Raw genomic sequence first — 142,161 nt, forward strand, 5'->3', positions numbered from 1 at the left:
ACCTGGAAAATGCAGCTGAGCGTCCGAATCCAGGGCACCGCCAGGCTTAGGCTTTGTCCACAGACCCCGCGCTGAGACACCCTGGGCTGGGCGAGAGTCTCTACGGTCCTCTGGCCTTGACATCATCTGAGAGGCAACTGGATGTGGCTGAGTCATTGACCGCCCTGAGGGCAGGTGCCTGGGACACTGTGTCACCATGACTCTCCGTTAGGGCTGCACACACAGCCCATGCCCTGGTGGCCCAGTCCAGGGCCTGAGGTCCCCATGCTCACATCTGTGTGGCCACTGGTTGCCAAGGTGACAGAGAGCCATGACAAACTTATGCAAAGTACATGGGGTGGGGGCAGCTGTGGAAATGGGGGGCCCTGGAGAAGCTGCCCATTGCCTTGCGTCTGCTCCTCCGAGGTGCTCAGGGAAAAGTGTGGCTGGAGGGGCTGCCCTCACTATCCTTCCTCCCCTGGAGCACAGGAGGAACCCCCAAGAGGGGCCTGACCCCAGGGCCTGGGGGCTGCGTCAGTCCTTCCCCACCCTGCTCACCTGTTTCTTTCCTACCAGAGCTCCCTCATCCAGGACAAAGCCAGGCAGCTGGAAACCCAGCTCCAATCTGGCTTAGGGTGTGGTAGGGAAGACCTCCCCAAAGAAGGTCTGGGAGATGGGCCCCCTCGGCCAGCTGACTTGGTTCAGACACTTCGGAGAAGGGGCACCGGGGAGGCCTCAGAGCCGCTTCTCAGGGGGCCCAGCCTGTGAGAGGGTAGAGGTCGGGGATCTCAGGGTCAGCTGAGGCCTGCGGGAGAAACTCCACTTGAACCCAGAGACCCACTTCCGCCTCCTCACCATGCTTGGCTGGGTGACCTCCAGCAGGCTGTGTCTCAACAGAAAAGGATCTGGAGGTTCCAAAATGACCACAAGCTCAAGAAGAGCCCAAGGGAAGGGAAGCCACCTGCACGGAGCCTCTGCGATGCTTTCAAACATCATTACGTCTGCTCAGCACAGCTGTGGGAAGGATTTTGTCCCCATTGTACAGTGAGGAAACCAAGGCTCAGGAGCCTAATGCCTTCTGTGGGAGGCCTAATGGAGGCCAGAGGTGGACCGACTAGCTCAAGGTCAACCTGCTAGTTAGTAGGAGGGCCGGGGGTAAACCCTGGTCTATGAACTTCACAGCTCATGCTCCTTACCACCTGCTCCACCAGGTCCCCGACTTCCAGCTGCTCCTCTACCACTGCCATTTCACCCTGCCCTCCCCCCCCTGGCACCTTCGTCTTCATTTAGCTAGGGCAGGCGGTAGCTCCAAGCCACTGCTCGCTCCATTTCCTCTGCCTTCCCTCGTCTCCCAGACCAGGAGCTGGTGGCTCCTGAGAGCCCAGTACCCGACCAGGTGCCCAAGGCCTCTTTGCATGGTCGCCACAGTAAGTCCCCGTGTCCGCGCCGGCCCAGGAGTCTCTTCATTTCCCTCTGTGACCGGGGCCCAGCTGCAGGTCCAGGCTTGGAGTGTGAACCATTTGACTGAGGCCGGACGTCCGCACCCCCGCTGTTCCAGAAACGGCCGCTCAGGCATGAACTCTAAGGAAATGAAGGTCACCTGTGCCAGCTCCTGGCCGACAGGCTGACTCGGAGCTCCTGGGGGTCCAGGGGAAGCATTAGGGTGCAGACCCACCCTCTTCAGAGTCACGCCATTTCCATTCATTCCCCCACCACACGTCCATCCTGTTCCTGTGTGGTCTGTCCGGAGGCCAGCATAGTATATAGATCCACCGGTACCTGAACGCAGCCTATGTGCCCGGCCCTGTGCTCAAGGCTTTATTTTTGCCTTAAGGCCCATCCCTGGCTTCCGTGCACCTAGATTAGCACACCTTGTTGTTGTTGTTAATCCTTACCCAAGGATATTTTTCCATTGATTTTTTAAAAGAGTGGAAGGGAGAGGGAAAGACAGAGAGACATCAATGTGAGAGACACATTCATTGGTTACCTCCCACACGTGCCCCAACCAGGGCCAGGGATTGAGCCTGCAACCAAGGTACATGCCATTGACTGGAATTGAACCTGTGACCCTTCAGTCCACAGGCCAATGCTCTATCCACTGAGCAAACCAGCTAGGGCACTGAGCTCAAGGCTTTAGACGTCACATCCTCAGATACTCATGGCAGCCCTAAAGGTACACTCTATGGCTCCCATTTCGCAGATGAGGACACTGAGGCACAGATGATTGAAGTAACTATCACACCCCAATGTGCCTTACCTAGTACGGCCAATGTCAAGGCTCCATGAAACTAGGTAGCTAATGCACTTACTAGTAGCCAGTGGTCAGCCAACTCTGCTGTCTCAGTGTGACCTAGAGCAAGTCACTCCATTCATGCAAAGCATTAGTAAGGACTACAAAATGCAGTTGCCATCCTGAACTTCCATAAGCTCCAGCCTGGGCACTGGGTGCTACCCTTTGTCCGGGTCAAGCCCCCTCTTGCACAAATCAGTGGTAGCCCCTGGGTGAGCAGGGTGGGGGCTCTGCCAAGGGCAGTCTCCATCCCCTCCCAGAGCTCTGGATCCTCCATGCCAACCGCCCAGATTGCTGGACCTGGGACAGGGTGTCAGTGCGGCTCAGGAGCAGCCCCTATACATTCTCTGTGGGTGGGGACAGGCCAGGACACACGTGGCCCCCGCCAAGTCAGCTAGCCCAGGTGGGCTTGGACCCAGAAACTGGGCTCAAGCTAACAGGCCACAGTCACTCCCCTCATGTCATTTGGCAGCTGAGCGGGTCTTTGCAAGGCAGTCAGCGCCGTGTGTGAACATCCGGGTGGAGGAAAGAGCGGGTTCCGGAACGCAGACCTGTGCTTCTGTTCCAGTGATGCCACGCCCTGGGCAGGTCCCCTCACCTTCCTGCACTGTCCTATCTGCAGAACGGGGCATGGCAGCACCTGCTCCTCAGGCGCTTGTGAGAAACAAAGTCCCTGGCACGTTCTTCTCGGGTTCTCCGGATAAACAGGACCAGACGGAGGCACAGGGAGGCACAGGTTTATTGTAAGGAACTGGCTCACAAGACTGTGGGGTCAGGAAATCCAAATTCTGCCAGTATGCTGGCAGCCCAGAGACCCAGGGAGGAGCTGTGGTTGAGTCCACAGGCAGTCTTCTGGCAGAATTCCTTCTTGTTCAAGGCAGGTCGGTCTTTCTTCTGTTAAGGCCTTCAACTGATTGGATGAGGCCCACCCACATTATGGAGGGTAATCTGCTTTACTCAAAGTCCACTGAACACCTTCACAGAAACATCTAGAATAACATTTAACTAAAATATCACAACAATGGGTAAACTTATCACAGCACACAACAGTGGTTGTCACAACAATGGGTAACATTGGCGAATCATGAATTCTGTGTCTGTTCTAAACACTTATATTGATTAACTTACTTAATTCTCATGATAACCTATGTGTAGGTATACATATATTACTTTCCCCATCTTACAGATGAAGAGACAGAAGGTCAGAGAGGTTGCACAGCTTTTGGAGCTGGGATTTGAACCCAGCCCATCTGGCTCCAGAGCTCCCACCACCCGCAGCAGGTGTTCCCACACATCAGTGCCTGCCCTTCCTTCCACCCACCGCGCTCCTGACACCTAATGACACACTGGCAATGCCATCAGACTTAGAAGCTGTCCCCCCACCCCCACCAGAAAGACCGATTTGATTAAGTAACAGGTATTTTATTGGGTGACGTCAGGGCAAGTCCCATGGCACCTCACAGTGTAGAGCCAGCAGAACCAGGAACATCTCCACCCCACCCACCAGCCTCCTGACCTGGCGCCTTGTGGGAAACAGTGCAGAACCCGCACCCTGCCAGGCGGCATCAGCACTTGCCCTGGACCGCTGGGCCAGTGTGAGGTCATGGCAATGGCCACCCTACCCTGTGGGGAGTCCCTGACAGCTGTCCTTGAGGAGGGCCCAGCACTTTTACAGCTCCTTAAAAAGTGCTCTCCAAAGTCACCCCTTACAGATCCCTGGCCACTCAGAACCCAACCTAGTTGTGAGTCCACCGATTGGCTGCATCACACAAAGAACAGGCCCCCCCGAGGGCCAGTCCACGCAGAGCCACTCGCATGCAAAGGAAGAAGATTCTATGGGCAATCCCAGGTCCTGGCAGGGGGCTGGGATAGTGGGAGCAACATCTACCTGGGCCTGTGCAACCACAGCCAGTGGGAACTGCGCTCCCGCAGGGAAACCAGGCCAACACAGCTGAGGGTGGCCATCCTGGAGGCGGGGCCCATCCAGTTTCCAAAATCCTAGCCCCAACAGGAAGGACCAGCATGTCCCACATCTTGGCAGGTGGCCTCCAGCGGCCCCCCAGCCTCACCACATGGTGACGGCCAGGAATCACATGGGCATGCAGGAGCCCTGGAGAAAGGCACATGGGCATCTAAGGCTTAAGGTCAGGCACAGGTACCCACTGGCTCGTGTGGCTGGGCAAAGAGCTAGTGTGAAAGGAGGATGACCCAGACCATAGAGGGCAAGGTCAGCTAGCGTCCTGGCACCCTGCAGACCAGCCTGGTCACACCCACTCCTGCAGCCCTGGAGACGCCAGGGCCAAGGCCAGGAGGCCCTGTGGGTATTGAGATTATCAAGGGGCCCAGAGCTGCCTCCTTTCCCCCAAGGGGTCGGGAGCTGCCCCACTGTCATTCCCCAAGTCCCTAAACCAGGGGTGGGGAACCTTTTCTCTGCCAAGGGCCATCTGGGTATTTAACATCATTCGTGGGCCATACAAAATTATCAACTTAATAATTAGCCTGCTATAATTGGCCAAACATTTAATTAACTCACCCCTAATGCCTTGGCAGGGCCAGACCAAATGATTTTGTGGGCCTTGTATGGCCCTTGGGCCAGATGTTCCCCAGCTGCTAAACCACTGGCCACAGTGCAGCAGACAGAGGAGAAAAGATGGCGAGCCAGCCGGCACCAAGGTCAGCCTCTGAGATGTACTTCCCAGGACGGCCGATGGGATGAGCAGCAGCACGCCTGTCCCTTCCCAGCAGGATCAAACCAGGGCTGGGCGCCTGACCCCGAGATGTGGGACAGGCCAGGATACGGGCCAGTGGGGGGCTGGGGGCCAGCCCTTGGCTCTAGGAAAGGGGCCGCCCCCCGGGGAGCAGGGGGGAGGGGCTGGGTGGGCCCAGTGCACCGAGGTCAGTCACCTGGACGGACAGACAGGTGGACGGCAGAGGCGCCGAGCGGGCTCACTGCATGTACGAGTAGCGCCAGTCCCCCAGAGGTTTGTGGGTCTCCTTGATGACCTGGGGCGACGTCCACCGCAGGATGTAGTGGGGCCCCCCGGGCTTGTCATTGGTTCCTGTGGGAAAAAGACGCAACAGCTCTGGGCAGGAGGGAAAGGCGTGGGGAGGAGCTGACGGAATGAATGGGGCACCGGCACTTAAACTAAAACAAAATGTGCTCACAGGGGCCAGTTTCCTAAGCGCACCGGTGAGGAGCACCCTTGGTGGGAGGCTGGGTGGGGCCGGAACTGTGAGTATACAGGATGCCGACACTCCTGGGGTCCATGTGCCCCACCAGCCCGGGGTGTCTTGGAGGTGCGGGGGGGGTGCACTGTGGAGAGCACCAGCTCTGCCACTAGGCAGCTGGGATCTTAGAAAGTCACCAGCCCAACCTGAGCCTCAGTGTCCCCACTTCTAAGTAGGAGGGAGTTGGACCAAAGTGACCTGGACCATGGTGGTACAGGCTGCGGGAGCTGGGTCCAGTGCCAGCTCCACCACTTCCTAGCCATGTGCCCTTGAGCGAGTCACTTCACCCCGTGCCTCAGTTTCCTCCTCTGTAAAATGGCGAGAATTTAGCACCCTGGCTCACGAGGTTGCTGAAAGGACTCGGGGTGAGTACAGTGCTGTCCTTATTACTCTTAACACCCTTGAAATGAAGGCTCTCAAGTCTCCCATAGAAACGTGGCTCCCTTCTGGAAACGGGGACCCACTCACCGGAGGCTCGGGCCCCCCCAAAGGGCTGCTGGCCCACCACCGAGCCAGTGGACTTGTCGTTGATGTAGAAGTTGCCGGCAGCGTTCCTCAGCATCTCGGTGGCCTCCCGGACAACGTCCCTACAAGGCAGGGCAGCCAGCTCACCCACCGCTCCAGCCCAGGTCCAGCCTCCACCCCCAGCCCAGGCTGGCTATCCCGGTGAGCACTGGGCCAGCCACCAGCTGTGGGCCCTTGGGCAGGTGACTCAGGGTCTGAGCCTCAGCTTCCCCTCTGCAAAAGGGGTTTCACGGCCCCGAGTGGGGCTCCTGCAAGGACTGAAGGTGTGGGTCAGGCAGCACACACTCAAGGGAGTGGCCCATCCTGGTCCAATTTTCCTGCCCCTCGGGAACTGGGGAACCCCAAGCCCCCAGCCTGCCCCTCCGGTTCCACTCCCTCCTCCATCCCCTCCCTCTAGAGGCAGACAAGGGGAGCCATGGAGGCGGGAAAAAGCAAAGCCTCAGGGTGAATATCATGGCACCGGTTCAAATCCTGCCTCTGCAAGATGAGCAGTGCACCCTGGCCTGAGCCCATGTCCCTCTGCAGCTGAGACGATGACCTCGTGTAGCGGGGCCCCCTCAGACTCGGGGAGCTGGGCAAAAGCTCCCATTCCCAGGCCCACCCTAGATCCAAAGTCGATAGTGGGGCCCCAGAACCTGCACTTTAACAAAGAGCCGGGCTGCCTCTGGGTCCCTGCGCTTAGGAGGCCTGCCTGCCAGCCAGGGCTGAGGTGAGGGGAGTGGACAGAAAGCAAGGGGCGGCATTATTACTAGGACCCATGTCCAGGAGGGCAGTGTCCAGGGTGTGGACAGGACACCAGGCCTAGAGCAGAGGGGCTGTGGCCACTCACTTATCCTGGGCGAACACTGCCCCCGTGAGGCCGTAGCTGGTAGTGCTGTCCACCAGCCGCAGTGTCTCCCTGTACTTGTCGTCTGGGTAGACGTACACGGTCAGCACAGGCCCGAAGATCTCCTGGGAGAGAAGTGAGAGAAGTCCAAGGTCAGTGTCAGCCTGGACCAGCGCCCTGAGGCTTCCCAGCCTGCTCTGGCCTCTGCCTCTATTCTCAGTCCCGCTCCCCAGGCCCCAGTCCACACCTCAGCCCCTGCAAGAAGGGTCAGGCGTACGCAATGTCCCTCTGGATTCCCTCCGGGACAGAACCATGCCCAGCTCCTGCTTTGCCCACCCCATCTCACCATGGCAAAAGGGCCAAGGACACTTTCTGGGCCCCTGCCAGCCAAACCCACACCCGCAGAGGCACGGGCCCAAGCCCATGGAAACGGTAGGCTTCTGGCAACAGCTGGTCCAGGAACTGCCCAACAATATACTGTTCCTGCTGCCACCAAGGTGTCTTGATCTCCCGGGGCCTCAGTTTCTCATCTGTAAAATGGGACTGATAATACAGCCCTCACTTCAATCAAGGGCCAGCTGTGGCCGGCCACAGTTGAGCAGGTCAATGTCAGCCGAGAAGACTGCTGCGGGGCGTGGGCAATGGAAGTGCTACGGCAATGGCCAGGGTGTCAGGGCCAGCACTGGGTTTGGGTCAGGAGGCCTGAGCTCAAGGCCTGGCTCTGCTCTCACGGGGTGTGATATTCGCTGTCTAGGGCCTCCTTTTCCTCAACTGTAATTGGGATACGCCCCGAGAAGGCCACGGGCAAGGGCCGGTGTGTGTGCTGTGCTGAGTGAGAGGCTGTCCTCGTGCTCCCAGCCACCCGCCCAGTCACCTCCTTCATGATGGGCTCCTGAGGGTCCTTGCTCTCCACAATGCAGGGCTCCACGAAGTAGCCCACAGAGTCGTCACACTTGCCGCCCGCCAGGACGGTGAGGCTGGGCGAGGAGCGGGCGTGATCCAGCCACTTCTTGATGCGACCAAAGGACTGCAGGGGGCAGGGAGGAAGGGTGTCAAAGGCAGGCTAGGGCAGTGGTCGGCAAACTGCGGCTCGCGAGCCATGTGCGGCTCTTTGGCCCCTCGAGTTTTTAGCAAAGGCCAGCTTAGGAGTACCCTAATTAAGTTAATAACAATGTACATACCTATATAGTTTAACTTTAAAAAATTTGGCTCTCAAAAGAAATTTCAATCGTTGTATTGTTGATATTTGGCTCTGTTGACTAATAAGTTTGCCGACCACTGGGCTAGGGGACCATTCCCAGCAGCAGCCCTGCAATACACTCACCCCAATACACCTGTTCCAGAAGGACCTGAATTCTGAAAGGGGGGAGGGGAGGGCCCTGAGTATCTGGATGAGCCATGGCAGAGACAAGGGCAGACATGCATGCTTGTGTGTGTTAGAACTTCAGGTACATATTCGCATATAAATATAACCAAACACACATGACATACATGTATTCGGGCATATGCATGGCCGTGTTGCTTTGTTAAAGCACGTAGATATACACAATGGGCAGTAGTAGGTTTACAATTATAAGTACGTGAATCACAGTTTATTCTTGTATTATCGATTAATTATTGTATTACTTACATTACAACTATAAACCTACTTTTGCCCACCCTTGTATGTATGTCTGTAACATGCACATGTGTATCCATGAAGACCTACACATGTGCCTCTAAACACAAACATGTACATGAATATCTCCACTTGCACAAACATGGGTGGATTTGTTCATGTATGGAGATATGCATGTATGAATGTGTATGCATTTCTGTGGAAAGCGGACATGCATGCCTACACATGGACGTGTTCATGCGTGCACACTTAGGTTTATGCATACACGTGTGCAGGCCTAATTGCATCTCTGTGTATGGACATGCACTTAAAGGGGCTTTGAGCTTGGCTGCAGGGTGTGCAGGAGGCGAGGTCTCGGGTTGGAGGACTCTGCCCTTACCAAGCTGGAGGCAGGGTGGCAATCTGGCTGCCTTCCTGGAAGCAGTGGGGCAGGGTTGTCCCCCACTTTGGCCCCCTATCTCTCTTCCTCCCTCTTCCACCCAGTCCAGGCTCAGCCCCCCAGGAGCAACTGGGTTCCAGCCCGTACCTTGGCATCAATCACTGCAGAGAAGAAGGTCCCGAAATCCTCCGCAGGCTGCAGCAGGGGAGACACCAGAGGAGACTGAGCTGCCACAGGCCCCGACAAAGGAAGGCCCCTCCTGCACACCCAGCCACCCACGGGACCCTCCAATCCCATCAGCCCCCGCTGGGCCGAGGCAAGGATGGAGGCAGCACTCACGTCGCCCACTTTGATCCTGCTGTGCTCCTCCAGCAGCCGCTTTTTGATCTGAGGCCACAGCGAGTGAGGCACGTAGAGGCGGGAGCAGGCTGAGCACTTCTGGCCGCTGTACTCGAAGGCTGAGCGCAGGGTCCCGCTCACCACGCTGTCCACGTCCGCTGAGCGGTGCACAAAGTGGAAGTTCTTCCCACCGCACTCTACAGGGGCCAGGGCGGGGAACGAATGAAGGAGTGGGCTCCTCCGGCCAGCTCAGGGGCCCCCCACACTGCCTACACCTGTCCACGGGGCCGTGATCAGCCCCCCATACCAGGCGGATGACAGCAGGAGAGGCACAGAGTGAGAGCTGGACAGCATCACAGAAACCGATGAGCCAGGCCTATTCTCCCACTCTACTGATGAAAAAACTGACGCCCAAGGGTGAAGGGCATCAGGGGTCATCAGGATCAATGCCCCCATTATACAGATGCAATAACTGAGGCCGGGCCAGGGTGCTGCTCAATACAATGACAGAGGAAACAGCAGAATCCTAGGCCCCCACTCCCCTCCCAGAAGTGGCACAGCTTTCTTTAAGCTTTCCCCTAACCCCTCAACCCAGCAAGAGGAGAGGGACCCACCCATGTCAGCTGCCAGGGCTCCTTCCCTACTCATGGCACTTAAATTGCTGAATGACTGAGGCATGAATGAATGAATGAATGAATGAATGAAAGAAAAATGCATCCTGAGGCACAGGTGCTCTGCACACCCGCCGTGCCTGCCAGAGCAGAGGTTCCGCACCTATGGCCCCAGGGCTCAGCTCCTGCAGCACTACCCACCTATGGCTGCACCCTCTCCTCCTCTTTCATGATGGCCAGGAGAGGGAGGGCTCCCTGGAGCCACCGGGGAGGGGGCAGGGCGAGGGGCCCTTACCTCCGGCCAGGCGTGGGAAGGTGCGAAAGCGATCCAGGTTCTGGGCTACCTGCTTCCACAGGTTTTTAAAGGTGCTGAAATCAGAGGGCAGGGTGGGGATTAGGGGGCCAGCTCGGGTATCTGAGGGTGAAGGTCATGGGGGGTGGGGAACAGGTCCCACCAGAAGGGGCCGAAAAGCCAAATGAGAAACAACAGGGTCAGCAGCCCAGGAGGCGAGCAGGGGTCCCAGCAGAGGTGGTGGGGGACCCAGTAGGTGGTGGCAGCTGGAAATGGGCAGCATCCCAGGCCTACGGGGAGGTAGCAAGGGGAGCCTTGGTGGCAAGATGGTGCAGAGAAGACCAGGGAGGGGGGAGGAAGTACTGGGTTCAAGCTCTGACTCAGACACCCATGGCTGTGTGACCTTTCGCTCATTACTTAACCTCTCTGAGCCTCAAATTCTCATCCAGGAACTGGAGGCAACAATCCCACAGCAGGGCTGTTCTGTGATTCACTCTAATGAGGCCAGTGTTAGGACAGTGCCGGCACACTGCACGTGCCCGGTGGGGGACGGACACTGTCACTATCTGCATGGGGCGCTCTCGCCCGGCACCCAGGCTCCAGAGGCCAAACTGAGGAGGATCCTGGGAGAAGAGTAGGCCCCCGCCTCCTCCCTGGACGCCTCCTCCCTGGGCTCCGAGTGTGACCAACCCCAGCGCCACAAAACAATAAAAATGCTAATCACCAGGGAGCCGGCGACACAGTAGCTAATACTAATTTATGACGTGCCCACCTTTAAGCCTCTGCTCATCAGAGCATGGCAAATGGGGGCCAAGCCTGCTCCGCCCGCTAACAGGCAGGGCCCCGCGGGGCTGCGCTGGCAGAGCAGGCCTCTGGAAACGGCCCTCCTCAGCAATTCTAACGCCGCCATGCCACCCGGCAAACCCGGGAGGGAAGCGGGTGGGGGAGCCGGAGGCCAGCAGAGAGAAGCCACCGCAGGTGTCACCCGGGAGGACCCCAGTGCTGACCCTGACATCTCTACCCAGATGGTCCGTGGGCACCCCACACTCAAAGTAACCAACATGTGACTCATCTTTGCCCTAACCCTCCGCCGCTGGGCCTTCCAGGTGCCACCTTGTGAACGATGCCTCCTGCCCCGAGCCTGGAGGTTCCCGCTGACCCCCCACCCCAACCCCACAGACAGGCCATCGAATCTGCTTGCTGCTTTCTCCATTCCCGCGGTCTCCACCCGCGTTCAGGCCCTGTCGTCCTGTCCCATGTAGAGCGACTTGTGTGCAGAGCAGCAGCCATCACTAGGACAGTGAAGACACGGAGGCCCAGAGAGGGGAAGTGGCTCCCCAACAGCAGCACAGCAAGTGAGTACGGCCAGCGGCAGACCGTGTCACATGCCCGTCTCATTCCCTCCTCACAGCCCAGCTCTGGACAGAGGTGAAAGGTGAACTCCCTGAAGCTCCACCCCCCCACCCCCCTCTCAGGCACTTACGGCACGCTGCCTGTGAAGTTGATGCCGCACAGGTGCTCTGAGCTGGTAATAGTGTCCCCAAATGTGGGCCCGTCTGCTGGCACAAACTGGATGATGTTGGGGGGCAGGCCAGCCTCCCGGAGGATGCGGTAGACGGCGTAGCTGGCCAGCATGGCCGTGTCGCTGGGCTTCCAAAGGACCACATTGCCCTGCTCGGGAGGCACAATGATGACACAGGCTGGTGCCACCAGCCCTGACTCCACCCACCCTGAAGCATGGTCATCCCTCCCCTGGAACCACCAGGCCCCTGTGCAGGCCAGGATGTCCCCTGCCCGCCCACACCTCCCGGTGCCAGGCACTGTGCTCTAACAGCCCTCGCCAGCACCACACCAGCCCAGGCGCCCTTCCTCCAGAAGCCTGCACGGGCTGGTCCCGCCAGCACCCTCGGGCAGCTCTGTTCTGGGTGTTTCTGAGTTGCTAGGTGCTCACAGGTGTGGCTGAGCAAGTGCGCACAAGGCTCTCTCTGCACGTGTCCTGGTGAGGGCACGTGGGCATCTGGGCGTGTGCGCGTCTGTCTGTGGGCAGAGGCACGGGGATGGCCTTGTGCATGAGCATCCTCCCGATCACCCAGCCTTCCTGCCTGGGCCCAGGCCCCCAACCACTGTCAGGCCTCTTCCTGCGACTCCCAGACACCCAGGCCCTCCGAAGGCAGGGCCACGTCTGCCCCATCGGACTGGAAGCTCAGAGGACGATAGTCAGCTTCACCCTTTAAAACTAAGTGGAGCCCTGACCAGTTTGGCTCAGTGGTTGAGCACTGACCCGGGAACCAAGAGGTCACCGGCTCGATTCCCAGTCAGGGCACATGCCTGGGTTGCAGGCTCAATACCCAGAGGAGGGCATGCAGGAGGCAGCAGATAGATAATGTTTCTCTCATTGATGTTTCTATCTCTCTATCCCTCTCCCTTCCTCTCTCTAAAAATCAATAAAAACACTTTTTAAAAAACTAAGTGGAGTTTGGCTCAGTGGTTAGAGTGTTGGCTTGTGGACTAAAGGGTTGCAGGTTCAATCCCTGGCCCTGGTCAGGGCGGGTGCAGGAAGCAAACAATCGATGTATCTCACATCCATGTTTCTCTCTCTCCCCCTCCTCCTTCCCTTCTACTCTCTATAAAAAACAATGGAAAAAATTTCCTTGGTTGAGGATTAAAAAAAAGCTAACCATACGACCAAGACAACTAAGTCAGCACATAGCAAGCATTCAAAGGTGAGCTAATCATCACCATCACTACCCGTCACCATAGACTAGCCTGCACAGGGCCAGACCTGCCTGGCGTTCGGCGTGTCACGTGGCCGTCTCATTTGCTCCTCACAGCCCTGTACACAGGCTTTCCTATTGCTTCCACTTTGCAGGTGAGCAAACTGCCTCAGAGCAGAGCGGAGGCTTAACGGGGTCACCTAGAGCAGGGCAAGCCGGGACCCAAACCAGCCTCTGACCCCAAAGCCTTTCCACGGCCCCACACGCACTCCACCCTCTGTGCTTCGCCATGACTAGGGCCGGGACCTCAGGGGCTCGAGTGCAGCCTTTCGTCTGTTGAGACGGGAATCGTGCTGAGCTCCCGCCATCCCTGCCCGCGGCCCATATCTCACCATCAAGGCCGGCGCCCCCGCCAGGTTGCCGCCGATCGCAGTGAAGTTAAAAGGGGAGATGGCCGCCACGAAGCCCTGGAGACAGAGGAGGTGGTGAGGCCAAGCTCAAGGTTCCCAGCAGCCCCCGCGCGGCCGGCCCCTGTGGTACCTCCAGCCCCCGGTACACCACGCTGTTGGTGCTGGGCGGCACGCTGATGGGCTGCTCCCCCTCCAGCTCCACGGCAAACTTGGCGTTGAATCGGAAGAAGTCGATCAGCTCGGCCGCCGCGTCGATCTCCGCTTGGATCACTGTCTTACCCTGCGAGGCGGGAAGGCCAGGGGGTCAGCAGTGGCAGACCAGCCTCCGTTGGCCCTGACGTGGGACCCTGTGCCCACGGTGACTCCTGCCGCAGGGTAAATACGTGCCCTCGCTAGGTGAGCTGGGCTAAAACCAGGAGGCCTTGGGACTGCAAACTCCTTAGACCGTCTGTCCTTCCCGATGGTGAATGTGAGCCGAGGGGAAAGGACTGTGGGCAGCAAAATGGGCCTTTCCCACCCTGGCACACAGGGTCACTGGCAGCTGCTCGCCCTGCTCGGACATGGAGCCAAGGAAGCTGAGCTAAGACACTGCCCGCTGCTCTGCTCGGCCACTGCGCTTCTTACATCTTTCTGAGTCTTCACATAACGAGGCACTGTAATCTGTGTGTCTCTTCCTGCCCAGGTGTGGCTCACCTGGACACTCGGAGCGTGACACCCAGGGGCCACTGAGAAAATCGGGACACTTGGCAGGGTGTGGAGCTGTCATACCACATCTGTGCAGCAGGGGGAGCTCTCACCGCAGGAAGAGCGCTGGGCTGACCAACCCCTAAAGCAGTGGTTCTCAACCTTCCTAATGCCGCGGCCCTTTAACACAGTTCCTCATGCTGTGGTGACCCCCAACCATAAAGTTATTTTCGTTGCTACTTCATAACTGTAATTTTGCTACTGTTATGAATCGTAATGTAAATATCTGTGTTTTCCGATGGTCTTAGGCGACCCTGCTAGTGGTTCTCAACCTGTGGGTCCTTCCTGCAGATGGTGAAATTAACGCTTTCTCCCTCCTCAACCACTCTCTGGCTCAAATGCACTCACTCATAAAACCTTTATCCAGGAAGACATGATGCAAGGCCCAGAAAGAGGAAGAACATTAACACGTGATCACTGTTCCCAAAAAGCTTGTAAAGGGGCAACAGACATAGGAAGTCATTCCACCCCAATGCAAACTGAGCTGTAACTGACAAATGAACAGCACGTTAGGGGGCAGGCTGAGCCCTTTGGACAGAGAAGGTTCTGGAAGCCTCACAGTGGAGGTGATATCTGGGCCGGCCCTTGATGGGTAAGAGTTCACGGGGCACAGAAGAGAGCGGGCACTCCAGGCAGGAGATAGCAGGCAGAGGGGGGACATGGGACGCCTACGGTGCCCAGGAATGTCACCAGGCCCAGACTGGCACCATCACAGGCGGACGGCCTGGCGGGAAGGGCAGCAGCTGGCGCGCTGGAGAGAGGTGGGAACTGCAGGGCCCTGGGGCTGGGCTCAGGATCTGGGATGTGCCTCTCAGTGGGAGATCTCGGTGGGGTGTAAGCCTGAGCAGCCTGCTGGGGTGTCGGGAAAACCTGAGGGTGCAGGGTCCCACCGAGCCTAGCGGACTGCACAGGGCAACTGTCACTCAGGCAAAGCACGACAAAGGCCTGCTAGGGTGCGGACAGAGAAGGAGGGGAAGGGGCATTTCCGTGGTCTGACACGCAGGTTTAGCACAGTCCACCTTGTCTACCATTTTGTGTGTTCCCCCTCCTAGGCCTTGTCCCTCGAGGACATCTCTGAGTCTCCAGCCAGCAGAGCAGGTCTAGGCACCCAGAAACTCCTCAGCTGACGACTGCCGAATCGAATGGGGTACAGCTGCCTCCCACCCCCAACTGTGCTGCAGACACCTCACCTGTCCCACCATGGTCTTGGCAAGGACCTCTGCCCTGCGCGGCCCGCTCAGCATGTCTGCTGCCTTCAGGAAGATCTGGGCCCGGTCTGTGACGGGCTTCAGGTCCCACTCCTTCCTGGCGGCCAGGGCGGCCTCAATGGCTTTGTTGAGCAGGGCCTGAGGAAGAGGACAGGCTGGGGGCTTCTTCCATAGCGGGAAGGGTCCCAGGGGGATGAGCGAGGGAGGAGAGGTCTGGAGGTCACGCTCCACCCGGGGAAGGCCCTGATCCCTGGGCCCTCAGCGTCCCCTCCCCAGTGTCTACTGTGTCCCACTGCCACAGGCCACCCCAGGCACGGAACCTGTCCTGCTGCCAGTCTGGAGAAGTCTGACCTGCCAGCTGGGTCCGCATGCCAGCACCTGGCACTGAGCCCCTCTGCTGTTAGACCACGTTCTCCTGTGGCCTCCTCGGGGCCTCACCTTAATCCTGGGGTTGGGGCCCCTGAACCCACCACCCAGAGCCACCAGCCCTCAAGGTCAGGGCCCTGGTCTTGCCCTGGCCAGGTCAGAGCCACAATCTGAGACATAAACCTGCTGCCGGCACCCCCAATGCCACCTGCCTCACTGCCACATGATGCTCGCTCCTAGACCCCGAGCCACAGGTGACCCCATCCCCTCTCGATGATACCAGTGCCATCCGACTTACCATCCATGATGTCTCCAATTTCCCTGACCCAGCTTTCCAGAATCCACCACCCCCACCCGCCCCATGTCAGGGTCTGCCCCATGGCAAGAGCATGTCTAGCCCTGATCAAGGCAGCTCCTACTAGGCTCAAGTTAACCCTGGCATGCCTGGCCCTGTTAAAGGCACCCACCCAGGGACTCCCACTCCCATCTGTCCCATCTATATACCCCACCCCCCACGCCAGAGGGAAGCAGTGTCTGATGTCCACCTCCAAGTCTGAAACCAGCAGGACAGAAGGGCAGCACACCAACCCCACAGTTGCCAGGGACTCACCTTGTCTGCATAGCAAAACTTGGCCACCTTGTGTCCATGGTTAAAGGGCTGAAAGGAGAGAAGAGTGAGGTCACTGCCCAGGAGGGAGGTGCCATGTAAACTGACTGCCCCTCTCCAAGTGCTGCCCGAGGACCCAAGGTTCGGGGAGGGGCCGGCCCTGCCCACCCATTGGACTCACGGACACCTGGTACTGCACATCCGAGGTCCACACCTCCTCGTCCCCCACCACGCACGGGATGGCTTCCGTCCGGCCCTTCAGGTCCTTCAAGGCCTGAGGAGGGGACAAGATGTCAGATGGGCACTTCCTTCCCCTTCTCCCACCTAGAACCCGACGCAGAACCAGAACCAAGGAGGCGGCCGGCGGGGCTGTGGCCAGAGAGCGTGTGCTCCCTGGGGGGACAGGATGCAGCCCCTCCTCGGTCACTTCCTGCCATGCAGGAAGGCGAGGCCAGTATTGACAGGTTTCCCCGTTAAAAAGATTCAAAAACTGCACCTGAAATGTATGTGGAATCTCAGTTTTAAAATACTAGCAATTAATGGGAGAACATGTTAAGTTATGTGAGCGTATGACTCCTGACCACACTGAGGCCACCCGGCTGCTCCCGGCCTCTCACCGGCTCCAGACACACAGCCCTCCCCAGACCAGGGCTGGGAGCAGGGGCAGGAGGGGTAGTGGCCGCAGCACAGAGAGCATCTTGGGCTGCTGAGGCTGTCTCCCTCCATGCCCTGCACCTTACCTTCTGCAGTGCCTCTCGCTCGGGGCTGCCCTTGGTGAACGCCAAGATGGGCTCATTGGCCACCTTCAGGGAGGAGGCGTGTTTCCACCGAAGCCTGGATGCAAGGGCGGGGAGAGAGGTGGCAGGTCAGCAGAGACCACCACAGACCCAGTCTCCAACAGGGGAGCCTGGGCTGGCCCGGAATCCTGAAATCCAGAGCAACTATAGAACTGGGGGTCGAGATAGGCCTTGGGGTGCAAAATCCAAGTTCAAGTCCCAGTCCTGCTGTGTGTCCTTGGGCACGTGAGCTGCCTCCTCTGAGCCTGTTTCTATACCAGGAATGAGAGTAATCATACTGTGAAAATAAACAAATCATCTTTTCTGTCAAAGAACAGTTTAGACAGCTGCCATTTGGACCTCATGACTTGGCAGCCTCCATGTTGGTCGCATGGCTTGCAGCTCCCCTGGGAGCCGCCATCTTGGAACAACAAAGGCCAACCTCTTCATTTGCATTAGCCAATTGTGAAAGACTGTGCACCTGAGCTCCAATCAAGAGCAAAGGACAGGTCACATGCGTCAGGGATTATAAAGCCGAGCAGCCCGCCTGCTCAGTGTGCACGCCCTTCCAGACCATGTGTGTGAACCCTTCTACGTAGAAGTAAATATGTTTGCCTTGCTGCCTGGCTCCTGAGTGTTTTGTATTCTACCAGAACCTCTGACTTGGGGGGCTCACCTTATTTCTAACAATACAAACCCACGTGTTTGGAGTTGAAATCCAAAGGTGCAAAAGCATTTCTAAGTGCTTGTTACGTGGAGAGTGTGTCCCCACGAGGCAAACCTGATCCCAGAACAGACCCAGTCGCTCCTCCTCTAAGCTGAAGAGGAGGACATCCCAGAGCTGAGTCCCAGCACACAGAGCGAACCGAGGGCCAGCAGGAAAGCCCAAGACCTGGGCGGGAACTTGGAAGAGTGCCCGGAGCTCTGTTCACAGAGGGAGGGCAGGTTTGGGGGTTCAGGGTCTGGTTCCTGGGCACTGAGTTTCAAGAACCTGTGACCTGCCGAAACCGGTTTGGCTCAGTGGATAGAGCATCGGCCTGCAGACTGAAGGGTCCCAGGTTCGATTCCTGTCAAGGGCACGTACTTTGGTTGCGGGCACATCCCCAGTAGGGGCGTGCAGGAGGCAGCTGATCAATGTTTCTAACTCTCTATCTCTCTCCCTTCCTCTCTATAAAAAATCAATAAAATATATTAATAAAAAAAAGAACTTGTGACCTCATTGATCAGTGACCACTATGGCCATCACCCCGAAGGTGGGAGTTGGGGGGTCATGAGGTGGGAGGACATGTGGGTAAGACGTTAGAGTCAGTCATTCCAGAGCTGGAGCCTCAGCTGTGGGACTTCTCCTCCAGGCCTCAGTTTCCTCATCTGTAAATGGGGACATTAATGACAAAGGCACCTAACACACACAGGGCTCCTTAGACTGGATACTGGCTCCCATCCGTCATGGACAGGCCCAACGGATGGCTCTCACCAGGGCCTCATTATAGAAATAAGGTAACTTCGGTCCTAAAAGGAAAATGGCTAGTTCAAGATCAAGATCAGGAGACCTGGATTTGAATCCAGAAAAACCCAGGTATCATCTCCCTCTGGTGTCAACGTCCCCAGCCAGAGACCAGTGGGAACGCACCTGCAGGTGGACAAGCGGGGTCACTGTTGGATGCAGGAGGGAGTGCACACCTGGGGGAAGCAGCCCCTCGTTTAGCAAGAGGGGGGGTGTCTGGTACTCGGGGGGTGGCACGGTGACCTGGTTTCCGTCTGTGCTCAGACGAAACCATGACACAGCATTGTTGTGCCTCAGAGTGACCCTGTCTGAGGCCGGTGTTCTGGAAGGTGGCTAATGCCCAATAGGAGGATGGGAAGGCCTGGCCATGAGGGTTGGGGGCTTCTTCCTTTCTCTCTGGGAAGAGGGTGGGTGGAAGCTGAGAGCTGGGCAGGAGGCCTGGAGGAAGGACACAGAAAGGGGGCTGTGAGGGAGGTCCCGCATTCCCCCTACGAGGTTACTGAACCCCTGCTGCATCTCTGACGCTGTTCCGGAACCCGGAGACACAGCGGTGACCAACACAGCAAGGCTCTGGCTGCACGCAGCTGACTCCTGCCGAGTGGGGGGCACGGGCAAGAAATAAACACTATAGCCCTGACCGGTTTGGCTCAGTGGATAGACCGTCGACCTGCGGATTCAAGGGACCCAGGTTCGATTCCAGTCAAGGACATGTACCTTGGTTGCTGGCACATACCAGTAGGGAGTGTGCAGGAGGCAGCTGATCGATGTTTCTCTCTCATCCATGTTTCTAACTCTCTATCCCTCTCCCTTCCTCTCTGTAAAAAATCAATAAAATATATATTTTTTTAAAAAAAAGAAATAAACACTCTGATGACAGAAGGGCCCTGAAAATGAGTAAGTAAGGGGAAGGGTGAAGCCAGGGTGGTCAGAGAGGGCCTCCCTGAGGAGGTGAGCTCAGCGGGGACCTGGAGGAGGTTTAAGAAGAGCTGGAAAAAGTGGTCCAGGCCCAGGGGAGAGCAGAACGGGGCCTGTGTGGTTGAGGGGCAGGGCCAAGTGGCCCAAGATCCCCAAGGGTCAAATAGCCCGGGGACCTTCTCCCTCTCTCCCCCTTCCTCACCCCCAGGCCACACCCACCAGGCCCAGTCACATTCCTCAGGCCCCACCCTCCCCCTTCCAGTAGCTGTGTGACTTTGGGCAGGTCACTGACACCCATCTTGTGGGGTTACTATGGAGATCTGAGGAGATAATGCTAAGCTATAGAGGTGCTCAATAAATTAAAACCCACACTGGTCCTTCCACCTATTGTAGTGGGGGGGGAGCAGGGAGGCCAACAAAAACCAGCAAGGGGGGGGCGGAGTCTAGCCGGGGACCTCAGGAGCAGGACTCCACCACCAATCAGTAAATCAGATGCGGCCAGCTTCTCTTTAAGCCAAGAAAGCCCCCCTCCCCCACTCCCCACTCCGCCGTCAGCAGAGAATGAGTGCTGGGCTGGAGTCAGGGGCCACCCCAACCCCTCTCTGAACCCCCGGCCCTGGTGGGTGGGAATAGCACAGGTTCTGAGCAGACATACCCCAGACCAAAGCCCACAGCTGCTCGGAGACCTCAGCACACATCCCACATCTGAAAGAGGGGTCATCCTAGGTCCCACCCCAGTGTTACTGGGCAAGACGAGGAACCTCACTTCTTGTCTTCTTGAGCCAAGATTTCAATCAAGAGGCAACGTGCAGCAAAGCAAGCAAGAATCTATCCACCAATTTGTGCAGCACAAACACAGTAAGGGCAGTGAAACCGGAAGGGCACAGAAGAAACAGCAGGGGAGCCGGGCTGGGCTGCTCTGGCTCACTGGGAGGACAGAGAAAAGGGGGAGAAGGGGGCCCTGGAAACAGGTTCGGAGGGTAGCCCGGGGCGAGCTGTCGCTGCCTTAGTTGCAAGTCTCATGGGGTCCCTTAGAAGTTAGGGGGTAAGTGTGGGGTTGGCGTGGGGCGGGAGGGGGGGGAGGAGAAGGGCGGTTGTGGCACAGGCATGCTCCCTGAGGGGAGAGAGCACTGGGACCTTCATTTTCGGGGGATTTAAAGGCTGGGTGTTGCCCTAACCGGTTTGGCTCAGTGGATAGAGCATCAGCTTGCGGACTCAAGGGTCCCAGGTTCGATTCCGGTCAAGGGCATGTACCTTAGTTGCGGGCACATCCCCAGTAGAGGTTGTGCAGGAGGCAGCTGATCGATGTTTCTCTCTCATCGATGTTTCTAACTTTCTATCCCTCCCCCTTCCTCTCTGTAAAAAATCAATAAAATATATTTTTAAAAAAATAAATAAAATAAAGGCTGGGTGTTTAGTGGTGGATCAAGAGAATATTCATCACTTGATGCTGATATTCCCAAATGAATTTATTCTCTTAATTTCGGTGTGCTTGGCAAATGGCACTTAAATGGGTTTCTGTTATGTCTCCCTGAGCAGGGTGCTTTAAGCTGTTTACCCCCTGGTTGGGGAGACGTGCAAACCACTTACTCCTAAGTGTCCTTGGTTTAGGGAAGAGAGGATTTACTAGGTGGGCACCAAGTGCTGTTTAACTCTCTGCCTCAGTTTCCCCACCCCACTTCTGGAATTTTCCTAGCTTTTACTATTCTATAACACCAGGTCCCTGTGAGAACGAAAACTGCTTGCCTTTCCTCACCCTCCTGCTCTTAGGAGTTTCTAAAGGAACTAAAGATCTTCCAGGATGTTCACTCCACCATGCCAGGCTTTCAAAGGCAAATCGGTTCCCAGACACCCCGGTGCTCACCAAACACTGCTGGAATAAACAGCACCCCATTGCACCCAGGGCAGAAGCTGAAAATGTCGAGCTACCAGCTCTCCTTTCCCTGTCTGTCCCCTGCCAGGCAGTGTCCGAAACAGAAATCCTGCAGGCCTCACTCCACCTTCCCTAGGGCAGAGGTCCACTGTGACCTCAGGATCACACGCCCCAAGGGCTCTCTCTAAACCTAGAAAGTCCAGGCCCTGGTACAGCCTCGGGGACAGAGACTAGTTCAAAGATCATCCTGAGTGGAATAGAGCCAAGAAAAAAAATCCAGGGTCTCGAAAGAAACACCCTTCCATTGGCTCAGGGCAAGGCATGGAGGAATCACTCACAAACTTAGGGCCTCTATGAGGCTCTGCAAGGCCCTTCTAGGCAGGCCTGCATTGTTTGTTCATTCATTCATTCATTCATTCATTCACTCATGATTGCAGCCAGCACACATTTATTCCACACTTCAAGAGCTCAGTGATAACTCAGGTGAGGTCCAAAAGGCTTGCACATTTTTCACCACATATTTCCCGAGTACCCACCAGGCAGGTGCCTGGGTGTGGGATGCAGATGAACCCAACCCGGCCATTCTTAGGGCAGCTCCGGGCCTTCTGGCTTCAGGAAGGAGGCATACGGCAGAGTCCGAATTTGACTCCGATTCCCTAACGACCTGAAGTGCCCCTTCTGCTCACCTGGGACCTCCTGGCTTGGGTGTGAGACCTTAGCTACCCCTCCCCACCCAGTGCAGGTACCAGAATCTGAGTTTTCAAAGCCACATCAAAACGTCTCCTGCAATGGGCGACACCAGGGCTGGACAGCCAATGCAACCTTAACACTGAGGGGGAGTGAGGCAGGGTGGGGTTGGGCGGGAAGCTCAGTTCCCTCCCAGGTTTCCCTCGGCCTACACCCTGGTCCACGGCACCACCAGCTTTTGCCTGGACGACTGCAATGTCCACTCCGGCTCCACTGTCACCAAGCTACTCTCCAAATCGCAGTCACAGTCACAGTTTTAACATGGAAATCTGATCATCAGACGGAGTAAGCACTTGGCTCAAAACTCCTCATGGCCTCTCATTTCTTCTGCAACGAAAAGCCAGACTCCCTGCTGATGCCTCCAGACCATGTCCATCGCCCCCACCACCTCCCAGCTCATTCGCTGTGATCCAGTCACCCTGCTCATTTTGCGGTCCCCTCTGCGTGGGACACTCTCCATGCGCCCGGCCTCGAACCACTGGACGGGCCCCTCTCGGATCCTCATTAGCCCACACTTTCCTCACAGCACCTGTGACAACCCTCATGACGGCGCTCCCACCAGGCCGTAAGCTCCGCTGGGCCGGCCTGTGTCCATCCCATTCACCAGTGGACACACGGCCCAGCCGGGGGTTAGCACCTGAGAAACACCTTTGAAAACAATTAACGCGCCCTGGCTGGTTTGGCTCGGTGGCTAGAACATCAGCCTGCGGACTGAAGGGTCCCAGGTTCGATTCCGGTCAAGGGCACATGCCTGGGTTGCTGGCTTGATCCCCAATGGGGGACGTGCAGGAGGCAGCCAATCAGTCATTCTCTCTCATCATTGATGTTTCCATCTCTCTTTCCCTCTCCCTTCCTCTCTGAAATCAATACAGATATATTTAAAAAGAAAAAAAGAAAACAATTAACGCACAGGCGATGTCAGAGCGAACACCAGGCCCCCAGGACGGGACCTCCAGGCCAGCTAGCACCTGGGGCTGGGTGCAGGTTCCTTGGCTCCCCAGTGGCTGAGGCCCAGGTGGCCACGGCCAAGAAGAGTAGAAGGGAGATTACTCTAGCTTCATTCAGCACCCGGGCTTCGGCAGCTGTTATCTGGGGCCCGATTAGGTTAATCCTCCTTATCACAGAGATAAGCGGCCAGCAGTGCAAGCGAACTGTGTGGGGCTCAGAGCAGGTCCAGGAGGGAGGGGCACCTCGCGCAGGATGATGTTTGCCCTTTATTGCCCCGGAAACATCAAGGAGCATTTATGAAGCACTAACAACATGCCCGGCACCATGCTAAGTGATTATCTCATTGACTCCACTCTACAAATGTATTATTAACAGCAAAAGCGCGATAAAACAGATTAATTTGGCCGAGGCGGTATCTGTGAAAGCCGAAAGTCCATTACACGATAAAGTAGGTTCTCTGAATGTGTATGTTAAAAAATTGACAAATTATTCAGTTTACCTATTTTTACTTATGTAGACATGTTTGTATAATTAAAATTAAAATTTTTCGAAGAAAAGTTTTCTATATGTATTATCATTTTAAATTTAGACTGAATAGGCCTAGTAAATCCGTGCATTCACCAGTCACCTCGAATAAACAAATGCACGTGGCTGGGGGGTGGCTTAGTGCACCTGAGTATTGGCCTGCCCGTTAAAAATGCTGCAGAGCCCTGGCCAGTGTGGCTCAGTGATAGAGCTTAGGCCCATATTGAAGGATTGCAGGTTCCTTCCCCAGCCATGGGGCACATGCGGGAGGGAATCCATCAATGTTCCTCTCTCTCTCTCTCTCTCTCTCTCTCTCTCTCTCTCTCTCCCCCTCCCTCCCTTCCATTCTCTCTAAAGAAAAAATAAAAATCAACGGGAAAAAATATCTTCAGGTCAGGATTAACAAACAAAAAGCTGTAGAACAAGCATGTCAAACCCAGGGCCAGCGTGCCGCATGCCTCGTTTATTTAGGCAAGCAGCCCACCAGCTGTGAGTCTGACACGCTTGCTGTAGAAAGTCCCGCCACTGACAACAGAACCAATTACCGAAATTACCAAGCTCGGCTGTTTGATCACACGCTGTGACCCTTGGGCAGAGAGTCTGCCCTCCGTAAAATGGGGATAAATATTATTGTTATAATAGGCTTTTTAAAAAAAGAGAACATGGATTGCTTTCTACCAGATATGTGAGGGTTTTTTACCCCTAAGTCTTTCTCCCCCATGAAAACGAACTCTTCGAAGGCCCATCCACATGTGAATGCCCTGGGCACCCCTCGCTCCGGGTCAGCACAGCACCTGCACATGGCAGGGACTGTACACAAGTCCAGTCAAACCTCGTTTCTCAGCTGTCTCCCACCTCAAACAATTCGGTTCCTGACCAAGCTGTTCACAGAAAACAATGTCTCGGTGGTCGACCAAAAGGTCAGTTTTCGACCTGACGACCCTTTCGTGCTGAAAGCTCAGCATGACAAAATGCATCTTGCAGGCAACAAGCAAAGGAGAGAATACTTTTGTTGCTGGCAGTTGGCACAGTTTTGAAACATAAAGAGGCCATCAAGAGTTCCAATGTCGCTAAGGGTGTGAAAGTGCTCACAAAACAGCCATCACCGACAATAGAATGGGGAGATGGCTGTTTTGTTGATTGGATAAAGTAAAAGCAGTTAGCTAGTAACAGGATTCCTTTAAGGCTAGTAGGGGGTGGTTAGATAAACTTAAGGAAAGAAGTGTTTATTTATAAATTAAATAGTACATTAGACATGTGCTGTATAAAAGAAAGGTTGTAACAGGAAATCATTTGGGGCTCTGGAACAGATTAATTCAATTTACATTATTTCTAATGGGGAAAAAAAGTATTCAGTTTTCGAACATATCACTTCTTGAACAGCCTTCCGGAACAAATAAAGTTCAAGAAAGGAGGTTACACTGTAACTCTATGGGACTTCCATGTGCAGTCTGAGAGGGGCGGTCAGTATGGGGTGTGGCAAGTACGACCCCAACCTTGGCTTGGGAGAGGAGCCCTTCTTCTCTCCCACGTCCTCTTCGTGTGCCCTTCCCTACCCCATCCCCACCCACACAGGACACACAGCAGTGTTGAAACTCACCCCTGCCCAGGGCACCCCTGTGCCACCCCTTAGGACACTGATTAACTCAGAAAGAGCCTAGCTCAGCAGAGACAGAGCTGGTCACAGTCCTAGGGATCAGGCAAACAAAACTCAAATGGGGGGTGGCAGCTGCCCAGCTCTGAAAGGCAGACCCACCGAAACTCAGGTCCAATAAGGGGGCAGCCTCACCCGACTGTGAGCCCCTCTGAAGCAGGGTCTGTGTCCTACCTCCCCCACCCAGTCCCCAGCAGGAGGGGGCCCTGAGGACATTTGTCATCGAGTGAGCAAGGGTCCAGGAACCCAACTCCACACCGTGGGGGTTTGCACTCCACTCCGAAATTACAGTCTTCCCCTGTAATGTGAAATACTAAGATCTACCGCACAGGAGTTTAAAATACAAGTGGTAACGAGGATCAGGATAATAACTTGGCATTGCCTGTGTGCCTGCCGCCGGTGGACGCACGTGGATGAATTAACTCCCTCAGTCTTTACAACAAAGCACACACCACATGCCCAGCACGGCGTTTGGCGCGCTGTAAGCACCCCACACACATTATCCCACATGTCACAGAAAGGAGTCCCTTTTCTGCCCAACACTTAACTTGAAAAAGGGGAAGAGACGTAGAAGTCCCGGTAGAGAGAGGAGACGGGAGTCTCAGGGAATCCCGGAGGTGGGTCCTGAGCGTGAGACGGAGGGAGGGAAGGAGAGGGTGTTGTACTAAAAACAGAAGCGCCCCAGGGAGAAGCCAGCACTCGGGCAGTGGGCACACTGGAAGGATCGATGTGAGGAGCGAGACGAGGGCGGAGGGGGCTACTTTCGGAGCTCGGGAGCCGGAAGGGCAGCGAGACCCCCCCATCCGGCCGCAATTCGGGAAGGGGGTCCTCCTCGCTGTAGGAAGGAGAGACAGGGGTGTCGTCCCCCTGGCCCGGTTTGCACTCACCGGGCCCCACTCCAGGGGCAGGCCAGCAGGGCGCGCCGAAGCACGGGCGGCGGCGGCAGCAGCATCTCCAGCTCGCTGTGTGGCTGTTCTCGGGACAGGCTACCCGGGGGTCGCAACCTGACGGCGCTGCCCCGCCCGGAGCGCACTACCTCGGAAAGAGGGGGGTTCCGGGTCACCTAGGCTGTCCTCCGAGTCAAGGTCAAGCGAAAAACCTCCATATTTATCTATGTTAATAAAGTAACTTTCTTTAGTGCATGATTGAGGCCATTACGTGACACAGGGCCTGGTAATACAGAAGGGAAGTCTGGAGATATTCACGCTTCCCCCTCCTCTCTTTATGGTAAGACCCAGTTTCCTTTGATGCGCCCGAGAGGGCGTGAGCCCCACCGGCCAATCAGAATGACACATGGAAGCTCCTGGGCCAATCAGAGGGCGACTATGTCTCAGTCTTCTATGACCAAGAGGGACGGAAAGAGCCAATGAGAGAGTGGGAATGGGGCACGTGCGTGGCTGTGAGTACGGACCTCAGGTCTGACTGTCAGGTGCGGCGGCTGTCCCAGCCTGACCACTGGGGCAGCCCTCGGCCGGCCGGTGGTTACGGTCCTTCACCGCAAGGCCGCACCGCGGCCATCTCTCTCCCCGCGGGATGCAGGCCCGAGGATGAGCCTGTCGCCCCTCCCTCCAGCTCCCTGACCGGGACCCAGGAACCCTCTCCCTCTCGCCTGGCGCTGGACCAGATTCCCCGGGCCTGGCGCCTAGATAAAGAAAGCAGCTCAATTCTTTGAAGATTAAGGTCAATAAAAGATAAAATCTGAGCTGGTCTACGCCTAGCTTTTCCTTCAAAACCTCTGGCTGTGGAACCAGTACCTCCTGCAGTTTAATTTTCCCCCTCCCTGGATCAAAATTTTAGTTTTCTCTTGGAGAAATTGGTGAAGGCTTGAATGTTATTTAAAACTGGGATTACGAGTCTTCCTTCCTTCCTTCTTTCTTTCTTCTTAAATATATTTTATTGATTTCGGAGAGAAAGGGAGGAGAGAAAGAAACATCAATGATGAGCGAGACTCATTGATTGGCTGCCTCCTGCAGGCCCCACACTAATGATTAAGCACACAATCTGGGTTTGTGCCCTGACTGGGAATCCAAACATGACTTCCTGGTTCATAGGTCAACGCTCAACCACTGAGCCTAGCCAGCAGGGCGGATTCTAAACCTTTCTGATGACAGCATCTTAAGGACCCATTGTATTCCTAAAGCACTATGTGGATGAAAGGGGCCACATGCTAACCTGACAAGCTCAGGGGAGGCCTGCATAGCAGTCTTGCAAATTCCTAGACCTAAAGTAACCACAAAGGATGGTCTCTAAACGTTAACTAAAAGCAGTGATGGTGGGTGATTACATCCTAGGCTGGTATCTTCACTGATAAGGTCAACCTTTACCTTAACTGAGCCTAAGTGTCTTTTTGCATTTATAATAACATACCCTTGAAATGTCTGGGTAACTTGTAACTTCCCTTTTTCTGGACCCTTTGGGGCACAACCTTATGTGCTGTGTGTCAGGACAGATACCACAAATTCCTTCATTATTATCATGTTAATTGTTCCTGCACCCACCTAAGTATGTGTCTATCATTTTACTTTTTATCCAATCCCAGAGGTTCCCCCACCGCCCTGGCTTTGCTTTCTCCCGCCTCCCTAATCTATCACCAATGGATTTCATGTAACCCACTTATGTCTCCTCTTTGGGTTGTAATGTATAACACAAAGTGCAAGACTGCCATTATCTCATCCATTGAGATTCTACTTCCTGCCAATTATTGACAGTTTGGCTCAAATGAACTCACACAAAAAACTCCTTACAGATGTGACTGTTTCTTAGGTTCACAACCTGCTAAGGAGTCTGTTCCCATTCTCATTGTGGTTCCTCCCTATGACATTGACAAAATCCATAACTTCCCTGGGCCTCAGTTTCCTTGTCTATAAAGTGGGGGTAATAATGCCCACCTTAGAATGACCTCAGTATCCCATGCTACTCTTCCTTCAGAAGGGAACAGAAATAGTTGGGAGTTGGAAAAAAGAAACAACAATAAGTGAAAGTCTTCGATATGGCAAAAAGTGAATTGGGATTGATGGGACTGTTTCTTTTGATCCTTGAAGAAAACCCTAGTCGGGGACGGGGGGCAGTTCACTGAGGGCAGTATTTTCCTGAAGTTGGCCATTAACAAGAAAAAACTGGAATGTTGGACAATGACAAATTTGGAGTCTGGGAGCTGGCCTCTCATGGGCACTGAGGAAGTTTACGGAACGGGGATTTGGGGATTAACAGGACCTCAGTTCCAAACTGGGCGTGCCAGTTACTCAGCCTGTGACCTTCAGGCTCGCCCTTCCCCTTCAGTAAAATGTGTATAATAAATCCTGCTTTCCCTACTTGTAGAGATTTTATTGTGAGATGCGGGGGATGTGAAATTTCCCATATTTCACCACTAATTAGTTTGCATTCGTGTTTATGTGGCCCTCAGTCCTCTTGCCATTTTATCCTCAGTTAAAACAAGAAAAAAAGTACACCATCATTTCTAAGACATTTCACTTTATTTAAAAGAAGCCAATATACAGGATATAAAGGGTATGATATTTACAACAGTACAGTAAACAGGTTGGTTTCCCGGTGGGATCAGTAGTCTTTCAGTGAGTACAAACCCCCCCTTCCCCTTGATGCTAGACCCAGCTGGCAGACACACAGCAGCAGTGGGGCGGGATGGGGCTGCAGGATAGAAAGTCTCCCTGAAGGGAGTAAAAATCACGTAGATGCTAAAATGCCCACGAAGGGGTCTTGGGGGAAAGGGGTGCCTTTGCCTCATTCCTTTGAGGGCTTGGCAGCAGGAATGGTGAGGGGTTTGCCCCAAACAAACACATGGCCCACCCTGAGCCTGGAAATCTTCCAGCCACGGACGATTCCCTTCCCGAGAGAGTCAGCCCTAACACCCCCCCCCCCCAGGGCCCGGAGCAGCAGCCCCGGCAGTGGGCACAGCCAGGACGGTGGGCATTTCGTGGCAGTTCCACTCCCACTCCAGCTGCCTAGCAACCTGGGACCCACTAGAGCCCCAGGGAAGCCATGTGGCCCCGGAGCCGGCAGCCCCATTGCCTCCCACACTCTCCCAAACTCAGCGGACTTGGAAGTGGATCTCACATAGTTCAAATAACTAGTCGGAGCCCACCCCGGAAGCACAGCGTGTCCCCTATCTCGTCCCCCCTTCCACCTCCCACCCACCCACCTCCATGCTGAATTCGCCACTGCCCACCCACTCCCACAAGTGCCCTCCCCGCCAAGACATCCAAGGACCCGGGAGCTGCGGGATCGGAGAACAGGGAACTGGGGCGAGGTGGGGCCTATACTCGGCCGAGGCCGGCTCATGGGTGTGGAGAGCAGGCGGTGAGGACAGGGGGACAGGGTGGGGGTACCGATTATATGGAATCCAGCAGCAACATGCACCGTGCCCACAGAAAAAGGCTGGGCCGCCACAACCGCCTAGCCTAGCTTACAAAACCTTTCCTTTCATAAAAATAGACGAGAGTCTCTTGCTTTATAAATAGATTACATTTAGCTTAAGTTACACCTTACATTATCCCCTGCCCCACACCCTCTTCCTCATCCCAAGCCCAAGAGGTTGGATTCTCCCGAAAACATCTGAGCTGCACCCACAGAGCTAAGTGCGAGATGGACTGGCCCTTCAGAGACCCGTCCGTCAAGACATATTGCTACAAGAAAACAAAATGCGTTCACTTGCCAAGAATTGTTTCCCCTGTTCGGACTCTCAGAGGAGTGTGTGTGTGTGTGTGTGTGTGTGTGTGTGTGTGTGTGTCCCACAACCAAGGAACCAAAAGGAATTCCTCTTCCTGCCCTTCCCCAATGCTCTCTGTTTATAAAACCCCCCAAAATAGGAGGGTGAGAGCTGGCAGCACAGGAGAGGCCATCTGAGAGCCATCTAAAATACCAATGTCAATATGACACTGGGCTTAGAAGTAGAAACCAAAAAATTAAGTATTTACAGCTTTACAAAGGACAGACCAGCGTGTCCCCTCTGGACCCAGGGCTGCCTCAGCGAGTGTTGGGGTCTTTCTTGGCAAGCTGTGGGCTCGTGGCGAGGGGACAAGCAGGGCCCACTGGCAACTAACTCAGAGGAGAACTTGGTGGGGAGGGAGGCAGCCAGGCCAGGACCCAGGGCCCTGCACAGGAAGCAGGTGGGCCACATCCTCGCCGTCCCTGCCCCGTCTACCTGCCCCAAATCCTGGCTCCCCATCAGGGAGGAAACCTCTCGGCCAGTGTCTCTCCCTGGCTCCTGCCATTTCTATAGTCCTCGGACAAATTCAGAGTCCTCTAGTCCCCAGTGACAAATGGGGAAGAAAAGGGGGAAGAAAAAATAATACCACTGGACACCCATCACCTTAGTTACCCCCAAAACACATTGTTGCCTTACTGTCCTATTTCTAACGATAGGCCTGTCCCCCCACTCTTCCCCCACCACCACCTGGAGGAACCGCCCAGGGCCGGCTCCCGCTCTGCTGGTCTGCCCAGACCATGCGCCATCTCCCGTAGCCCTGGACGGCGGAGGCCTGGGGCCATCTCCCCGCCCTCCTGGAAACGGAACATCTTTTTAGCAGCTGAGGTCCAAGCCCAACTGGCTCTGATAACCTTTGGTTAAAATAAAGCTACACTAAAACAACAACAACAACGGCAATAATCGCCAGGTGTGTTTGAACCCTGTAACCTTGAGAACAAGGGTCGGTAAGGAGGGGGGGAAGGGCCGCCCTCCTCCGAAGCCGTCGCCCCCTCGTACCTGCCAAGGGCCTGTTCGCTAACAGGAGACGCTGGGCACGGAAGCCTCCCGGCCACGGTGCCACGGGGAACAGAACGACTCGCCCAACAGCAACGAAAATTAGGAAAAAAAACTATAAAGTCCACCAAGTTCGGATAAATAAAAATAACACACTGTCACTAACACGCTTGCTCTCTCTCCATATATATATATATTATGTGACTATTATATACAATGGTTTTAAGACTGCAAAACAGGTAGGGGAAACAGAAGAGAAAGAAGGCCATTAAAGGTGGTTGGTACCCTGGGGGCGGGGGAAGAATGGGGGACACAACCTACTGGAACCCCTCTTGTGCCGCTAGTCATAAGCCCCGGAGGTAAGGAGTCCAGGTCCTTGGGCTCAGTGTGCTCCTTTGACCTCCAGGGGGAGCTGCTGGGCCAACAAAAACAAAACTCGGCAATCACTCCCACAGGAGTGGGGACAAAAGACTTACAAAAAATAAAAGCAAAGCCTGGTCAGCTGGCTCCAAGCTGAGACCTGGCGGGTGGCCTCACACAGCGCTCTTCCACGCAGGCCCACGCAGGCCTTGGGAGATCCTGGCTCAGATAACTCCCAGGGTCAGTTAGTGAAGTACGGAAAGAAGCTGGCGGATGTGGAACAAGGATGGTTCTCGCCTGAGCGCCGCCACCTGCCACCTCCAACCTGCCAGCAGCCCTCATTGCCTCCCTCCTCCTCCCTTCCCAATGCCTGCCACTGGCCCGACCGTGGGCGCTGGGCACAGTGGAGAACCGAGATGGTAGCAGGCGGGCCTGACCCGGCTCCACTGGGCAAGGGGTGGCAGCAGGCCTGGCCCCCTTCAGGCTTTCTCACAGAGAAATGACAGACCCCCCAACCCCTTACAGTCGGCTGGAAACCGAGGGGAAAACATCAAGTCATCAGGGCAATAAAAGACCCCCTCCCCCACAACTCACCAAGGTCCCAAGAAAGCAAACAGTCAGGTGGCCAAGGGCTTTGCAGGACCCAGGCCTCTTGACTGACCTTGACCGAACCCCCTCACAGGCTGCAGGAGACATGGCCCTAGCGGTGGCCTCCCTCCCAGCTCCACGGTGAACACCCTGAGTCTGGGAGAGGGCCCCCCTTCCACAATATATAAGGCAAGCTGCTTTTTTTTGTTTTGTTTTTTTGCATAGTAGTTTAAACACAGTGAGGCTCCGCCTTCCCCCCAGTGCCTTGTCCCTCCGCTGTGCCACTCGATCCGAAAAGAAAATAAGAATTTGTCTTCCCTCCCTCCTTCCATCGTTTCCCCTTTTGGTAAGTGAAAAAAAAACACCCTGGGGAGGTCCCCACCCCGGCGTGGAAGGTTCGCCGAGGCAAACAGCTCCGTCCTGGGTGGAAGTGGGCCACCCCAAGCCCCACGCCATCAGTGCAGGCCGGCAGGGGACGGGAGGGCACAGGTCATAGCCAATCAGAGGAGCAGGTGGGAGGGTAGAAAACCACAATCTGCCACACCGGGGCCCCGCCCTCGCCTTAGAGTTTTGTATAAAAACACCTGCTAGGAATAATTCTTTGGAGCTCAAAGTGGCTCAGCTTAAGGGAAAAGGCACGGTTCACACTGCATCATCTGGACAGAAGTCTGCATTGGTAACGTGGAGAATAGAAATTGAGAGCACCATTCCTTGGGTGGGTGGGTGGGTGGATGGAGAGGGGGCACGGGGTGATGGTGAGTGGAAGGGAGGAAGGAAGCAGCGGTCCCTTGGGGCCTCCAGAGAAGGGAGGGCAGAGGACGTCCGTGTGGTGAGGACCGGAGCCCCACTCCGAGGAGCCTTCCTGGCCTCGTGGGGAGAAGGGGCAGAGGCCCCATCACCAAGACCACCAGGCACGGGGGCCTCAGCCATCAGCTGACCATGGGCTCCACGTCCGCCTCCCGCTCAAACTCGTCCTGGATCTCGTCTGTACTTCCTGAGTCGCTGCTGGCCACGGAGCTGGGGGATGGGGAATTCCTGGAAGGACGAGAGAACGGGGGTCAGTGTGTGTGTGGAGCGGGGAGGCAGCCTGAGGACCCCTGAGGGATTTAAGGAGCAGGAAGGGCTGAGCAACCACTCCTGTAAGACCTGACCTCAGAGGGGGTCCCTCCCTGAGACCCCGCCCTAGCTCTGCTTTCCTTAGACTCTCCTAAGCCCACGCGTTGAACATGGCTCTCAAGAGCTCTGGGGCCTCCTGTTCCAGCCTCTAATTGCTCCGGGCACCGAAAGCCCCGCGGGAGCAGAGACCATGGATCAAGAGACCCGAGCCACCTAACACAGGGCACATGCTCAGGCAGCCCCAGTTCACTCCGTTCTCCCAGGGAGGCCGTACTGGGTAGTGGTTAACAGCACTGGTTCTAATTTTGGCTGTCACCGATGAGCTGGGGCCCTTGGGCAAACTCTTTGACCTGCCTAAGCTTCCGCTCCTCCACCGGCACAGGGGGGATAACGACAGTGGATCTGAGGGGCGGGGGTCCCGTGAGCTAACGGTAGGACTTGCTGAGCCCAGGGCCCCACACGCAGCTTCCCACAGAGCTGCCCCCCTCTTCTACAGCCTGAGCCGCAGCCTGCGGGAATGCCGTCACAATAAGAGAAACAATTACAAGGAACATTGATTTGCTCTTTGTGTCCAGCGCTTTACATGTATTATCCCATTTTATTAGTAGCATATGGCTATCTCCCCAACAAGGCTGTGTGTTCCTTTATTTTTTAAAATATATATATTCTTAATGGATTTCTGAGAGGAAGGGAGATGGAGAAAGAGCTAGAAACATCAATGATGAGAGAGAATCACTGATCGGCTGCCTCCTGCAGGTCCCACACTGGGGATCCAGCCGAAACCCAGGCATGTGCCCTGACCGGGAATTGAACTATGACCTCCTGGTTCATAGGGCAATGCTCAACCACTGAACCAGGCCGGGTTCTGGGCAATGGTTAAAGGCAGGGGCTCTGTCTTTGTCTTGGGGTGTCAGCCACCCCAGCAAATAAAAGGCCCTGGCCCACCTGGCCCCGGTGTGGAATATGGGAAAGGATGTGAAATTGCTTCCGATGGGCAAATGGGGGTTCCATCCGCCATGGTGGACAGGAGTGTCCTGCCCACCTTCTCCACTCCCCAATTCAGCAGAAAGGGGGGTGTAAGCTCCCTAGGGCAGGGGCTATGACTGCTATGCTCATCACTGTATCCCCACGGCCTTGCCCAGAGCAGGCCTCCGACAAGTAGCTGTTGAGTAAGTGGGTGCAGGGAGTTAGGTGAAACTAGGGAAGTCATCTAGCATGCAGTAGGTAGGTGACTAATATTCATGGATGGATGGATGGACAGGTGCGCTGGGCAGATGAAACCGGCCAGACTTGTAAGTTGCAGCCTCATAAATTTCCCGCAAGGACCCAACTGCTGGATCCCCGAATCCCCAGGGAGGAAGGGCCAGGCACCTGTCCGCGGAGCCTTTGATGAGCCGGCGGCACGTCTCCATCTGCACGTCCAGGCCACGCTTCATGCTGCACATCTCCATGTATTCATGCAAGTGTCGGTTCATGTCGCTCTTGGCGGTGGCCAGCTCCAGCTGCGGGGAACCAACGTGGGGTGAGGTGAGGCCAAGTCATCCTCACAGCAAACCCTCAGCAATCCCCTCCCACCGCCTGAGTGCTGGCGGCCTCAAGACCACCCCTGGACACCACGCCCGCAGGACCCTGCCTCGGCCTCTGTTCTCTGGATACCCATCCCCACGGCCTCTAGCAGGGCTTCTGGGGAAAGGGGAATGGTTGCTTAGCAACCACAGGGCCGCCTTCCCTGACGAGCCCACCTGGTTCTACCAACTCTCCTCCACCCAGCACCTCTGCGCTCCTTTCTGTGGCCTTGATTAGAAAAGTCCTCACGTCTTCACATTTCTGACCCTTCTCCTCCACCAAAGGAGACATCTCCCAGGCCAGGGGCCCCTCTTTCTCCAGCATGACAACAGCAGTGACCTCACGGGCAGACATGGCCAAGTGCAGGCTCTCGGGCACAGAGGGCGGGGCTCCAAGGCTGTGGGCTGGCTGGGGGCCTTGGCCAAGTCATTGGTCTCTGTTAGCCTCATGTCCTCCTCTGTAACACAGGATGCTCAGTACCTACTGCACAGGGTACCTGGGGACCTGCAGGTCCACACTAGGGTATGCGGAGACTAGGAAGGGCGTACTTCGTATTTGTCATGGGCTTACTCAGTGCCTAGTGTCACTTGATGTCACTCAAATGTCAGCTCTCCTTATTTTGGGATCACCATCTCAGTTGAATAACTTCAATAAAACCTCCCTGGGGCAGACAGGGATCACTACTCCCATTTCACAGATTAGGAAACTGAGGCCCTAAGAGGGGTATGGCTTTCCCAGCACCAAGCAGGGAACTGGTAGGCCTCCCGACTCCAGAGCCTGTGGCCGCCCCAGGCTCCCAGCCGCTGCCTAGGTAGCAACTTAGTCACCAGGGGTCTCGACGAGGGGGGGGGGCTGCACGGGCCGAGCCCTCACCTCGATCTGGCCTATCGTCTCCTGGTACTCCTTGTCTCTCGTCTTGAAGAAGGATTCCGTCTCATGGATCAAGTTGCCCAAGTTTTCCTCTTGCTGGGGAAACAGATCAAAGGGGAGCATTTAGCTGGAGAATTGGGGGGGGGGGGGGGGAGAGTCAGGGAAAGAATGGGGAGGAGGGGTAATTGAAAGGAGGTGTCCCCTGGTCCCCACCTCCCGGGCCCCTGGGAAGCCTGGCCCCACTCACCTCGCCCTGCAGGTCGATACTGGGGTTGCAGTTGGTGAAGTCTTCCCAGAGCAGCAGTGTGTCTTCGTTCTCCTCCCACGTCAGGCTGTCACAGTCGTCATCAAAGTCAAAGGTCTCCCGCCTGGGGGGTGACAAGGAGGGCGGGACTGAGCGGGAGCCAGGCTCCAGGGGCCAGGACGGGAGAGAGACAGGGTGCTGCCCGAATGGGTGTGTTCCTAAAGAGACAGAGGTGGTGGCAAAGGGGACGCGGGCCTTTTCCATGGAGTTGGACTCTTTTAAAATGCAGAATGTTTTTACAGGCTCTTTATACACTTTAAAATGTAGGTTTTTATGAGGCCAGGCTTTATCATCAATGGAGACTAAAGGCAATTTCCTCCCAAGTCCAATCTTGTAAGTTTTTCATTCACAGACTGGCTTTTGAGCACTTATTAAAATACAATTTGTGCTATCCTCGCCCATCCATGAGACAAGCTTGATTATTATTCCCACTTTACAGGTGAGGAAACTGAGGCTCAGAAGGATCAGGTAGACTTCCAGAACAATACATGCTGAAAGTCACATTTGAATTCACAGCCTGGGTGACTTCCGGGCTCCCCTATTCACTAGGGCTGGGAGTAGGGGGCCTGATCATACGGGATTGCCTGGGACTGAGGGGTTTCTGGAGATGCATGGTTACCCCAACTGGAGGGGACCTTCAGAACCACTCAGCCCAATATGCCCACTAATCAGGTGAGAAGGCTGATGTCAACAGGGGTTAAATCACTGGACCAGGTGAATTAGCCAAGAAGGAAGTGGGTTCCAAGTCTCCAGACTCCTCCCCACTGCTACACTCCCTCCCTCAACTCCTTCCTGGATTCGCTCAACCTTCCAAAAATGGTCCAGGCTGGGGCCACTGGGCAGGGCTCAAGGAAAGAATTTCTGGTAAAAAGCTGCCCAGAGAACCCCCTGGAGCCAGGCTCATCTTCAAAACGCAGTTCCTGTCAGAGCCTTTAGGGGGCTCTGTGAGTCCAGGGAGCAGAGCTGAGGACCTGGCTGCAGGGGGAGGAGCCACGGGCTGGACTAGCTTCAGACAAGCCTCTGGGGTCCACTATCAGCGCATCACATACTCAGCTGCTGACTTCATTTCCTTCCCAGGGTCTGGGATCTGAAGGAAACCCCAGCCGAGGAATAGGAAACCATCAAAGCCCGGAAGATGGACCAGAGACAGGGCTGGGAAGAGGCGACCCCCTCCCTACAGACCTGGAAGGCGGGGCTGAGGAGGAGGGCTGGCCACCACCCAGAAAAAGTAGCCAATTCCTCCCCTTCTCATTGGTCTGAAGCCCAAGCAACAGATTTTGATCAAAACAAAACAGCCCAGACTCGGGTGCATTATTCAAAGACTTCAGTGGAACTGGCCCCGGGGCAGTCTCTGGCTAGAATCTCAGCGAGCGGAGATGGAGGGGCGGGGGCTAGGGCCCCACCTAGGGTGGGGTCAGCATGGCCTTGGGTGATTGGAGGTTGTTTTTTTTAAACTTAGGGACTTCACCACCATATCAATCTAATTTTGTGCACACAGGAGCCGGGCCAAGGGCGCCCCCGACCAGCTCTTGGGACTGTCCCTCTCAGCTCACCCATTCCCTGGTGACTTTATGAAAATGAGGACAATGGTTTCTTCAGAGAAGCCCTTTAATTCAACCAAATGAACCAGGTCTGGGTCTGTGGGGGCATACAATTCTGCCTTAGGCTCAGGAATGCCCAGAGCAACGTTCGGAAAACCTAGACCCAACCAAGAGTTATCCCCCAAACCCTTCTTGTCAGCAAAAGATGAGAATAGGAGATTTGGGAGGGGGGATAAAGAGGAACCAAGCGTCTGGGAGTCTCCTTGTCACCTTCCAACAGCAATCCCCAAAATGCAGCCCCATCTTGGGAAGCACCCCATCTTGGGAAGCAAACGCACCCCTGCCATCCCCACAGTCTTCCTTGCCAAGTAGCCGGGCTCGCTCGGCTGCAAAGGGACCAGGGCAGGGATGGTGCCCGGAGAGGGCAGAGGGACAGCTCTTCCAGGCATGAGGACAGCTGGTTGGGGGCAAAGCGCTGGACTGACCATCGGGGACCAGGCTCCACCCCATCTCCCACATGCCTCTCTGAGTCTCAGTTTCCCCCTTTGAACAGGAAGGGGCTGGGCAGGAAGCATTAGGAGAGTCCCGCGCCCTCTCGGGAGGGGTTCTGGGGGTTTTGTGATGCCATCAGAGCAAAGATGGCAAACCTAGCCCTGCTGTTGGAGACCGGGGACCTCAGGGGAGAGGCATTGGTCAGAAAGCTTGCTCAGCCCTGAGACGGATGTAGCGGGGTGTGAGGAAGAGGGGGAGGGGTGGAGTTCTGGGGAAAAGCCGAGTTCTCAGGGCTCAGGAGTCCAACTGCAAGGGACCCCAGACAGAGAGGCAGGAGCAGGTCACCGGGGACAGGGGAAAGGTGACCCCAGAGACCAGCCCCAGCCCTGCCCTTTGACTCCAGGCCCTTGGGCAAGTCATGCAATGCCCAAAGGGACGCCTCTCCCCTCCCCTCCCCTTTCCTACCCTATTTTAGGGTGCTATACGGACAGGCCACAGTCACAAAGGATCCCTGCCCCAGATCACTCTACACAGTGAGCTTCGGGTAAAACAGCTCTTGGGGGGGGGGGGGAGCGGGGGGCAGAAGTCAGCCTGCTTGGTAGCATTTGTCAATTTTCCACACAGGCAAATTTTAAGCTACTGTTGTGCCATCACTGAACCTGGAGCCGGCAGACGTGAACAATCAGCTTTCATGAGCTGGTACAAGCCGGGTCCATCCCACCACTGACCATGTCCAACCTACAGTCTGCCACTAACCCAGGCAGCATCTCAGAGGAGGAGGACACAGGCAGACGGGCCGGGCTCCGAATCCCAGCTCGGCCATGTATTAGCAGAGTGGTCTCCGCCAGGGCGCTTCCCTGAGCCTCAGTTTCCTCGTCTGCAAAAGGGGAGTGATAACCCCACTTCCTGGGCTGGCAGTCTGGAGTCGATGGAGTCACGTTTGTAAAGCATCCTACAGACGGAGGATGCTTGGCCCGCGTGGTGACCGGCGTGTGGCTCACTCAGCTCGGCCAGCCCACCACAAGGAAAACCAGTCGGAGTGTGTCTGAGGCTTGGCCAAGACTCCCACACAAATACTGGTCCTGTCCGAAAATGGGGACCTTCCCAAATTATAAAGGTTGAAAATGAATGCAACTGTGCTCAGTATGCAGGCCCAACAGAACACACCTGTGGGCTACTTTCAACCCAGGCCGCCAGTTTGCCACCCCTGCCCTCGTGACCTGGGGGAGCAGAGCGGAGCCCAGCGGGGGCCACGGAGTACTCACAGCTGGTTAAACATGCGCTTCATCTCGTCTGTGATGTTCACAGAGCCGACCTCTTCATCCGAGAACCGGTTCACCTCCCCGTCCTGCTCGGAGATGTCATCGTCCGAAGTCACCTTACGCTCTTTCTTTTTGGGGACCACCTGACCCGGAAAGGAAAGAGATGGAGGTCACTGGGAGGCTCTGCGGGGATGGAGGGCAGGGGTGGGCCGGGAAGGGAGCCAGCATCTCACGGGACAGATGGAGCGTGGCTGGGGCCAGCTGCTGCCAGGAAAGATGCGCAGGTCCTCTAAGAAGCAGGCGACGTTAGCAGGAAGCATGAGGTGGGGAGACATGCGGGATGGGGGACACAGACAGCCTGGACCCTGGCCAGGCTCAGCTCACCCCTTCACCAGAAAAGTCACCACCAGATCTGGGGAGAGGAGCGAGCTAGACTGGGGCACAGAATCCCCTGGGATGTCTCAGCGGCAGCCAGGGGGCCAGAGGAGCCCCGTCAGAGGCCCAGATGGCTCCCTGCCTCCCAGAGCCCTCCTGCTCACATGCAAAGGCAACATTGCATGACTTGCCACATGGCCCCGGTTCCCAAGCTCCCTCCACTCCCGGCAGACAAGACGTGAGCAGACCACACCACGGCTGACATGGCGCCCCCTGCTCCCCAGCAGAGGGGCAGCGAGGAGGCCTGGAGGGGGACAGGGGCCCCAGGGATGCCCAGTCTCACCCGGCTACATCCAAAGCCACACGCTGAAAGCAACAACACACTGCCCTGGGCTAGCAAAAGCCCAACCACAGCCCAGACTCCAGAAGCAGCCTTCGGAGAGGGACGCCCGCCCTTCAGGCAGCGGGACAGCCAGCCCCGGGACAGCGGCCGTGACCCCATCGCCTCTTCTCGGGACACACACTTCTCACGGAGGGGGGAGAGGGGGAGGGGGGAGACCGAGCGCCTCTTCGGTGGGAATGAAAACCAGACAGAGGCCAACTGGCTCGTCCCTGGATTCCCGAGGCTCATCTGCCAGGGCCCAGCCAGCTCGCCCCGCGCACCCACAGCCTGGCACCTCGAGGAAGAGGCAGGAAGCGGGACAGTGACCCCAATGTGGGCGGGTGGACGAAGCCCTGCAGGCTCAGGAGACCCGAGTTCTAGGCCCAGCTCTGCCATTTCCGTCCTTGAGCCCCATCCTGTCACCCCCGGGGGAGAGGGCTCCTCAGCCACAGGATGAAGCCGTCAGCCTTGAGGGTGGAGTCGGGCCAGCCTGAGTCTATAGTCCCTGAGTCTACGCTCTCCTGGGGAGGACACGCTGCCTCGGGGGCCGGGGGGGTTGGGGGGGAGGAGGATGTGAGGGGAGCAGGGCTGGCCAGGCAGGGGTTGAGGCTGGGGCTCTCCGGGAGGGTGGCAGTGGCAGGTGGGAGTGGCGGTGGTGAGCAGGGTGGCCCTAGTCACCTGGAAGATCTTGGACACGTCTTCCGAGTTCCGCTGCTGTGCGACATCGCACAGCTTGGCCGTGATATCGATTCGGCGGCAGATGTCCATGTCCACCTTCATGGCCTTTTCTTGGATCTTTGTGTCCAGGTCTGTCATGGGCTGCAGGGAGGACAGCAGGGGTTACGTGAGCGAGGGCTGGAGCAGGCATGGCGTGGGGGCGCTGCTCCGAGGCCCCTGCCGGACAGAGAGGGGTGGAGGACCGTAGGTGTCGGGTGGGAGGCCCCGGAGTCCGAGGCTGGCGTTGATGGGCATGAAGGGTTGGGTCAGCGCTGCTCGGGCTGGGGCAGGGGTGGCGGGGCCGTGGGAGCTAAAGGCTCTGGCGCCGAGTGGACAATGTGAGACCGCGTTGGCGGCCTCCCTAAGGGCTGGACGACACCTCTCAGCAGACACAGTGTCACTGTTTATTCTGCGCGAGCGAAGACAACACAAAGGCAATCCGCGCTGAAAGGCTGCCTTCTTTCCCACCCAGCCTGCCCCACTGTCCCCACGGGGGCGCCTGCCAAGGCGGCTCTCTCTTCAGGATTTCTCCCAGGGCTGACCGCGGGGGTCTGCCCAGGACAGGGGGTCCCCCAGGACCCCAGTGCGGGGAGCCACATGGCCTCCACCTGGAGCCCCGGGAGGCTCCTCCCAGCCACACCCGGCCTCACGCCCCTCAGGACCAGAGGCCACACCTGGACGAGTCACCCAGAAACGGCACCTTCTCCCGGCGGCTCTCCCTACGCACCGCCCGCTGCGGGCAGGTGGCAGGAGCCCCAGGACCCCGGCAGGGAGGCGGCCACTCAGAAGGGCTCTGATTGGAGACAGGAAGCACACACTCGCCTTCCCCGGCCGTACAGAGCGGCCCCGCGGAAGGCCACTGGCCTGGGAGCCTCTCGGGATGGCATGGCACAGGCCTCCCTCGACCTGTGCCCGGACACTGAGGCCCACGGCCTCCACCCGCCGCATCCTGGCGAGCTGGGGAAGAGCCGGAGCCAACACACACAGACCGTCCCAGGAGCCTCGGGAGGCAGGATGGGTTAAGCGGCAGATTAATGCATCTCTACTCAGACCAAGGGAAGCGGGAGAGGGAGGGCGGGAGGGGGCGCCTGGTCTCTGATGCATCTGTCATCCTCGCAGTCCATCGCGCAGCCAGGACTCTAACTAGAAGCCGAGCTCTGGAGCCTCGGAGTGAATGAAGCATTCTGCATGATGGGGGAGGGGGAGGTGATGACCCCTGGGTGGCGGCCAGTGCACTTACATCACTCATGAGCCCCTTAAACACCACCAGCTCGGCCTTCAGCCTCTCGATCGTCTCGTTCATCTCCTCCTGGATGGCTTCGGCCTCCTGCGCGGCCTATGGGGACAGAGATGGGGAGGGTTTAGGGGGGCCGGGCACCCTGAGGGCAGGAGGGACTGGACACCTGGGCCCAGCCAGGCCAGGCGCCTGATGGCTGGGGATGGGGCGCCAAGGACCTCGGCCCAGCCTGACTTCCCAGCACTCAGCTTAAAACACTTCTCAAAGGGATATTACGGCACGGAGACCCGTGGCAGACAGTGAGGAAAAGAGCAAGTAATGCAATAAGTGGTCCCACAGGTTAAGATATTAGGTCCATTCGTGTGGCATCGCCAATATTTGACCGCTCTGGTCTCCAAAATGGCAAGTGCCAACCTAATCGAACAGACACACCTGGATTGTGTGTATTTGCATGGGAACGACCGGAAGGTGGCACACCGATGTGCCACGGGGGAGGGGCAGAGCTGGAGGCGGCTTTATTTTCTTCTCTAAGCTTTGCTCAGCCTTCCACATACTTGAGCATGAGCATGTTATGTTTGGAAAGTAAAAAGCACTTTTGTTATCAAAGCGGGGGACGTCCATCCTCTCCGTCCAAGTATTGATATTATTTTCATCTGTCTCTAACTTGCTTAGAAGATACATTTTTTAAGTATCAGAAAGCAATTTTTAAACATATTTGAAAGAGCTTTCCACGCCTTCTCACGGGGTCAGTATTCTTGTACCCATTTGGCTGAGAGGAAAAGAGAGGCGGGAAGGCGAAGGTGCGTAGGGAATCCAGCAGGCGGATGAGTGCAGGGCCCAGAACACAGAGCTACCGAGCCGGAACAGCAAGGAAGGCCCTCACGCCCGCCCTGGAGAGCCCACTCGGGCTGGGCGCCCACCTGGTGACCTGCCCACTGCCCTCTCCGAGGCATTGGGCCCCAAGTCCGTTCCTGCAAGCTGGGGGAGGCGGGGGCGGGGGGGGGGGGCTTAAACACCATCCAGGTGGGGAGAAGAGGCAGGAGAGGGGAGTCGCTAGCCCAAGGTCACCCCACAAGCTGGGGCAGCACCAGGACTTGGACCCAGGCTTCCCAGCGCCTGTACCTGAACTTCGCTGCAACACTGCGGTCCCCGCCTAGCTCCAAAGCAGGGGACAGAGAGGCCCCTTGGCCCCATCAAGGAGAGACTGAGGCAGCAGGAAATAACCGAATAGGGGCTGTGCTGGGAACTGCCCCCGGCGTTGCCCCCTGAGGACTGTGCCCCCTGAGGACTGCGCCCCCTGAGGACTGTGCCCCCTGAGGACTGCGCCCCCTGAGGACTGCGCCCCCTCAGGACTGCGCCCCCTGAGGACTGTGCCCCCTGAGGACTGTGCCCCCTGAGGACTGCGCCCCCTGAGGACTGTGCCCCCTCAGGACTGTGCCCCCTGAGGACTGCGCCCCCTGAGGACTGCGCCTCTTCTGATCGGGCCCTCTGGGGGCTCTTACCTCCTTCAGCGTGTCCACCATGGTCTGCAGGTTCATGCTCTTGGCCAGCTCCTCCTCCCATCTGTAAGGCCAAGAAGGACAGGCGGTCAGAGAGAGCCTCCCATGCCCGTCCAGCCTCACACCGTGCAGGCAGCCACCCTGGGCCTGTCCCCGCACAGCAGTGACTCCACCCCTGCCTGCCCTCCAGCAGCTCCCGTCTAGGGGGTGGGGGCGAGGCAGAGACAGCCAGGGTGACACAGGCCATGATACCAGGTGATGCTGACGAATGTCATGCTTCAGGCATGAGCACAGCACCACGGGAGATGAAGGCAAACTGTAAAGTGCCGCGCAAACGCTGCGGCTCCTGCCGTGGCTGCGGGATGCAGTATCGGGGCTGGCACGCAGGAGCCAGGCTGCTCTCTGCACCCGCAGGAGGCACTTTTATTGTGCTAACTATCTCGACCTTAGAGTCTGTGGCCCCGTGGCCTACCCTCACCAACGAAGACATCGCTGTACCGGACAGATGAGGCCTGGAGGCTCAGAGAAGTCAAGTGTCCTGCCCAAAGACACACAGCTAGTTAGGGAGGAGGGCTGGACTTCAAACCCAAGTCCGTTTTATTACAGAAAACAAAAAACAACAAACACAGCGCGCACTTCTCTAGCGCTTATTTCATGCCAGGCCCTGTTCCCGGCTTTACGTGTACTGTCTGGTTCGTGCACACGCGGGTCGAAGCTGGACAGGAAATGACAGAGCGGAGGAGGCACAGCGGGCTAACGGTAGACCCCAGCAATCCCTGGAGGCTGGATGAGACGATAACAATACACGCGCCGTGACAATCCCGGCTCGCCTTAACTGAGGGCTTACTTTGTATGAGGGTCCCGACTCCATGACATAATTCAATCGTCATAACAGCCCTCTAGCACAGGCGCCTCCATTATCCCCACGTCACAGGTGCAGAGAGGCAGGCACAGAGGCAGGCGACCAAGGTCAGGGTGCAGACAGGTGGAGCCAGGACTCAAACCCTGGGCTCGAGGCTCCAGATTGAGTGCTCGTAACCCTGCTGGGCTCCTCCAGGACCCAGGACCAATCAAAGGCCTAACCCGGCTCCCCACCCAGACCGCCTCCCTCCCCAGAGGAAGCCAGGGGCAGGATCCCTTCCCTCTCCATCCTGGGACAGACAGCTCCTCTCCTTCCTCGCCCCACGGCCGCCTCCCTACATGGCCTCTGAGCAGGCAGATCTGGAAGCCTTTAGGATGCTGCCGGAGCAGCTAAAAATAGGCCAGGGGGAGGGATGGACGGAGAGTTACGTCACCAGCTTTTGGAAATAAGAGAAAACGGATACTGTTTGCACACACAGAGGAAAATTCCTCCTTTCTCCCACACGAGACGAGACGGGCCTGGCTAGGGCTCCCGGAGGGACGTACAGACACACACACAAACACGCACACACAACCCTCTCCCCTGTTCTCTTTGATCTTTATCAGCCCCCGACCTTGGCAGCCAGGCCTAGATCTGCCCTGGGCCACAGGCTCCAGAACCTAGAGGGCAGTGGGGCTGGGGGGGGGAGGGCTTCTCCCAGGGATGAAGGACACAGAGGAAGCCAAGGGGCAGAGAGGGAACCTAAGGGTCTAACCCAGGCGGGACATTCTCACTGAACACCCTCGTTATACAAATAGGGGAACCGAGGCCCACAATGTGCCAGAAATTTGCAAGGTCATCCAATGTGTCAAGGGCCAGGCCAGGAGTTCACCCCGAGGCCCAATGTGGGGGACAGAAGTCCCCGGTGGGGAGAAGCCCACAGGCAGCCCTCGCCCCCGCCCAGCAGCATGGGGCATCCAGGGCTTCCCTCAAGAGAAGCCAAGGCCGAGAGGGCAGGTCCCATGCTGAATCATCCCTCCTGGCCATGCAGCTCTGAGTGGGGGCAGAGAACCTGACTCCGAAGCCACTGCGCAGAGCAGGTGCCAGCGCCTGGCCTCACGGCGTCTTACAGCAACAGCAGGAGCAGCAGAGGAGGGGGCAGCGAGGGATGGAGATGCAGGCGCCAGGGACATCTCCCCCCTTCACACACACCCATTCCCCACGCTCCTGGGCAGGACGCCCAGCCCCCTCCCACTTTTCCTATCAGCAACCTTCTCCTGAGGAAGGTGGGGCAGGAGTCAACAGACCCATTGTACAGATGGGAAAAATGAGGCCCCGAGAAGGAGAATCACTGGCCCCAAGTCCACCCAGACCAAGAACCCAAGCCACGTTAGCAGCCACAGAAGCAGCCACTGATTGGGGAGCACATCTGGGTACCACGCATGCCCTGGGCTCAGTGCCTCCTACACATATCTCATCAGCTTTCATGTGAACTATCAACCCTCTGGGGCAAAGGATTTCCCCCCAAACCCATTTTGCAGATGAGAGAGCTGAGGTTCAGAGAGGTGAGGTCCCTTGTCTAAGGTCACACAGCTTTCAGCAGGGCTGGGACCGAGGCCTAGCCCCGGCTCACACTGTGACAAGCATGGGCATCACACATGGGCTCAGATGCAGACCGGATTCAGCAGGGCTGGGGTGGGGCGAACATGCTGCATTTCTAATGAGCTCCCCTGCAGATGGCACGTGCAGTGGCCCCACTCCTCGCCAGCGATTCTGAGCTGCACCCCAGCAGATAAACGTGCATGAGCCTTTTGTTTCCAAAGCCAGGCTGCGTGGGCAGCCGGCACTCCTGGTCCCAGAAGACCGAGCACAGACCCCAGCGTGTAGAGAGCAGCTGGCCTGGCAGACCGGATCCACTGCCCACGCTGACGTGCCTCCGGCTGCGGCGGGAAAACCTGGCTGTGCGGCCCCAGTGTTGACGGTGCAGAAAAGCTCTGCCCTTCAGCTGCTCCGGCTGACGGGGTGAAAGGATGACGACAGGTGATGTGCTTCTTAAGATGCCCAGACACCCCACACTCCCTGCGTGCAGCCCGGGAGGAGGGAGCACCAGCTTCCCCAAGAACTGGTCTGCCAAGGTGTAGGCTATGGAATTTCAGCACCTGCTTGCCAGGCACGGTCCGGCCCCCTCCCCGACCTGGGTCAGCCCACAGGACTCAGGTTCCGGCAGGACGCTGTTTCAGGCAGAGGAGCCAGCATCAGCAAAGAGGGGCAGCAGGAAGGCAGGGAGAGCCAGTGGCCACTGAGAAGGGGACACACCTACTACGGATCAGGGGCTGGCGGATGTCATGTCCTTTCACCTTCACTGCCCAATTCTCTTGCCTGACCCACCGCTCAGCAAAGGTGGTCACAGAAAAAAAACACACACACACAGAGAAAAACCTCCCCATTTTACAGGTGGGAAAATGAAGGCCCAGAGCAGAGACAGTACACGCCAGGGCCAAGACGGCATGAGTCACTGAGAGCCACCCTGCCCACCCCGACCCACCAGCTCCTAAAACTTCCAAATTCTTCTCTCCTCAAGTGTTAGACTAGAGAAAGGAGAGGAGGGACATTAACTGGGCAGCTTCTGGGTTGTATTCACCATCTTAGGCATTCATAAACACATAAAATGCAACGTGTCACTTACCCACCCCCCAGGACCGCCCCCACTGGGCAGATGAAGAAACAGGGGCTCCGGGGCAACTCGGTTTCCCTGTCCCTCCCTCCCTCTCAGCCTCCTGCAGTCCTCCGCGTCCTCCCAGGCTAATCTCAAATGTACCCCTTCCCCAGGTCCCGCAGCCACTTCCACTGCTTCCCCTGCTCCAGTTCCAAGCTCCTGCTTGAGGCAGCCGGGCCTCAGGATCTCGTCTTCCCAGGCGGCTTGGCGGTGGTATCTCACCCTGCGTGGTTCTCACCCCAACAGCCAGCCGCCATGCCGGGGACAGCGATGGACCGCCCTCCACCTTCGCCACCTCCAGACAGTGCTCAGGCCCTGGCCCCAGATCCACTTGGGCCCCAGGTCCTTCCACTCTCCACCCCTCCCACATGCAGACACCCGACAAGCCTCACAGGTGTGCCAGCTCCTCAAAGCGCTCTCAGCCTCCGAGGCAGGCAGGAGAGCCCCTGACGGCGAGGAGGAGGATGGTAAGAAGACCGCAGAGGCTCTAACAGCGCCCATGCTTACGGACTCCGTTCTTAGGGGCTTCACATGCATAATCTCCTACGAGTTGCACAGTAGCCTTTAGGTACAGTCACTATCTCCATGAAGATGTTCAAGTCCAAAACCATTAGCCAAGATCACCCAGCCAGGAAGGTGGGGCTGTTTCTACTTTACAGAAGAAAGCCAACACTCAGAATCTCCCAAACTGAAGGCTGAAGGGGACCGGGGTTCCCCTCGCCCAAACCTGAAGGTACTGATAAGAATACTGAGGCCCAGGGCTACGCAGGGAGTGGGTGGCAGGGTGCCCTCCACTCGGCTGGCCTAACCAGCAGTGAGACTGGGCCCGGATCTGCCTTCCCCAACATCTGCCTCCATTTCTCAATGAGATAGATTGTGGCCCAACACACCCCAGGGACACTCGAGAAAAACCCACACTCTCTGACAGCCACGTGACTGGCCTCCAGCCACGGCCAGGTCTGGCTGGGCAGACCTGGGGGACGCATTACCGGCCACTGCCCCTCAGTCCCTCCAATCCCCCCGGTGACCAGTGCTCACACCCTCCCACTGCCTGGAGCCGTGAACTGAATGTGAATTCGGGATCCCACGGAGGAAGGGGCCTACACAGGGCCTCCCCGGAAACCCCTGGGGCACCACTGGGTGCGATCCACACATGGGAGCAGGGGCGGGTGCTGGACAAGGGCAAGGGTGGCCTGGAGGGCCCTGTGCCGATGCAGGGACAAGCAGGGGCCCAGGCCATGGCGTCCACGAGTCAGGAGCTTGGATGTATGTGCCGGCAGCACAGGGAAGCCCATCTCAGCAGGTCCAGGCACCCTGCGCCCTGGCCTGCGGGGCAGAGAGGAAACATGGCTGAGATGCCTGTTCTGGGCTGGAAGAGAGGCACAGCGGAGGGGCACCCCCAAACAAGTCACTAGACAAGCTGGGGGTCCAGCCCCTCCACCAACCCAGAGAACTGCTTGTTGTCACTACTCCTATGCTCGCTGCTACGGTCCCTGCGTCTACAGCTCACCTGCACTGGGTTAGGGTCAAAGAGTTGCTGTATGGATTTGTTGAATGAATGAATGAACGAATGAATGAATGAATGAATGAATGAACGAATGAATGAATCCAAACAGCAACCACTCCTCAACCCTCCTGCTCCTCCCTTTCCCATTGAGGGCCCCTTCTGCCACGAAGGATCGAAGGATCGTCTCCTCTCAGCCCCCTGCTAGCCCGGGGGCTTCCCAGAGCTGCGTTCCCAGCACCAACTCTCCCCCCAGCTCTGTCCACTCGGCTGGCTCCGGAGCCTCTCCAGGGAGAGACCAGGCCAGGCCGGGGGAGAGAGCCAGGGCAGGAAGCAGGCGAGGGAAGAAAGCCTCCCTCTCCCACTTCCCACAGCCCTCCGGCCGGGGAGGGGAGGCAGGGGTGTCGGACAATGAGGCAGGGAGAGGAAATGACTCCACACTGCCGCTGAGATCGGAGCCTGGGCCACCATCTCCGCAGAAGGAGCACACGTGTGAGGCCGGTGGCCCGGAGGGGGAGGGGGAGGGGCAGCACCCGCCCCAGCCAGATGTGGTCTCCAGGCATTCCTTTGGAGCCGCGGCTGTGACCACGTGATGGACCAGAAGTCCCAGCCAGCCGCTGGGGGGAGGGGATGGGCAGCTTCAAAGCCAGCCCCCACCCCCAGCCAACACTCTGGACCAGCGTCCCGCCTCCCCCTCAGCTCCCGATGACACAGCCCCACAGGAAAGGGGCTGACAAAGCCCGGCTTACTGAGGGGAGGGGAGCCAAGCTGAAGTCACTGGCGGGGACTGACTCACAGACTTTTCACTTCCTCTGTGATCAGAGAAAGAGGCTCCGGGGCTCCATCTCGAAGGAAAGTGGGGGCAGCCCCGGCAAAAGGAGGCCTTGGGGCTTCTGGGGAGGAAGTCCTGGGGACTCCTGGGCAGCAAGACCCTGGGTTCATCTCCTGCCCCTCCTAGCCACTCCCTGCTGTGTGAGCTCGGGCCAGTCAGTCCCCTCTCTGAGCCTCAGTCTCCTCATCTGGGAGATGGGAGCACACCACCACTCCTGAGTGCAGACACCAGCCCAGCCTGGCACAGAGCAGACAAAGTGCTCAGGGGCTCACTTCTCGGCGCAGGGCTGGCTCCAGCAGCCAGGCCTCCCGCGGGGAGGGCACCGCAGGAATGGTCCACACCTTTCCAGGAAAGGCGGGGCGGCACACCCAGGCCCGTCACTCGGTGATGGGAAGCGAGCTCAGGTGAGGCTGCAGTGGAAAACTTCATTCTGGGCCAAGCGTGGGCCTGGCCCTCGGGCGGAGGGCGGGTGGGTGGAGAGCAATTTCTACCTGGGCGCCGGGGAGCTCGCCTCATTGCAGCTCGGCCAGGTGTAGGCTGCAGGGGATGGCCCGGCGTCCTGGAGCCATTCTGCTGCCTGTACCCCTGGGCTCTGGGCTGCCCCCCAATTTCCTGGGCACAGATGCCCAGAGGTAACTCTCCCCTTGCCCACCCCTCGATGCCACGCTGAGGCGGAGCCCGTGCCCTGTCTAAAGGAGGCAGCTGCGGGCACAGAGGCAGACTAGGGCCCTGTCTTCGGTGCAGTTTCCCAGAAGCCAATGGGTTAACAGATCAGAGTGGGCACTCCAGCGAGATGGGAGTTCAATGCGAAGATCCGGCCCCCACTCCCATAGCTTCTGCTGAGCCCACCTAGAGAGCGTAACACTCACAACTGAGTCGACTTCCTCATTCCGCACCACCACCACCCCTTGTCTGTTATCACAAGCAATTCACATCTGTGGCAGAAAAGTAACAGCGATGAGCAAAAAGGACAAAAAGGCAGTGGGAGTGGGTGGGGCAGGGGATATGTGAGGGCTGAACACTGAGACACGGGGAGCCTCCATCTCCTGACCTCGTCCTCTCTCACCTGCTTGTGCTGGATCTTTTCTCTCCAGTAAAAGAGGGGCTGGGTCCCCCAGCCTGCAAGTGGAGAGGGCCCCTGCGTTCCTGACCCCCCTCTCCCAGGTACCCGCCAGCACCCACACACCCTCCTCCTCCCTGTTGCTCCCATCTGCACTGAGCCCCGGACCGCAGGGAAGGGATGCCTGGCAGACATGCCCATCAGAGGCCTGGCTGCCCAGCTGTACTCTGCTGCTCCGAAGGAAAGACAAATTAAATGCCAACTGATTGTCTCCGTGGAGGAGGGATTAATTTAATGTGAACACTTAACCAGGGCAGCTGACTCCATTACAGGCGGCTGTAATGGCCCGGGAGGGCAGGCTACGAGCTGGTGATGGGCCGGGTTTGAGCAGCCACCCTCTGCCCAGCATGCTGCCACCATGCAGACATATACATGGACCTGCTCTCAGCCTGACACAGCAGTCCCCTCCGGGGCCCCCAGTGGGCGAGGCCTGTGCCAGGCTATCCAGGGGGGAGCAGGAAGCACCTGTGGAGGACAGTGGTCTGGGCTGGGACACAGGAGGTCCTGGTTCGAGTCCCAGCTCTGTCACTAATTCACTGCATGACCCCAGCAAGTCCTTTCCCCGCCTGGGCCTTAGTCTCCCAGTCCCTAGATAATAGGATCTCGAAGGGTCCCTCTGAATAGGACATTGCAGCGCTGTTTGCAGACCCTGCATGTGGCCCTTCCTTGGAGCCCAGAAGAGGTGACAGCCTCAGGGATGCCAACTCCATCCAGAGTTTTCCTGGGTCAGGGCCCAGGTCTCTGGCTCTGGCTCTCAGCACCGACTACCAACAGCAGGGGTTGGGGTGCAGTATACATTGGTTCGTTCATCTGCCCATTCATTCATTCCATAACTGTCCCTGAGGGCTTGCCATGTGCACCCGGGCCTCATAGAATCAATGGTTATAGGACTCTCGACCGCCCCATTGAGGACAGGCAAACACTGAGAAAGCTGCGATCCCGGGGGACCCACTTACCATGAGGTAGGAACCTCCGTTTCCTCCTCTGTAAAATGGACTAGCAGTCCTACTTGCAGGGTTCAGACAGATTAAATGAGCTCATGGGAAGGTACACAGGGGCTCCTGATGGACAGTCATTTTTACCACTGGAATTACCAGACTGCACTTGCTCGGGGGAGGGAGGGACAGGTGAGCAGGTAAGGCTCCGAGCACCTTAGCAGGGACACCTCTCCATCCTGCCCCACAGAGGGGTGGCACTGAAATTCTGTTTTAATGCATTTTCCCAGCGAAGAGGTGAAAGCAAGCCCTGCCGGGGTCTGTGGGGAGAGCTACTTGTTCCTCAGTGACCAAAGGGACCCTTTGCACCCTGCTGGCTGGCCTCCCCTCTGTAAGGAGCCACCAGGCCCGGAGAGACGTGGGCAGCAAAGACGGGCAAGTCCCTAACTAGATGGGCACCATTCCCCCGCCCACACACCCTCGGGCAACCAGAAGCCTGTACTGAGCTGGAAGCCCGGTACCTGGTCCTGTCTCTGCCCTAACTTGCTATGTGACCTTGGACAAGTCCCTTCTTCTCCTCTAGTATCACTTTCTCGTTCTTAATGCAATGGTGTCAAACTAGATAAATTCTAGGGGCCCACCCAGCCAGGCCAGAAAACAATGCCCATGGTCCCTGGAGAGGCACCCCAGGCTGACCACAGAGCTCTCTAATAAACCATAACATCTCGAAGGCAGCTGGCATCAGTCTCTGAGTCCAAACCAATGTGTGCAGTGGGGAGAAGGAGCCCGAGGGGCTTGGGAGCAAACCCAGCTATACATCTGGCAGCTCTGTGACCTGCAGCAAGCTACTGAGCCTCTCTGAGCCTCGGTGAGACCACCCACCTCATAGGGTTTTTGCCAGTGTTCAGGGGACTCATGTATGACAGGTGCCTGGAACAGTGCCTGACACACCACGAGCATGCGGATCATCCTCATCCGCATGACCTCCCAATGACAGATGGCCGGACAAGTCGGGAGAGACCCAGACAGTGGTCCCGGACCACACTGCAGGTGACAGGGCAGACCTGAGCCAAGGACCAGCTGACCCCAGAGCCACTGTGCTGCCATAATAATCATGTTGATGATGATAATAATAATGAGGTAGATGCCACAGTCACCTGGATGGATGGTCAGGGGTACATAAGGGTGGGAATGGCAGAGGGAAAGAAACCAGATGCTGGCACCAATTCCCCTACCAGCGTCTGCCCTCTATGCCCCCCTTTGTGCCCCAAGAATGAATGGGCACATGCCCAGCCCTTTGAGGTCTGTGACCAGAGCCACCATAACAGCAGGTGAGACCAAGGCAGGAGAGGTCCCGCCAGCCGGTCTCGTGGAGCCACGCTGCGAGGCACGAGGCATTTAAGGGCACTCTCCCAGGCCCAGAGGAACCCCTGGTCACCTGCCCCAACGCCAACCTGAGGTTTCGGCTGTTTATGAGTCAATGGTCCAATTACCCAGTGTCCATATATTTGCCCTGGTTCCCAGCGTCACTTCGACGTTGGTGTCATTTATTGCAAATTCCTTTGGAGACCCAGCTGCTCTGTGGACGCCTGTGACCCAGAGCTGTAGGCTGGACAGCACCCTCCTTCCAGGCCTCTGTCTAGGAACCACACCCCAAGTGGGCACTGCCCCCCCCCCACCAAACCAGGCCACTCCGAGAAGGAAAGTGACTCAACGAGCATCTCATGGCAAGGAGGAATCTGCGGCCCAAATTGCAGGCCATCGTGAGGTTTCGGGGCACCATTTCCAACTTCTTCCAGGCTTGCTACACCTTCATCACCTCCTCCAGGGAGCCCTTCATGACTTCCCCAGCACGAATCAGTACGCCCATCCCGTCGTTTCCAGTCCTGGCACATGCCTTCCTCATGCATCCAGGGTGCTGTGCATTTTTACTTCTCTGCCTCTCTCATCAGACTCTGGTCTCCCAGGAGAAGAGGAAGACTTGCATTAACTGCATAATGTTCATGATGTCACTTTACTCCCAGCACAGCTCTGTGAGCCGGGTGTTACTGTTCCCACCTTACAGATGAGAAAACTGAGGCTCTAGTGAAATGCTTGCTCTGGGTCAAGCCCAGGTCCATCTGACTCCCAAGCCTGAGCATCCTCCATAATCCCCACTCCCTCCGTATCTTTTTAAAACTTTTGAATGATGTAATGTATCACCTAATAAGAAAAAGCACAACCATTTACATTTTAGAAAGGCAAAAATACCTGCTCATTTCCCCCTGTTTTAAATAGCATGAGAATTTCACAATGGTTACACAAGAAATCATTTTTTTAAAATCAGGTAAGCCAAACAGAAAAACAGAAAAATCGAAACCCATCTGATCCCCATCCTGAGACGATCGATGTTACGTTGACTACACATCCTCTCTATGAGACTGTTTTTCTTGGAGATCTTTTAAAAATGAAAATGGGGTCAGTCCATATTTGGTCTTCGGGATCCTTTTCCACTGAACAGTATTCGGCAAGCCTCCCTCCGAGCAGGTGAAACGGCAGGTGGCTGGGGCGCCGCTGATCTAAGGGGACCTGCACGTCATCCCCCAAATCCCAGCCATCTAAACGGCGAAGAACTTCTCGGTGCACAGGTATTTGCATATCTGTCCAGGTGTCTACGGGGCGTGGGTTGAGTCAAGGGAGCAGACTTAGAAAGGGCTTCCGTGCCCTCTAAAGCGTGTGTGTGATGGGGCTGCACTCTCGGGGCTCAGCAGCTGCCAAGGAAAAGCAGGGTCCCTGGTCCTCACCTCAGCTCCTGCAACAACACTGATCTGTGCCTCAGTTTCCCTATTCATCAAAAGGCTCAGGTACAGGAAGACTCACCGTAAGGACTTCCCTTCCACACCCTAGCTGGGGTGGCACTCTGACGTCCCCAAGGAGCAAGGGCGGGGAGCGGCCAAGCCTCTTTTCTGAAAGGGCAGAGGTTCCCAGCTGGTGTGTGATGAGCCCTGGAGCACGTGGCCATATGCTAGGACGGGGCCACACAAAACAGCATCCCCCAGAGCAGCTCAAGGCCTGGGCATGCAAGGCTGCCTCACACCTCCGGGGCCTTTGCATGTGCTGTGCACTCTGCCTGGAAGGCTCTGTTCTGTTTGCCTCCTTTGTCGCTTCTCTTCCTCCTCATGCCGACTTCAAAACACAGCTTATAGGCCCCCTCCTCCAGGAAGCCTTCCCTGACTCTTTGGTCAAAGTCAAACGCCCCTCTTCTGCACTCCAAAGGCCCCAGTCACTGGCTACCGAGGTTATCTGTTCCCCTGTTGGCTCTCCCCTACTTAACTCAGCTCTTGCAACTCCATGTCTAGCTCCCCAGCTGCAACTCCAGAGCCCAGCACGGAGCCTGGTACACAGGCACCAAACAAATGTTTGCTGGACAAAGGGCCCATTGAGTGTCACCTCCAGGGCCTTCTGAGGAGATCCAATCCGGAGTCAGTAGGACATTGATTCCACTGTGTGACCTTGGACATGACCTCCCTGCCTGCCCCTCCCCAGGAGCCTCAGTTTCCCCAGACAACCTCCACAGTCCCTGCCAGCTCTGCGACTTTCCTTCCATGATCCTCCTCTCTCGCCGCCCTGCCGATGCCTCCCTCGCAGGGGGCAGGTGATAGGAAGGATGGTGCTCACAGCCCTCCATCCTGGCACTTTCCCTCTCTGCCTGGCCTGGCCAAGCCCCCACACACACTCCACCCAACTGCGTTCCCAGTGTCAGCAGGCTCTGCGCCTCCAGCGCTGCTGCTCTTGCTCCACTCCAGAAGCTGGCAGGGGGTCTGAGCACCCAGGCCAAGCGCCAGGAGGCCCAGAGGCTCTGTATCTGTGTCCAGGAGGCTGGGGGCCCCACCCCAGGATATGTTTACAGCTTGGAGTAAAATAGCAACTCCCAAGGCTATTTTGGAAACTAATTTGCAGTTTGAATCTCTCCCTTGTTTATTCCAAGTGACTGTGCCCCACAGGTAAAGGCAAGGCACTGTGGGTCTGAAGCTCGATGCAATCTCCCTATCAAAGTCAGATCCGCACTCACTGCTCACCCGGCAGCCTTGGGGCCAATGCCTCCGATGCCAAGTTTCTCTAATCATCTGCAGCCAGGACTTGGCACACCTCATCCTGGGTTTAAACCAGGCTCTGCAGCCTTGAGCAAGTCTTAGCTCTCCAGGCCTCGGTCTCCTCATCTGTGACATGGGGGAGAAGGACCCCGCCTGAGTGAAATGAGGACAGGCAAGCACAGACAGGCTCCCTGTGTGGGAGGAAAAATCACAGCACATGGACACGGGATCCCGGGATGTCAGAAAGAGACGCCCAGAAGTCCAGGCCATTTGTAAATGAGACGTCTGAAGCTCAGCGAGGAAAGTGACCTGCCCAAGGTCACACCGTCGGGCAGCAGCAGAGCGAGGACAGGAGCCCAGAGCCCGTGTACTTCCTGCCATGCCACTGGTAAGGAGGACACTCCTGAGTAACCGCCAGGGAGGAAGGAGGGAAGAGTGACAAGGACCCAGGAAAACAGTCAATTACACATGGGGCTTGTGCAACGGAGGATGGGTCTCGGCGGGCCCTGCCTGTGTGTGCGGCACCCCGAGTGGCATCAACGGCCCGAGGGCTGCAGGCAGCAGGACAAACGGCCATCGCCTGCTCCAAGAGAGGGATTAGTGACCACACACAGTTCGAGGGGACAGGCTCATTACTTAATACCAGCCTCCTGTCGCCATGCGGGCCCTGGCATTCAACTTGACATGAACCTGGGGGAGGGCACTGGGGCGCCTCCATCACACACACACACACACACACACACACACACACACACAGAGTGTTCCTCCCACCCAACCATGGGGCAGGGGTTCCCCTCTCAGAGTGGAGACAAGTCAGTTCCCTCCAGATGCCCAGAGAACTTTCTGTGACCGTACAGCCCCTGGCCGGGTACTGTAATGGAGCCCCTCTTTTCCTCACCCCCGTTCTGCTGATGGGGAAACTGAGGCTCACAGAGGTCAGGCAACTTGCCCAGGTGACATAATCACAATAGTTAACGTCATGAAGTGCTAACACTGATAGGCACTATTAGTTCATTCAATCCTCACAGCAACCTTATGAGGTGGGTACTAGTATTATGCCCATTTTACAGACGGGGAAACAGCCCCAGGGAAGTGAAGCAAGGTGCGCAAGGTCACAGAGCTCGACAGTCCGGCTCCAGGGCCCAAGCTCAGAACCACCCGACGCGCCTGCCTCTGCTCCCCTTGTGGAATGGCAGGCGGATGCAGGATGAGAGCACGGGTCTCTCTTGTCCCAAAGCCTGGCTCCTTTCTCCGTGCCAGGAGGCCTCATAATGGGAGGGAGAAGGTCAGGCAGCGTGTACCCCAGTTTCCTGGGGGTCAGGATGGGCCCCAAAGTGCACGACCTCCAAACTGCATGAGTGAAGTGCAGAGGCCCCACCCTGGCTGCCAGGCTGGGCCCTGCTTGGCCCTGACTGTGGCCCCTGAATGAAGTGCCCCCCAAGTCTGGTCCAGCCCAGGCCCTCAGATGGCCAGGGGGTCCTTCAGACACCAGAGAGGCCCCCCCTTCCTGAGCAAGACCCCAAGCTGTCCGGACCCTGCCAAGTGCCAGCCCAGGGTGGGCAGAGGGTCACCAACCCCAACCCTGCCAAGGGACCAGCACATAGTAGGCCCTCAACTGGTGCCAATTTACTGGATGAATGGGCTTGTGAGCTGGAGCCGTGGGGCAGAGCAGCGAGCAGAGTCCAGTCCGAGCCCCACTCCACTTGCACCGACCCTGGGCCAGTCCCTGCATCTCCTAGACCCCTCCGCACACGGAAGCTCTCCCCGCCCCTGGGGACTCAGGGCAGCTGCCCAGGGTGGGCCCTTCCCCAATGGGCCTGGCCTGCTAGGGAGAGACAGCCGGTCCACACCCACCCCCTGGGCCCACAAAGGCCTCCTCCTGGTGACTTTGCCTTGGGACAGATGGAACACCGTGTGGCATCTGTCAAGCCAGATGGCCTGGTTGGCCTGAAGGGCCAGGACACCAGCTGCAGGTCCGGCCCCAGCAGGCAGAGCTGCTTAACCCCTTCCTGCCCCAGCCGCGGGAGGCAGTGTCTGCTTGGCAGCTTAGCCTCTGCCATACACTTCACCTCGCAAGTGAAAGGCCTCCCAGGGTCAAAGGGAGGCAGGGAGGCTATGGGATGAGAGGGAACCAGGGGACAGGTGGGAGTGGAGGAGGCCGCTGCCAGCTTTGAGGGCAGGCCTGCACCGCCAGGAATCTGCCAGCCCAGAGGCGAGCAGGGGAGGGCACTGACTCTGGGCGGGGACAGGTGGAACCAGCTGCTTTGCTTCCAAGACACCCCTGTGGGGCCGGAACCGCCGGGCCAGAGGGCCAGCAGCCACCTTTGTGCGGCTGGAAAACCCACTCCCAGGCCAAACCCTAGAAACAGCACTGCCCAGGCCGGCGTGCGGCACAGCCTCTCTGGGCCTCAGTTTCTCCATCAGGAAAGGTGGGGCGGGGGTGATCCCTGGGCTCCAGGGCCACTCTGGCTCAGAGGGTTCCATGACTCCACGAGATGGAATGTGCCTCCCGCCTAGGAACCTGTGGGATCCTACAGGGACCGACCTTTCTACACAGAGCATGCCCCGACCAGTGAGCGTGAGTCAGGAGGGATTCAGGCAGGAGGAGAGTAAACCTCGGGATCGGGGGGGGGGGGGGAAGGGGTGCTGCCTTGAGGACTTGGGAAGGGTCAGCACCAGGCAGTGGAAATCCGCCCAGGCTCCTCCTCTGTGGGAGGCTCCTCCTCAGGGGGGCAGGCTGCACGTGGGGTAGGGCTGGAGACCAGGAAGCATTTCCCGAAGGAAGAGGCGACAAAAGGCTCGGAATGCCCTTCCAAGGCAGTGCGGTGTCTAAGGTGCTCTGCAGTGGTCCTCGCCTCAAGGTGAGGAGGGAACACGTGACCTCCAGAGACGCCCTGGGGACAGCAAGCCGGTGTCCACAGGGATCAGGGAAGCGGGGCCCCAGGGTCTCTGCGCTCAGGTGTCCAGCCAACCTGACATTCCCAGCAGACAAGTATGTCATCTCTTGTCCGGGGGGCAGAGCGCGGCCACGCTTGGCTCCAGGCTGGGACTGGCATTCTGGTCCCGCCAGCGTCTCTGGAGGCCTCTCAGGACAGAGGCTGCAGAGGATCCAGAAAAGCCAAGAACACGTCAACACAGCCATGGAGGGAGGGCTGGGCGAGAGGGCCGCCAGCCGGGAGAGGAGCTGTTGGTACAGAGGGGCGAGAACACGGGGTGAGTCCCGGCTGTGAGTCCTGGCTCTGCCACCAACTCGCTGTGCAACCTCGGGCACGTCACTGCCCCTCTCTGAAAAAACTGTGTGTTGGGGGAGAAATGAAACCACCTCTAAGGACTCTCCCAGCTCTGACTGAACAGTCATTTGGCAAGCTCCCCACAGGTAAGAGTCTGCCTTCCTGGTCCAGGCAGCACATCCCCAGGGCCCAAGCATGGGGCCTGAGCATAGGGGTTCCAAAAACAATGGATGGATGGATGGATGAAAGGATGGATAGATGAAAGGATGGATGGATGGATGGATGGATGGATGGATGATAAACTGGGGTAATTCCTGAAGGAGAAGAGCAGGAGGTCCCAGGCACCCCCTGGGATGATTCCTTACCTGCCCAGAGGCCTCCCTGGATCCCTTTCTCATGGCTGCCCTTCAGTGTCCAGTCTCCTTCATGTAACGTGTACATACACATGCATATACCGACAGACGCACGGCTGCACACGCAACACACTCCAAGCAGAGTAGCCCAGCTCTGAATCCTGAGAACAGACACTGAAGCGATGGGTCCCCGAAGCCTTTCCCCAGAGCACCCGGCTCCCTGAAGTACACTCCCCACGCGGGGGTGGAAAGGAGACTCAACAGCGGTGGAACCCAGCGGGACTCTTTTAAGCCATTAAGTCATTTCAGCTGCCGAGGCCGTGTCCTCACTGGGACAGCGGCATGAGCACAGCCAACCTTCGGGAGGGCCGAGATGTCCAGAGAACGCAGCCATGAGGGCTGACCTGCGCCGGGCCCCTGAGAAACTCGTGGGAAAAGGTGAGATGAGGATTATGGGTGATGAGGTCCCGGCTCTCCTCTTGGAGGAGCAGAGGGAGAGCCAGGCCTCCCGGGGCTGCTGAGCTTGGGCCCCGCAATCCCGTCCACCTTGTTCCCACCTGGGGGGGTGAGCAGAAGCTACAAAGCAGCCTTTGTCTCAGGTGAAACCCTAAACCAGCCGCCCTGACGTCAACCCTGGGAAAAACAATGCCAAGACGGCCTTCCAAGTCACCTCTCTGCCAAGATCTGGGAGCAAGCCCTTCACCCACAAGGCCTCCCAGAGGCGGTCTGTGGGCCGGACGGGCACGGACAGCCATCTTCCCGGAGTCCCAGAAGGAAAAGAGCCGCCCCTCCGCCTGCCGAGGGGCAAGGCAGGACTTGAACTTGCAACTCGCGTCTCTCAGCTCAAGGGCCAGGGCCAGGGGCACACGGCCCATTTCTCAGCCTGGGAGACTGAGCCCGTCCGTGGGACGGGAGGTACTCTCTCTACAGGAGTCTGCCAGACCCAGGTTCTAATCCCAGCGCTGCCCCCGCCCCATGGTGAGACCTCAGTTCAGGGACGCGGCTTCCTAGACTGCTTCCACATCGGCACAAGGAGGCTAGGAGGCAGGGACAGGGCCTTTAAGGAGAGTCCACTCTCCAACAGGCCACTGGAAGCCACAGGCTCCAGGGCACACGCTGTCATAGGCACGGCCTTGCAGGCTAGGCCTTGTCCTCCCAGTGACCCTGCGCTGACAGTCTGCTGGGGAGGAGAGGGGATGTGACCTCCTCCTCGCTGGCCAGGCAGCCGGCTCTGCTGGAGAAAGGAAGTGGCCTGAACACAAAAGGCCGGCTTGCAGCCGGAAGGGGGAGGGAGTAGGCAGTTCCCACAGCACGGGCCCGGGGGCTGGGGAGGGCCCGGCCTGGGCAGGAGGACAAGCGCCCACTATTTCACTGAATCCTCATGACTGCCTTGGGAGCTAAGGTTGTCACCCCCATTTTACAGATGAGAGAACTGAGGCTTAGGATGGTGCTAGGAACCCAGACGTCCTCACTCCAGCGTCAGAGCTCACACCCATGGGAAGGCCCAGATCTCGGCCAACGGTGTGCACCAAGGAAGAGCGAACAAAGCAATGTCCCTTTAGTTCTCCATGGATGCATCCGGCCTGAAGGCACAGAAAGGAAGAACCTGTGAAGTGGGGCTCTGTGAGCTTGGCCTCAGGGTGATCCTGGCTCTGCCAGCAGCTGGCTGAGCTCGGGCCTCAGTTTCCCCAACGTGGACAAGTCCTAGCATTTCCTTTGAAGGCAAGTGTAAAAGCAAGCTGTGTGCATTAAGCTTTTCCACACGAAACTGTCGAGAGACCCACAAGTACTCATTGTCAGGCCCCAGCCCCTGACGGGGGCCCGGGAAACACAGTGTTTGTGGGAGTGGGAGGGTCAGGCTCCACAGGTCACCCAACTCCACACTCAGACCAAGTCCTCAGACCGTCCAACTCCAGGGCTCACCCGGGGAAAGGGGGTGGGGATGGCCCTCACTGGCCCAGGCTTCTCCACAGCCCGTGGGGCTTGCCATCCCATTTTACAGAGGAGGAAACCGAGGCACAGAGCACTGACGCGGCCATTGGGGATAGTAGATCAGTCAGTCAGCACCCCAAGACCCCAAAGCTGGGCCAAAGCCAGGGAGGTGCCTCTTGTTAGAAGGAGACAAACGCATGGCGACTTTACTTCTCTTCTGCAGACGGAGAGGGCCAGCTACACGCGGAGGACCCCTACACCCGGCCAACGGGCAAGCCTTCACTCCAAGCGATCTGGCCTCTGGGAGTTTTAAAAACTCTCTTTAAAGGACTGGGATCCCTTAGCTCAAGGGTTTGTAAGAAACCCTGCTCAGGGGGCCTGGGCTCCCGCCCCTACTCGGCTGTGTGGCCTCAAGGTAGCTGCTCTCCTCTGGGCCTCATCCCTAAAACGGTCATGGGCACGTGAGTGGGGGTGGGGGTGGGAAATATAAAATACTAAAGCATAAACACTCAGGTCTTTTTAAAAAGACAAAGGGCACATTTAGTCGTCTGGGATGACAGGTCATGACATTGCCTGGAAGCAATGGATGGGTTAAAGGACTTTGAGAGCGCCTCGGACCCTCTGAAGGGGGGAGGGGGGTGTAAGAGGAAATCAGAGGTGTGAGGGAGAAGAGACAGGCAGGGTGGTCAGGCCAGGGGGAGCTAAGGTGGCAGCCTAGCTTTCTGCCCTACTCCCCAACCCATGTCGAATCCTGGGCCCAGACCTCGGTGGGGCTGGGGGCTGAGGTCCCCTGAGCAGCACTGACCTCCCAGACCCGGCAGCTATGCTCTCACCAGGCAGCCCCCCTGCCCTCCCCCCTGACGTACAAGGGGTAGTACAAAGGATCTGGGGTGGCCAGAGGCAGGGTCCTGACCTCGGGACCACAGGGTGCAGGCGGAGGCCCCCAGACACATGCTCATGTGCACGCACGCACACGGGCTCACAAAGCCTGAGCGGCCGACAAAGAGCCCCCGACAGGGCCCCCTCACAGCCCTCCCCTGCCTCAGATGAAGGACAGGGCAGGGGTGAGAGCCAGCCATAGGGAGCAGAGCCCAAAACAAGAGAGAGAGAGAGAAAGAGAGGATGTGAGACAGCAAACAGAACAAAGAGGGCCGAGAAGGCCACGAGGAGGGCGGGAGAACAAGGAGGGGGGGAAGGAGGAGCAGGCAGGCCATGTCCTGACTCAGGCCTGGGCACGAGGAAGGGGCTCTGGACGAGGCACCGGCCCGGCATCTCACCTCCAGGCGTCTGCACACGCCGTCCTCGCCCCCTGGAGCACCTCCCCTTTCTCCTGAACGCTTACTGGACCTTCAGAACACAGCGCGGGCGGTGTCTCCTCCAGGGAGCCCTCCTTAACTGACCCTCGTCGGGTTCAGGTGCCTCCCAGAATCCCCGGGTTTCGGGCACCGCAGTGTCCCACCAGGCTCCCACCCGGAGCCCAAAGCCTCTCAGGTCCTGTGGTCTGACTCTGCAACAAGCTCTCCCCAGAGCTACTCCAGTCCCGGTGTCCCCACTGCACCCCCAGATGGCCTTGTGCCCCTGACCACAGCAGGCCAGGGCAAAAGGAGGCCCTGGGAAGATAGGCCGATCCTGCCCCGAGAGGAGCCCGCCTGCCGGGGACTCACAAGGTCCGCTGAGACCAGCTGGCCTGCCCCTCCCCCAGGGCGGCGCCGAGGACCGTCTTAAATAACCCAAGTCATGAAAACGGCCAACGAAGGGGCGGAAGGCAGTGTCTCCCCTGGGGGGCGTCTCTCCATGGAACAGCCGATGAGCAGTCGGCTGTGTGGACCCGCACATCCCAAGTCAGAGCACGCAGCCCGGGGAGCGCTGAGCAAGCATCCGAGAGATGGCGTGGAGACAGCCCCCGCCCCGCGCAGCCACGTGGAGGGGCTCCCGCCCAGGCCAGGGTCCTAATGCCATTCAATCCCCGCCTGCGCCTCGCTCCCCGGAACACCCAGCCTCACTTAACAATCGCCACGGCAGCTGCCAGGGTCTGAGCCTCCTCACCCCGTTCGCCTTCTCATGCCGTCCATATCTCACCCATTTGGCAGATAAGAACACCTGGCGCAGAGAAGCAACTGACTGTCTCAAGGTCACAGGGCTGATAAGCAGCAGAAACATGCTCCTCAGCTTCCGCTCTTCCCAGCTTCCCAGTTCCACACCGGTGCTCTGCCCCAAGCTGTCTAGGTTGGCAGGTTTCTGTCCCACACCCCATCACAGCTTGTCCCGGGATCCAGGGAAAGGGTGAATGTAAATGCAAGGGGAGGATGGGACAGGAAGTTGGGTGCACGGGGAGTTGGAAAAGAAACAGCAGGGTGGGGAGGGCCCCGGGCTTCCAATCATTTAGTCCCCCAGGCACAGCAACCAACAGTTTACAAAGTGCTCCCACAGGTATCACTTCATTTCATCTTCCAAACAGCCCCGTGCGGTCAGTTTTATTACTCCCATTTCACAGATGTGAAAACCGAGGCTCAGAGTATGAACACACTCAGGCCTCTTCCTGAGTGGGATCTGGAACCTGATTTCCTGGGTTCAAATCTTGGCTTGCTGCCTACAAGCTGTGTCTTGGCCCAATTCCCTTCTTGTCTCTGTGACTCAGTTTCAGCATCTCTGAAATGGTCTAATGATAGAGCCCAACTCATAAGGTTAATATGAGGTTACATGAATTAAATGTAAACTGCTTTAAGTGGAGCCTGGCAAAGAATCAAGGCTGTATAAATAATCATTTAATAAGTTAATTAATAAATATTTATTGTGTTCCTAGTCTGCACAGGCACTATTTGAGCAGGTACTTGTCACATGGCATTATCACATTTGCCTGTGTCCCCAGACTCTGAGCTGCTGAGGGAAGGGGCAGTGTCTGGTGTGGTGGGTGCCAACCACTGTCAAGACAACGGAACCTCGGCCTCTCAGATAGCCACACCCCGAAGTCTCATCTTCCCCATCAAGAGTCAAGGAATGACTGTAACAAGTTCCCTCTACCCTGGCAGAGTTCACGGCACCAACCGAAAGCAAAAGTTAGGGAGACCTGAGCCCAGGCGGAAGCCAGCTTCTCTCCTGCCACCAGAATGCCCGAGACTCCCTCCCGCCTGCTAGTAGTTAGCGTGTAGTCCTGGGAGCACTTAGGTGCTAGGCATGATCAAGGGAGCACGGACTCAGAATGTGGGACCCACATCCAGGCCTGGCTTTGCTACGTGGCGTGGGGCAAGTTACTTTTGCTCTGAGCCTTGGTTTCTATCCCATAGAATTGCCACCGGTTTAAATCAGATCACATGGCAAGTGCCAGACAGGTAATAATCCGTCCGTGTTCCCTGCTCCCCATCCCTTCCCCTGCCAGGCCTGCCAGCCCAGGTGTGCTAACCTCTTTGGCTGAGACCAGGAATTCCCCTACCCGGAGAGGGGGTCTGGACGGCCCAGGATGGTGGCCCCGGAGGCTCATCTGCGTCCCACTGCCTGTGACTCTTTGGCTTCTCAAGAAAGAGTTATTGTAAAGTGACAGCAGGAAGTCTTCCCAGCGTAGCAGCCACCTCCTGTTCCGCCAGCCTCCAGCCACGGCAATATTGTGACAGGCACCGGGGAGTCCTGCCTCAGTTGGCATGTCACAAGACTAGTCTGTGTCTCCTCCAGAGAGCACTGAACGTGGGGTCTGGAGACCCAGACTGAACTCGATGCAGGATCTGGGCCAGATTTCTTCACCTCTCCAAACCTATCATCTATGAAATGGGCACCATTCCCACCTCTGGGGGTTGCTGTGATCATTAAATCTCACTTATTTAAAGAAGCCATCGCAGAGCTTAGCGCATAGTAGGTGCTCAATTGATGGTGGCTATTAAGTTATGATGATTTGTTTTTAAACCTTTTTTTCCCAAATGCTTTCATACTCGATCATTTCAATTAATTTTTTTCATCCACCCCAGGAAGCGGAATTCATAAGAAACCTTATCCCCATTTTACAGAGCGACAAACTGAGATGCAAGAGATTAAACAGCACGTACAGAACAAAGTTACAGGGAGAAGAGCCTCCACAGGAGACTGGCTAAGCCTACCTTCCCACCTTCTCCATTCCCAGGTGGACAACAGGACACGGCCTGGACTCCACAGGGCTCTAGCTGCCCCAGGCCACCACCCAGGGGGCTCAGCCAGGCCACAGCCCCTCGAGGGAACCTGGGTCATTTATCAGGTTTACCAATGGGTGACAAGTACCCTCTCTTGTACCAGGAACTAGAGTAAGAAACCACATCCTGCCCAGGAAACCAAGCACCCATGCCCAGTAAGGGTGGGAGGGCACTGCCCTAGCAGGCAAGCAGCGCCGTCAGAAATCTTCACCAGCCTCCCACCTGGCCCGGAACTTTCTAAGTATCTCACAGCCAGCAATGCACAGAGGCTACACAACCCCCAGAGGCTGCAAACCCTCATGCTGCCAGGAAGGGCATGGACCACCCTGCTCCCAGCTTCTGCCCAGCTCACAAAGCCCGCACCACTCACCCCTTAGGGCACCCACCCTTCACCTGTGAACCTTGCCATGGAACTCTCTTGACCTTCACCATTTACAAAGGGCTGTAGCTCTATGAACCCACTTACTTCTCCCTCAGCCTTGGGACACAGAGCTCAGCATCCTCTTTTCCAGAGAAGGAAACAAGGCTCAGAGAGGCAAAGTCACTCGCCCAAGCAAGCTCAGCTTTTAACTCCTGCGCTCAATACCCCGCATCGGGCACCAGGCAACGGATGCTCATTCAAACTTGTTGAAGCGATGTGTTGGGACAGGAGCGTGGGTCTCCTGACTCCAGGTCCAAACCCTTCCCTCCACCAGCTGCAAGTCCCTGAATGTAGAGTCCGTGCTGGTCATCCATGCATCTGTGCCTTCCGTCCCCCAGCCCCACTGGGGCCACCAGCACCCAGCAGCCAGGCCCAAAGCCTCCCTCGCCGCACAGGTGCTCGCTCAGGGGGACTCTGGCCAGGCCCTGGCTGGGCTCTGCGACCACAAGGTGAAGACAGACCCAGAGCCGGCCCGGCCCCTCAGAGCTTGCAGACACATCCCAGGCAATTGCGATTCAGGGTGCAGAGTGCTGTGATGGGGGAGGCAGTGGGTGCGCAGAAATGCCCGATAGAAGAAAGTCGGGGAAGAGCAACACATCCTAATCCCAACACAGCGGACATTTTGGCTGCCTCCTTCCTGTCCCAGGCCTTCCGCCATCATGACATGGGAATAAACACAACACCAGCTGGGCTACATCTCGGCAATGGGATCAAAAGCCAGGACTCCAAATGCAAAGCCCACAGCCTCCGGCATCACGGACACGTGGCGTGGTGTCAATCAATTCCTCTGGCAGCCAACCCGTCGCCTTGCAGCAGAGGGCGTGTTCAAATTCTGCGTCTACCCTCTGTGTCCTTCAAACACTGACACGTGTGGGGATGCAGGCCACAGGCCTGGAGAGAGGGAGAGAGAGAGGGAGAGAGAGAGAGAGAGAGAGAGAGAGAGAGAGAGAGAGAGAGAGAGAGAGAGAGAGGAGAGAGAGAGAGAGAGAGAGAGAGAGAGCGCGCTGGGGGACCTCGCATCCGGTGACCAAGGCCCCGCCTTGCATTCCTGGGAGGAGGAATCGTCAGCTTCAGCTGTCTCGCAGCTTCTGCTTCCTTTTCTTTTCTGGGACCTCATTCCCTTCCCTCTAGTGAGGCTCTGAAAATCCCTCCCAAATTTGTCCCCAGAGAGAATGCCAACTCGGCCAGAAGACTTTGGAATACTGAGGAGCTAGTTAGAGGGGGGGCTGTGTGCTTCTTTTAAAGGAGGTTGGGAAACAGGGAGGGGGGGGCGGGAGGCGTAGATTTCCGGAGGCACAAATCAACCGCTAAGAGTAGGAAGAACACTCTTCTTAGATGCTGGACAAAGAAGGAGCCCTTCCCCCCTCCCCCCCAACACCAACGCGGCGCCTTCCATGGGACAGAGAGGCAACATGTCCTGAAATGGATGTGCCGGGCAGTCCAGCACGATACTGAGAAACCCCTATAAATGAAGAGGGCAGGCACTGCGCAGGGGAGGGGGTGGGCTGGTGCAGGGGACACAGGGGGCCCCCCAAGGACCAGGTGTCTTAACAGGTGAGCCCACTATTCCTTCCCAATCTCTGAGAGAGCAATTATTCTCCCCCTTTTACAGAAAGCGGGGCCCCGGCAGCTCAGAGAAGCCGAGCAATTGCCCAGAGTCACACAGTGTCAAGCCCAGGCTCAGACACTGTTCCCACCGTCCCAGGCTGCCCCCCAGGAAAACCAGAAGCACAGAATCCCTATCAGGGGCAGCTTCAGAAATGCTCAGCGTGCCCCTGGGAAGGACAGCAAACAAAGCCCTCTGACCGGCCTTCGGGGCCGTCTTCTGGCTTTGGGACAGTCAGGGGCCAACGCCACCTGCTCGAGGGTCTCCCAGGGTGTGGTGGGGACAGGCAGGTGACGCTCCAGCTGGCTCACCCACCACCCCTTTTGGGAGCCCTCCATTCAGGCCCACAGCCCAGCCCCTTCCGGCTCACAATCAGAAATAGCTGTGACAAAAGTCCCTCCCATCCCTGAAAGTGGCTTTTTAAAAAATGCTTAAAGGCAGACACGCAAAAAGGAGACAAAAACTCTGCCAAGCCCCGACCTCAGGCGGATGATGGCATCACCTCGGAGCGGTGGGTCAGCCCCCCTGTGCCTCAGTTTCCCCGTCTCAGCTGAATCGGTGATTCCTTTCTTTCTTTCTTTTTTTATTTCCTTAACAGCAAAACCCTGTTTTCCAATTGAATCTTCCTCGGCATACTGATCTGAGAGTCATGGAAATGGAGCTGCTGTGGCTCCCATGGCTGAACCCCAGATGCTCAGCCTCCCACTGTCCCAGAATCACCTCGAGGCACCCTGCTCTGGACCCCAGGCTCCAAAGGGCCTCCTTGAAAACCACCAGACTAAATGGCGGTGGTCCCCGCTGGCTCTCACATGAAGTTCCAATCCACCCAGGTACCAGGGAATAACAAACCAAGCCTTTCGTGCTGACTGAGTCAGGGGCACAGACAGACACTTGGCAACCTGCAGGGGGAGGGAACAAAACCACAGGTTTCCACACCACCCTGGGCCCGGTCAGGAGCGGGGGAGGCCCCGTCTATCATCCTGGGAGGCAGAAAGAGCAGCCCCCACCCAGGCCCCTTCAAGTCACAGACCCGAAGTGTAGAGAGAGCTGGGAGGGGTCCCCTAGATGAACCCCCTTGTGTAAAGGTGCAGGACCTAAGGCTCAGAGGGAGCAGCAACTAGCCCGTCACACAGCGCCTGGTGGCAGAGCCAGACCCGGAGTCTGGGCCTCTTGGAAGGCAATCCAGAGAACTCCCCACCGTTTAAAGTGCCGAGGGATTCCGGAGGAATCTCCCAGGGAAAAGCCCCCGGCTTGCAAACTCAGAACAGGATATTTTGGTGGCACTGGGTGGTGACAGAGCAGAGCTGTTTGTTTTGGTTTCCACATCAACGCTTGACAACCTTGTCTGCCGGTACTACAGTTTCTGCAACCACATTCCCCACCCACCCGCCCAGTGAGGAGCTCAGAGCTGACTGGGCCGAGGCAAAGCCAAGGCAATCGTGAGCGGGGCCGGGGCCAGGGGACCCGAGGCCAGGGGCTCTGGTTCAGGTGGGTGTTTCCTGATGGCACATGTGCCGATGGATGTGAGGTGGTAAACAGTTGGCTTTCTCCATTTACATGTTATTGACTACACAGGTGAATGGATAATCCCAATGTGATCTATCCACACAGGGGAATATTATTCAGCAACATAAAGGAACGTACTACTGATACCTGCTACAACATGGACGGACCTCAAAAACATGACCTAAGTGAAAGAAACCAGGCACAAAGGACTGCACCTTGCATGATTCCATTCACATGAAATGTCCAGAAAAGGCAAATCTAGAGAAACAGAAAGCAGGTCGGTGGTAGCCTGGGCTGGGGCTGGAGATTAACGGCGAATGGGCAAGAAGGATCTAATTGGGGTGATGCAAGTGTTCTAAAACTGGATTGTGGTGATGGTTGCACAACTCTGTGGATTTACTAAAAATCATTGAATTTTATGCTCAATATGGGAGCATTTTATGACCTGAACATTACACCTCAATAGAGCTGTTAAAAATCTCTTACATAAAAAATAATGCAGGTGGTGGTGCCTGGACCTGGCCACAAGTCATGGAGGTGGACCCCGAAACGTTTCCACATTGGAGAACACTGAGCTCCTCATCCAAGGTGCCCTTTGGGGAGGCAAGTGGGGTCCCCGAGCTGTGAGTCCCTCCAGCTGGGTCAGAGGAGCCCTGGAACCTCTCCTGGCACAGGCTCCTTCCCCTGCTCGCAGCGTGGGGCTCCATGCTAGACACCCTGGAAGGCCCCGAAGCCTCCGGTGGCCAGCAGCCCCGGCAGACACCTGGGTCTCACACCTCAGACTCTGACTTCTCTTACAGACAGGAAACCAGGAGTGGGCTGGGAGCGCAAACTCAGATTTACATATTGCCAAGGCTGGGGAGACCCTCTGAGATCATCTAACCCAGTGGTTTTTGAAAAGTTGATCACATTCTCGCAAAAGAAAATTCTTCTGAGCGACCTGAGTATAGAAACAAGTAAAAGCAGAGTGTTACTTGTGTCCATTTGTAGTGCAGGTTCCAATACATAACAGCTCCCGATTCTGAATTCAATCTCCGAGGAGGTTGCTGGGGCTGTTTTGATCGGTTAATATTTAGAATTGGGATCATGGATGACAGTTCCACATTCCGTCTAATTTTATCTCCAGTTTTGGCTGCAGAGTGTCAAGAAAATCCTGACACACAGATTAGTGGCTACAAATGGCAATAGTTTTTAGCAGTTTGCTTTGTAATCTCAAAATACTCTCCAGACAGAGATGGCAGAAGGGAGACTTTCACTTGAGTCGGACTACTAACAAGTTAGTGCGGAAGTGAGCTTCAATCAGTTAACATTCAGAACTTAAAAGGGAGTGAGCACATTGTTACGACCATTTCAACATCTTAATATACTTTAGATATTAATTTTTATTTAATATTCAAGGAATCCCTAAGGCATCTCTGAGGAAGCCTGGGGCTTACAGTTAGGGAAACTGAGGCCCAAGTAAAAAAGTACACTTGCTTTGGAAAAATCCAACTTGAGCCCTGAATCAACTTCAGAAAAGGAAAAAAAAAAATGAAGAGGAAGAAGAAGAAGAAGGAAGAGAAGGTGCACACACATCCCAGAGGGCGGGAGGAGAGACACCTCACTCCACCTGTCTCCGCAGCACCCATCTCATTCCAGGCCAGCGCCACAGGCTGACATCACACCCCACACCCCGAGTACAACTTACACAGAGCATTGCTCAATGCCAACCTACCTCCCTTTAACACTGGGCATGGTTTTCTCATCTCCTTAGTAGCCAACTCTAAGAAGCACACACACGATAAAAAAAAAACACACAACACAAGCCTGGGGCATGACAACACACTCAACAGTGGCAGACGGAAGGGCCCATCCCTCCCCATTTCACCATCAAGACCAAGTGCCTGTTTGCCTACCCCACCCACCCCCACGAAGCTGCCCACAAGGAGTCGAGAGGTGGCCATGGCCTCCCCACAGCGAGGCACCAGGCCATTCTCAAGCTCTCACGAGAGACAACCAGCCCAGCAGAGTAGCTAGTGTACAGTGGGTTAAGACTTACCCCCAGAAAGCCAGGCCCCGCATGAGAGAGCCCTGAGACTCCAGGCCCCTGTGTCCTGCGAGCTGGACAGAGAGACTACCATCTTTAATGACATCAACTTGATTATTTTTTTACCTTCCAAAAAGCATCACCACCCTACCCCCCGACTCACGCAGCTGTGAGTGAAGTTCATGGTTCCATTTCTCTGATGAGCAAGCAGGCTTCCAAGTGGTTCAATAATCTCAGGTGATGGAGCTGATATTTCCCAGTAGAGGAAAAGGAGGGAGACCCATGCCCAGCTCCCTGGGCAGACCTCTGTGCTCATGTGACTCAAGGACTCAAGGAGTGGAAGGAAACATCCTCTCAGCACATCCTCCAAATCCAGAAGTTTAGAGCCAAGTTCTCAATTCAGACTTGCCCAGGCTGGGACACCCCCACCCAGGCCTGAGATGCTACAGACAGACCCCTCTCCCCTCCTCTGAAAGTGGAGCCCACAGTTCTATCAGCCAGGCAGTAGGCAGGAAACAATGTTAGTTTCCCACCTGGGCGATCTGGGCTGGGTAGAAACGCGCTGGCCAGTCCTGTAGGTAGTCTGCCTGGCACCCTACTCAGAGATGGTGGTCTTGGGCCATTCAATGTCCAGTCTTCCAGTCCAAGGTTACCTCCTTCTGTGGGCCTTCAGGGCTGAGTTTGTTGAGGCCCAGTAAACCATGACAATAGGATGGCAGGGGAGAGGAGTGAAGGGAGGTGCTTTTAAAAGCTTGTGGCCCATCTGATGTAGGTCTGGTTACCCAGCCCAGCCAGCTGGATCCCACAGAGCTGGAGCAAGAAGGCAGACCCTAGCCCCAGTGGGTAGACAGAGGTGCAACCATTTTCAAATATACGATCTCATTTAATTCAAGGAACAAAAGGTCAGTGGGTTACTTCAGAGTTTTTTCTTTTCACCCTCTCCATATTCTAGGGAAAGTACCTAGGCTGGGAGACAGACTGGACAGGAGTACTTAAAATCACTAGTTCAAATCCTGGGGTCACCACTTATTAGACAAGTCCCCTTAGCTTCACTTGCATCTCCGTGCCTGAGTTTCCTCATCTATATAAAATGGTGATAAGAATGCTCTACACTCCGTGTTGCTATGAGAATTAAATGAGATTACTTAAAACACCGATGGCTATTTTGTCACCTAAGGAACCATGTGCCTGGTCCAACAAAGGTTCCGAGGTGCCCCCCGCTGTGGTCAGCGCCGTCCCCCATTCCTGGGACTAGATAACTGAGTTTTCCAAGCGCACGTAGGGGCCTCGGCAAACAGTTTGCAGCCCACCTGCTAGGACCAGCTGGCTGCCCCGGCCCCTCCCGAACGCACACATTCCGCGGCCGCAGGGGAGCGGCGAGGCCGCACTCACCTCCGCTTGTACTCATCGCGCTCGCGCTTCACCTTGGCCAGCACGTTGTAGAGCGCACGGATCTCGGGCGTGATGGTGTCGATCTGCACACCCACGCCGTCGGGGTGCACCCACGACACGCCGGGGCCCTGCACCGTCTCCACGCCGCCGCCGCCCGTGCGCCGCACCTGCGTGTAGCTCCAGATGGTCCCAGGCAAGCGGCCATAGAGCTGCGGGTGAGAGCCGCCGCCGGGGGGCAAACCGCCCAGGGCCATGGCGTTGGCGTTGGTGCCGGCCGCCACGCCGCTGCCGCTGCTGTGCCCGCTGCCGGGCGCGGGTGGCCGTAGCAGATCCGGCCCGGTCTGCACGGCCTGCTCGCGGGTGAATGTCTTGTAGCGCAGCCGCCGCTCGCGTTCGCTCTGCTGCTGCTCCAGCTGCTTTTCCAGCAGCCGGTTGCGCCTCTCCAGCTCGTGCACCTTGGCCAGGAAGCAGCGGAAGCGCACGTTGAGCCCCTTCAAGAGGTGGATGTTAGAGCCCAGGTCATCCCGCAGCGCCGCCGTCACCGGCGATGGCCCTGGCCCGGCCCCGCCGCCGCCCCCGCCAGGGCAGCTCCCGCCGCCGCCGCCCGGCGGACAGCCGAAGGCCAAAGCCATCTCCCCGAACAGCAACGAGTTCACCATGCGCCGGCTGCGCAGCTCAGGGCCCCGGGCCCGCGGGTCCAGAGGAGGCTCCAGCTCCGGGCAAGGCTCCCGGCGCGGCCGGGCCAGATTGGGCGCGGGCTCCAGCGCGGCCGGCCGGGCGGGCAGTTCCAGATGAGCTCCAGATGCGGCCTCCGCAGCGACAGAGAGCCGGGCCGCCCCCGGATGTGGGCGCGGAGGCAAGGAACAGGACTCAGGCTGCGACGGAGGCCGCGGCGGCTGCGCGATGTAGCGAGGGTTGCGGATACCGGCGCGGGAGCTGTCACAGACGAAGTGGAGTCGCCGCGGCGGCAGCGCGCAGAGGACTCTCAGCCGGCACTGCCCCTCTCTCTGCGGCGGGCCCCGCCCACTGCAGACACAGGCCCCGCCCCTCCATTGCCCCGCCCACCCGCCTCCTGCGGCGCTTCTCCTGTCCGAGGCGGGGCCTCGAGACCCGCAACGCTGGACCACGCCCACCAGCTCGGCCCCGCCCACCCCCGGGCTCCGCCCCTACCTCAGCGCCAATGACCGGCTGTCTGCAGCTCTGGCTCCGCCCAGGTCCCCTGGACCACGCCTCTCCTGCCGGGTCCTGCTGCCACGCGCGGCTCGAATTCTTTGCGAGGAGACACGGACCGCCGAGCTGCATCAGGCTTGCGGTTAGCTGGAGCCGCCGCAGAGCTAGCCCGGCCTCTTAAAGGGACAAGCAGCTTCGGCAGTGCTCGTTTCCCGCTTTAGGTAGCCCTCTTCCCCCACGTCCTCTGCCAAGGAGACTCCGCTTCTCTCCCACCCCAATTCCCAGGACCCAGATTCTCACGGGGTACGGAAAACCTCGGCCTGGAAGGGCTGGGGAACCATAGCATCCGAAGGTGCATCTGCACCCCACCTCCACTTCAGCCTGGGCAGCCTAGATCGACCTTCCCAGGATAAGGCCTCTCGTGCCTGCACGTTCCCCACGCGGCGGACCCAGGCAGGCTCCTCCACCCCTTGCCCCCAGGTTCCTCCTGGGCACTGCAGAGCCCTCTAGTCCCCATAGAGGGCCACGCCGATTAAGGGGATGCGGAGGAGGGGGGAAGGTCGTCCCAGTGAAGACCATTCGGGAATATGACACCCTCTTGCTCAGCCTGGGCTGCGGTCGCTCCGCCCGGATTGACCACCTCCACACCACCGCACACTCACACGCTGACATGTAGCTGACCCCAGAGCAGGAGGTCCATTTCATTGAGCCACTTAGGGGGCAACGTGGCGGAGGAACCCATCTGGAGGGCGGAGCCAACCCGAGGACGCGTTCATTCATTCTTTCATTCATTCAAATCTGTTTTCAGATCTACCACCCTAAAGACCAAGCTCTCCAATCTGGTGTTCGCTAGAATCAATTTGCAAACATCTATCATTTTTTAATGGTAATAATAGCTCTCATTATTGAGTGTTTAGTATATGTCAGGAGCCATACTTAGTTATTGCCCCCATTTTACCGAGGTCAGAGACTAGAGAAGCGGCAGCAAGCAGTACCAAAGGGAATACTCTGTCCTTCCCACTCCACTGGCCTCTTGTCCATTTCCCCATGTGATCCTCACCACAAACCTCGGAGAGGAGGTGACTCCCACCTTTGAATGCCTGTGGGTTGCGCTGCGTGCACTTAGCAAGATATGTGGCATGTTCCAGATTCTTCTGGACACATTTTTTTAATTGAAATTTAATATTTGTCTTGTTATTAAATTTTGTGTTTGTTTTGTCTCATTGTGTATAAGCTTGAGGGCAGGTACCCTGTTTTACAGGGACAATGGCTTGGTGTTCTCAGCAACAAAAGAGACACAAAGGTGACACAAAGGCTTGCTCTAGGGTGAGGTCGAGGCTGTGATGTTTGCTGTTTTGGATTCACTCGTAAGAGCAAACCCTCCACATGTTTCCTTCCCTCCCCTCTAGCTTCTTGCTTCCTGCCAAAATAGGCTCACCTATACCGCACAGCCTGAAACTGCCCTGCCGGGAACCCTTCTGTTTATCCCAGCCCGGCGTGGGCACTGCTCGCTACCCTTTGTTCTCTCATCTCTGGGTGCTTTTCTTGTTTACTTAACCTGAAGAGTCAAAACCCCTTTGCCTTAAAGCAGGCGTTCATAGACATCCCCGAGGGAGCGGAGATAGAATTCTGAAGGGTTCGTGACTTTGGGATGGACAAGAGTTTGTATCTCCACTTTTCACCAATCTGTAAATGATACTTAGCATTTCCTTTGGTCATGAATGCAGCCAACAGGGAAAAGTCCCTGGATTTTGCCACTCATAAAAATCACAGATATTTTCACATCACACTTGAGTTACTGTAGATATCTCAAAATATAGTTTAAGCTACCACAACTTGGCGATTAAGGTCATATCAGGCTCACCACTAAATCTTTCTTAATGGATTAATAAAGAAGCATATGTTATTATATCCCAAAAGTTTTCAAATACTTTATAATTGTATTTTAGCAAAAATTGTTTTCATTGTCATCTGAATGCAATTTTAAAAAATTATTCGGAGGCCCTAGCCAGTTTGGCTCAGTGGATAGAGCTTCGGCCTGCAAACTGAAGGGTCCCGGGTTTGATTCCCATCAAGGGCACATGCCCGAGTTGTGGGCTCAATCCCCAGTAGGGGGCAAGATGAGAGATTCTCTCTCATCATTGATGCTTCTATCTCTTTCTCTCCCTTCCTCTCTGAAATCAATTAAAAAATATATTTATTTTTAAAAAGTTATCCTAGGAGTTTTGTTGTATGCATATAAGCATAACCAATGGACACAAGACATTGGGGGGGGGGGGTGAGGGCATGTGCCGGGCGAGGGGTAGGGGAGGCCGGGGGAAGGTCAATGGGGGAAAAAAATAGACATATGTACTACTATTTGTAATACTTTAAATAATAAAATAAAATTTTAAAAAATCTATAATTTAACTTCAACTAGAAGAGTCTTTAAAATGAGCTGAGGTACAAAAATATTCACGAATCTCTTCTTTCTGATGTGACCTAACATTCAATAAATGTCTCATAATGTGACAGGTATTTTCTATGCATTTTTCCCATATTATTTCATAATAGCCTTGTGAGATGGATGTCATTGTTTCCAGTTCAAGTTTGGAAAAAAAATAAGAGGTTAAGTCAATTGCCCAAGATCACATTGGAAATAAGAAGTGAGTGTGAGATATTTATTTTGTTTGACTCTAAAATGCATCACATTTCCCCCCACATAAGACAACCCACCAAATTGGTATCAAAACAGAAAACAAAATAAATAAAAATTTAAAAAAAATGTTATCCTGAGAAGGTGTCCAGAGTCTACACAGGATGCCCAAGGGGCCTGCAGGACAGAGGGGTTAAGAAGCCATACCTGGGGAGTGGTTCCCTGCAGCCTTTTCTACGAAGAATCTGTTCTGCCGACAGAGGTGTCCTGGGGTTGGGGTGTGAAACCCTGTGGTGGGGGGGGGGGGGGACAGTGAATACCCAGCCCTGTCCTGGGCACTGAAGAGACTCAGAAATTCCATAGTCATTTATTGAGCACAGGCCCTGCCCCAATGCGGGGGAATCAATTGTGAGCAAGGCAAGAACTTAAGGAGCTCCGGGGGAGCTAATGGAGACAGGCAGCCCAAAGGACCATCCTGAGATATGGGAGGGGGTTCAGGGAGGGACACCCGACCTGAAAGAGATGGCTGAGCAGAAGCAGGAGATCTGAAGGAAATGGAGGACGTCGAACCCAGGCTAGAAGGGACTTCCAATTGAATTGTAGGAACATGATATGTACAAACCAAATGGCTGGAAAACAGTTCTGAGGCCTCACAGGTGCAAAAGTGAGAGGCTGTGATTCTTGATCTTTGTGGGTAACATGAGGGGGAGGTCAACCTTATGCCTTCCCGCTACGGTGACCAACTATCTCCATCTTCCCAAGACCCAGGGTTTTCCCTTGACATTGGACCTTTATTGCTCAAACCCAGAAAGTCCCGGGCAAACCAGGACCAGCTGGTCATCCTACTCCTACCACATAGCTCTGGGGACCTCTGAGGCCAAAAGTCCTGGTCATTAATGTCAGCCCAGACAGAGTCAGAGTACAGCAAACCCAATGTGCCCATTATAGGGACAGGAGAATTGAGGCCCAGAGAGGCTAGGGATTAGCCTCAGGTTGCCCAAATAATTAGTAGCAAAACTTGGTCTACAATTCTGGTTCCATTCCCTATCCAATGCTCAGGACAGTAAAGTCAGCAGTCCCTTCCCCGCAGCCCTGGACACCTTCATGTCCCCCATCCGTCATCCAAAGAAACTATAGGTGGGTCCTCACAAGCGCTGGGGGTATTCAGCAGACAGGAGAGATGCCAGCCTCCACTCCCTTAGGGGGGCAGCTCCCCTTGGCCCTCAAAACCACAGCGGTGTATCAGACACTCTTCTTGGAAGCAAGAAGAGAGACTATTTTCAGAGATGGGCTTTTGAGACAAAGTTGGCCCAAGGTTTGTATCTCTGTCCCAGCTGTGTGACCGGGCAAGTTACTTCTCATCTCTGAGCCTCCATTTCCTCATCAGTGAAATGAGCATAACTTCACCCACAAGGCCCTTCTTATACCCTCTGTCTCTGTCATGGCCACCTTGCCAGCCTCATCAAATTGCTGGGTACGGAGCAGGCTCTCAATAAACAGTTACTGAGTGAATGAAGGAAGGAAGGATGAATGGATGAATGGATGAATGAATGAATGAATGAGTGGTCAAACAACTTTCATTCTTCCCACCTTACTCTCTCACCGTTTCACCTGGTAACTACCCTCCTCCTTCAGGTCTCAGCATCATGCACAAAACCTTCTCTGCCCTCCCAGCACCCACCAGGTCTGGATTGGGATGCATCCCCTGGACTATGCCAGCACCATGCCTACACACAGCATGACAGACCAGGTATGTTCTCTTGTCATCACTGGCGTTTTCACCTGCATCTCCACCGCACCCCAACCTCAACCCCCAATGCTCACTACACCATGACCTCCATCAGGCAGGGACCTTGAACCAGAACCAAGTCTAGTTCATCGCTGTACTCCTGTGTCCTGGCATGGTGCCTGGCACATAATAGCTTCTCAACAAAGATGAGTTCAGGTAAACAAATGAATGAGCTGTTAGGGTGGAAAATAGTCCTGTAAAGTGCATACTAGGTGCTCAATAAATGATAGACTTTCATATTTTAATTACACTTCTTTGTCTCACAACTTTTTGAGGAATATTTTACATATCATACAATTCACCCATTTCAATGGTTGTTAGTAAGTTTACCAAGTTATGCAACTATCACTATAAATCCGTTTTAGAATATTTCATCTCTCCCAATAAGATCTCTCATGCCCATTTACCATTACTCCCTGTTTCCACCCCTGCCCCAGGCAACCACTCATCTACTGCCTTTTCTGGACATTTCATATAAATGGAATCATACAATATGTGCTCTCTTGTGTCTTGATTCTTTCACTGAGCATAATGTTTTTGAGGTTCACCCATGTCATAGCATCAGTAGGCCATTCCTTTTGATTGACAATCTCTTTCTAAATTTTGATAGTTTGAATTCTTCATTACCTGATTTACTTTTCTACACTCCAGTTCCCGAACTGGAAATAAGACTAATAAGAATATCCACTTCATAGCGTGGTTGTAAGGGTTAAATGAGTTAATACATGTAAAATCAGCATGTAGTAAATGCTCAATAAATAGTAGCTATTCACACCATTTTTTTAAACCTATTTGCTTATGCAAATATGGACAGTCCATAAATATATAAAGAGGCAGGGGGGAAAAAAAACATCTCCAATGGTCCCACACCCAGGGGTCCTCTCTGGCATCTAAGTTTAGTCGGGGAGAATAAACTGCTCTCTCCACTGTGTCCCCCATCCTCACCCGCAGGCTGCACTTTCTAGAACATTCTCACCAGGTTTCTTCATGGAGAAATGAAAGAGAGCAGTAAAACATGACGGCACAGAGGAAAGGGAGCGGCTGCGAATCCCACATGATGCTACAGGTGAAAATTAATCCTTTAAGCCAAACAGCAGACTCTTGAGGTGTCCCATCTCTCCTCCCTCAAAACAATAATGATGACAGCACCAGCCAAAAACAACACCAAAGCTGGCCAAAAGGGCAGCTCTGGCTCGCCTCGGCGGCGGTGGCACGTTGCTGGGCCTCATCCCTCCTGGGCACCTCCGGGCTTACAAGCGACTTAAGCTGCCTGCTGGCTCGACAATTATGCTGGGCGGGTTTGCCTTCCTCGAAAAGGGCGTAGGTTTCACCGGCATCAGGGCGCCAAAGTGTCCCACTGGCTACCCGACAGCGTTGCTCTTGGTCAACAACAGCCTTGGGGGAGCCCTGGTTGCTTCCAGAACCTTCTCCAGGCTTCTGTGGACCTGTCTTGGGAAGGCCAGTTGGGCAGCACTGTATAATCTGGCTACATGGCCGTGTGGGTACAAGGAGGGGATCCAGAGCCAGGCTCCATTCATTAACTGTGTGACTGTGGGCAGGTGCCTTAACTGTCCCATGCCTCAGTTTCCCCCTCTGTAAAATGGAAGGTAGTATTTACTGTGAGGAGTAAACTAGCCCATGTGTGTAAAAAGCTGAGAGCAGAGCCTGGCATGTATTCGGAGCTGGCTATCATGAACCAGCATTCCCTGAACATCTAGGATGTGCCAGGCGCCGTTCTAGGTGGTGGTTTGAGCTCCACGTGACAGGGAATCAAGGCCAGGAATTTCAGAGGCCTAACCAGGGCCATGCTGGGTTACCCTAAGGGGGAGCCACGAGTTTGGGGGGCTTGCTTTCAGGCCTTATTCCCCAATTCCTGTACGACAAGCATCTGTTGAACATCTCTTTTACCCAGACTCTGTCCCTAAAACTCCACCTGATAAAGGCCCTTCTACAGATGGGGAAAGGGAGGCTCAGCGTATCAGTGACCTATCCATTTGGAGCTCTGAACCCAACTCTGAACTCCAAGTCCTGTCCCTCCCGCGCTGACTGCAGCTCCTTCTCAACAACTCAGAGGGGGACATTCAGACACAGACCTGAGGAGTGAGCTGTTGGCGTCCTTTCTGCCCACCCCTTCCCCAGCAGAAACCCTCAATGAGCGGAAAGAGGCATAGAGAGGCAAGAGGCAAGAGCATCATCAAGGGAGCCCGGCGCCATGAGAAGCAGCGCCATGCACTCCTGCCTCAGGGCCTTTGCACATGCTGTTTCCCCCTCCAGGAGCATTGCTCCCCTTCTCACTGGCCTGTTTGTACTTATGCTTCAGATCTTAGCTTTGGTCCCCCTCTCCTTTTTCATGTGTTGTCTTGTTTTGACTTCGTAATGAGTTACGTTCAGTAAAGTGCATCAGTACTACATGTACAGCTCAACCAATTTCCACATATGCACACCCCGGTGTACTCACCCCCCGGCACTGCCCACACGCTGGAAGGCTCCCTGTGATCCCTTCACTGGCGCCGCCCACAGGCAAGCAGGTTCTGGCGCTTCTCACCGCGGGTTCCTGGCCAGCCTCCTGTCGGTGGGCTCATAACGGGGTGCTTTTGGCTGCCTTTGCTCAGTCTGACCTGGAGGAGAGCCGCCGTGCAGCTGTGTGTGCAGCATTTGGCTCTTGTGCTTTGCTGTGTGGTATCACACGGTAGGAAGTTATCACAGTTTATTTATTCAATCTCCTGCGGATGGACGCAGGAGCCGTCTCTGGTTTGGGGCTTAAGACTCAAAGAACCTTTTCCTGTATATCTTCTGGTGACGATAAGTGCTTGCTGCTCTCGAGCACAAATCCAGGGATATAGCTGCCATGTCCTAGGGGATGTGTATGTTTAGAGTTAGTAGATATGGCCAGTTTCCGAGTTGGCCATCACATTTGCACCCCCTTCAGCAGTGTCTGGAGTTCTGATTGTCCATGTCCTTGCTAATACTGGGTACAGTTAGTACTTTCTATTTTAAGCTTTCTGGGAGGGGGGTGTGAAGGGTAGCACTTGCCCCTGGAAGCCACTCTGCAACCCCCAGACCAGAGTAGGGGCCTCCCGGTCTTGCCCACTCTGGATTCCTTTCTCTGCAGCATTTCTACCAATTCACTGTCTCCCTCCTCTCATGGGGGCGGGGCTCCCGAAGGGAGGGAAGGATGCTCTCTTTGACCCACAGCGCCCTTGGCAAGGAGAAGCCAGACCCTGCCACCTGCTCCCAGCCCACTCTGCCTCTTCCAGTGCCGCCGGAAGTCCAGCCCCGAGGAGGGGTGCTCTCTCTTTGATGTGCCCTATGATGCTCCTTCCTGGGTGCGTGAGCCTCAGTTTCCCCATGCACAGAATACCTCTGCCCCGTAGGGTTGTGGTGAGAGCCAGGTGAGATGCAATACACGAAGTCCTTGGAAGGGTGCCGGGCAGAGGGGCGGGGCGCCCTGAGATCACTCCAGCGCCCGCAGCCCTGTCTCAGAAGAGACGACCTCTCCTGCCTCATCCTTCTCGTCATCAGAAAGCTTCATAAAGTGCCCGACCGCATGAAGCGACACGTCCCTCTCCGCCCCAAGTGATGGGTCCCTGACCTCAACACCCAGCAAGTACTGGGAGCCTTCTCGCTGCTCCCCGCGCGGCATCTCGCTCCTGCCTGGCCTCCCCAGCTCCAGCAGCGCCAACTGCGCTGGTGACGCGCCGGGCATTGCCCTAAGCGTCTCCCTGCATCGTCTCGTTCCATCCCAACCTCGTCCATTTGAGGGAAGGGCCATCATTCCCCCTTTTCCAGATGGAGAAACTGAGGCTCGAAGGAGCAGCTGGGTGGCCGAGGGGAGGCTCTTTACCCCGCTCCAGGGCCTGGAGATCATAGGTCTGAAACCTGGAGCCGGGTCCTGCGTGGATGCTGCCGTGTCCTCAGGGCGGGGAGGGCCCGGCCAGTGCAGGGGGAGACCAGGAGGTGTGGACTGTTGTCAGGAAGGCCCTGGGAGTTCCAGAAACCACAGGCTAGCAGGGTGGGCGGGGCAGGGGAGTCCTGACCCTCTGGGGTACCCCTTGTCTTCCCCACGGGCTGGCTTTGCGAGCGTGGAGAATCCTCCCTCCCCCCCCCTCCGATGTCTGGTTTGCAAACGGCTTTCTCAGGTGGTAGAGAAAGCCCTCGGAGGAGGGCAGGGCAGGTTCCCGTTCCCTGTGGTCCTGTTTCTGCTGAAACAGATGTCCCAGCAACGAGGACATTGCCTGGGAGGCGACTGCCCAGAAAAGGGTGAGTCCAAGGCCCTGTTCGCAGAGGACCGCTCCTCCCAGACCGTGAAAGGCAGGAATGCGCTGAGCTCATCCCAGGCCCGACGACGGGGACATCTCCCTAATTGTCCTGCACGCAACTTAAGACGACACGTCACAGAAGCCACTGTGTCAGCCCCGGCGACTTCCCGGACGGCTGTGTCCTAACGATAGGGCCTCGCCAGCGAGAAGTTTCCTTGGTCCACAGCCGCCCTGTGCCTTCTGGCCCAACTCAGAAGTGACAATAGGAGTCCCCGAGGCGCCCAGCAACAGGGCATTGACCTAATCAGTCATGGCGCATCCATGAGCTGCGACACTCGGCAATCCAGAGGCTAACACACGCCCCTGTTTACTGGCACAGGGAGGCGCCCACCAGTTACCATGGACGCGAAAAGCATGTGCATTAACGTCCACTTAAAAAGTGCCCGTCTTGTGTCTGTAGGGTCGTCTGTGTACACACATGGAAAAATATCTGGAAGGACATCCGCGAGGTCAGCAGGTGGTCTTTCCTTTTGTTAAATACCTTTATGTGTTTCCTGAATAATTATGATTGTTACAGAGCTCTGTGCCAGGTATCAAGGTGAGCCCTTTACCAGCAACATCTCAATTAATCCTCGCACCAAGACACGGTCAGCAAATTCTTTTCTCTTTTTACAATGAGCACTTATTACTTTTATAAGGAGAAAAATGGGGAAGCTTTTTCACTTTGGAAATTTAAAACAAACAAACAAAACAAAACACCCACATCATTTATCGCATTTGGCTGCATACAAGACACTGGACCAAGAGGGAGATCTAGAGACACATAGGATGCAGTCCTTGACTTCAAGAAGGTCCCAGCCCCAGGCACCTAACGAACTAGAATCTAGTTTGCATCTGGTAGGTGGACCGAGGCAAGCACTCCGAAGTGTTATGAGAAGACAGAACAACAGACTGGCCTTGGGAACCATAAAGCGAATATGTATTGAGCACCAACTACATGCCTCTGCTCTGAGCGCCTTATCTCATTCCGGGCTCACAGCAGCTCTTGGGGTGGACATGACTTCCATCATTGTACCCTAAGGAAATCCGGGCTCACCAAGGCCCCCAAATTGTCCCAGAGCCATGAAGCTAGGACTAGAGAAGACAGAATTCGAACTTCCATCTCTAAAGCCAATGAATGCTCTCTCCCCCACTCCCAGCACTCCCACCAGCCCCAGGCTAGTGGTCAGGACAAAGCAGCCTTCAGTTCCAACTTGCCTCGTAGGTAACATTTCAATAGCAGGAGAGGCACACAAAGGCAATTCCCTGTGCAGACCTCAGTTTCCTCACCTTGGGATTGGAGGTAACAATACTCTCCTAGGGTTGGTGTGAGGACTGACAGGGAAATCCAACACATTTCCGGCAGAGGCAATAGAGATAATCATGTGTGTACAGCACCTTGAAAACACTCCTGGCCCATGGTGAGCACTTCGCTAAACAGAATCTGTCATGGGCTCTGGAGTCAGGCTGCCTGGGTTTGTGTCTCTTCTCCGCCACTTGCTGTGTGACACTGGGCAAGCTACTTAACTTCTCTGTGCCTCACTTTCTTCACCTGTAAGATGGGAGTTATAGAAAAAGTCCCAACCTTCTACTTTTGTAGAAGACAAATAAGGGAATACATTAAAGGAGTCAGAGCAAGGCCAGCACATAGTAGGCATTGAATAAATGGTCATGATTATCACTAATCTTACGTTGTACTGCAAAGACTTCTCAAGTTCTCAGAGCCTACTCCTTGCTGTTGGGATTTTTAAAGAGCCCGTTTAAGTGAAAACATCCCTGGGAAGGGTAGGAACAGCACCAGTTTCCATCTGCCAACCTCTTGGCTGGCGAGACGATGATGATGGTGTCACAGGTAGGGAGAAGGGGTGGAGACTCAGGGGTCAGAGGGGCTTGGATGGAAGGGGAAGGACCTCCCAAGACAGCATGAATTAGGAAAATCACCACATACAAAACTCTAAGATTTAGCACCTTTCCCAGCCCAATCCTAGCAGCATGAAACCAGGCAGAAAAGAGCAATTATAGCTAACTTATGGGACAGTGGCTGTGGGATAGGCACTGTGCTCAGATTTATTTGTACAGGCAATCCTTTAATTCTCACAGCAATGCCATGACCATGTGCTCACATCCCCATTTCACAGATGAGGAAACTGAGTACAGGTGGCCCCCAGGACTTATGACTGATGTCTGAAGAGGTGCGGTCTTGTGGGACTAAGCATGTAACTTGTGGCCCTTGTTCCAATGGCAAGCAGTTCCTGTGGGAACTGAAGGGAACGGCTGGAGACTTAGCTGGTGTTGGAGAATTGCAGAATTGGTGTGGAAACCCCCATACAGTGTTCTCAGAAATGGTGCCAGAAAAAAGAAATCACATGGCCAACCTAAGAATTTAAAAAAGAAAAACACAAGCAGCCTTCAGTTCCAACTTGGGAGAGGCACAAGGGGGCCCTGGGGGCCGGCCCTGCTGTGCTCTCACCCGGCAGGGTTGGTGGTCACCAGCTGTTCACCGTGCGACGGTTCACCAAGCTATTTAGTTACCAACTGTGCGTGTTTCTGTCTCTGTGTTATCACCTCACTAGAGGCCCAGTGCACAAATTTGTGCACGGGTGGGGTCCCTCGGGCTGGCCGGCCAAGGGCGAGGGACTGTGGGAGGTTGGCCCCAGCAGCAAGTTAACCAACGGCTGATCCGCGAGGAATCGGGCTCCCTCCTCCCTCCTGTCTGGGTCCGGGGTGCGGGTGAACCAGATTCAGCGCTGTCAGGGCCCCAGCAGCAAGGTCTGGGTCAGTGCGCGCATCATAGCTACCGGCCGGTCGTCCGATCATTCCGGTCGTTCGGTCCTAATGGTCATTTAGGCTTTTATATATATTTATTACCTCATTATATGTAATAAATCCCCAAAGTTGTGTGTTGTTTTTTTTAACATTTTAACTACACCGTTTAGGTAAAACACATCGACGGGCCAGATGTGGTCCCAGGCCGCAAACACCTGCGTTAGGTGTTCGCTCCCAGATGGAGAACACCTGGCCACTGAGACACCAGGGGTTGAGACCTACCCCAAGTAAGAGTGGGCAGGACTGGAACAGAACCTAAGGGCTCAGCTGGCCCAGCCCCCTTCCTCCTGGACATAAAGTATTATTATCCCCATTTCTCAGATGAGGCCATCGAGGCCCGGGAACCTCCAAGATGGGCCCCACATCAGAAGGCACCATCTCTATTGTGTCATCTTCATGGGCCTCCTGAAGGTGGCCCCCTTCTCTCCCCCACTTCGTCCCTTGCAAGCTTCTGCGTGGACGGGGCAGGTGGGGGTCCTGAGCTGTTTCAGTGGGCTTCTCCAGCAGGCCTATGTCCTTGCCCAGCAGGCTTCGGGTCCTTGACTCACCCGGGTTGCAATTTCAGTGGTTATGTTTAGGGATGCTTTTACAAGATGCTTCAAGGCCTTTGGGCACTCACCCCGACTTCCCCACCCCGACTTCCCCACCATTCCCGTGATTAGTAGTTAATTAACACTAATTTCCTGCGCTGGCCATCCACTTGTCATTAGGTGATTTCAAAACAGTTAGCAGAGGTGCACTCCCGCCCCTACGCTTGTCAGAGAGTGTTTTTCTCCCCTGATAGTATGTGACGTGATTGGAACCTAGGACACCGGGCTGTGGCAGGAGCCTCCAGGAACAGACAGAGCCTTTGCAGATCACATCCGTGCTGCCTTTCACGGTGGCATCGAGCCGAGCAGGACACAGCACTGAGTAACGCTGATTCTCAAATGAGGTTCCCACTTGTTCCTTCCTTTTCCATTTTTTTCTTTAAATGTGACCAGGAGAACGTCTCAGTCTTGTTCTCATTTGTCCCCAACACCTCCCCATCGCCCTTTAACAGAGAGAACAGGCCCCGGCCCGGGCTCAGACCCCGGGAGAATTCAATGACACCAGTTCGCTTTTTCAATGCTACTCTTATGGTCACCTATTTATGTTAAGTGGTGGTGAGGTGACGCAAAGTTTCCTTCTGAAATGGATTTATTTACGTCCCTAAAAGGCAAACTCAGGAAAGGCCCCGGGAGGGTGGGAAGTGTGTCTTACACAAACTCCTAACGAGTTAGCAGGACAGGACAGGCCCTCCGTGCCTGGAGCCTGGTCTGCAACCGCTCCCTGCTTGTGCTTGTCACTCCCCAAACCCATCACGCTGGCTCCTGCCTCGCTACCTGTGCACAGGCTGTTCTGATGGAAACACCTTCCCTGCCCTTCTGCACCGAACTCCTCTTCATCCTTCAAAGCCTCAATCGGACATTAGTATGAAGACCTCCATGTACCCAATTCTCACCCCCAACAGAGCAGATCCCTCCCTCCCCTGGGCTGCCTCCAGGCCCCCCACTCACGCCTGGGGAGGCTGCACAGCGGAAGGCTTAGCCAGCTGGCTCTGGAGCCAGACAGCCTGGGTTCAAGCTGACCCTCTCAGTTCCAACTCTGTCATTGGACAAGTGACTGAGCCTTGCTCTGTATCCGTTGCTTTGCCTGTACAATGGAGGTAGTGACGGCTCGTTAAGCCTGTGGTCAGATTAGATGAGGGAATGCCTGGGAAGCCCCTTCATACAGTAAGTGCTCAGCAAAGAGTCTCCGTGAGGGTAACTGCATGCGATTGTAACTGTCAGTATCCAGGTTGGTCCATTCCCCAAGTCATCCAGGTACGACTCCCAGTGCCTAATGCAGCAGCATGCCTGGGTTCGGTGCTCAATCAAAGTGAGTTCCCGCCTTCTCCTCCTCACCCTCACCCTCACCCTCACCCTCACCCTCACCCCTGCTCCCAGTTGAACAAAGCAGACTGGCCAGGAGTGCACTCAGCCTGCCCAAGGGCAGGTCGGCTCTCTCACAGAGGTCCCTGACCTAAAACCAGGGCCCCAGGCGCCAGGGCCATGCCTGGAGCTGCCCCACAGTGGCCCTTCCAGCCCCTTGCAAATTTGAAGAGAAGAATCCGGAAGCATGGTTTATGGGCCAGGGAACAGACTCAGAGGCTTGCCTTGTTCAGAGGCAGTGGGACCTCAAAGGAAGCCACACCAGCATCCTTGTTCCTCACAGCCCCCAGGCTCTCGCCACCATAAATCTGTAAAAACAGCAACCCGACCAAAGACACGCCTGAATGGTGTCCTTACGGCTGGGCTTGGGGCCAAGACAGCAGCATGCAGAGCAAACCAAAACCTCCCCGGGAAAACCAGTCCCCCGTAAGTCTAAATGGAAAGGAGGAGGGCCAGGTGCTGAACGGGGCTCTGTGAAAGGCAGACACCACAACTTAATAGCTGTGTGACCTTAGGCAAGTCACCTCACCTCTCTGAGCCTCAGTTTTCAACTCAGTCAAATGAGGCCCAGAGCTGCTGTGAGGATGAAATGACACCTGGGAAGTGCTTTGAACACAGTGCCCGGCACAAAATGAACCTTCAATTCGCCCAGCTCTTTCCAGCACCTGCGGAACTTGGATCCCGCTCTTTCCCCTTCTCTGGGCCTCAGCTCCCTCCAGAGCGAGTCCTCCCTCCTCATACGCACCTCCTCAGAGCAGAGCAGAGAGCCCAGGCTTGTACAGCACCCTGGGAGCCAGCTATGGTCACGAGACTTGATTAGCCCCATTAGGACCATAATCACTACCTTAGACAGGGTGTCCCTAAATCCAACCTGATACAAGGATTCATGGACCTGGACATGTAGTTTATTGTAGGAAACGCCGGGGGGGGGGGGGGGGGGGGAGGAATTGAGATGGAGAAAGGAAGGCATCAGCTACCACTGTGATGCATGTCTTGGGGTGGGGGCGGGGCTGTGAGTCCCCCAGCACTTCACACCTCCCGGGGGCGCCTGCATGAAAAAATTGCAGGAGCTGGAAGTGGGGCCAGAGGTAGGGACACCCACTGCCTCTGCTATGAGCACCTACTAGTACGTTCTTCTAGGCACTCAGGTACCACACACACAACTTCTCACTCAGCCCCCTCCTGCCTCCTCCCGCACCTTGCAAGATGGACACCATCATCTCCCTCCCCCTTTTAAACAGCTGTATTGAGGTCTAATTTACATTCCACAAAATTTGCCGTTTTAAGTATACAATTCAATGTATTTTATGATAGTCACAAAGTTGGCCCACATCATCACAAGCTAATGTTAGAACTTTGTCCATTTAGTCATGCCCCAAACCCGCCCCCGCCCCCCACCAACAAACTGCCCCCACCAGCCCTAGCCTCTCACTAACCTATTTTCTGTCTCTATAGATCTGTCTATTCTGAACATTTCATATCAATGAAATCATGCAATGTGTGGTCATTTGGGTCTGGCTTCCTTCATTTATCATCATGCTTTTGAGGTCCATCCATTTGTAGATTTTCAATATTTCAATCTTTTTTATTGTCAAATAGTACTCTATTGAACGGATATACCATATTTTGCTTATCCATTCTCCAGCTGATGGACCTTTGAATCCACTTCCTTTTTTGTTACAATAATAGAAATAATGCTGCTATGAACATCTGTGTACAGGTTTCTGTGTGGATGTGTGTTTTCATGTTTGAGGAGGTACCTAGGGGTGGAGCTGCTGGGTCATATGGTAACTCCGTGTCTTCCATTTTGAGACAATGCTTCTACAAAGCCATTGTACCCTGTGACATTCCCACCAGCAGTGCATGACGGTTTCGAGTCTGGACACTTGTCAACACTTGTTGCTGTCTAGTGGGTGTGAACTGGTATCTCATTGTGGTTTTGATTTGCATTTCCTTAATGACTAAGGATGTTGAGCAGCTTTCCGTGAGCTTGTGGGCCATACGTATTATCTCCTGTAAGCATATCTATGTAAATCCTTCGCCCATTTCTTAATGGTGTTGCCTCTTCCTTGTCATCCGCCTTTACAGATGAGAGGACGGAGGCTCAGAGAGGCAGAGCAGCGTGCCCACAGCACCACAGCGTGTGGGTGCCAGGCAGCCTGACCCCTACGCACTGCCCTTGGCACTATGGTAGGCTGTGCCCAGATCCCCACTTGACTGTATTCCCCAAGGGCACGTTGGAGGTTGTTGGCAGTGGAATATTTGGTTCTTTGGAAATGAGGGGCTGGGGGACCCCTCACATCTCTCCTACTTTTAGCGGTTGATGATTCCCAGAGAGAAAAGCACTTCGTAGCAGCTTTCTTCCCTCACCCTGATAAGCCTGTGTCCCTCCCAGCACGAGGACCAAGTGCACAGAATTGCCCTACCAGGTGCTCAGAGTCTGAAAGTGTGTTATGGACCACAGGACCCCACCCTGCCAGCTCCCTCTGGTTCCCAGCCTCCCTCAGCCCCCCACTTGGGAGCATGGCCTGCTTTCTCCTGACCTCAGGCCTTGGCCGAGATTCCTGGCTACTGCTCTAGTCTCTTCTCCACAGCCCAGTGACTCCACTAATGGCCCTTCGGGCCACACCCCTGCCGGCCTGACCCAGCTCTCCTCCAGAAGCCATTGGCCAATCCTCTCAGCAGACAGTCCCAGCACCTGCTCAGACAAGACTCCAGGGACACAGAAAGGACAGGACACAGACTGTGCCCTCAATGAGGGGGACCAGGCAGAACCATGAACGACTGAGAGCCAGCGAAGTTGTATGGGAGCTGTAACAGATGAGACAAGTCTGCACAGGGAACTGCGGGGTGACGGGCAGGTGGGAGTGAAGCTTCGTGGGCAGACCTGCCATTGGAGGGTAGGGGCAGGGAAGGGTGTTCCAGGCAGTGGGAACAGCATGAGCCACGCCAGAGAGATATGAAACCTGTTTGGGGAACTGCAAGTAGCTCTGGCTTTGGGGGTGTAAAGGGCATAATTGAGATCTAGTAGTGCTGGGGTCATGGAGCACCTGAATGCCATACTAAAGGAGTTTGGAGCGGGGGCTGGGGGTGAATGAAGGTTTTAAGCAGGGGAGGGACACAGTCAAATCTGTGCTTTAGAGAAATACAACCATGCTGATCAGTCTCTCATTAGATTCAGCCCATTAGCCTCCCCTGGGTATTTGGTGCTGCCAGACATCCATTCCATTCTACTCCACTTCCCAGTCTGCTCACTTTCCACTCTCCTGGATGAGCACTCCCACCTTCTCTCTTTCATAGCTCAGACACCTCCTCCCACCCTCTTCCTCAGCCATGACCTTCCTTCCTATTTACTGAGAAGCAGAAGCAGCCAGAGAGATGGCCCACACTCCTCTGTCTCCCCGTGCCAACCTCTGGGCTCTGCGTTCTCACTGTGAACTCTCCAGCTCTTACCTGTGCACTGGACTCCATCTGCTCTCCCCGACACATGGACGTGGCCCCATCACCTGTCCGCTGGGTCATCTCATCACCCATAAATACCTTCACCTTCCTTGCAGGTAACTTCTCAACTTTCAAAGTGTGTGTGTGTGTGTGTGTGTGTGTGTGTGTGTGTGTGTGTGTGTGACTTTACACCCCCCTCTAGCTACTGGTCCATTTCTCTGATCATTTTTACGAGAAAATTTTACAAAAGAGCTCTGGCCTTTTCTCCAGATTTAAAGCAATCGAATCAATTAAAAAGAGAACCAAACTGAGCCTGAAACCAGAGACTATAAAAATGGCCTTGGAGATTTGACAAAGAAACAAGCCATCAAGGAATGAGAAATATGTGAAGGGAAATTTAAAAATCAATGCCTGGATTAAACAACAGATTATAGAAGGCTGAAAAATAATCGGGAAAATGGAAGGTATATTTGAAGAAACTATCTAGAATGTAGCACAGAGAGACAAAAGTATAAACGAGGAAAAAGAGACTAAAAACATGGGGGACAGAGTGGGAGGGTGTAAGATACATCTCAGTGGAGTTCAATGTCCTGGGCTGAAAAATGGCCCCCAAAGGACATCCATGTCCTAATGCCTGGAACCTGTTAATGTAAGCATGTATGGAAAAACACAACAAAAGGTTCTTTGCAGATGTGATTAAGTTAGGGGGCATCAGATGGGGCGATGAGCCTTGATTACCCACTGTCCTTAAATGCAATCACATGTATCCTTATAAGAGGGAGACAACACACAGAGAGGTCAACATGAGGTCAGAGCAGAGAGAAATTTTAAGATGCTGCCCTTGAAGATTGGAGTCCTGCTGATGCAAGCCAAAGAGTGCTGGCAGCCACCAGAAGCTGGAAGAAACAAGGAACAAATTCTCCCCTAGAGCCTCCAGAATAAGCAATGCCCTCTCAACATCCTGACTTCAGCCCAATCATACGGATTTAGGACTTTTGGCCTCCAGAACTGTGACAGAGTAAATTTGTTTTAAGCCACCAAGTTTGTGGTAATTTGTTACAGCAGCCACAGGAAACTAACACAATGGGAGAAAGGCAATCATCCAAAAGATAATGGCCGTTTTTCAGAATTGATGAAAGACATGAATCATATTCAAGAAGCACAGTAAATCTCAAACAAGGTGAACGTTTAAATCTACATCTATGTATAACACAACAAACCTGCAGAAGACTATGGTGGAAGAAAAAATACAGTCAGAGAGACAACAAAAAAGCAAAGATTTGTAGACAGCTGACTTTTCAGGATAACAACTGTAGCCAGGAGACAGTGGAACAATATTTTCAAAGGGCCAAATAATTGCCCCTTAGTGAAAACAATTGTCACTAGAATTGTGTACTCAGCAAAAATATTTTTCAAGACCAAAGTCAAAATTTTCAAACATTGAATATGTTGACCACAAATAAACCTTCACCTAAGGTACTTTTAAAAATGTAGCACAGGAAGAAGGAAATGATCCCAGATGTAGGTCTAAAATATAAGATAAACCCTAGCCAGTTTGGCTCAGTGGATAGAGGGACCCAGGTTTGATTCTGATCAAGGGCACATGCCCAGGTTACGGGCTCAATCCCCAGTAGGGGGTGTGCAGGAGGCAGCCAAGCAATGATTCTCTCTCATCATTGATGTTTCTATGTCTCTCTCCCTCTCCCTTTCTCCCTGAAATGAAAAAAGACCCTTAAAATATAAGATAGAATAATGAGAGAGAAAGAGACAATAGTGCAAGTAAATATAAATATTAACCACTTAAAATGTAGTATCTGCAGAAATTAATTTATCATTCATTGCAGTTCCAAATAAAATCTCAACAAGGTGTTCATGGCATATGACAATCTCTATTATGCAAATTGCCCCAACAAAGATGGCGGCTAATTTGCATATCAAGATAGCGTCCAAAGAAGCCAACAGCTGCAGAAGGGAGTAAAGCTTCCAAGAAGCAAGCAGGGGGGGGGGAGGGCGGGGCGGAGGCGGGGCCGGGGGGAAGGAGAAGGGCGGGGCGGAGGCGGGGCCGGGGGAGAAGGGCGGGGCGGAGGCGGGGCCAGGGGTGAAGGAAAACAAGGGAGGGCTGGAAGAGAAGGCGGGATGGGCGGGGCGGAGGCGGGGCCGGGGGTGAAGAGAAACGCGGGCGGGCTGGAGGAGAAGGCGGGGCGGGCGGAGCGGAGGTGGGGCCGGGGGCGAAGGGAAACGCGGGCAGGCTGGAGAAGAAGGCGAGGCGGGTGATAAAGGTGGAGTGGAGGCGGGGCCAGGGGCGAAGGGAAACGCGGGCGGGCTGGAGGAGAAGGTGAGGCGGGGGACAAGGGCGGGGCGGGGGACAAGGGCGGGGCGGGGGACAAGGGCGGGGCAGAGGCGGGGCGGGGGAGAAGGGAAACGCGGGCGGGCTGGAGGAGAAGGTGAGGCGGGCGAACAAGGGAGGAACGGAGGCAGGGTAGAGTGCTGCGGGAAATCCTATTGCAGGATTTTTTCCTGCAACGGGAAAGCTAGTCTATATAATAAAAGCCTAATATGCAAATCCACCAAACAACGGAATGACCAGTCATTATGAGGCGCACTGACCACCAGGAGGCAGACACTCAATGCAGGAGCTGCCCCCAGCCCGCAGGACCCAGGCCAGTCAAGGTGGGTGCCAGCGGGAGCCCCTGGTCGCCCCACCAGTTGCCCTGCAGAGGGAGGCGACTGGCGGCGGTGGCAGGGGGCGGGGCTGGTGAGCGGGCGGCGCCAGGCTGGCCAAGGTGGGTGCCAGCGAGGGCCCCCCCATCACCCCACAGATCGGCCCTTATCGCCGGCCAGGCCTAGGGAACCCACCCGTGCACGCATTTCGTGCACTGGGCCTCTAGTTTATAAGAAAGAGCAAAGAGCCAGGGACATTCCTGAAGAATTACAAAGAGCAGGGCGTGGCCTACCAGCTATCAATGCACACAATATAAAGTGATCATTAAAACTTGTTTGAAAGTGTTAGTAATTAGGGTACTGTGGTTTGGCTCAGGGACAGACACATAGACCAGTGAATCAGACTAGAGAGGCCAGAAACAAACTCAAGCATAAATGGAAATGTGATCCATTTCCAAGAGGTGGTTTTGCAAAATAATACAGAAGATGTACTCAACAAATAGAGCGAGGACAGTTGCTTATCCATTTGGGGGAAAAAACCTGAAATGTAATCCTCCTTTCTACCAAATTAATTCTAGGTGGACTAAAGACCTAAATGTGCAAGGCAAAACTTTAAGAAGAAAACATAGGAGTCTATTTCTGTGACCTCAGACAAGAGAGGGATTTCTTTAAAAAGGCACAAAAACACACGCCATAAATGAAAACCTCAAAAATTATACTGTGTGAAGAATAAGAACTTCTGTTCACAAGACACACCACTTATAACGTGACAAGACAAGCCACGGATTAGGAAATGACACTTGAAATGCAAATCACTTACAGAAGAGCAGGAGGAAAATCTATAAAGAGCTCCTAAAGGATCAATAAGGAACACAATAGAAAAAGGACTGCAAAACATAGCCGAGCATTGCACAGACAAGGAATCCAGGATTGTAACAAACATGAGAAGACGCCCAACCTCATTAGGAATCAGGGGAACGCAAGCCTAAAACCTCCATCCTATGCCAACTGACACCCACCGGCTTGGCACCACGGTTCACGTCTGACAGCACCAAGTGTTGTCAGGGCTGTGGAACAATGCAAGCTCTATGCGCTGCTGGTGGGAGTGTACATCCATACAACCCATTTGGATGTAAACTTGGCATCGTCTAGCCAAGTTCAGGTGCTCCCCAGTGCTCCTATCCCTGCGTGCCTCACCTAGCAACCCTTCCTTCCGTGTGTGCGCCGGGAGAGGGAATAAATATTGATGGTGACAATTCTATGTCCATCCATAGGAGACTGGACTGATGACCTGGGGCTTATTCAGAAAACAGAGTGCGTTATGGCCGCGAAAATGAATGCGTTACAGCTGAACTCAACAACATGGGTGGGTCTCACAGACCGAGGCACACGCACCGTAGGAAAATGCAGGCCGTCCAATTCTATTCCTCCCAAGTTCAAAGGCATGCAAAACCGTATTGTTCAGGACTGCACCCATCCGTGAGAAAACTATAAAGAAAAAGGGCAAAGGAATGACAAATACCAAACGCAGGGTGGTTATTGCCTCCAGACGGGAGGGAGAGAGCGCGCGGGAGGAGGGACGCAGGGCACGCTTCAGGAATGTGTCGTGTCAGCTCTTCTAGGTTGAAGGTGGGTATCTGAATTTATGGTTGTTATTATTAACATCTCACATGTAAGACGTGTCTTACGTGGATGAAATGTTCCTCATTTCAAAAACAAAATGCAACTACCACCCATGCTCTGGCAACCCTGGAAAAGGTGCGGGCTCAAAAGGGAGAAACTGGGGCTGCTCCCTCTCGGGGGGGTCTCATGAGTATTAACTGAAATGAAATCACAAACGTTCTAGAGCTTAAGACAATGCCTAGCCCATGACAGGGTCCATGTAAGTGTTTGTTCCTATTGCGATGATGAGGGTTTGGCAGGAGGTGGTGGTGCCGGGCAGAGGGAAGAGGAATCGATGTGAGAGATCTTTGCAGCTCAGAGTGATTGCACGAGGCAGCAAGAGGGTCCGCCCTGACCGTCTGACTCCATTGTATCGATGGACCCGCGTAGTGCGTACAGAGAACCAAGCAGGGACCACAGAGGAGACGCAGTTGGCAGTCGCAGGGGTGATGGCTGTTTCTCATGCATGTTTGGGGCACGTGGATGGGAATTTTTACCAAAATGTGTCGTGCACTGGACTGAAGAAAGGTTGATGGGGAGCTTGTGTAAAGGATGGAGAGCTGAGGATTTGCTGGAGGAACTGTCCCGAGCCCGCCCTGGAGCCATGCTAGTGAGGCTTTCCCAGCCCCCAGGCAACTCCAGAGAGGTTACTGGTCCCCCTTTGACTCAACACAGAGCCCGCGGACCCCACGACTTTCCCCCGGTTTCTTAAAAATGCCCGGCATCCTGTTTGGGCAGGTGTACAACGCCTTCAGAGGTGGCTACACTCGGAGGGTAGAGCAAGTTCATCCTGGGGCTCTCTCTTCGTGGGTCTCAAGAGAACTTGACTCCTGGCCTGGCCTCTCTGAGGGCAGAGTCCTTGGAGATCCACCATGGCCTTGGCCCTCACAACCAGAGGTCAAAGTTAACCTTCATGCTGGCTCTATGTTTGTCTTCTTCTTTTTTTTTTTTTTTTCACAATAGCTTCTTATTGGTTTCAGAGAGGAAGGGAGGAGAGAGAGATAGAAATATCAATGATGAGGCCCTGACCGGTTTGGCTCAGTGGATAGAAATATCAATGATGAGAGAGAATTATTAATCAGCTGCTTCCTGCATGCCCCCCACTGGGGATCGAGCCCGCCACCTGGGCATGTGCCCTGACCAGGAATCAAACCGTGACCTTCTGGTTCACAGGTCAATGCTCAACCACTGAGCCACACCGGCCGGGATATGGTTTTTCTTCTTGTCATTGCTTCTGGAAAGGACTTCAGAAGTCCCCTGGCAGCTCAGCCTCTGAACCCAAACAGACAGACCCTCTCTGAAGGTCTCCTGTGAGGGAGATGCCACTGATTCTCTTGGGAACCTGTCTCCCTGTGAACAACAAGCTCCTCTTGAAAAGCCCTCGGGCGAAGGCGGCCTGTCGGGAACACACTGGCCTGTTCAGTCCTCCCTGAATGTCCCCTTTATGGAAAGCAACTGCACAACGTGTATCAAAGCTTTAAAATAGCTTCAGCCCACATAGTTTCCTAATAAATTATTCTAAATAAACAACCGGACAACTGCATAAAGAGGCACTTACAAGATTGTATGTAATAAAGAAAAACGACAAATGAGCTCTGTGTTAACTGCAGGAACTTACATGTATGTTGGTAAATCCACACAGCATAATACAATGCATCCATTAAAAATCAAACTTGGCCTGGGAGACTATTGAATGACATGGAAAAATACAATGTAGTATAAAGTGTAAAAAAGCACGCCATAAAATAGTATGTTTAGTTTAGTCATATTTTTTAAGAATAGAAAAATATAGAAAAAAATTTGGAAACATGCAGCAAGATTTTAATAATGGTTATCTTTGGGGTGTAATATGCCTTCGTTGTGACAGCTGCATTTTCAGAGGGTTTACAATGGATATATAATGGCTTTAGTTTTAACTTTTTAATTACACCAGGAATGCATGACAACAGAATCCTGGTGAAATATTCAAGCAAAACACATAAGGCCAACAGCACCTTTAACCGGGCCTCCCCTGGTGCCCTCCCCTCCCAGTGTGACCACTGTTAGAATTTAATGTCATTTTTTTTTAGTCCTTTCCCTATGTGTTTTGCATGGATATGAGTGTATTTAGACATATGTAGAGTTCTTTAGTTTTGGGGGTTTTTACATAATTGGTATCATAACGTAGGTACTGTACAGATATGTAACTTGCTTCTTCACATACTCATAGACAGGAGATCTTTTCATGTTGGTATAAAGAGATCTACTCAGTCATTTTAACTGCTGTGTGGAATCTATAGAATGGATGGACCACATCTGTCCACCTACCCACAGCTGATGGATATCTGGGTTGTCCACAGTTTCTGACCGATACAAACACCGACGCAGTGAAAGCGCTAGTCTGCGCTTGTGTGCAGGCAGGTGCACACGTATTTCTCCAGGGGAGAGTCTCAGTCAAGGCCATAGGCACACACGCTTTCAATTTAAAGAGATAACCCCATGCCAGGCCAGTGTGGCTCAGTGGTTGAGCATCAACCCTTGAACCAGAGGTCACGGTTTGATTCCCGGTCAGGGCACAAGTCCGGGTTGCAGGCTCAATACCCAGTTAGGGGGCGTGCAGGAGGCAGCCGATCAATGATTCTCATCATTGATGTTTCTATCTCTCTCTCCCTCTCTCTGAAATCAATAAAAACATATTTTTTTAAAAAGAGATAAACTCAAAATACTCTCCCAGTGATATCTGCCTCTTGATTTTCCCACTAACATTATTTAAGGTACCTGTTTCTCCAAATCTTTATCGGCACAGAACCTCATCTACCTTTTTCATTTTTTGTGTATCACTTCAATAATAAGGGGGGAATGGGGTTATCATATGTCTTCCCGTTAAGCTCCCACTACCTGAGCATCCTCCAACGGGTCCGGCAGCCTTTCTGTCCCACCTCGAACACCCATGAGCGGAGTTCTGCACCCAGTGCCCTGGGTGGCTGGTGTCACGTGCTGCTGTCACGTCTAACAGCTGGGTGGGGAGGGCCAGAGGGGGGCGCTGCAGATGAGAGGGGTGGCCCCAGAAATGTGAGAACCACCTTCCATCACCAAACACTAGTCACACACTATTGGCTCTACCTCCAAGATAAATGTCAAATTGGTCCACCTCGTCTGTCTTCATCACCCCCATTCCAGATCCAGCCGTCCTCACCCACCACAGGAACCCCGAGGTTGTCCGCCATTGTGCCCCGCTTCCGCTCTTGTCCTTTCAACCTTCCAGTGGGTTCACCCAACAGCCAAAGCAATCGTTCTTGAAAGGTAACACGAATCACACGGCCCCCATGCTCACCCGCCTCCTGCAGCTGCCTGCTGGACTGGGAATGGCCCCAGCCCCTTTCCCTGCCCGCAGAGCCCCCAGCTGACCCCACCTGCTCTCTGACCTCATCTCCACTCCCCCTTGCTCTCTACAGCCCCGGCTCCCTTCCACCCCACGTGGACCCCCAGCCTCCGTGCCTCAGGACCCTAGCCCAGGTCGTGCCCTCTGTTGAGGGCTTCCTTCTTCCCAGGCTGTTCTGTGCTCATCTTTCAGGTCTCGGCCTAAATGCCGTGCAATCGGAAATGGGTCCTCCCTTCCCCACCTCGTTCTGGTTTTCCACCTGCTGCCTTCACAGCACCTGTCACAACCGAAACTGAGAAGCTAATCTGTGTGGTGGTGTCAGGTATTTCAGGTCCATCTTCCCACCAGATGGAACCCACGAGGGCAGAGACTTGTCCATCTTTTCTGCTCTTTATCTCCAGCACCAAACAGTGCACAACGCACAGCAGATGCTCAGTGAGGGATGGATGGATGGATGGATGGATGGATGGATGGATGGATGGATGGGACATCCCAGGAAAGGGGGAGGAAATACAGCCTGCTCTGGGAAGCCTTGGTCAGGTGGGAGCCCTGGGAGGCAGGGGGTACCAGGAGATGCTGAGAAGATGAACATCTATTGTCACCTGCTGATTGTTTGTTGTTCTGTGACGCAGTTCTCCCCGTGACCCCAAATCTCAGCCAAGCCTGTGCTGCTCAGGTGAGGGACACCCTGAGAAGGAGAGAAAGGGAGACGGGGCTGCGCCTGAGAATCCTTGGTGATTTGGGCGAGGAGGGGACCCCACAGGGCCCCACGGTGGGGACTCTCTGGAGGGGAGAGTGGTCCCACGGGGCTAGAGGAACTTGGTGGTTCCATTTTCCTACCAAATTCACCATCTAAATTTTCAGAGGAAAAGAATATTAGAAAAGTATCGGAAAGGACACAAGAGAAGGTTTACTCCTTCTGGGAGGAAAGGCGGGGTGCAGGGGAACGAGCCCGACCTTGGGGCTCAGCTACGTTTGGAGTTGGTTCCAGGACCTCCTCTGCATCTCCATTTCCTCGTATGTAAAGTGGGCATGGCAATCACCGTTCACATCTGGTGTAGACAGATTACGGGAGATAACACATCTCTAAGGCGCTTGGCATTCGCTGCCACACTTCTTGCCTTGTTCACAGCACGTGGACGAAGGGAAGGCGCAGGTGCAGTGCCAACAGCAGGGACTGGAGTGTTTGCATGGGAGGGTCAGCTCCCTCCCCGGCCCGGAAGAGCCCTGAGCTTGGTAAAAACTCTGCTTTAAAGTCACCATTTTGAAATCCTTAATTTTTGAATAAGGGACCCTGCATTCTCATTGTTCACTGGGCTCCGCAAATTAAATTATGTAGCCAGGGTGAGAGAGAGAGAGAGAGAGAGAGAGAGAGAGAGAGAGAGAGAGAGAGAGAGAGAGAGAGAGATATGCTGGGGGTGCTCAATGAAGAGATGTTCTCTTCAATGAAGCGATATCAGCTGATGGCAAAGACACCCCCAGTCAATACCCACCCCACCCCTGAGCCAGTCCCACACCCCAACAAGCTGAGACTTCACTTCACAATAGCCCCTTCTCAGCTCCAAAATCAACAACCAAAACAACCCCTCCTAGCCTTTGGGCTGTTACCCAAACACCCCCACACCTACAGGCCAAGGCCCAACACCCTGCCGCGCCAGGTGTGGGCTCCCTGCAGATTTTCCCAAGGACTCAGCCAGCCCAGAGGCTGTTTGCTGGTCATTTCCATACCCCAGGCACGCGATCTGATCACTCCCCAAAGCGCTGCCCGTGCCACCCTGTGTGCATCCTAAATGAGTCTTTACCACCCCGCTCTCCCTGGGCCAGATGGTGAGCCTCCTGGGGCCAGCCTCCTCTCCGTGTCCCTAAGGCTGGGTGCAGGGCTTAGAACACAGTAGGTGCTCAATAAATGCTTGCTAAAGTCATGGATGCACGCGTCCCACACACATTTATTATCTAGAGGCGGAGATGGTCACAGACAGGTTAACATAAAATAAAGCAACTCAAGAAGTTTACAAACTGAACAAGAATTTGAGTCTCGAGGAGATTTGGACCCTTCCTACCTTAGGCCATGCCTTCTGCAGGCTGGGACTCCCACCTCGGAAACGGACGCTGGCAGGTAGGTGCTCACTGACCCGCTCAAAACAGGGCTTGCAGGCGGTGGAGTGGAGGGGCCCTGACAATGGGGAGACCGTGGGTGGGCCGCTCCCCTCCCTGCACCTCACTTCCCCCTTGGCCAGGCGAACGCCCTGGATTAGGGCTGTGCAATCCAATATGGTAGCCACTGACTTGAAATGTGGCTAGAGGAACTGAATTTGAAATTTTATTTCTTTTTAATTAATTTTAAAAACTGATATACAAGTTAGTCATTGGAGAATTTTTAAGTACATTTGGAACAACTTGGGTATGGGAAACTATTTTCTTCCCTTGTAAATTTGACAAAATATAAACACTGATCAAGTACTTCTAAGGAAAATTTAGATTTTTGACTAAGATGTTCTCTCAGTGTAAAATACAGATTTCAAAGACTTACTATGAAAAAGGAATGTAAAGTATCTCATTAGTACTTATTATTTTGATTATATATTAAAATGGTAATATTTTAGATTTATGGGGTTATATAAAATATATTATTAAAATTAATTTCACCTGTTTCTCTCTTTTATTTTTCATTTTTAATGTGGGTACCGGAAAATGTAAAGTTACATTTGTGGCTCACATTCTACTTCTCTTGTATGGCACTGGATTATGGAATCTCTTCCTTTTTTTAATATTCTGACATTCTACAAATCTACGCCCTTCTGATGCTGGGTAATTCTTTAATTCTCCGGGTTTCTTTGTCTGGCATTACACCCTTCCTCATTCCATTCTTGTGTTGGCACCTTGATTTTCCAAAGGAAAATTACTTCACGGAGACTAATCTTTGCCCCCAGCTATAGGGTTGGACATATGGCCAAGGCCTAGCCAATCAGAGGAGAGCACCCTCCCTTTGACCACAGTGGTTGGTTCAGGCATGACACATGACCACCAGGCAGAGCCAATGAGACCCCATTTGACTGAAAGATTGGAAATGAGTGGACTTTCCCCAGGAGTTGCTAAGGGATTAGGATGGAAGCCCAGATCTGCAGGCAGCCAGCTTGTCCCTGTGAGAGAACAGCCTTCCAGACAAGGAAGCCAACACAGAGAAAAAGAGAATCAAGAGTGAAGAGAGTCCAAGCCTTGTACCCGAAGCCAGGAACTATCCCTGGGCTTTTACATTAGAAAAAAATTCCTTTTAGTTTCAAATTGGAATTCTGTCCTCTGAATCTTTACTAATTCATGAGCACATGGTTAGCCCCTTAACCCCAGCTCAAGTGATCATGTTCAAACACCGCTGGGCTGCCCTCAACCCTCTCATCCTGTGGAACTGGCCCCTTCCCTCCCTCTCCCCGCTGCCTTGAAACCCATTCTGTTTGTTTGTTTTTTGTTTGTTTGTTTGTTTGTTTGTTAATCCTCACCTGAGGATATTTTCCCCCCATTGATTTTTAGGGAGCGTGGAAGAGAGAGGGAAGGACAAAGAGACATATCAATGAGAGAAACACATTGACTGGTTGTCTCCTGCACGAGCTCTGACCAGGGCCCCGGCTAGGGCAGAGCCTGCAAGCAAGGTTCATGCCCTTGACCGAAATCAAACCCAGGACCCTTTGGTCCGCAGGTGGATGCTCTATCCCTTGAGCCAAACCGGCTAGGGCATGAAACCCATCCTGCCTACTGTTCTCCCCAGCCTATTCTCGCATGGCCACTCTCTAGCCCTCCCATCAGCCAGAACAACTTGCCTTCCTGCATTTCCACACACCATTCCAACTGCTTGGAAAATCCCCTCCCCCCACTTTCCCCCTCTACATCATAGGACCTGGCAAACTCCTCATCTTTCAAGCCTCAACTACTCTTTTCAAGGTCACCAATAACCTCTATATTGTTAATTCAAGGCTCACTTCTCCAGCTCCTACATAACTTCTTTTTGGGGGTTGGGGGAGGGGGCACAGTGAATTTTATTGATGGTACACGACAAGGTAGGGCTCCTTAAGCCCCTCCTTTTCTTCAGGGGGTCTGGGATGGATACTGTGGTCAAGAGATTCTCAGTGTTTTGGGGGATTGATCTGGGCAGCTGAGGGCCTCTCTTCCTCTTGCTGGGCTGGTAGTCCAGGGGGCTCTTACTCCTTAGAGGCCATGTGAACCATAAGGTCCACCACCCTGTTGCTGTAGCCAAATTCATTGTCAGACCAGGAAATGAGCTTGACAAAGTGGTCATTGAGGGTAATGCCAGCCCCAGCATCAAAGGTGGAGGAGTGGCTGTCACTGTTAAAGTCGCAGGAGACAACCTGGTCCTCATCTTGCCCAGGATGCCCTTGAGAGGGCCCTCTGATGCAGGAGGCATTGCTGACAATCTTGAGGGACTTGTCATACTTGTCATGGTGCACACCCATCACAACCATGGGGGCATCCGCAGAAGGGGCAGAGATGAGGACCCTCTTGGCTCCGCCCTTCAGGTGAGCCCCAGCCTTCTCCATGGAAGTGAAGGCACCGGTGGGCTCCACCACATACTCAGCACCAGCATCCCCCCATTTGATGTTGGCAGGATCTCGCTCCTGGAAGATGGAGATGGACTTTCCATTGATGACAAGCTTCCTCTTCTAAGCCTTGCCTGTGCCTTTGAACTTGCCATGAGTAGAATCATACTGGGACATGTAGACCATGTAGTTGAGGTCAATGAAGGAGTCATTGATGGCAGCAATATCCACTTTGTCAGAGTTAAAAGCAGCCCTGGTGACTAGGCGCCCAATGCGGCCAAATCCGTTCACTCCGACCTTCTCCATCGTGTCTCAGGGTTGTGGCTGGCACTGCGCAGGGGGAGAGGCTGTCTGACTAACAGGAGGAGCCAGGAGCCTCCTACGTAACTCCTTGACGACGTTCCACACAATTGACTATTCCCACCTTCTTGAAAGGTTTCTCTTGGTTTCCATAATAACTTATTCTCTTCCTCCTACCTCATTGACCACTCCTTCTCAACCTCTTCATTCATTCATTCATTCATTCATTCATTTTACATGTGTTCCTGCAACAAATATTTACTAAGAGCCCACTGCTGGCTAACCCCTTTGCCAGGCAGTAGGCATTCAACAGAACAAAGCCCTGCCCGTGGAGGTTACATTCTAGGGCAAGTCTTTGTTGATGCTCCACCTCAGCTCAGCCTCTAGGCGTTGGCATGTGCTGAGGATCCTCTTGTCTTTTCCATCTTATCTGTCTCCTGCTTTAAATTCCACCCATGGTCGATGAGTCCCAAGCGTCTATCCCTAGACAGGGCTGTTTCTCCTGAACTCCAGACGCCTATGTCCAACTGCCTGCTTGATTTAGCCACTTGGATATCTGCAAGCTGTTTCCAGTTTAATATGCTGAAAACAGAAATATTTATTCCACCCCCCCACCCCCGCCACCTTAGCCTAAACCTGCTTCTCCACCTGCCATTCTCCATCTCAGTGAATGGCACCACCATCCACCCAGTTGTTCAGGCTAAAACCCTGGGAGTCATCCTGATTCCTATCTTTTCTTCTCACCCCACAGCCAATCTATCAGCTTGTTCAGTCAGCTCTACCTCCCAAATGTACTCGGCAACTGTCCACGTTCTCTCTTTCCTCCTGTCACCCTAGTCCGGGCCAGCATCACCCATCCCTGGACTCCCAGAACGACCTTCTCCCTGGCTTCCTGGCTTCCGTGCAAGCCCATCACCACCATTATTCTTCACACCACAGCGAGAGTGATCTTTTCAAAGTGTAAATCAGATCATGTCATTCCTCTCCTTAAAACCCTCCGGTAAACAGCGTGGGAGAAGATATCTGCAACATGTATAAAAGACAATGGATTAGGAACTGGAAACTGGAAACAACTCCCACTAATCGATTAGACAAAGACAGCCTTCTAGAAAAACGGACAAGGAGCGTGAACAGACAGTTCACAAGAGAAGAAACTCCAAGAGCCAATAAATACAAAATTACATGTCTAACCTCACTAGTAATCATGGAAATGCACATTAAAACGAGTTACCATTTTACACCCAACACATTGTCAAATTTTTAAAAGGCTGACAATATCGACTGTTGGCAAGGACACAAAGAAACGGGAACGTTCAGACGCGACTCGCGGTAATATAAATCAGGAGGCCAGCTTTGGAGAGCCGCCTGGCAACTTCTTATGTCGAAAATGAGCACAGCCATCGACCCATCAGCCCCCACTTCAGAATCAGTTGTAATAGTGAAAACAACAACAACAACAGGACACAACCTAAACGTCTGTCCATAGGAGAGCGGATAGATAAAATAGGATGTCTACATTCCTGTAATTCTACATAGCAGTTAAAAATAAATTAACTAAATGAATTCAACATCTATCACGCCTGGTCAAATAAAAAAAAAAAGCAGTCATAACAGACGTGTGCATGCCGCTTCTACGTATGCAAATTTAAAATTCTCACCTTAAGGAGAAAAATGCTTCCCTTTTCCCTCAGAGTAAAATGCTCATTTCTACCCTGGACCCCAAGGTCTATGTGACCTGGCTCTTGCCCGGCTCTCTAATGCCATCTCACACCACGCGCGAAGCTCCAGCCACACCAGCCTCCTCGGGCGTTCCTCAAGCACCAGTTTGCACCCCCACCTCAGGGCCTGGCTATTAACTGTTCCCTCTGCCCGGCACTTCCCGCCAAGCAGGCTCCCCATCACCTCCAGATGTTCTGTGTGTTGACTGATTTGCTTGCTTATGTCTTGGTCTCTCCCCACTAGACTCTAAGCTCTAGGAGAGAAGAAACCTGGCCTTTCTTGCTGAGTGGTATGTCACCAGTAGAAAGCATTTCCTAAGAGCTCAATGAATGCTTCTTGAGTGAGTGAATGGGACTTCCTCCAGGAAGCCTTCCCTGACTGTCTAGACTCAGAGACATTCCTTAACTCTGTATTTCTACAGCCTCCTGGCTCGGCTCTCTCAGCAATTTTCCCACTATGATTCAGGAGCTCTTGATCTGGGGTTCTTGAACGGACGGCAAGGGACTCCATAAACACCCTAAAAGTGTAGGCCAAATTTCATGTGCTTACTACATGTCCTAGGGAGTTTCCACCATATTCTTAAAGGGGTCTACGCCACAAACACACACAACATTTTCGTGACTCTGCGGTTGCAGTTGGGTTATAATTTGACCAGGTCCTCCACGCTGTAGGCGGCTTGAGGGCAAGCCGGGCCCTGTTTTCCAAAGCGCCAGTGCGGGGCCTGGCACGTCATAGGAGAACCTCAGTGACATCTGGAACGAAGGACTAAGTGAATAAATGCAGCTTTTGGAGCCTGGATACCAGGCTCATCTTCACTCTCAGACCCCTGGGTCACTCATCAGAACCAGAACAGACTGGAACAGACAGGGAACAGGAAGCTGGCCTCAGAGCCAGGAAGGCTAAGCTGCCAGCTGGGCAGGGCCCCGGACAGGGCTCTCCTCTTGCTCAGCCAGAGATGCTGACCCGTTACCGGTTTTTCACCCTGGAAGCTGGCTGCGCCCTCCTCTCCCGCCGCCTCACCCCGGAAGGGAGGCAGCTTTGGTACCAGAGGTGTATCAGCTGAGATCGATGCAATCGCCAGGCTCAGGCAGCCCCATGGAAACCCCACAACAAGGCACCAAAACAGAGACCAAACCCTCTCTGGGGAAGTCAAGGTTCGAGAAGGGGTGAGTTAGGAATCTAGAAATTCCGGCGGGGCCAACTGGGCTAGGGGTGTGGGACACTCGGCCTCATTCCATAGAAAGAAGAAACCCCAAGCTCCGGGATCCATCCCATTGGCCATGTGGCCAGAGTCTTTCTCCAGGCCCCTGGCACACCCACAGGGGCCTGTGCTTCTCTGAGAAGTTCATGAATGAAGTCCAAGCAGGTATCATGAGGAATATTGAATAATACTGTCGGCTACCATTGGACACAATCTACATTTCTATAAATTTAATCCTCACAGTACACCTAGGAACCCCATTTGACAGAAGAAGAAACTGAGGCAGGAAAGGCCAAGGAGCTTCACTAGGCCCTTCAGCCAGCAAGTGGCAGGGCTGAGATTCAAACCGGTCACCTGATTCCTATGACCTTAACCTCCACGCTAGAGCTGCCGAGCATGGAGCCCAAACTTGGTCACACGGGGCTACCCCTGATTATATTCAGGCCTCAGAGCCTGGCAGGGGAATCACCAGCACTTTCTCCATTTTAAAGATGAGTAAACAGAGAGTCAGAGAGGCTAAGTAATCTGCCCAAGGTCACACAGCAAGGCAAGCCATGGCAGAGACCCACGCCCATCTGACTCCAACATGTTGGCTCTTAACCCCTGCCCGGAACTGTTTTCCCTAAGAGGGCTGGGCTGGTGTGGCCACTCTCACCTCCCCACCCCTCCCCATTCCAAGTCCAGAGTGTAATGAAGTCATTTTCTAGGCTGAATTTCCAAGACACAAAGCAGCATCTAAAACAATGACTAGTAAAAAGTCTGAGCTTGATAAATAAACGTATGAATGAGTAAATGAATGAATGAGTGAGTTAGTGAATGAATGAACTACTGAATGTATAATGAATGGATGAATGAATTTCTCCTGACTACAGTCTCTTCTCAGAGGAGAGAGTCTGCGATTCCCTGAGAGAGTCAGACCCAGGCGCCCACCCAACATTCTCCCGTGGCCGGAGAACCCTCCATATTAGGTACAGGAGATGGACTCACGTGTGTTCTTGAGGGTTAGCCTTGTCCACAGAGCATGTTGTACACATGTTCTCATGATTTCCCCCCACAGCCACCGGGAGAGATGTGCTGCTCTCCCACTGTACATGAAGAGCCTGCAGTGCAGAGCGGGCACGTCCTGTCACACAGGAACACGTGACAGAGTGGGGGTCACGGCAGATCCCTCACCCCTTCTCCTCCAGCCTGTCCCTGCGTATAAGGTCCGAGACAGAATTATAGGATTGCCAGAGGTTTGTCCAAATCTACAGGCCAACAGGTCAGCGAGCAGCATCCATTTAGAGGGAAATGGAATGGAGGCAAATACATTCCAGGGGCTGTGCCCAGAGTCCCAGTCAGACAGCCCGACCAGGCCAGGAGACTTCAGAGAGCTGCATGGAGGGCCCCCAGGTGGGGTCAGGCCAGAGACCAGGCAGAATCAGGGGTGTCACCCAGGGTTGGCAAACAGGCAGAAGCCCAGCCAGAGGCAGCCCCGGGAACCTGGGGAGAGGGGAGGTGCAGAATCAGCAATGGGCCCCCACTTGCCCTCCTGCTCACCCCTCCTGGTGGGCACAGGATCCTCACTGGGGACGCCAGATAATGGGCCGGGAGGGCAGCACCTCTCTGTATATGGGCACGGAGCAGTGCTGCCCGGCCCAGCCAGGCCCTCACCAGACAGCCAAGCACAATGGCTCTCTCAGGCAGGCAGACAATTCAGCCCTTTCAGGCCGAGGGCAGCCGGGCTGGCATCCCCTGCCCCTCTGTTTCTCTCTGGCTCCGGTAAGTGAATCACTCGAATTAATGACCCTGGGAACAATGAATGGGGAGCAGGTTTGAGTTCTCCTTGAGCAAACAGAAAGCTGGGTGCCAGGCACACCAAGGCCATTGCCGCTGCTGAAGGTCTATCATCACAGAGCCACCAACAGAGTGCCACAGAATTGCCACTAACTGTGACCATCAGAACCACGGAGGGTTAGGTTCACAGCGTCACGATTGTTCAAGAGCGACGATTGTTCTAATCACAGAGCCACAGAAAGCCAGTGTCCCAGAACCACGAATCCTAAGGCTAGAATCACCAGCTCAGGGAATCACAGACTTGTAGGACTATCAACCCATCTATTGGCAGGACCCAGCTCTTCACAGAGGGGGAAGGTCTTAGAGACCACCCTGTCTAAGGCTTCAATTGTGCAGGTAGGGAAACTGAGTCAGCTGCTCAAGGTCACAGAGCGAGGGCTAAGACTTAGACCTCATCACTCTGCATCCACGCTCCGCTTCCCAGGGATGTGAGCAAGAGCCCACTGTGGCTGCCTGAGCTCCTGCACACTTGGCCCAGGGGCGTGCCCCTCAGGATTGGTCTGGCCCCCCCTCTGAGGGATCGTCTGACGCTGCCAGGGCACCTGTGGTCAAGCCCTTCCATTGTGTCAACATCTGAGGCTTTGTGAACGCTCATGTCAGGATGATGTCGTTGGCAAGTCTAGGCAGGCTTGGATTCTTTTAGCCAATCCCTCGGTCCCCTGCCTAATAAGGGAGAATAGTGCACCCTCATGGCTTTTACCTGGGAGTATGCCCACTGGTGAGCACACGAGGGAGAGAGCCGGTCCTCCTGGGTTTCAGCCTGGGATGCCCGTTGCCTCATCAGGGTCACTTCAGTTCGCGGCCACACAAGGAAAGCCAGCCTCCCAAGGGCCTATCACATGCAGGGCTCAGAGAAGCTACTAAAAAGGACACTGGGCCCACCTTCGAGGCCCCTCTAGTCCACCCAGAGCCACAGGTGTATGTGATTATAAGTCAAGGCCGAGTGTGGTGGCAGCAAGTTCAGAAGAGACAGGAATTAAAGGCTTCATGAAAGAGGGGTAGCATTGAAGCCATTAGAGAGCTCTTCTTCTTCTTCTTTAAAATATATTTTTACTAGATGCCTGATGCACAAAGATTCATGCAGAATGGGCCTTCCTTACCCTGGCTGCCGGCACAGCCTTTGCTCTGGCCTGGAGCCGCCTTTCTGCCTTCGCTTCGCGAGGAGCCATCTTTCCTCCTTCCCATGCTGCCCAGAGGCCCTGAGCAGCTGGGGCAGTGTGAAATGCCTGCATCCCTCCACCAGCCGCTGGGCGCCTGTGTATGCAAATTAACTCGCCATCTTTGTTGGGTTGATTTGCATACTCACTCCTGATTGGCTGGTGGGTGTCACGAAGGTATGGTCAATTTGCACCTTTCTCTTTTATTAGTGTAGATTGATTTCAGAGAGGAAGAGAAAGGGAAAGAGATAGAAACATCAATGATCAGAGAAAATCATTGATTGGCTGCCTCCTGCACATCCCCACTGGGGATCAAGCATGTACCCTGACCTGGAATCGAACCATGACCTCTTGGTTCATAGGTTAATGCTCAACCACTGAGTCGCACCAGTCAGGCTAGAGAGCTCTTCTGTACATAATTCCTGACTTCTGCTCCTGGCTGTGTTGGAGTTACAAAAACTATACTTACCTTCTCACCCTAAAAACCTAGAAAACTGAGCAACATATAAAAAACAATGGTTTTCAAACAATGAAAAACAGGCATGACAGTATATGATCCCTGAGAGAAGGGAAACAAATGAGGGGAGCCCCTGATTACCTTGTTTTTCTGCCTGGAGTCAATTCCAGATCATGGTTCAGGGAGAGGAATCCCAAATATACATTAATTTTGCTGAATTAAAATGTTGGAGATTGGAGTTCAAGGATGCAGCTCGAAGTTGTGTGTCAAAGTTCCAGAAAGAAGGAAGCTGTGCAGAAAAAGAGATCCAGAAATTTGCATGTGACCTTCCGAAGGTGCTGCTGAGCACGAGGGTGAAATCCCATGAGACTGGGCAAAGAGCAACTGACAAGTGGCAAGCTGAACAGTTCCCAAAGCTCACACACGACAGGAAACAGTTGAATTATGACCAGCCAGAGTGGTGAGAAGTCACTGAAAACCTAGAAACTTCAAGGGAGACTTTGTAGAAGTCATGCCTTCGCTGTAAGCTGAGCTGCCCCCAGAGTGAGGGCCAGTCCAGGCCAGCCGTAGCAAAGCTTTAAAACAGGCTTCAAAGGCATGAAGCTGATCTGCAAGCAACCCAGCTGCCTGTCACAACAAAGCCCAACTTCTTTACAGGAAGACGACAAAATTGGAACACTCAACTACATAACATCCATAATAATGTCCACCTTCGAGTCAGAAAATACTACCTGTGCCAAGAGGCAGGAAAAGGTGACTCATAGTCAAAAGGAAAAAATCAATCAAGAAACGAACCCAGAAATGACTGTGAGGATGAAACTAGCATACAAAAATGTTCTATGTTGAAGTATATGAGCATAATGAGAAGAAAAAATGGAAGACATTTAAAAAATCAAGTGGAACTTTTAGAGGTGAAAAATATAATATCTAAAATGAAAAAAGTTATTGGTTGAGTTTAACAGCAGATTAGACACTGCAGAAGAAAAGTAACTGACCCTGAAGGTGTAGCAATATAACTATCGAAGATGAAGCACATGAAGAAACTAGACTGGGGGAAAAAGAACAGAGCTTAGTGTGATATGACCCAAAATGGTCTAACATATGTGTAATTGAAGGACAGGAGAGAGAAATAAAAAATAACAGGAAATATTTTTGAAGAAATAATGGCTGCAAATTTTCTAAATTTGATTTAAAAATAAATAAACCCACAGAATCTCAATAAACCCCAAGCAGGATAAACAGAAAAACCCTACACCAAGACACATCATAATCAAATTGCTGAAAGCCAAAGATAGTAAGAAAATCTTAAAAGCAAAGAGAGAAAAAAGACATGTTACATACAGAGGAGCAACGATGAGAATGAAAAGCCTTCCCATCATAAATCATGCACGCCAGGAGGCAAGGGCCCTCTCTAAAGCACTGAAAGAAAACACCATCAACCTAAAATTCTAGGTTTCCAGCAACAATACCCTTGAAACAATGAAGGAGAAATAAAAAACTTTCTCATTAGAACAAAAAATGAGAGAATTTGTCACCATCAGACCTGCATTTCAAGAAATAATAAAGGAAGTTTTTCAGGTGAACGAAAAATTATAGTGAGTGGAAACTTGAATCTACACAAAAGAATCAACATGTGAATAAATATAAAGGCATTTTCCCCTCGTTTGTCAACTTTTTTAAAAGATAAGCAAAAATAACAGTGTCTGCTGGAGCTTACAATGTATGAAAATGCAAAATATAAGACTACAATAGCACATAAAGGACAGAATGGGGAATGAAAATGTTATTGTAAGTTTCATATATTATCTGTTATAGTGATTTGTAGTGTGTCGACTCAGCTAAGCTGGAACTACATTTCCCAGAATTCCTATCTCTGTATAGTTCAAAGTTAACATGTGTCACAAGGACATTTTGTGCAACATCTGGACGCAGTAGCTACTTGCTTTTTTGTTTTTTGTCTGTTGCTTCTTGTTTTTTGATCGCTCAGAAAGTGACGCCAGGTGCAGCTCACATTCTGTCGCTTACCTGCTGGGTCATCTTGTCATCCTGAGGCAGCAGCTGGCCCACAGCTCCTGCTGTGTCGGTTTCTCCATCCCTGGCCCAGTGTGTGTTTAGGTTCATGATGAAAAGCCCCAGTTTTTCCTATCGGTCATTCACATTGAAGTTACCATCTTGGAAGAAGTGAGAGGTGACCTTGGGGTGGTGGTTTGTTTCTGCCCTTCCCTCACTTTAAATCCATCTCTTCTTCCCAGGATCCTTCCTTTCACTGTCAGAAAAGAGCCTTGGAGTTGTATAAGGTTCAATTCTTATAATAAATCTATTTCATATATCACTCTCAGTGGTTCTGCTTCTTTGATTGAACCCTAGTAAATATGAAAAGTGACGTAATATTATGTAAATACTATGTGATAAGTTTAAGATGCATATAATTAACCCTAAACTAACCACTAAAAAAATAAAAGAGTGAAAATAAAATGAAATCATAAAAAATAATCCAAAAGGAGCCAGACAAAGAGAAATTAAGGAACAAAAAAGAGATGGGACAAATACAAAGCAAGTAGCAATATAGTAGATTTAAATCCAACCATATCAATAATTACACTCAATGCTAATCTTCCTCAAAACACCAATTTAAAGGCAAAGAATGTCAGATCTGATTTTAAAAGGCAAGACCCAATTACATGCTGGCCCACAAGAAACCCACTTTAAATATAAAGAAACAGAAAAAAAAAAGTAAAAAGATGGGGAAATATAGAGTAGAAAAATACTAATCATAAGAAAGTCGGAGTGGCTAATGAATAGCAGACCAAGTAGACTTCAGAACAAGGGATATTATGAGAGATTAAGAAGGATATTTATTAATGAGAAAGGGATCAATTCATTGAGAGGATGGAACACTCCTAAATATGTATGCCCTAACAACAGAGCTTCAAAATACATGAAGCAAAAACGGACACACCTGGAGGGAGACAGGCAAATCCACGGCAGAGTTGTAAATGTCATCACTCCCATAAGTGACAGAACGAGTAGACAGAAAGCCATCAGGATACAGAGAATTTGAACAACACTGTCAACTAACTAGGCTGACCTAACTGACATTTATAGAATACTCCACCTAGCAACACAGTACACACTGCTTTCCAGGGCACACCAAATGCTGGGCCATAAACATGCCTCGATACATCTAAAGAGATTGAAATCACTACACTGATTCTGGAGAGAGAAAAAATGATAAGGGATGCACAGGTGGTTTTTTTTAGCTAAAACGTTCTATATAACGCAAACGAGTCATCTTTAGTGGCTTGCAAGTGACAGCAATGTGTCTGAAAACCTAGACAGATATGTCTTAAAACCTGACTCTTTTCAAACTAGGACATGGATCAGAAGGGACTTCCAGGCCAGCACGGCACGATGTGGAAGGCTCGGGTGAGTTTTCAAAGGGAGGGTGCTGGCAATAGTGGCTGAAGTCAAGAAACAGGCCTACGTACAGCAAGTTCCCAAGTTCCTACCCTCCCGCTGGGCGTCCCACAGGCCCATGTGCCCAAAACCAAGTCAACAAGCCGACAGCGTACCCCCAGGCCCCAGAGCACGCATCTCTCACCCTCCTTCTCAGAACTATTTCCCCAGAACGGTCCATCTTGGTGAGCAGCACCCCTCAGAAACTCACCCCTGCCTCTCCTTCATCAGTCACCGAGTCCTGCTGAGTCTTTCTCTCTCATCGATCTCTAGAGCCCATCGTATTTCCCCTCCCACTGTCACTGCCAAGCCCAAGCCCTCTTCTCACTTCTCACCTTGTTCTCTAAGTGCCTCTAGGTCACCTTACTCTGCCTCCCTCTGTACTGTGCCCTGCTCGCTAATGGGGTCTCAACCTTCTTGTTTTTCATGTTTTAAAAATCACACATGCCCTAACCGGTTTGGCTCAGTGGATAGAGCATCGGCCTTCAGACTGAAAGGTCCCAGGTTCAATTTCGGTCAAGGGCATGTACCTTGGTTGCGGGCACATCCCCAGTAGGAGGTGTGCAGGAGGCAGCTGATCGATGTTTCTCTCTCATCGATGTTTCTAACTCTCTATCCCTCTCCCTTCCTCTCTGTAAAAAAAGCAATAAAATATATATTTTTAAAAATCACACAATGATATACATATTTCTCATCAGAAAATATCTAATACAGGTAAGCAAAACCCAACATATATTTCTTGTTTTAAGTTGTTATTTATTGACTAGAGAAAGAGAGGAAGAGAAAAGGGAAGGAGGCCAGGAGGGAGGGGAAACATCGGTTGTTGTTCCACTTATTTACATTCATTGCTTGCTTCTTGCACGTGCCCTGCTCGGGATCAAACCCACAACCTTGGCGCATCGCGACAACGCTCTAACCAACTGAGCTACCCAGCCAGGGCCCAAAATATATTACTTAATCAACAGAAGTAAAAGCAATTAATTGTAACTTCTCACCAGCCCCCACCACCCAGCGATAACCACTGTCAATAATTTCAGACTCCTTTTTAAACATTCATTTATATTCTTTGTAAAAGGGATTGTTGCTTAGCTTCCCCCTCAACTTCATCTACCACCTCCCCTCCCCCCAGCAAGCCACACCAAGCCCTGTCTGTTCCCTGAACACCCATATTCCCCCTTCCAAGCCTTCGCACACGCTGTTCCCACTGCCAGAGGTTCCAGACACTCCGCGCCCTCCCCTGCTGGCTAATATGTGCCTGTGCCCGCAGATCCACATCGAGTGACACCTCTGCCAGGAAGCCTTCCTGGGCACACACACCCTCCCGAGCCCATCCCATCCCATCCAGCCTGGGTGCCCCTCCTCCTCGTTCCCATAGCGCCCCGTGCTTGCCTGCACAACACTGGCCACGTGACTCTGTTATTGCCGGGTTATCCTGCTGTGACCTCCTCAAGGTTGGCGTTGACCTTCAGGTGTGCAGCCCTGGTGGCTGCCCAGACCATTTACCTCGTTGTCTCTTGGTCAACGGTGAAAGAATAAACAAACAGCAGCTAATGGGTATGTCACACCTTCCAGGCTCTGATTGAAGACCTTTACATAAATTAGCACATTTAACACAACAACCGCGCCCAAAGGCAGGTACATCCGTGGTCTCCAGTTTACAGATGAGGAAACCGAGGCTCAGAGAAGTCAAGTTCTGCTGAGATCACATAACTAATTGTCTGAGCCGGGATTGGAACCCAAGCATCTCAGCCACAGAATCCATGCTGTCAATCACTATGCGAATCCCCCAGGGAAAGAATGAATGAGCAAGTGCAGGGAAACGGGAAGGAACCAGCGAATAAACAGTTAAAGGAATGAGTACACCAGTGCCCAGTGGCCTGGCACCATGGCACCGTGCCCAGCCTGCTCCCAGACATCAAGCAACTGCTCTACCTGTAAGGTGCCTTCGTCGTTTTCCACCTTATGCCATTTAAAAGTCTTTAGTTGGTGCTTAAGAAGGTGCCAAAAGCTTGGCTCCTTCCTCCTCACCTTTTTACTGGCACCGACCAAACCGTCCCATCTTCAGTGCTTTCTCCGTAACAGCGTGCAGGTAATGAGCATCAGTAGCATAGGACGGTTGAGTGTCAGAGCTGGAAGGTACACTTAGACACACTCAGAGATCATGCGGGGCAACCCTCCATTTTGCAGATGGGAAAACTGAGGCCCAGAGAGGCAACGTGTCTTGTCCAAGGGCACACAGCAGGTAGGTTAGTGGCAGAGTTGAGAGGGAGCCTGGCCTTCTGGCTCCCAGCCTGTGTGTCTCTTTACTAATGATGACACGGACGGTTCTTCATCGCGTTAGCCTTGCCAATCAAAAGGCATCTGGGGCAAAAGCTGTGTACACAAGACGGGTTGAATGATTTCTCAGATGCAGACACTACCCCGAATCTGCTTCAGTGTGGATCCAAAAGGTCTCGGAAATAAGGAAGGAGAGACATTCACAGGGGAAGCCCTGCGATCCTCCAGACGGAGAAGTCACTGACACCATCGCTGATGACTCACCGTGTGCGAGATGCTTCCTTGCATGAACCCGCTTAATCCTCCCAGCAGATAATTATCCCCATTTTACAGATGAGCAAATTGAGTCTCCGAGCGGCAAAGAGAGTGACCCACTCATCCAGGTGTCCTAGAACCATCCCTGTTTTAAACCTGAAAGTCCTGTGTCTCAGGAGCCCTTCCGTCCCGGGCACACCAGGGCAGCTCCTGTCCCCCAGGAGGTCAGCTGCCCACCCAGAGGATTGGGTCGCAGCGATCCCGGCCACCTCCCTGCCTTTTCTACCACACTGCACTGCCCCTCCGGGCAAAGAGAGGGACTTGGGAGGCAGGTCAGCCCCGGGCCACTCCTGGGTGCCAGGCCAGGGAAGGACAAACAGAGGCTGGCCTGTTCCCTCCTCGTCCCGGGAGGCGTCTGTTTGCCATGATAACGGCCCTGCTATCTCAGCCGGGTCTCTGGCCTCTTGCCAGGCAGTGCAGGGCTCACGCTCTGAGGCTCTGACAAAACCCGTGTCCCTGGGACCCTGGCTCACCCCCATCCTCGTCTGACAGCCTGGCTGGGGGAGCAGGGGAGACATGGGGGAGCCGCAGGGCAGGGCGGCCCTGCCCTGGGACACCACTGGGAGACCAGCCCCCTCGCTGGGACCCTGGATTTCCATGGGTCCGGGGAGGGAGTTCACAGAGCTGGAGCCAGACAGCCCAACGCTCCGCCTCCCCCAACGGCCACCACAGGAAGCCTCACCCCCCCTCCCAGGAAAGAGCGCTCCCGTGAGGCGGGCACACCGCGTGTGGGTGACGCAGCCTCTGATGGCAGGGTGTGACCCCGATCTCCCTGCCCCCCACGCCTGGGGGCTTCCCCCGACGAGGCTGTAAAACGATGACACGGAGACAGACGGTGTCCTCGGTGCGTGTCTGGGTGACGGTCTCCCACGGCACACCCGCCTGCACACTCCCGCACCTCCCTCCGCGCGATGACGCCCTCATCTCAGACGCTAGAGTCCTCCCGCCTGGCCCTGGGCTGGGCGAGGCTGGTCCTGGAACCCACGAGGCCTGTGCCGGCAGCCCCAGTTCTCACGGTTCGGGTTGTAACAGACGCTTGCCGGTGTCCCCCTGCACTCGGGCTCCTGGGGGTCAGGCAGGGAGCCCCGCCCCAGCCCAGCACTAACATGTCCAATGGATTGCAGGTCGTCTTCAGCTCTGTCTCAATCGGGGGGGGGGGGGGGGGGGGGGCGCTTAAACGTCTCCAGCAGGTGCTGCCCGCCCACTCTCCGCCACAATCGAAGGTTCATGGACCTGACCTCTCACCTCACTACACAAAGTGGGGTCCCTGGATCGCAGCAGCAGGATCCCCAAGGGTTTGCTGGAAATGCAGAGCCTCAGGCCCCGCTCCCGAGCGAAGGCTCGCTCACTGGCAGAGATCGTGTTCACGCACGTGTGTGAACCTGGCCTCACACCTTCCCGTGCCGCTGTGGCCACCCGCTCCCACGGATGGAGCTGGGGCTCAGGAAGGGGAACACCCAGGACACGGGCGGGTGGGACTCCATGCTAGAGCCCATTCCCTCCGAAGGCGTGGAAATGAGAGCTGGTATTCCACGCGGTGGGGGGGGGGGGGGAGGCGGCGGGAAACCTGCCCGCACTGAGGACTCCACGGCAGAGCCCTGCCCCCATCACCGCAGGGAACCCTCCTGACCACCCCCCTCGCCCCCCCCCCCATTGACATTTCTCACGTTACAGGTGAGCAGACGGACCTGGGGCAGGGGGGGACGGGCCCAGGGTCCACAGAGAGGAAGCAGCAGAAATGGCACGCACCCGGCGCCGTGTGCCCGCCACCCACGCCAGGCCCGCTCCTGGCGGCGGCAGACACGGCTGCCCGGGCGCGCTGGGTGGCTGCCCCGCTCCCGCCTGTCCTCTCCCGCCTGAGAGCGCGTGGCCTGGGCTCGCAGCCTGCACTTCCTTCCCGTTCCGGCCCCGAGCTCTCGGGGTAATCATTCTCCAGCTCTGACCCAAGCGCACACACATGCCAACGGATGGCAATCAGCTAGGGATGGGTGATGTCACCCCAGCTATTTCCGTCACTTCGCAGGTGCCAGCGCCTGAGACGGCCTTCCTGCGTTCCTGAGGCCCCGCGGGGCCCTCCCCGTCGGAACCCGGGTGTGAAGCCTGTGGCCGCTGGATCGAGGGCACGCGTGACGCCCTGTCCATGAATGTGAGCGTCGGACCAGAGTCCCACTCCCGGGCTTCCTGTCCTCCTGGCTGGGAGGTCTTAGCCGCTCTGTGCCTCCGCTTCTTCAGCTCTGAAATGGGTGGGTGATAACCCGGCCTCCAGGGCGGCTGTGAGAAGCATTAGGGCTGAGGGGAATGGCTGGATGTCTCCACAGTTCTCACTGCTCAGCATCAAAGCACAGAGCGGGCTGCCTGGTGGGCTGTGCGGTGGGAGTGGGCAGTGCCCAGGCAATGATGACACGGACGGCTCGCGTGGGGAGATGCCCATTTGGAGGAGGAAGGACGATGGGTCAGGCAGCGGCCCGGGTGTGAGAGCCCGTGAGGCCATGCCCAGCACGAGGCAGGCGGCGCTGTCCAGGACCAAGGCCTGAACCCGGGGGTAAGAGCGAGCTTCCCCCTCCGCTGCGAGAACACGGCACCGTGGGCCCCGAGGTGGGGCCTGAGGAAATCGGGCACAATCTCCACATTCCTGCAGACACACTGCCACTGTGGCCACCACTCAGTGACTCCAGGACAGAAGACACAGAGGAGGGCGGGGTAACAAAATGAATGAATGAGCAAGAGCTGCTGGGGAGCGCAGAGGGTTTTGTGAGCACCTGGGACTCGGGTTACACTCAGACTCCCAGACTCACCTGGGAGGTTTTTAGGGACCGGACGTCCGAGCAGCAGCTGGCACCAGACCCCTGAGATCTGGGTGGTGCTGTGAACGTGCCATTCACACACAGGCCTGGAGAAACGGGAGGAAGCGGATCCAAGGAGGGGAGGGAGGGTCCTGGGCACGGCCGGGAGAGCCCGCTTCCTGCCAGGGCCTGAGCCCGCCACCTGTCCTCACCCACTCACCCTCCCCCAGGCCTGCACACCGGGCGAAAGGCATGCCCGGGGAGGCGGGGGAGGGGGGCAGTAAAGTCCTTATAAAGTGAAAACTTACTCGTGAGTCAGCCCAGCTCATTCACTGCGAAGGTATTTTCTTTTCAGCCTTTTTCTGCAAAGCCTTTCGCTGCCTCGGCAGTGAGGTCATCGCCGGTAAACACTCTGCCTCGCGGTGCATTTCCTCTGAACTGTTCGCTTCTGTTTAACCCGCCAGACCTCCAGGGGAGCTGGCAGCCTGGAGGAGCACAAAGGGCACTGGGCTGAGAGCGGGGCTGGGCTTCGAAGCCCAGCTCTGCCCCTTCCCAGACGCGGGACCGTGGCCGATGCAAGTCCCATCTCCCAACCTTGGTTTCTGTTTGTAAAATGAAGTCACTACCTGCCGAAAGGGTTCTAAATACACAGCCCCACACACTCATTCCTTCAACAAATATTTACTGAGTGCGTAACATGTGCAAGCCCTGTGCTGTACAATGGATTCGATGAGAAACACACATATGTATACACACACACACACACACACACACACACACACACACACACACACGGTTCCCACACCCTGCCCTTAGAAGGCTCCCATTCTGGTAGGGAAGACAGACATGAATCAAATGATCCCATAAATGAATATTAAAACACAGCTGCGATTAGTGCTGAGCTATCTGGTGCTATAATAGCTTGTACCAGGGAAGACTCCCCGAAGGAGTGACTCCCAGTGGAAGATGGAGATGGGACCGGGCATCACGCAGGCAGAGGCTGGGAGCGGGGCGTGCACAGAGGAGATGGGACGGGGCATCACGCAGGCAGAGGCTGGGAGCGGGGCCTGCACAGAGGAGATGGGACCGGGCATCACGCAGGCAGAGGCTGGGAGCGGGGCCTGCACAGAGGAGATGGGACGGGGCATCACGCAGGCAGGGAGCTGGGAGCGGGGCCTGCACAGGGGAGATGGGACCAGGCATCACGCAGGCAGGGAGCTGGGAGCGGGGCCTGCACAGGGGAGATGGGACCGGGCACCACGCAGGCAGGGAGCTGGGAGCGGGGCCTGCACAGAGGAGATGGGACGGGGCATCACGCAGGCAGAGGCTGGGAGCGGGGCGTGCACAGGGGAGATGGGACCGGGCACCACGCAGGCAGGGAGCTGGGAGCGGGGCCTGCACAGGGGAGATTGGTAAAAGGTACACATTTTCAGCTCCGCGGTGGATCAAGTCTGAGGATCTAACATATGACATGGTGACTATAGTTGATAACACTGTATTTTATCATTGAAATGTGCTGAGAGTAGGACTTAAATATTCTCACCAAAATGTGTGTGTGTGTGTGTGTGTGTGTGGTAACAGAGGTGTTAATTAACTAGATGGGAAGTATCCTCTCACAATGCATACATATATCCAATTACCCAATGTACACTTTAAATATCCTACAATTTTATTTGTCAAATGTAACTGTATAGCCCTAACCGGTTTGGCTCAGTGGATGAAGCATCGGCCTGAGGACTCAAGGGTCCCAGGTTCGATTCCGGTCAAGGGCATGTACCTTGGTTGCGGACACATCCCCAATAGGGAGTGTGCAGGAGGCAGCGATGTTTCTAACTCTTTATCCCTCTCCCTTCCTCTCTTTAAAAAATCAATAATATGTATATATATTAAAAAAGCTCTTGGTTAGCATTTAAAAAATGTAACTGTATAAAGCTGGGAGAAAGAGAACATGCTAAATAGTGGCCTCCTATTGGGCAGTTCTTGGTGTTGGTGCCTGCCATCCTGATGGGTGGGGATTGCCAAGAGCCCAGGCCATCACTGCCCCACGGTGCCCCCAGCCTGCATGTCAGGAAGGACAGAGGAAGGGGGGAGGGAGTGGTGCCCGTTCCGTGGAACGCCTGGTGTATCCTATCGGAACGGAAATTACTCGATCAACTTGCATGAATATTAAATATCGAACCATCAGGACTTTGGTTGCTTTCTTTAAAATCGCAGTGGGTTTGGGGGAAAGTTTCCAGTCTCTTTCTTTAAAAAGTGGAACTACAAGGAGGGAAATGAGGACATTTCCCCTCGTAATATATCGTCTTGAAATAAGCAAAGTCATCCAAAACCACTCCTTCAGGGAACAGGAATGGGGGGAGGAAGGAAAGGGAAAGCAGGAAGGATGACCTCAAGCATCTCCGGGCGCCCGCTCTGGGCCCGGCCCTGTGCGAAGCCTGGCCACCCAGAGAATGGTAAGTGGGCATCGAGTCACGAGACGATAGTCATAAAACCAGACAGACGCGTGGACAAGGGCTCCAAACGTGAGGCCAGCAGGCAGCAGAGGGGAAAGACTGACCAGGGCATGTGGTGCCCAGACGAGCCGCCGGGACTGGCATGGGGCAGCCCGTCCAGGTCTGGACGCAGGAGACCCGACTTCCAAGCCCGGTTCCCCTGATTTCTCGCTGGGCCAAGTGCCCATTCCTCTCTGAGCCGCCGTTTTCTTGGCCGTGATATGGGCCCCCAATAAGCACGACTTTGAGTGAGACGAGGCGAGCAAGGAACTCAGCCCCCGTGCAGCTCTCAGGGGTGGGGAGACACAGTGGGCTGGGGTGTCGGGGAGGTTTCCCTGAGGGGTGGGCATGAGTCCTGAGAAGCAAGGGCAGGGCTGAGCAGGTGGTGCCCGTGCCACAGGGGATGCTCTGACACAGGTGAGGCCGCTTCGTCCTTGCTGATGGTGGTGGAAGAGGCGACTCCCTTTGAGGGCTGATCTGTTTCCAATGAGGGCTGACCTAGACTCAGCCACGCCACGCTCTGTGACCGCCTGCCTCAGTTTATTCAGCGTCAGCCAAGCCTGGGGTGAAATGAAGGTCACCAGGAAGTGGTTCCCTCCCATGCCTCATACTTCACTGAAAACCCATAAAACCATTCACGCACCATTAGGGATGGGTGGAGGGCCCAGACTGCCCTCTAACCAAGAAGGAAAGGGCAGAGAGAAGCCTGGGAAGCCAGGCCACATGCTCACTCGCTCACTCGCTCAACAAGAAGTGGTGAAAGGCTGGGGCTGGCAGTGACCTTCATTGCCCCTGCTGCTGGGAGCCCACCACCTCTGCCTGCTGCTCAGAATCACCGAGAACGGCGAAAGGAACACAGATGTTGCCATCTGGAAGGCTTTTTTTTTTTTTTTTAAATCCTCACCTGAGAATATGTTCATTGATTTCAGAGAGAGGATGGTGGAAGAGAGAGAGAGGGAAGGAGGAGGGAGGGAGGGGGGGAGGGGAGAGGGAGAGAGAGAGAGAGAGAGAGAGAGAGAGAGAGAGACAGAGACAGAGAGAGAGAGACAGACATCAATTGTCTTATGTGCCCTGAACGGGGATCAAACCCACAACCTAGGTGTGTGCCCTGACTGGGAATTGAACCCACAACCTTTTGGTGCACAGGACGATGCTCCAACCAAGAGCCAGCCAGCCAGGGCATCAATCGTCTGGAAGCTTTTGCCGGCAACCTGTCTGTTCCAAGGTGGGAGAAAATTTGACAATGGCTCTTGGGAGACCTTTAAGAGCTTGTGCCCTTTGCCCCATCCTCTCCCCATTTTAAGCCTCTTTCTCTCCTAAAGAGGTCATCTGTGCTTCTGACAAATAGCTTGGCTGCAGGCGCCTCACAGGAGAGTTATTCCATCAGTAACCACTGGGAGAAGCGAAATGTCCACCAACAGCACGGTTACCCGGAATTCAGCACAGACATCATGTAATATTTCTGGTTTGGGAGGTTTTCTAGTAATGACATGGTAGAATGACTGTCTTAAAAATACTCCGTGCGAGAAAATATACAAACTTACATATCCTATATAATATCCTGTATAATAAAAGGCTAATATGCAAATTGTCCCCTCGGGGGTTCTACCGACCAGAAGTTCGACCACTCGCTATGATATGTGCTGACCATCAGGGGGCGGCACAGAACGAAGGAAGGCCCAGGCCAGTGGCCGGCAGCCTGAGGAAGGGAGGCCCTGGCTGGCAGCTGGGGGAAGGAAGGCCCCGGCTGGCAGCCAGAAGGCCCCGATCGGCCCTGATCACCGGCCAGGCCAGGGACCCTACCCATGCACGAATTTTGTGCACCAGGCCTCTAGTTTATAATATGACTCTGAAGTTGTGTTTTCAACATCTATGTAAGAAGCTTATGCCATTCAGCCTTGTCTTGTAATTAACTGGTTTTCTATCTGCCCCTTAGACTGTAAGCTCTCAGTGGACACAAAACTTGTCACTGTACTGGAAGAAAGATGAATGGGTGTGTGGGTTATTTGAGAATCTGAATAATTCATTTAAAAATGATAGTAATATCTTACAGTTACTGAGCACTTGCTACATCCAAATCCTGAACCGAGTCCTTCATACACTTGACTCCTGATCCCTACAACTCTATTAAGTGAGGATGATACACGGATTAGTTACGACAGCATTCCCAAAGTGCGGTCCCTTGGAATCAGCATCACCTGGGAATTTTTAAGAAATGTACGTCTAGGGTTCCCACCCAGACCTACTTAACCAGAGACCCTGGGAGGTGATGCCAGCAAAGTGTGCTTAACCAAGCTCTCCACGTGATTCTGATGCACGCTCAGGTCTGAGAAGCTCTGGTCTAGGGGTGACAGGCAGCCCAGGCAGCCTCGGCATTGAGGCTTCAGTCAAGCTAAGACCAAAAACAAGCCGGAGGTCTGACAAAGTCAGATTTATGCGCCCCCTGCAATGCAGAGAGCACCCACCACAGGAACCAAACAAGGACAAGCTAGTGTGCACCTGAAATTTATACAATGTTACTGACCAATTAGAGGCCCGGTGCTCAAAAATTCGTGCACTGAGGGGCGTCTCTCAGCCCAGCCTGCACTCTCTCGCAGTCTGGGAGTCCTCGGGGAATGTCTGACTGACACGGAGGCAGGAGAGGCTCCCGCCACCGCTGCTGCACTCTCCAGCCATGAGCCTGGCTTCTGGCTCCTGGCTGAGTGGCGCTCCCCCTGTGGGAGTGCACTGACCACCAGGGGGCAGCTCCTGCATTGAGCGTCTGCCCCCTGGTGGCCAGTGTGCATCATAGCGACTGGTCATTCTGCCATTCAGTCAATTTGCATATCAGCCTTTTATTATATAGGACTAGTGGCCCGGTGCACAAAATTTGTGCACAGAGGGGGGGTTCCCTCAGCCCAACCTGCACTCTCTCCAATTGGGGACCCCTTGGAGGATGTTCAACTGCTGGTTTAGGCCCGATCCCTATGGCAGTCAGACATCTCTCTCACAATCTGGGACTGCTGGCTCCTAACCGCTCACCTGCCTGCCTGCCTGATCACCCCTAACTGCCTCTGCCTGCCTGCCTGGTTGGCCCTAACCCCTCTGCCTGCCTGCCTGACTGATCTGCCCTAACCTCTCTGCCTGCCTTGCCTGATCACTCCTAACTGCCCTCCCCTGCTGGCCTGATCTTGCCCTCAGCTGCCCTCCCCTGCAGGCATGATCTTGCCCCAACTGCCCTCCCCTGCTAGCCAATTTGGTTCTGATTGGTTGGTTTCTATGCCAGTCAGCGTCTCCGGGCCTATCTTCGGGCCTGATCAGAGAGGTGGTGCTGATCAGCAGCCCCCTGGAGGCCCAAAGAGAAACAGAGGCAGGGCTGCTGGTGAAGCCCAGAGAGAAAGAGAAAGGCAACGGCTGATCAACAGCTGCCACAGAGGCTGTGGATCAGACCCTCTCTCTGGGCCTGACCCACAGCCTCCTCAGCAGTCAGTGCTGGGTCGCCGCGCCCCCACCAGCAGCAGTTAGTGCTGGGTCACCACAGCAACCCAGCACTGACTGAAGGACTGACTTCTGGTGTTCAGTTGAGCCTTTGGTCAGTCGTTACGGACCCTAGGTTTTTATATATTAGGATGTTATCCCAACACATGTAATTTTTTAAAAGCTAGAAGAATAAATGAAAATATACAGCCATCCTCATAGGTATGAAGTGGTATTTCAGCCATAAAAAAAATAAAGTTCTACAGCATTCTACTACATGGATGAAACTTTAAAACATAATGCTAATGAAATGAGCTAAATACAAAGGGCAAATACTGTGTGGTTCTATTTTTATGAAATATCTAGAATAAGCAACTCCATAGAGACGGCATGTAGACTAGAAGTTACCAGGGGCTGGGAATTTATTGCTTAATGGTTGCAGGGGTGATGAAAACGTTTTGGAAATTGACAGTGGTGATGGTTGCACAATATGGTAAGTATATTAATACCACTGAACTGTACACTCAGAAACGGTTATAATGGTGAATTTTATGTTATATATTTTTTACCACAATAAAAATGCAAAAAATAAAAGATCTAGACGAAATCCCAACAAGAGACACTACTCCATCTACTGTTAATTAACCTAGAAAGAGGAATAAAACTTTAAAACTGGAACTAAAAGAAAAAGGTAGAGTTACTCTAGAACTTTGGCGAAGAGTGGAGTCCAGGTGGAATTTAAATGAAGTAAACTTTTAGCCTCGAAGCTAAAGGGACTGGCATCAAGTCTGGACGGCAAAGTGGACCCCAAGTTCTCTTTCCCTGAAACCACAAGTGAAGATGGACAATGGACGTGGCTGCTGTGTTCGGAAGTCCCTCACCTGAGGCCCTGGGAGTGGCGTGGGGACTGGGCTGTTTGCCTGTGTGAGAGACTGGGATCCTCAGGGCATGAGTGGGAAGCTCATTCTTACATTCCTTCCTTCTCCGAAATTCCCACGGATAAGGTTTCAAGCACCAACGTTTCTGGTGGCCTGGCATTTGAGAGAGCCAAGTTTCCCAGGGAGTGGAAGGCAGTCGCCCCTGGAAGACGTGCGTTGTTCTGCCATTTCCAGCAGCAGCGTGTCCCCGCAGGGGAACGTTGCCTCCTGGTGACTGTGCAGGCCTGACCCGTTTCTGTCAGTCCAGGCTGACCAGTGGCGGTCAGGTTTGTACTTCCCCAGCCCAAGCTAAGTGTCACTTTCTCAGCTAGAAGGTGGTAAAGGAATGAACATTTATAAAGTGCTTAGAACGATTCCTGACAAAGAATTCAGATTAACTATAATTTTATATTATGTAAAATGTAAGTCAACTTAATTAAATATAAAATATAAATTATGTTATACTAGAGGCCTGGTGCACGAATTCATGCATGGGTGGGGTCCCTCGGCCTGGCCGGGGATCAGGCCGATTGGGTCGTCTCATCCAGCACCTATTGGGGCCGGCCAGGGGGGTGAGAGGAGGGGCTGGAGGAGGTTGGCCAGCCTGGGGGAAGTTGGCTGTGGGAGCGCACTGACCACCAGGGGGCAGCTCTTGTGTTGAGTGTCTGCCCCCTAATGGTCAGTGCGCATCATAGCCACTGGTCAACCGGTCATTCCGGTCGTTCGGTCATAACGGTCACTTAGGCCAGTGGTCGGCAAACTGCGGCTCGCGAGCCACATGCAGCTCTTTGGGCCCTGCAGTGTGGCTCTTCCACAAAATACCACGGCCCGGGCGAGTCTATTTTGAAGAAGTGGCGTTAGAAGAAGTTTAAGTTTAAAAAATGTGGCTCTCAAAAGAAATTTCAATCGTTGTACTGTTGATATTTGGCTCTGTTGACTAATGAGTTTGCAGACCACTGGCTTAGGCTTTTACATATAGAAAATGAATGGAAATATTAATTATGTAACTAAAATACTAAGGGATATAGTTCAACTGAATGAGAAGAAAGGGTTTGTTCCCTTCCCTTCAAGCAAGACAATGGAATTAAGAACTGTCTCAGAACTCTGACTGCAGAAATGGGAAAAGTAGGTTAAGAAAGACCCTGAGTTCTAGTTTTGGGCATGCTACAAAGGAGAGGGAGAAGGATTCACTAAGTGTCTGCTTTGTGCTGGGCTCTGAGCAACCCATTTGCCCTAGAAGTTGGGCATTGTTGCTCTCTTTTTACCCACAAAGGGGGGTTAAGGAGCTGGTCCGAATCCACCCAGCACATGAGGGGTAGGGCTGGGACCCAAGCCAGCCATGGCGGGTGCGTGACACCCTGGGAGCCTCTGGGTTTGCATTTGGAACATAGAGGAGATATAACAAAATAGTGCTTGAAGGCACACTATCCAAAAGGTGGAAACAACCTCGATATAAACCATCCAAAATGAATGGATAAACAAAATGTGGTATATACTACAATGGAATATTCAGCTGAAACAGGATGGAAATTCTGACGTTACAAGATGGATGACTCCCGAGGACATTATGCTAAGTGAAATAAGCCAGACACACAAGGGCAAATATTGTATGATTCCACTTACACGAGGTACCCAGAGTCGTCCAGTTCATAATCAGAAAGTAGAACGGTGGTTGCCAGAGGCTGGGGAGGGTAGGAATGCTGTTGAAGTGGTACACAGTTTCATTGGGGAAGATGAAAATGTTCTGGAAGTGGGTGGTGGTGATGGCTGTACCACAGCGTGAATGTACTTAATGCCACAGAACTGTACACTTAAATATGGTTAAAATGGCAAATGTTATGTTATATATATTTTACAATAGTAAATTATATAGAAACTTATCCCCTTTTTTAACGTATACGTTTTCAAAGATATAAAAGGATATACCTACAATGTTAACAGTAATGATCTCTAGGAACCAGATTATGAGTGATCTGAGAAAGTGATCTCATTTTCTAAATGTTGATGAAGAGCTTGTTTTAGCTGTATAACAAATAAAACCCTGAAAGAGTATCATGGGCAGGATTTCCGGTCATGTCAACATGAGGACATGAGGCAATTCTCCTCCACAGAAAACAAGGGTAAAGCTGGACGAAACTGTTTTTGCTAACAGAGCACCAGAACATGACGAGAGGCAGGTGGCAACGGGGTCAGTCTTCACTCGGCAAAAACTGCTGCGGAGGGAGGAACAGGGAACGTGTGGCCTTTGTGGCTGGAGGTGCCACGTCTCTCCCGGCAAAGCCCACAGCTGAAATGGCCAGGGGTGGTGAGCAGGATGCAAGGGTGGCATGTTCAACAGGGAGATATTGAAAGTGAGAGAGGGATAAGTGATGATCCATCTGTGTGTCAACGGGCGAAGGCTTAGCCGGGGAGCGAGTAAGAAATCATTTCTGGGTGTGTCTGTGAGGGTGTTTCAGGAAGAGATTAGTGTTTGAATCAGGGGACTAAGGAAAGAAGATCACCCTCCCCGATGCAGGAGGCATCACCCAATCCTCTGAGGGCCTGAACAGGACAAGAAGGCAGAGGAAAGGGACTTCCCTCTTTGTTTGAGCTGGGAACCCATCTTCTCCTGCCTCAGACGCTGCCACTCCAGCTTCGTTGGCCTTTGGACTCAGACTGATGTCATCAGCTCCCCTGGTTCCCAGGCCTTCAGACCCTTTGCATGCCTGCAACTAGAGCCTTTGAATGAGCCTCTCAACCCACCCAGCGCTCAGGTGGCAAAGGGTTAAATCTCTATCGGCTTGAAGTGTCTGAGCATCATCTCTGCCCAATCAGTGGTGGACCCTGAACTATACAGACACAGGGGAGAGCCCTCGGGAGCCAAGCTGCCATGGACAAAATAAAAATGACCAGGAACAGCAGCAGCTTCGCACTGTGGGAGGGACATACCCGGGTAGCCATGCGGGGCGGGCAGGGACAGCTTGCAGTTTCAGTCCAGGACAGGTACTTGCCTACTAAAACCACAGAACTAACAACTTCAGAAAAACAAAATAATCTAGAGCTACTACAATGCATTATCTACAATGACCAGTTTTCAACCAAAAATTACAGCTCATGCAAAGAAGCAGGCAAGTGTGACCCACAGTCGGGGTGTTGGGGGAGGAAAGCAGGCATTAGACAGTGACTCTGAGTGGGCCCAGATGTTGAACACAGGTTTGTGGGAGGTTTTCGTGTGTGTGTTTTTAAACTCAAAGAAAGCTATTATAAATATATTTAAAAGAATTAAGAAAGTATCCTGGGAGGGAGTGAATAAATAGAAACTCTCAACAGAGAAATTAAAACTATTTAAAAATCAAGTCGAAATTCTAGAGCTAAAATGTAGAATAACTGAAAAAAAAAAGTGAAAATTCACCAGATGGGCTCAATTGTAAATGTGAGATAACAGAAGAAGAAAAAACAGTGAGGTTATAGATAAATCAGTAGAAATTAACCAGGTTGAAAGCCATAGAAAAAAACATAGAGGGGGAAAAAAATCAATAGGCTCTCCAAAATCTACAAGACATTATCAATATCAGGCATTCCAACATACATTTAATTGTAGCCCTAGAAGGAGAGAAAAATGGGCAGAAAAATATCTGAAGTATAATGACCAAAATATTCCCAAATTTGGTGAAAAACATTGACTGACAGATCCAAGAAACTAAGCACAAAGAGAATCAGACCAAGCTACATCCAGTCAAACTGCAGAAAAAAATAATGAAAGCAGAAAGAGAGAAATGACACATCACATAAAGAGGAACAGCGATATGATAAACAGCTGAGTTCTCACCAGAAATAATGGAAGCCAGAAGACATTAGAACGATACATTCAAAGCGATGAAAGAAAAAAAATTGTCAACCAAGAATTCGCTATATAACAAAACTATCCTTCAAAATAAGGATGAAATAAAGACATTCACAGATTAAAAAAAAAAAAACAAAGCAAATTTGTCGTTGTCAGATTGGCATTACAGTAAAAACTAAAGGAAACCTGAATCAACACTGTAAACTAAAGAGAAATGATACCTGATAGCAATCCAGAGCCACATGTTAGGAATAAAGAGCACTGAAAGTGGTCGTTATGTGGTCTATTTTCTTATTTTCTATTTTTTAATTTAATTTCTTTAAAATATATCTGACCATTTATTTTTTTTTTTTTTAAATATATTTTATTGATTTTTCACAGAGAGGAAGGGAGAGGGACAGAGAGCCAGAAACATCGATGAGAGAGAAACATCGACCAGCTGCCTCCTGCACACCGCCCTACTGGGGATGTGCCCGCAACCACGGTACATGCCCCTGACCGGAATCGAACCTGGGACCCTCCAGTCCGCAGGCCGACGCTCTATCCACTGAGCCAAACCGGTTTCGACAATATATCTGACCATTTAAAGCATGGTCGGGGAATGTCTCGCCCATGGCCCATATAAGGCCCTCAAAATCATTTGGTCTGCCCCTGCCAAGGCATTAGGGGTGAGGTGAGTTAATTAAATGTTTGACCAAATACAGCAGGCACATTTTTAAGTTGATAATTTTGTGTGGCCCGCAAATGATGTTATAAATATCCAAATGGCCCTTGGCAGAGAAAAAGGTTCCCCACCCCTGATTTAAAGCCAAATTATAATACTATATTGCTGGATATATAATATGCATAGATGTAGTAGATTTTACAACAATACCACAGGGAAGATGGGTAATTGAACTATGCTGGTGCAAAGTTGGTGGAAATTAGGCATTACTAATTTGAATTTGATAAAGTGAAGATGTATATTATAATGCCTAAAGCAATCTCTAAAAACTTACCAAAATATCCAAAAAGAGAATTAAATCATATAGTTAAAAAGACTGTTTACAAAAGAAGGAAGTATAGAAAGAACTGAGGAATGGCAAAGGACTACATAAGTAGAAAATTTTAAGGAAAAAAAAATCTCACAGGCACAGACAACAGCATAGTAATTACCGGAGGGAAAGTGGGTGGGAAGATAGAAGAGGGTAAAGGGGGGATAAATGGTGATGGAAGGAGACTAGACTTTGGGAGATGAACACACAATATAATATACAGATGCTATATTACAGAATTATACACTGGAAACCTACATAATTTTATTAGCCAATGTCACCCCAATAAATTCAATAAAAGTTTCAAAAAATGAACAGCAAAATTGCAGACCAACTCTAACCAGGTCAATAACACATTAAATATAAATGGACTAAACCTTCTATCAAAAGGCAGAGATACTTTAGATTGTACTAAAAAGCAAGATTCAGCTATTTGCTTTGTACAAGAAAGTAAAAGGATATGCCACACAAATAGAAGTATGAGAAGGCTGGATTGGCCATATTAATAACAAAAAATATTGGCGTTAAAACACGAGTTGTCACTGTAGACAAAGAGGAACATTTCACAATGTTAAAAAGGTCAATATGGCATAAAGATTTATAAATGTATATGCATGTGATAACAATACCCTCCAATACATGAAGATTTTAATACTCCTCTCCTTAGTAATGTATAGACAAGCTAGTCAGAAAAGCAGGAAAGATACAGAACACTTGAACAACACAATCAAGAAACTTGATCGATTTCACATTTATAAAACTGCAACATTAAAAAAAAATGTATACATGGAACCTTCACCAGAGTAGATCAAGATTGGGTCAAAAATAAGTCTCAATATACTTGAAAGGGTTGAAATAATACAGAGTATGTTGTTGAAATATAAAATAATTAAATTTAAAGTAATAACAGGAAGACATATGGGAAATCCCCCACGTATGTGGACATTAAACAATATACTTCTTAATGACTCATGATCAAAAGAAGAAATTGAAAGGGAAATCAGAAAAAAATCTTGACCTTAATAAAAATAAAATCACAGTATATCAAAATTTAGTTAAAACAGGGCTTAATGGGAAGTTTATACCTTTAAATGCTTACACTAGAAAAGAAAAAAAAACACGTATAAAAATAATTACCTATGTTTCCACCCTCACGGCCGTGAAAGAACAGGCCTCATGGATTAGAAAGAACAGTGACCCGAGGTCACACAGGGCTGAGCGCGGGCCTGTTCCCGTCAGTCAGCCTGGAAAACTCCGCGCATGGGGCTCCCGGGAGAGTTTTCAGAAGGGTCTTGTCTTAATAGCAATGCTGCTCTGGTCCCATCTCACAAACCTTAAAGGCAAGACCCAAAGGGATCAAAATGTTTCCAAGTAGCTTAACTGTGTCCCAGGGGAAAAGCTCAAGGATATCTGTAGAAATATAAAACATTTAGCATCCAACAAGGAAAAATTCACAAGTCAGACATTCAGTGCAAAACGACCAGGCGGGCAAAGAAGCAGGAAAATGCCACCCACCACGAGGAGAAAAATCAGCCAATTGAAACTGACCCAGAATTGGCACCGATGTGAGAACTAGCAGATAATGACATGGAGACATACGTCATAACTGTGTTACCTGTGTTCAAAAACTACAAGAAAGGCCGGACAGGTTAAGTAGAGGTGGAACGATCTAAAAAAGACCAAATCAAAGTTTAAGAGATGAAAACGATAATGGAATGTACAGAGGGACACGGGAAACTCCTGGGGTGCTGGATGTGTTCAGTACCTTGATGGGGTGTTTCCCAGGTGTGTATCTAAATATTACATATTCTTTCAATAAAATTGTATCCCTTAAATATGTATAGTTTACTGTATATCAATTATGCATTAATAAAGCTATTACAAAATAAATATAAATAGGAGAAATAGGAAATACTATAAACAACTTTATGCCAATAAATTTGAAAACAGATAAAATGGACAACGTCATCAAACAATGAAAACTGATTCAAGAAGAAACTGAATTGGTAATTAAAAGTCTCCTCACAAAGAAAAGGCCGGGCCCAGATGCTGTCACTGGTGAATCCCATCAAATATCTAAGGAAGAAATACTAATTCTACAGAAACTGAGAAAATCCAGGAGGGAGAAGCATTCCCCAACTTCCTCTATGAGGCTAATATTATCCTGATGCAAATCCAGGCAAAGAAATCACAGGAAGGAAAAAAACAACTATAGGTCAATATTCTTCATACACATGGGTACAAAATTCTTTAACAAGTATTAACAAATCAAACCCAGCAGCATATACAAAGGATGATACATCATTGCCAAGTGAAGTTCCTCCCAGCAAAAATCCAGGAACATACAGGATGCCTGCTCTCACCATTTTCATTCAGCCTGGTGCCACCCCTTACGATGGCTGAGATTATAACACAAAACCTAACCCCTGAGGATGTAGAGACACGTCCCCTCTGCGCCGCTGAGGACGATGCAAAATGATCCAGCCGCTTGGTAAAACGGCTGGATGGGTTTCTTAAGGAGCACTTGTATCTTCTGATCTAAAAATTCTAGTCCTAAATAATTCTAGTACTTACGCAAACTGAAAACCTGTGTATGCCAGTGGTCATAGCATTATTCATAATATCCTGAAAAAAGAACGATCCAACCCCAAATGTCCTTCAACGGGGGGAGGTTGAACAGCATGCGATGCAGCCATGGGACGGAATGCCAGTCCCTCACGGACAGCAACCATGCTGACGCGTGCTACCATGTGGGTGAACCTCAACAGCATTGTTCCAGGCAAAGACCACATACCCTGTGCAGGTCTAGGAAAAGCAACACCACAGCGGCAGAAGTCACATCAGTGGTTGCCGGGGGCTGGAGACAGACCACAAAGGGACACGAGGGAACTCGGGGGTGCTGGGAGTGCGTTAAACCTTGACTGTGGGTGTGGATGCACAGCTGGGTTAATTTTCCAGCATTCACTGAGCCGTGTGCTCTAAATGGGTGAATTCTTTGGAATGCGCATTACTCCTCAGCAAAGCCATAAAAACAAGGGGGACCAAAACGTGGAGTAAGAACCGTGGAACGAGGAGGGATGCTCTGACCCACCTTCACGTCTGGCTTGGCATCCGCGTGCCCTCCTCTTCCCACCCATCCAAGTGCCAGGTGGCTGTCGTCTCTTTTTTAATTAAAGGGAATTAAATGGAATCTGGCCTAGAGAGTTCCTGAGACCTCCTGGAATAGTGAGAGTCTCCGGGGTGTTGCAAAAACTGGGTGGGTCTCTGCCTTCCAAACCCTGAGGGTGGCGATGTGACCACCCTCCTGGCCGTGGATTCCATCCCAGTAGGTGAGGGGGAGGGGGGGGACGGCAGGAGGGAGGTGTGGCAGGGAGAGAGCCGCCTGAGCCAAGGCCCCGTATGGGACCTGGGGTGGCCAAGGAACTGTCCAGAGTCCTGTGGGACCAGGGCCTTGTTGGCCATGACCTTGGGGTGTCACGGACGTCTGGGGTGCAAACTGCTGTCTGCAAGGGCAGGGCGCAGTCCTGGGGAGTGACTTAGCTCCATTAGTGTGTCTAATTGTCTCAGGGAGTCGCTTTGTCCCGCCTCCAGGGCCACCTCTGGAGGGCAGAGCACGGCTCCGCATCACAGGAGGGAGGGGTGCTGCTTGCGAGTCTGCGGTGCCCTTTGGGGCATGAGAGCACCCCGTCCTCATGTGGCAGGCCATTTCGGTACCTTGTTTCAGAACCAGGAAACTGACCCGGAGCGGTGACGTGACAGCCCCAGAGCTGGGACTCGGGGCACAGTGTGTCCTGCCCGAGTCCCAGCACATCTAGTTCTGGCCCAAGTGCTGAGAGGTTCGGGCGTCGGGTGGAGAGAGGACCTGCTGGGCCTGCGCCCAGGAGGGGGGCAGCAGGTAGGCGGCTGCTCAGTTATCCTGGTGCTGGGGGAGGCATGGCCACCTCGGCATGACTAAGGCTGGAAAGATGTGCCGAAAGCCAGATCCAGTGACTAAGAGGAAGGAAGGGGTGTCCCTCGCCTTCCCACCCTGCCCCGCTCAGTCCTTTCCCAATCCCCTTTACTGGTTTGACAGAGCCGGTGGATGGGAGCCGGGCGGGAGGGGCGTGGGCTGTAAGCTGGCTGAGCAGGCGCTGGCCCTGATTGCAACAGCCTCCCGGCCTCGCGGCCTCCTGTCCGGCCCACGTGAGCCTGCCCCAGCCCGTCACACTGCCCCGGCCCCTCGCGGGCTCCCCATCCCCCAGGATGAAGCCCAGCCCGGCATCCACTGCCCTGCCTTCCAGGTTCACCCCCACAAATCGCCACTTCACAACCTCCTGTTCCCCAAAGCGCCTCTCCGAGCCCCATCTCGCCTGGCCTTCGGCCGTGCAGGTCCCCGGCCCCTCAGCATTCTGCTCCTGTTTCCATGTGTTGACGTGCGGCTCTTAAAATCCTCAGACAAGCCCCTTTTCAGTCACCAAATACCCCTGGCCACCTCGATCCGGGCAACGCTGGCCTAGGTGGCCGGCTGGGAAGCGCCTTCCTACGGGCCTGTCCTGGCTCCGGTGACTGTAGGAGACCCTAAGCCAGTGGTCGGCAAACTCATTAGTCCACAGAGCCAAATATCAACAGTACAACAATTGAAATTTCTTTTGAGAGCCAAATTTTTTAAACTTAAACTTCTTCTAACGCCACTTCTTCAAAATAGACTCGCCCAGGCCATGGTATTTTGTGGAAGAGCCACACTCAAGGGGCCAAAGAGCCGCATGTGGCTTGCGAGCCGCAGTTTGCCGACCACGGCCCTAAGCCAAGTCGTCCTTGGAGCACCCTTCACCCTCCCGGCAATGCCAGCGCTTCCACTCCGCCTCCCCGTAGCCTGGATGGACCCCCAGGCGCCCCCTGGCACGTGGGCCAAGCATCGTGGTGACTTGTCCTGGGTCTGTCTCCCCATTGATGGGGGCAGGCGGGGGGGGGAGGGGGGGGCGGGGTCTGGCACACGAAGGCGCCCAGGAAAAGTCTGGAGACAAAAGAGACAGAAGGAGGGGGGAGAAGAGGCCAGCATGGCGCCCGGCCCCTGGGCGAGTTACTGAATAGGAAGGACGGGTGCTGGGTGCCTGCTGGCTGAGGGGAAATTCGTACCTTCCGAAAAGGAACAAGGGTGCTGCTTTTATTATTATACCAATAATACATGCTAATGTTCTCTCTCTCTCTCTCTCTGTCTCTCTCTCTCTCTCTCTCTCTCTCTCTCTTTGATCAAGGGTTGGCAAACGTTTTCTGTCAAGGCCCTAAATAATTCAGGTTTTGTGACTGCATCTGCTCTCTGTGGCATATGGTCCTGTTTGTTTGTTTTTCACACCCTTTAAAAATGCAAAAGCCGTTCCCCACGCATGTACAGAAACAGGCCTCCGTTGGCCAACCCGCATTCTAGACGCTCCACAAAGACACAGATAAGGAAGGGGAAATTACCGACAAGCCCTCCACCGGAACTAACTCCCATCGAGACTGCGCTGTGTTTCTCTTTAGACTCTTCCTGGTCGTGTGTATTATGTATATTTTGCCAAAATAAAAGTACATTCTACCCACTGTTTGGTGACTGGCTTTTCTTCATTCAGCAAAACAACGTGGCCCTCGCTCCAGGCCACCGCACGCGGGCCCAGGACATCGTTTTCGGGGCCTGCGGCCGCACTGGGGCAGCGGGATGGTTTCTGGGGCGAAGTTACTGAGGGCAGATGAGCTGCAGCCCCCAAGTCCTCATTCAGGCTATTTAAGAAGGCCGGGGCACCGGCCCCTCCTACAGAGAGTGCTTCTCGCTGATGGTTCTATCTGTTTATTTTCACCCACTCTGTCCAGCGGGGGCTGGAGAGGCGGAGAGTGTGACGAAGCCCAGAAACTGAAGCACAGACCAGCGTCGGCCTGAGCCCCTCTGACGGGAGCAGCGCGGGTGATGCGGCTGCTCTCAGCCACGGAGCACGTGGCGAGCGCTTCGGGCCGGTGACACCGATCCGCCAGTCACCAGGCCTTTGTCCTGCACTGGGGCAGCCGCTACTCAGAAACTCCTGGAGCCGCAGCTCCTCACTTTCCAGGTGGCTGTCGGATGTGCCAGCAGACATGGCCTCGGAGGTCAGTAGACAGGAGTCTTCCATATATTCTAGGACACCCCAATTATTGTAGGGAGGCTAGGGGAGGTAGGGGCTTTGGTCTTAACTATAATACACTAGAGGCCAGTGCACGACATTCGTGCACTGGGAGGGTGGGGTCCCTCAGCCCAGCCTGCACCCTCTCGCAGGCCGGGACCCCTCGGGGGATGTCCGCCTGCTGGCTTAGACCCACTCCCTGAGGGGTCCTTAGCACTGCAGCGGAGGCCGGAGAGGCTCCCGCCACTGCTGCTGCACTGGCCAGCCATGAGCCCTGCTTCTGGCTGAGTGGCCCTCCCCCTGTGGGAGCGCACTGACCACCAGGGGGCAGCTCCTGCATTGAGCGTCTGCCCCCTGGTGGCCAGTGTGTGTCATAGCGACTTGTCGTTCTGCTGTTCGGTCAATTTGCATATTAGCCTTTTATTATATAGGCCGTGTGCCACCTCATTTAGGTTTCACATCTGCCCAGTGAGAATAGCCCCACTTTGTAGGGAAGGGTTGCACAGAGCAGTCAAGTTACTTGCCCAAGGTCACACAGAAGGGGCCGTGGGAAACCCCAGACCTGCACAGCAGAAGCCTGCGCTCTGTCCCAGGGTGGCGGGGGAAGGTGGGGGGAGCCCTGTTTGCATGGCAGGACCCACAGGAGGGGACGGCTGCAGTGACGTGAGAGAGCTCTGGGCTGAGTGTGCAGACCGGCCCTGGTGCCCCCCACGTCCTGGAAGTGGGAGAGCCTGGGAGCCCTCATCTATGCAGTGGATGCCTCACACCCCTCAGTCTACAGGGGCCGGTGGGAGAGCAGACAAGAGGGCAGACCTGAACACACCCTGGGTGAGAGATGTAAGGACTGACACGCTGGCTGAGTTGACCCACTGGGGACATCATGGAGAGGGGGCACTGAGGCCAGAAACGAGGAACACTGTCTGCTAAGAATGGCGCCTGCTGTGCCAGGGACCAGGGGCCCTGAGCTTCCTAAACCCACCCCGTCCTCTCGGTCCCCTGCCCCGGTCCAGAGCCTCCCCCGGCCTCCCGGGACGACTGCGATAGCGGCCAGTGGGCTTCCTGCTGCCTGCCTCTACCCTCTGAACATCCTCCCCACCTGCCACCCGCATCTGCCCTCACGCTGACCCTGGCCATGTCACTCTCCTGCTCAAATTCTCTGTGTCCCCACTCTCCTGATGTGAGTTGCCTGGTGTGGCATAGAGCCCTCCACTGTCCGGACGCTGCCTCCTTCTCCCTCATCACCCCCTGAGCTCATCCCAAAAACCATTCTTGTTTCCTTAAATGTGTCTCTGGGTCTTTGCACATTCTGTTCCACCTGACTGATGCTGTTCCCGCTGACTGCTATGCTCCCTCCCCTTTTCTGGCAACTTCCAGTACATCCTTCAAGAAGACATTGCCAGCATCACCTTCGCTGACCTCCAGGGCAGTCGGGGATCCCCACTCAGGGCATCCAGTGGCTGTGCACAGAGTCCATGCATGGGGATATCATGTGCACACCTGCCCCGGCCCAGCAGGCCCCGGTCCTCCCAGCTCCATACCCTGCGGCCCACGCCGGGGCCTGGCCCAGGGTCTGCCTTCAGCCAGCAGTGGCTGCGTTAAGAACCAGATGGAATCGGGGGGCAGCAGATGGACCCGGGGCTGACTCTGCTCACCAAGCACCTGCCCGGGGTCCCGGCCCACATGACGGCCGGGTGGAGCCGGGGTGCCAACGGGAACCCAGCAGGCCAGGCAAGAAAGCGCTTGTCTGAGAACCAAGCCAAGAGGTGACTTCACCATTGACTCAGCCTCGCAAACACGAAGGTGGGGGCCGCCCGCCCAGGGAGGGGCGGTGCCTGGGATCGAGTTAACAGGCAAGGTGCATGCTTGAGGGCCGGCAGGCGGGGATGAGTCAGGGAGGGGCGACGCCCTGCCCTAAAGAGGGGAACAGCTTCCCTCTCACAGGTCCCTGCTGATCACATCCCACTCGTTAGCAGAAAAGGAAAATCGAGGAGGGAAAAGGCCCAAAGCCCGAAGCTGGCGCTTTTCTGGGAGCTGATTAATGAGCATCAGAAGGAATGGTGACAGCATCCTTGGTTTGCGCCCAAAAGCGAGAGCCCCAGGTGTGGGGCAGGTGGAGGCCCGAACCCAGCCCGCCCTCCTGCCCCAAGGACACTGCTCACCCTCGGGTTCATCCCCTCGCCCCCCAACCAGTCACGCCCCAAACACGCCTGCTCCCCAACCAGGCCGAGTGGGGGGCACTGTGAAAGCTCTGCCGCCTGAGGGTTTTGGCTTTCCCACCAAAACACCTGAAAACGGGGTTCAGGTCGCTGCTCTGCCCGCAGTGTTCTAGGCCCTGGTGGGTGCTTCCGAAACCACGACTCTGGGAAGTCCCAGCAGACCTGGGAGGCGGGTCCCGGTGACCCCAAGTTATAGGCAAGCAACATGAGACGGAGGCCGAGGAGGGGACTCAACGAGGGGACTCAGGGTCACACAGGGTCACATCGCCAGCGAGTGGCGGTGCAGGACGAGGCCCCTTTGGGACAAAGGAGTGGCTGCTCTCCGAGCCCTCCCAGGGCCCGAGGGGAGGACACGGAGGCCAGCAGGCGCCGCAGCAGCAGAGGTGACAGCTGGGTTCTGACGGAGCTGGGAGGCCGTCGGGGTCTGTGCCCCTAGAGTCACGCCGGGGAACCTGGGGGCCACCCTGCCTCTTGCCAGAGGGCTCCGTGGGGACAGCAAGCCCCCCAGGGCAGCTGCTGTGGCCCCAGGAGCGAGCCGGGCTCAGCGTCAGTTCATGTCCACCCGCTGAACTGACCGGGGAGGCCTTTCCGCCCGGCCAGGTGCTGGGTAAATTGAGTCCCCGAAGAGATGTTGAAGTGCTCACCCCCTGAAGGCAGACTCTGGCCAGGCCCCCGAATATAACCTTCTCTGCTGACATGACTTGCAGAGGTAATAATGAAGATGAGGTCATGGGCTGGGCCCTAATTTACCGTGACCGAGGTCCTTCTAAAAGAGGAAATTCGGACACGCAGACAGACACGCTCCAAGGAAAGAGAACATGAAGACACGGGAGGAGGCCGGCAAACCCCACGGGCTGCCTGCAAACCAAGAGAGGCGTGGAGAGGCGTGGGGCAGGCTCCCCAGGCCCCAGCAGCCGCCGCCCAGAGCAACATCCTAGATAAATAATCCCAATAACTTCCAGTAATAAAGCCAGGACGAGAGAGCAAGATAAAATAAAGCCAGGTGCCCTGGCCGTGTGGCTCAGTGGTTGAGTGTCAACCTATGAACCAGGAGGTTGTGGTTCGATTCCTGGTCAGGGCACATGCCCGGGTTGTGGGCTCGATCCCCAGTGTGAGGCATGCAGGAGTCAGCTGCTCAATGATTCTCTCCCATCATGGATGTTTCTCTCTCTCTCTCCCTTTCCCTTCCTCTCTGGAAATAAAAAAAGGGGGGGTGGTGGTTGGGGTAACTGAGGCTCACAGATAATCCCAGAGCTGACTGGAGCCCTGAGTGTCATGGCCCAGCAGCTTTCACCCATGTGGGCTACGAGAATTCCCTCTCACCTTGCCTGCACCTGGTGGCCTGGTACAGTGGTGCCAGGAGGAGGTGAGGGGCAGGATGGAGGGAGGATGGCCTGGTGGTGGCTGTAGCCTGAGAACCAGCCCACCAGCCCTGCTGTCTCCTGGCCCAGACTGTCCCCCACCCACACCCGCCCAGTCAATCCCCCCGGGCACCCCTGAGGACTGCAGCAGGCATTGCCTCCTGGGAGACGCCTGCCCTGATGTGCCATCGCCTGCCCCCACCCTGTCCTGTTCTATTCCTTTACTGAACACCTTTTCCTGGGTTCTCCATTTATCCATCCTTCTTCCTGACCAGATGCAGCGTTCCTTCCAGCCAGAGCCTTTCTGAGGCAGTGACTGGCCACTGCCTTGTATGGGACGGACGCGGAGCAGGAAGAGGTACTGAATCTTTCGGGGACAGGACAGTCTAAGGAGGTGGGGACACTAGGCGGTCACCGTTGAGCTGATGAGCACGCTCAGGCGTTGTGTATACGGATGAATAAAGGAGCGAAAGGATTGATAAAGTCGAGGAAGATCTCAGGTTCCAGTGGAGACACAAGCCCAAACCCATTTTGGTGGTGGTGAGAGCGGGGAGAGCGGGCAGGTGACTTTTGCCCTCATCCCTTCGCCAGAATCTCAGCACGTTGAAATGGATGCAGGCCCCCCACCTCGGGAGCAGCAGCCCGAGAGCGACATTCATTGGATCACCCCGGCGGCTCTTTGGGGCCGGCTCCTGGCGTGGGCGCCACGCGGGCACCAGGAGGAGGCGCGGCGCCCAGCCCTGCAGGAGCTCGGGCAGCCAGGGAGCCAGGCAGCGCGGGCAGCGTGCCTGCACCCAGTTCCAGTGAATCTCAGGAAATTACAGTAACACCGAGGGGCTGGGCAGGGCCATGTGGGGACACAGGGAGACTTTGCATAGGACCATGAGATCGGGCAGGTTGGCTTCGTTATCGAGGCCGTGCGTGGGAATTTTGGAAGGAGTACTGTATCCCTGCCTCCACCCCTTCCCAAGGCAATGGCTGTTTTGATGTGGATGCAGCTCCTTCCAGCTCCTTCTAGGTGTGGTTTTCTGCACCGGGGAGAGGAGAGGGAGGGGGGCCCCCTGAAGGAGGAGGCCGCCCACCACCCCGCTCTTGGGCCGCACACGAGTCACACTGAGCAGGGTTGTGGCCCTCGCCTCGCTGGCTGCAGAGCTGCACGGGTCTCTGCGCACCTTGACGGGCCAGGGGGGCCCGCCCCCCTGCACAGGTGTGTGCGATCCTGGCTGGGAACGCAGGGCCTCCCAGGAGGGGCGCAGGGCTTCTGGGCCCGGGGTCGGCAAACTCATCAGTCAACAGAGCCAACTATCAACAGTACAACGATTGACATTTCTTTTGAGAGCCACATTTTTTTAAACTTAAACTTCTTCTAACGCCACTTCTTCAAAATAGACTCGCCCGGGCCGTGGTATTTTGTGGAAGAGCCACACTCCAGGGGCCAAAGAGCCGCATGTGGCTCGCGAGCCGCAGTTTGCCGACCACGGGTCTAGGCCGTCAGGAGCAATGAGCAGGAACCCTGTCGCTGTGAGGGTCAGAGTGTAACCCCTGCTGCCCCACTCACTCGTTCTGTACTCGGGGGCCCATCCGGGGGCCAGCAAACCCCGTGAGCATCCGGAGAACATGAAGACAGAGCCCTGGCCCGTGAGGAGCTCCTGTTTTAGGGAAGGACACAGACCAGCAGGGCCGACCCATCCAGCCGGGCGTGCTGAAGGCCCACGCAGACCCTCACGGTCGCCCACGGGGTTCCCCGTCCTCTCCCAGACCCAGGAGGGTGGGGTGCTGGAAGGCCTCAGACAAGGGCTCCCTAAGGACATTCGGTAACCGTGTGCCCTCCATCTGCCCGGGAATGTCACGGCCAGGGCGAGGCCTGCTACAGAGAGTCCCCCCGGGTGGAAGGATTGCCTGAGCTGGGACCGCGTCTCCCGCATTAAGCCAATCACTCGGTGAGGATGATGGATATGAAAACGCGCTGTAAGCTGGGAGGCACTGGGTGAAGCTGGGAGCCTGCGGAGGGCGAGGGCGAGGGCCAGCTCCGCCATCGGGCTGGGAACTGGCCGAGTCAGCGGCGGGCCGTTCCCAGTTCCCATTGACGGGAGGGGCCTGTCTGAATGCTGCAGTCCCAGGAGCGCCTGCACCAGGGTGTGTAGCGAGCCCTTTGCCCCACTTACGTGGGTGCTGGCGGGCCACTCGCCGTCACCCTTCAGGCTCAGCCGACTCAGCTGAATCGCTTCTGCTTCTTATAGACAACCCAGCTCTTCCCTGACAGCTCAGACAGTATTTCCAACCACGTAGCGTATGAGGTAACTTTGACTTAAATTTATACTAAAGTGTAAATGACTTTATAGCAAGATCTTATCATCCTGGAGTTAGAAGGGAACCCGGCGCTCTGGTTCTCAAGCGTGGCTGCATGTGGGGTCACCTGGAGAGCTTTTAAAATCACCAGTGGCCCTAGCCGGTTTGGCTCAGTGGATAGTGCACCAGCCCACAGACTGAAGGGTCCTGGGTTTGATTCCAGTCAAGGGCACGTATCTCGGTTGCAGGCTCCATCCTGGCCCTGGTCGGGGCACAGACAGGAGGCAACCAATTGATGTGTCTCTCTCACATCGATGTTTCTCTCTCTCTGTCTCTCCCCGTCCCTTCCACTCTCTCTAAAAAAATCAATGGAAAAATATCCTCGAGGGAGGATTAACCAAAAATAAAAAAATGGGGGGGGGGTATCTTTGGAGATATGTACTTTATCCAAAATACAGATGGTATGTGAAATGTGAATAAATATTAAGATGCTGTTAAAAATTCCTTTAAAAAAAAACAAAATTACCAATGGCCAGGCTGTACCTCAGATCAATTAAGTCAGCATCCATGGAGGGGGAGGGTCCAGGCACCCATATATTTTTTTAAATATGTTTTTATTGATTTCAGAGAGGAAGGAGAGGAAGAGAGGGATAGAAACATCAGTGATGAAAGAGGATTATTGATCAGCTGCCTCCTGCACTCCCCCCACAATGGGGATCGAGCCCGCAACCCGGGTATGTGCCCTGACCGGAAATTGAACTGTGACCTCCTGGTTCATAGGTTGACGCTCAACCCCTGAGCCACGCCGGCCGGGCCAGGCCCCCATCTTGTTGAGGTTCCCCAGGTGACCCTGATGTGCAGCCGAGTTCCAGAAGG

The 142,161-nt window shown here is 54.1% G+C and overlaps 2 protein-coding genes across 2 annotated transcripts; both read right to left on the reverse strand.

The window, feature by feature from the left end:
• Positions 1–4,776: 4,776 nt before the first annotated feature.
• Positions 4,777–29,240, reverse strand: ALDH4A1 (aldehyde dehydrogenase 4 family member A1). The gene is made up of 16 exons (XM_054720695.1): positions 29,235–29,240; positions 25,966–26,114; positions 16,877–16,970; positions 16,318–16,410; positions 16,140–16,187; positions 15,146–15,301; positions 13,342–13,491; positions 13,194–13,268; positions 11,571–11,758; positions 10,091–10,164; positions 9,185–9,381; positions 8,993–9,040; positions 7,723–7,875; positions 6,852–6,973; positions 5,966–6,084; positions 4,777–5,328 (listed from the first exon to the last, which is right to left on the reverse strand). Exons 1-16 carry the CDS (start codon positions 29,238–29,240, stop codon positions 5,216–5,218), a joined length of 1,785 nt encoding a protein of 594 aa, XP_054576670.1. The 3' UTR covers positions 4,777–5,215.
• A 1,925-nt stretch (positions 29,241–31,165) lies between these two features.
• Positions 31,166–72,700, reverse strand: IFFO2 (intermediate filament family orphan 2). Its single transcript, XM_008148155.3, has 9 exons — positions 71,745–72,700; positions 43,107–43,167; positions 41,608–41,703; positions 40,329–40,469; positions 38,897–39,036; positions 35,542–35,662; positions 35,298–35,390; positions 34,230–34,360; positions 31,166–32,777 (listed from the first exon to the last, which is right to left on the reverse strand). The coding sequence occupies exons 1-9, from the start codon at positions 72,401–72,403 to the stop codon at positions 32,672–32,674; spliced, it is 1,548 nt and encodes a 515-aa protein (XP_008146377.2). The 5' UTR covers positions 72,404–72,700; the 3' UTR covers positions 31,166–32,671.
• Between the last annotated feature and the right edge of the window lie 69,461 nt (positions 72,701–142,161).

This window comes from Eptesicus fuscus, chromosome 9 (genome assembly GCF_027574615.1).
Source record: "Eptesicus fuscus isolate TK198812 chromosome 9, DD_ASM_mEF_20220401, whole genome shotgun sequence".
Lineage (NCBI taxonomy): Eukaryota > Metazoa > Chordata > Mammalia > Chiroptera > Vespertilionidae > Eptesicus > Eptesicus fuscus.

Coding starts and splice junctions, on each gene's coding strand:
- ALDH4A1 (XM_054720695.1), bottom strand. Junction 6,974..7,722: donor AGGAGCCCATCATGAAGGAG/GTGACTGGGCGG, acceptor CTTCTCTCCCAG/GAGATCTTCGGGCCTGTGCT. Junction 5,329..5,965: donor TGGGGGGGCCCGAGCCTCCG/GTGAGTGGGTCC, acceptor TTTTTCCCACAG/GAACCAATGACAAGCCCGGG.
- IFFO2 (XM_008148155.3), bottom strand. CDS start 72,403: ATGGTGAACTCGTTGCTGTTCGGGGAGATGGCTTTGGCCTTCGGCTGT. Junction 41,704..43,106: donor TGGTGGACACGCTGAAGGAG/GTAAGAGCCCCC, acceptor CTGTCCCCATAG/GCCGCGCAGGAGGCCGAAGC. Junction 35,391..35,541: donor GTATCGACCTGCAGGGCGAG/GTGAGTGGGGCC, acceptor CTGTTTCCCCAG/CAAGAGGAAAACTTGGGCAA.